At 38.5% G+C, this 144,179-nt stretch overlaps 3 protein-coding genes across 4 annotated transcripts; all 3 read right to left on the bottom strand.

The window, feature by feature from the left end:
• Nucleotides 1-10,371: 10,371 nt before the first annotated feature.
• On the bottom strand, nt 10,372-18,170 carry LOC128782466 (uncharacterized). Of its 2 annotated transcripts, none has more exons than XM_053932829.1 (2): nt 17,906-18,170; nt 10,372-11,993 (listed from the first exon to the last, which is right to left on the bottom strand). In XM_053932829.1, exon 2 carries the CDS (start codon nt 11,974-11,976, stop codon nt 10,702-10,704), a length of 1,275 nt encoding a protein of 424 aa, XP_053788804.1. In that variant the 5' UTR covers nt 11,977-11,993; nt 17,906-18,170; the 3' UTR covers nt 10,372-10,701. The 2 variants fall into 2 exon arrangements, with proteins under 2 accessions (XP_053788804.1, XP_053788805.1); XM_053932830.1 differs by having other exon boundaries at nt 10,372-11,977.
• Nucleotides 14,949-16,076, bottom strand: LOC128782467 (endogenous retrovirus group K member 6 Pro protein-like). Its single transcript, XM_053932832.1, has 2 exons — nt 16,032-16,076; nt 14,949-15,246 (listed from the first exon to the last, which is right to left on the bottom strand). The coding sequence occupies exons 1-2, from the start codon at nt 16,053-16,055 to the stop codon at nt 14,950-14,952; spliced, it is 321 nt and encodes a 106-aa protein (XP_053788807.1). The 5' UTR covers nt 16,056-16,076; the 3' UTR covers nt 14,949.
• Nucleotides 18,171-74,352: 56,182 nt separating the features above from the next.
• DTWD2 (DTW domain containing 2) lies at nt 74,353-141,111 on the bottom strand. Its single transcript, XM_053932536.1, is given in 9 exon segments — nt 74,353-74,490; nt 74,492-74,572; nt 76,708-76,836; nt 98,199-98,346; nt 98,348-98,390; nt 110,339-110,429; nt 116,470-116,560; nt 140,959-140,994; nt 140,996-141,111. Coding segments are annotated over 9 exon segments (873 nt in total).
• Between the last annotated feature and the right edge of the window lie 3,068 nt (nt 141,112-144,179).

Here is a 144,179-nt window from a genome sequence, read left to right as displayed (position 1 = left end):
CAGATGCTTAAATCAAAGGGTATCTCAGCAACATACATTCTCTCCAAGAAAATGGGGTGTAGCCTTGGTTGGGAAATTATCTGAGGATATTTTTTGAGCTAAACTTTCCTTGCAAAAATTAATTCTAGTTAAAATAAATGACTTTTTATGCATCTGTAACTAGCTTAAGTTCTTTAGGTTGCTATAAATCCAGCCTAGAACACAGCGCAAGTTAAAGAATAGCATATTTCCCAATTATGTTGGATGAAGATGGACAGCTTTCAAATATTGCTAAAAATGTTGTTCAATTCCCACAGTGAAAATTTTTTTCTTTATTGGGCACAGTTAGAGTTATTTCTTCCAGATAACTTGCAAACTTGCAAGAAAACTAATTTGCATACCCATTTGGTTGGGTTTTTTGGTTTTTTTGGTTTTTTTTTTTTTTGTTGTTTTGTTTTGTTTTGTTTTGTTTTGTTGTTTTTTTTTTTTTTTTTTTGTAAACTAGCTTTAAAATTTGTTTCATTTTTCTCAGAATGCGCTACCACACTCTTAGCACCTGTGCTGTGCTACTAACATGGGTCCATTGTGTTTAAATCTCCCCTTTTACTCCCACCTGAGCCTTCCTGAAAATGGAAGACATGTTTCCTGAAAAGTATGTTCCTCACACATTTTTGCAAAACCTAGGAAATAAAATACTACTACTTAAAGGGAGGAGAAAGGAGAAGATGAACAAAATTTTGAGTTGGTTTCCTCCTCCCTAAACAGCAATGGACTTCTTAAAACTGCCTGAGAGCATGGGTGAGATGGGTACAATTTCTCATGAAGCTCAGTCTCATGAAGTAAGTTTCTTATAGTTCTATTTCTTTAGTGGTCATGGAAACAACTAGTTCTTTTTCTATATGTAAACAGAGTTCAGTGGAAACAGGTAGAAATTAAAAACTGAATGACAACCTACAGGTCTTAGATGTCTTCCCCCTCAACTTTGCAGACCAACACTTTCTTTCAACTCATGTTGTTCATTTTTAAGTATGCTACAAAGAAACCTTCTGGGCACAGCATACATTTTAAATATTATTCACCAACCAGGCAAATGGCATCCAAAGGTTCAGCAGCACAAGTATACTTAGAGGGAAGGAATTATCTGTTGCCTCCAAGGACAAAAAGAGGTGGGCACCTGTAGGGTATCATACTCTTTTATGTTCACTGGAAATAAAACAGAGAGTACAGTGCAGAGATCATTTTCCAGCAGCAACTGATTACTTACCCAATTTATTAAATCAGCTTCAAAATTAAAATACAATTTTTCACATTTTTGCTTTATTCTTGACATTCATAGAATCATAAAAGGGCCTGGTTTGGAAAGGAAAGATCATCTAGCTCCAACCTCTCCACTACAGGCAATGAGATGCCACCCACTATGTTCAAGTTTCTCAGGGTCCTCTTCAACCGGGCCTTGAACACTTTCAGGGATGAGAAACGCACAGTTTCTCTGGGCAAAATGTTCCTGTGCCTCACCACCCTCACAGTAAAGAATTTCTTCCTTACATCTTGTCCAAATATCCTCTTTCAGTTAAAAAAATCTTTCCCCCTTGCCCTATCACAACATGCCTTTATTAAAGAGCCTCTCCCTCTTCGTTTTAAGTCCCCCTTATGTACTGAAAGATTGCAATATATCTTTCAGTATACCATCTTTCAGATTGCTGAACATCCCCAGATCTCTCAGCCTGTCTTCACAGCAGTGGTGGTTCAGCCCTCAGATCACCTTAGTGTCCCTGTCTGGATTTTGTCCAACAGTTCTGTGTCCTTCCTATGTTGGGGACCCCAGAGCTGAATGCAGAACTGCAGGTGGGGTCTCACCAGAGCAGAGCAGAGCAGAGGGGCAGAATCCCCTCCCTCACTCTGCTGCCCATGCTGCTCTGGATGAAGCCCAGGATACCACTGGTTTTCTGGGCTGGCTGGCCCTCCTAATCAGCATAGTCTGTTGGTAAAAGGTTTTTACAGGTCAGTGAAAATCTATAATCCACATTACCTTGCATTGCCAATTTCAGTGTCTACCTCCACTTCGAGGAACAAGATTCTGGACACTAAAACTGCAGATCAGTTACCAGATTCAGTGAGATGTCTTCCTAGACAGCATCTCCACAGCAGGATCAATGCCAAGACAAAAAAATCAAAAGCCAACCAGCAGATTTATCCTGTAAGAAGAGATATACCTATAAAGGAATGACTGATGAAAAGAAGTACAACATCAGATAAACAGCCAACACCAGAAAGAATGTCTCTTAGCCAGAAAATCTGTAAATGGTCAGTTAAAAATATGTGAGAGTCAAAAAGGAACATGAGAACTAAAATAGACTATCCAGTCCCAGTTTTCTAATGGTTTCAATGTTTTCCTTCCTCACCAAATGAGAAGCACTGGTAGGAATATTTTGCAGCTCAGATTGACATGACCTTGGATATAGGCTGGTTCATGGAGACTGGTGCATGCCCATGCTGTGAGAGATGATGTCAGCACAGTGCAGTATGACTGAGCATGGTACTGCAGAGTTTGAAAATGGGGAAATAGAGAAAAATTGAGCACAATTATGTTGAGCCTTCAAATTAAGCAAAGGAATTTTGACAATACTGAAACATAATTACTTTGATTGCAGTTTGGTTTTAGAAAAGTTGCCCCCTGAAGCATATAAATGCCACCTTTACTATGCTTCTCATGCTGATGGAAATAAAATTGTCTCATCAATGAAAGCAATTACACATTTAAGAACATAAATGTACACCAGACTCAAGAGGTAGTTATGCATATATTTTAATAAAGATTAAAAGGAGAATGACATTCCTTAGGATGAGAAAATATCTCATACCAATCCCTGTCTGGCTCTCAAGCTCCATATTTCAATGCATGATCCTCTGTCCTCTTCATAAGGAGCCAGTGCTGGTCAATGTTGCAGACAAGACTGTAGGTTAAAATGTGCCTTTGATTAGATTGAACCATCTATGAAATTTTTCAATACCATAATTTAGATAAATACCTTCATGGTTGAACTACTTAAAACACTCTTTGATTTTATCAGCTGAGAAATCATTACAATCAGTAGAACTTTAACAATTTCCTAAAATATTTGAGGACTTAAAGTATATTTTTAAAGTAATTTTTGAAAAGTATGCTATGCAATATTCATGTTCCTTTGGGTCTTAGTAAAAGTCACTTTTGCTGAAAACAGGAATTTACACCATTTTGCTGTTTCATAAATAAGACATCATAAATTGCCTCCTTCTTGATAATTTAAAGGTTAAAAAATAACCACTATAGCTAATGTAGGTAATAAAGTAAAAGTAACTTCACCTAAACACTTGCTTATACATGCCATATTTTTAGAGACGTATACTAATAATTACTGGGCAGTAGAATCTTAATGAGGGCCAGAAATTGCACAAGAAAAATAAAAAGGTGATGATATGAAGAGATATGATATGAAGAGAGCTCCTAAACATGTATTTTCCCTGAATTCACTGTTACAGGATGACATGTCACCAATATTTTAAGATGTGGTAACATTCAATAATTTATCTGAGTGCTGCCTTTTCTTTCTTAGAAAGTTCTCATTCATCAGTTTCTTTAAATACCTGGGGGAGTTGGGGCTTTTTTTTGGTTGTTTTTTTTTGTTGTTGTTTTTGTTGTTGTTGTTGTTGTTGTTGTTGTTTTTGGTTTTTTGTGGTTTTTTTTTGTTTTTTGTTTGTTTGTTTGTTTGTTTGTTTTTCAAAATTCCTCATTGAAACATTTAGAGTATTTAATTTTCATATAGCTGCCTATTTAAAATCTGAACTTTAGGCAGTCACATCCTCCTCTGATTAAAATCACAAATGTAACTAGTTTTGATCCCTGACTCAATCAGTGAAACTTGTAAAACTTCAAATTCCTTCTGTGGAGCCGGTTACTGATAACATATTTAAGCTTCACATTCAGCAGTAAACCTAAATTCTTCTTGATATATTTTTTGTTCACAAGCTTACAGTAAGAAGCTAAATACAACAGAAACACAAATGCTGACATTAAGCAATGAATGTTTATTACAGGAAAAGTTAAAAGAACCTTGTTTTGATCAAATACAGCTAGGAAAACTAATTTTAAAATCTAACTTAATGTTTAATTCATTTTTTTACATCCCTCTCTGAATACTGAATTGGTATGAAGTGATGCAGTCCTATTAGTACATCATCCTATTTAGGCAAGTAGAATGTAGGCATTTCAAACACAGTAAGAATATTATTTTATAAACTATCTTATGTCATTTAGTTATCACAGCTTTTTAACACTGGAAACTACAGAGGACTCCTGACTGTCAGTCAAAACCACTGTGCATGAATATCCAAGACTAAGGCACACAGCTGGTCATAACCAATTCAAGCCACATGATAAAAAGTGTTCTAAAATAGTGTGTTATGTTCCATGGCACCATACACAACTGAAAAAAAAAATAGGAAGTTTCTGCTGAAATACTAGCATACTTTACAATAGGACAGCCTTCCTATTTCCTTGTAAAACATATTTGCTGTATTGTTCTGGAAACAAGTCCTGGATGGCAACAGAACAGTGAAGTATTTGCATTTTCCAAAGTGCCAGTTGTTCTCACAGTAATGAGAAACAGCTGTTTCAGGATGATTTTTCATAGTCTTGAAATAATATGCAGATAAACACATGTAAATATATGAATACAAGCCTGAATTTGAAAATCATTTTAGAGGAAATTATAACACTGGTAGAGAAAAGTATCTAATAAATTGCTTACATTTACATAGTTTAGAATATATTCACTTAAACACCCCAAAATCTATTTTTTACTTACAGAGAAACAAAATAATTCAGATACTTTGATGTTACTGAGTATTTGACACATTGTGGTGAAAGTAATACTTTTATGTAAGCATTTAATTAACATTAATTTTTGAGATTTGCAGCACATACAGTTTTGGGGGAAATATTAAAAAAGAAAGCAACAATATTAACAAAGAAAGCACCAAAAGAAGCACCACATTTTAAACCAAAATGTTTAAAAACACAAACAAACAAACTTGATCAAATGGTCATTGTTACTTTATTTATGGATTCCTACTATCCTCTGTGGCAATTACACACTTGAATGTTAGCTGTCTGTTGATATCCACATTTGTGTGTGATAAAAAGCATAAAACCCTCATTAAATCCATGAAAATGGAGAAGAAATAGAATTTACTTGCCATATCCATTTAGAATTCCATTGTTTTCATAACTCTTTAAGAAGATACACATTTACATTTGTGTTCTGCCTCAGAAGATGTTACAGATGTCTGCAACTCTGGTAAAGAGAGGGGCTTAGTGAAAAACAAACACTTCTCCTACTATTGTCCAGAAATTTTACTTTCCCTATAAAATCAATCATTTTCCAGTTTTCAGCCCAAATTATTCTTTTTTATGTTCACTAGTTAAAATGAATAGTTTTCATTTAATTTAGAGTAAGACATACATATCCAAACTTTCCTTACAGCAGTTCTGGTAAAAATGCTTCATAACGCTTAGTCCTTTATGGATGAGATAAATTGCCAAAGGAAGACACTATCTGTGTTTGCCAGTGATGTATTTTTGATAACCTAAAAAAAAAAAGTTCTCTAAAAAGGGTCCAAGATACAATTGCACCCATTTCCAAAAAAAAACATTCCTCATGGTAATGCCTTCTCCCTGTCATTTCAAGATTAATAAATGTATCCTCCAAAATTTTAAGTATGAAAAAACAGAATAAAAGTATTTTGTACAATGAAAGGAAATCTCAGTGACTTAGTATTTAGCATCATTTTTTGCGGTTACTATTTTTATAAAGTTTTGGAGAGCAAGGCAGGTGTGGTGAGCTTATACTCATCCTACTTCTGAGAAGACTAGCCCAAGGCTTTTATTAGTCAGCAACTCTCATACAATCATCACGCTGTAATAGCAATAACTTACTGTTTTTAATGAACAGCAGCCTTTGTTCTGAAGGGATTTGTGTCCCTCTTGGCTCTGTGACTTATCAAACATCCAAGACATCCAATAGTGTTTTAAAATGCACTGCTGGATATGCCTGATTGCCAGAAAGTGGATTTTTCCTTCTAGTATGTAAATCCTCCTCTCTCATTTTGTGCCTACTTATTTTCCATATATATTATTTTGCATCTTTCTTCACCATGCAAGACAGACAGAAAGTGTATCCAAGGAATGGTCTAAACAATCCATGAACAATATTTATAATAACAAATATTTTATTAAGCTACTTCTACCTGACTGTAAAGTTAACTCATAAAACAAATGAATAAAAAGATTCTATAATGTGTACATAATTTATGGTGAAACATGTATTTATTATACTTTTTAAACACCTAGCTTATACCTCAGCACCTCTAAAATTGTAATGCCTTTAAAGCAAAAAAGTACTTTCATTCTTGGACTGTAACTAAAGACATCAAGCACAAGCAGCATTTTAGTTTCTCCCAGAGAAACTGCCTAAAGACTAACAGCAAGTGTCACTTCAGTTTAATGTCTGTCTGCTTTCAAGGATGTATGTCTTTCAAAACAGGGTCATGATCTAATATGCCTTTCCTACTGATTTTTTTCCAAGGCAATTTAAGCTGTCTGGAGGTTTGGGGATGTTACAGATTCTCATTTCATAAAAGTGGTAACACTTTAGGTAGTATCAAAACACCTTGCTTATTCAATGCCAACAGAAAGTTCAAATATAAAAATACTGTGTGTTTTATAGATGTGTAGGAATGGCATATTCTCAAAAGTTCTAGGTAAATAACACTGAAAGGTTAAGAGTAGTAAAAGATGGTATAATGTTCTCTCATTTAGTGGAAACTGCACAACTCACTGGATTTTTTAGAGTCCTAACTTGCATGACTGCAGCCATTTAAAGAACAGTTGGGCCTTGCAGCTATGCAGTCAACTCTTGCAGTCAGTTGTAATCCTCAACATATTTCAATAACAAGACCTTTCACTGTGCACTGGGAATCATCCCTCAAAAATGTTTACTTGATAAATTCTAGTTGAGAGACATGCTTATGGCCAGTTATGCAATACAACTGTGTTTTTATAAAGCTTTATTAATAATACAATGTCTGAAAACTTCCTATTGATTATATCTCAATTCAAAGCTGTCAAATGCTTTAACATTAATAACTATTAAAATATCTGAGGTGTATATTATCCACCTAGATGTATAGATCAGAAACTTGAGATACAGGCAGGTTGAATGATTTTCCCATCTGGTCTCTGTGTGCTTTGGAGCATAACCTAAATATAGACATGTGGAAAAGTTCAAGTAAAATGCTAGCTCCACAAAAGGCAAAATAATTTTGCTCTTTGATTCAACAGAGACATAATTTTATCCTCAATTCACAAGAAATTTCCTGACATTAAAGAAAATCTGGTGACCTTCCCAATTACAACTCCACTGGGTACAAGACAGATGCAACCCAACATATGGTAGTGAACAGGTTGATATAATCTCAGATTTTCTATGGCAGCTTATGGACTCAAAATATCTCTTTTCAGGACATGAAAAATTATAAAATGTAGCATGACAGACAATAGTTCAGGGTGCCACACATTTAGACTGGAATTAATAATTTATAGAATGACTTTTTAGTTTGGTCTAGAATATAAATGAACATGTCCATGTCATACTGGCACTGATTTTTCTCATTTGCAATAAAATGATATCTAGTGCCTTTGAATTCAGAAGCCTCTCTTTCCTGTTTAACCTATTATCTAGAGTAATATAATCTGTAGAGCACTTGGTAAGTCACTTTTCAACTATCAATCATCCCTAAATAGTGCTCTCTCATTTTAAATCAAAAGAATAGAACAGATTTCCCCTTTTCTCCATCTCAGAGACAGCAGTAGTCAATAAAGCCATCTATTTCAAATACAAGATTTATAGCTGACAGAATTTTTATACTATATACTCTGTATTTCTAAACACAATATTCATATTGGTAGAAAACATGCAGAAAATGCCTGTAGCAGCATTTAATGGGATTTTAAAAGAATCCTGAGTCTTATGCAGGTACCTGCTAATTGACCTGCAGAGGAAGCATTTCATTGTGTGCAGCCAGGTAGTCTTGTTTAGATAAATCAATAGAGAAAAGAGAATTTGGGAGTTTTTAAGCAGAGGTTAGGGTTAATCTGTAAATGTGTTTTATCCCTTGAAGGATTTGTATTAATCCAGTTTTGTCTCTGATACCACTGATTCAAAGCTTACATTACAACTGAAAATCTTCTCTCTGGTGCTATTTTATAAATACTCAACTACCTAAATGTGTGCCGCACAACAGGAGAGCAAGGAGAATCTCCTGGTAAATCTTTAAGTAAAACCCACATAGTTTTTAATAAGCAAACAGTTAGACTTACGGGAGAACACAGGCCCCCTGACAAAAAAAATCCTGATTTCATTTCTGTCCTGTGTTGGATTTTTTTGCAGTTTGTTTTTTTCCTTACTGAAATCTTGCCTAATATTCTTCTATAGCAAAAAAAAAAAAAAAAAAAAAAAAAAGCAGAGTTGTTCTAATATAGGGATCTAACCTAATAGTCTTTGACATAATTCAGGAACATCTCAAAATCCAGGGGAATGAAACAAAAATCTGGCTGATATCTAGGATACAGAATTTTATGGGGTAGAATAGAATTACTGTTTCAAGATGAACCCCAGTAGAAAGATCATAAATTTTAATATGAAATGGTGGCTGCTACAGCTAGAAATCTCTACTTAAGACCAGGCAGGAGACAATTAACTATTGCATCTTTGCTAATGAGGTCCTGAAAAGCACCTTACTTCCTCCTAGACAGTACCTCACTGCCTTGCTCTCTGAGGGTCCCTCCTCAGAGCACAGCACCCTGACCTGCCAGTCCAGGTGCCACAGAAATGGCCTGGGGCACTCCTATCCTGCGGTAACAGCCACACCACAAAGGCAGATGGCCCCACAAGCACTGCTCTGGCTGGGACCATGCACAAACTACAGCTTCTGAAGTCACAGGTTCCTCTGCAAAACATGGGATGGTACTGGGGGCATTCAGAGCAGAAAGACTTGAAACCTCTCAGCAGCAATAACCCACTGTGGACAAAAGAGCAGCTTTTGTCATCAGCAATATACCCATGTTTTATTCAATCTGTTCTAAGGCAGTAAAAGATGGTACTCTGCTCCATTTCATAAATTCATCCATTTTATATAACACAAAAAGCCCTTTGTATGTTTTTGGATATATCCCTTATTCAAGGCACTGTAATAAAACAAGACTTCTGTTGCAAGAAAAATAAAGTACCACCGCTCCTTCACTGTCCTGTCACCTCAGTTTCACATTATTTCAGTCAGTCTTGTCTCCTGCCCATAAGCTGACATTAATGTCTTTCCTTATCATGACATTTATGGTTTCCATTATTTTCTGCAGCACTCTATTGATTTTGAGATCTATAGGTCTTACATGAATTGTCCTTCAGAGCTCTGTCATTACTCCTGCTTGTACAATAGGTACATGCCCAAGGATTCAGGATCAAATACAGACAGCCCAGGCATGTGAGGGCTAAAGTAGTGGAGGTACTCCTTTTCCCTCAGGTGAAATTCAGCTTCCTTAAAATTGTAAGTATGCTTACATTTTAATGAATAACAAATATACTGATCATCATTATATTGATATTTTTTTCTCTCACTCCTAAATTCCTCAGGCCTTAAAATGGCCTCACAAACTAATTTTAAAAAATTTTAAAAAAATTTTAAAAAAAATTTAAAAACATGAACTTTATAGCCTCCATAACAGAGTAACCAGAGCAAGAATAAACAGCACAAAAATGTGATGGTCACAACCAAAATAAGCCTATGCCAACCCAAGACAAGACAGATTTCATTGCTGTCCAGATGGACAAACAGAACATTGTTAATGCCAGTTCTGAAGATGGAATTGTGTTTGCTCCTCTCCAGCATCTCCTTTCTAGTATGGTGTTCCTGTCTTATGCCTGAATTTGGGATCCCTTTGTTGGTGAAGGTGAGTACAACAATAAAGCTCAACACAGAGAATTTCAGTTTAGGCTTCACTGATACCACTGACACTGATTCCACATATGCACAAAAGAAGCCAGTTACCAGAGAACACTCTTCTGAAATATTTCAGTTAGACCAAAAGCTCAGAAAATCATAAAAGCATTATTTCTTTCCTTGGTATTGATGGCTAAATTAAAAGCTTACATATCCAGGCCTGTGTAAAATTAGGTCCTCCGGGGGTTCCCTGGGTTCCCAGCCAGTCCGGGGAGTGATCCTCGGCTGACCGGTCCGCAGGGAGGGGTAGATGTAACCCGGAAAGCTCCACCAAATAAAGACGAGACGTCTCCCGAGCAGCAGGATCCGAGAAGTTTATTGCCAGGAGCAGCAACCTCCCGAAGGAAGAGCTGACTTCGGGAGCACAGCACTCGGGCGGGACCGAGAATATAAGGGCAGAGGGATAGGAGTGGCTAGGGCACAAACCAACCAATGGGTAAAGGGTAGAGGGGAGGAGACGGGATGGGGTGACATGTAATGAACCAATCGGGATACAGGAGAGGAGTGGCATTCTAACAGGGTCCAATGGGATTAACAGAAGAGAAGAACTTTCTAGAACCGGGGAGTGTGTTAAGCTTTGACAGACAGCCTCAACTGGGGAGGGAAACAGCATGTGATTGACAACTTTTGCTATATTGAAGTTGCCTCCCAAGGGAGGGCGGGGACCCCTCCCACAACTCCCCCTTTTTGGTTTATTAAAAAAACATTTCCCATTGTCCTAGTTAACAATTTCTTAAAGATGGTTAACGCAACAGAAATTAAGAAAATTATGATTAAAACCCAAACTAAACCTTTAACAATTGGAATGGCCCACCCAGGAACACCCCATTGAGAAAAGATCTTGTTCACAGCGTCCACAGCCCCAGTTTCAGTCTTTAAGTCCTTCACTAACGCCTGGATCCGCTGGATGCTGGCTTGGATGGATGTGCTCTTCGATGACAAATTGAAGCAGCACATCCCCTCAAAGTCCTCGCAACTGTGGCCATGGGCGAGCAGCAGAAAGTCGATGGCCGCTCTATTTTGTAAGGTGGCATGCCTGGTGGTCTCTTCTTCCGCCAAGAGATCTGATAAGGCGGCAGAAGTAGCGTTGGCCTGCTTACTCATCCAACACCCCAGGTGAGAAATCTCACCGAGGGCCTTTGCTGCCGCATACCACGGTAAAAAGATGGATGCAGCGACCCTCTTTCCTTTGCCCCAATCATAAATTTCCGAGTCGCAATTTGGGCCGAATTCTCCATAAGATCTTTTTTGGCGTGCCGATTGACTTCCCCTTTTCCAATCCATAATTTGTGTTTTGTTGGGGGTTAGGGTAGTAAGCCTGCCAAGGCTACAGGGACCCCCTTTGATCTTAGAGGGGATCCCAGCCCACACCCTGTCCCCACAGATCAAAAACACACCCCGAGGGAGCTCCTTAGGGTATGGGTAGGACTTGATCAGAATCAGGCTAGTATAGTTGCACCACTCATTAATATATCTTTTATCAGTTGGTGTAACCTCTTTGATGTTATACTCTATTTTTCCTTGAGGGGCCTTAGTGTAGAATCTAATGCATAAATGAGCCCTCGTGGACCCCAGTAGGTCCAATTCCTGGGGTTCCTGTGGTGCCTGCAGTAGTGTCCTTATCCAACTCCCCAAGGAGTCCGCCGGGTTGGGTTTCATCACTGTGAATGGAAAATCATTTTCCGACAGGGGGACTCCCACCAGGCATGTAGACAACGGGTTGCCTACACCTCCCATGGCCATGCAGAGTTGTTCCTGCCCGATGGACTTTGCCAGCGTGACCCAGACGTTCTCTTTGGGCTGTGGTACGATCCAGCTTCCTGCCAGGTGAAACCACACGATGATGAAAAGTGCTGCTGCAGGAAGCTGGTCACTGCAGGGTGTTCTGGCTGCTGCAACTGCCATTCTGGGTGGACCAAAGTCTAATAAATAGACACGTAATGGAAATAAGAATAGTGACCCCTTTGAATCCCCATCCTCCCCCGTGTAAATCGAAATAGTAACAAAACAGGAAAACAAAATCAGGTCAGGTATGAGGGAAGAAGGGGTGAGGAAAGTGGTAGGACGGAAAAGGGTGAGGGATGGTAGGGGATGGGGTCAGAGGGTAAACAGTCCAAGTGGGCGGGAAATGCAGGTTCGTTATTAAAGTCCTGACGGCGATACTGGCTGGTCTAGTCTTCTTCCTTTTCCTTCGACTCCACGCGACGGCGGTTTCTGATGGAGCTGGCGTCTCGGGGGAGTGTTCCGGGGGTTGGCTTTCTGTAGAGATGTCTTCCCGGTATGGTTTGATGAATTTTCCGGGGATCCACCTGGGGCCTTGTTCTGTTGAAACACATCCATACCCTCTCCCCCACGTTATTAGAGGGTATGGACCTTTGATAACTTTAGACTCAGGGTCTTTTATGAGCACAGGAGGCCTCTCCTTCAACTGCGCCCTGGTGTTATTATGGAAATGGCGCAGGATCGGGGGATTTGGCTCACGGTCTGAACAGTTCATGAAATTGAGAACGTACAGGGCCTTGCACAACCTCTCTACAGGGCTCGTGGTGATGGCCGAATCGTTTTGTTGTTCTAATAATTTTTTAATTTCCTGGTGTTTCCGTTCCACGATTGACTGCCCTGTAGGGTTGTGTGGAATTCCAGTAACATGGTCAATGCCCCATAGTTGCACAAATTCCATGAACTGTTTGGACACAAACCCTGGTCCGTTATCAGTCTTTATAGTTTTTGGGACACCCAGAGTGGAGAAAGCCATATATAGGTGTTTTATAATGTCTTTGGTTTTTTCCCCCGTATGTGTGGAGGCGAACACTGCCCCCGAGAATGTGTCCACCGACACGTGGAGATATTTGAGCCGCCCAAAGGAAGGAAAATGAGTAATGTCTGTCTGCCAGATGTCCAATGCTCCCAGTCCCCGGGGGTTAACCCCCGTCGCTACTGATGGTAATGCGTGGGACTGGCAGTTGGGGCAGGTGGCTAAGATGGCTCGCGCCTGCTCCTTAGAGATCTTAAATTGGCGGCATAGAGCTGGAGCATTCTGATGGTAAAAGGCGTGGCTCATCTTAGCCTGCATATGAACATCTGGCAGGGTGGGTGCCAAAGCTGCTGAGTTTGCAGTGTTCACTAACATAGCCAGAGTGTCCGCTCTCCGGTTGCCCTCGGTGATGTCTCCTGGCAGGTCTGTGTGTGACCTAACATGCAAAATATGATAAGGTTGCTCTCTGTGGGAGATCAGCCAAATTAGTTCTGAGAGCAAGCTATAGAGCGTTTTGTTTTGAATTTCTTTGAGCAGGGCATGTTCGGCCCGCTCTGCTATCCCGGCTACATATGCCGAATCAGTGACCAAATTGAAAGGTTGTTGGAATTTTCTGAAGGCTCTCACAACCGCTGCAAGTTCAGCGATTTGGGGGGATCCCTGAACTATTTGGACGTCAGATTCCCACTTCTGACTGTCTGGGTCCTTCCAAGTGATCACTGATTTGTGGGATCTTCCTGACCCATCAGTGAACACTGTGAGAGCATTTTTTAATGGTATTTTGCTTTTAAAAATTTTTGGGGCCAGATATAAAGTGTCTTTAAATAATTTGTGCTTGGGATAGTGTATCCGAATTTGACCAGGATAGCTGTCTACTGAAATCTGCAAATTTTCATTTGTTTGTAAGAGGAAATCCAATTGGTCCAAATTTAATGGTAAATAAATGCATGCTGGGTCACACCCTGCGAGGGTCCGGAGGCGCTGGCGGGCCTTAATGATTAGTTTAGCCATGATTTCAGGATATGTGGTTACTGTTTTGGCGGGTTGGTGGGGGAGGAACAGCCACTCGATGATAAGGAGTGGGTCTCTCTGGCTGTCGTCCCACTGGAATAGCAGGGCATGTAAGTTGGGAGACTTACCCAGGATGGCACACTGGATTGGGAGGGACTGCGCGACCCGATGCGCCTGGCGGGACTTGATAGCAGCTGCGACTCTCTCCAAGGCCTCACGGGCATCCGGTGTGAGATGTCGTGGGGATGCCAGGTCACTGTCGCCTTTCAGCAGGTGGAAAAGTGGCGACAGCTCCTCTGTGGTGAGTCCCAGGAGAGGTCGGATCCAGGTGATGGTACCGCAAAGCTGCTGCAGATCCCGCAGGGTCCGTGGGTCGTCCTTGATGACAAGAGACTGGGGCGCGACGGTCCTTCCCGTAATCAGGAAGCCCAGGTATTTCCAGGGGGACGACAGCTGGATCTTGTCTTCCGCAATTTGAAAGCCCGCAGCTTTGATGGCTTTAACTGTCCTGTCTAAGGCTGCTTGTAGATATGCTGAGTTAGCAGCACAAATCAAAATATCATCCATATAGTGAAGGATGATGGCCTCTGGGAAAAGGCGACGAACTGGGGAAAGGACCTGTGCCACAAAGGTTTGGCAGAGCACCGGAGAATTCTTCATTCCCTGGGGCAGAGTGGTCCATTGATACCGTTTGTACGGCTCACCTCAGTTGATAGAGGGAACCGAAAACGCGAACCTGGGAGCATCTCCGGGGTATAACGGGATGTTGAAGAAACAATCCTTGATATCAAGGATTGCGAGCTGCCAATCCCGGGGCAGCATAGAGGGAGAGGGAAGGCCCGGTTGCAAAGGTCCCATATCTTCAATAACATCATTAACCCTGCGTAGGTCTTGGAGCAGGCGCCACCTGTCTTTGCCGGGTTTTTTAATAACAAAGACAGGTGTGTTCCAAGGGCTGGTGGAGGGTATTAAATGCCCCAGGCGCACCTGCTCCTCTACTAGTTCGTTGAGCGCATTAAGTTTTTCGATTGGCAAGGGCCACTGGTCCACCCACGCCGGTGTATCAGTTTTCCAATTAAGCGGTGGGGAGGTGCGCTCCGCAGTGGCCCAGACTAAAAATCCCACGCAGGGCTAGGGATGTCGAGACGGGCACCCCATTGGGACAACACGTCCCTGCCTAATAATTTGATATTGGATGCAACTACAAAAGGCCGAATTGTGGCAATCTGGCCCTCCGGCCCCTCTACACACACGAGGTGCTTACTGCGTCGGGAATTGACGGCTCCTCCCACGCCGGAGATTGTGCCACAAGGGGACACTAACTCCCAGTCGCGCGGCCACTCTGCCTGAGGGACGATGGTAACGTCCGCACCGGTGTCTGCCATCAGGTCCAACGAAATGTTTTTCCCCTGAAAGATAAAAGTAGTTTTAATGATTGGTCTTTGTCTGCTAACGTTCTGAATGAAGAAAGCAGAAGGGTCTTGATCCGTAGGAAAGTCTGATATAATGTTGCAGCCAGTGTCATTGAAGTGCATATGTGAGATGTAGCCAGTGTCCTTGTAGTGCATATGTAAGATGTAGCACAGAGCTAAAGGAGACCCTCTCGGCAGAGAGAACGGAGGATGATGGCACACCACGGAGACGTTGAGCTCTGCCCCTGGCTCGAAGTAGACGACCTCCGGGATGATGGTGAGGTCGTCCGGCGTGCTGATGGAGTCCCCGATGAACAGCACTGTGATGGGGTGGTCACAGTATGGTGGCGGCAGGAATCCTACCGGGACACGGACCAAGTCCTCATCCGGAAACATAATGTGGATGGAACTCCGGAGGACTTGGCGGCGGGCACTGTTCAGTTGTTGAGTCCGTCTGAGGAGTCGGAGCCCGTCCTCCTGGCTGCGGATGTCCGGAGAAATGTGCCGTTGGGGCAGTGGTTCTCCGGGAGTGATGGCAGCGCAGGGCGTTGGGACGGGCCATTTGTTGTCGTAGCGCGGCCCCTCAGCGCGCTCCGCCTCCCGTTTCTCGGCCGATGATAACGAGGATTCCTGTAAGGTGGTCTCGGGGAGGGGTTATAATGAGGGTAGGACCTCTCTGGTGGCCAGTGTGGGCAATTGGCTTGTATATGGCCCAGCTGGCCGCAGCCGAAGCAGCGCGTGTTCATGAGGTCCACCATTGCCTCCCCCACACCCCTGCTCACCGCAAACGCCACAGTCTGCTCCATCGATGCCGCTTTTGTGCACGCCTCGACCATCTTGGCGATGGTCGGCTCCGGATCCTGGGGGAGAGCTCGCAGGATCTTCTTTGTCTCCGGGTTGGCGTTGGTCAAGGCCATCTTGCGCAGCAGTTCTTCTCGAGCCTCGACGTTCTCAATCTGCCGGTCTATAGCCTCCTTTAACCTGTCAATATACTTAATAAAAGTCTCATCAGGGCCCTGGAGGATGGATGTGAAGTTCTGGAGAGGGGTGGTTCCATCAGGCATTTTTAGTAGGGCCTCCTTCCCAGCTTCTCGGATGTCATTTAGCAAGTTGTCGGGAAGGAGGATCTGATCTTCTGGTTTACTAAATTCCCCTTCCCCTGCCAGCGCCTCCAGGCCCTCGGCGCCATCTCCCAGCACCTCCTTAAGGTCGTATTTGGTTAGAATAGGTTTTAATAGCTTTTTCCAATGTATTTCCCACAGAAGAAATTCTGTGGGGGACAGCAGAGCCTTTGCTATATATCGAATGTCATGCTGCACCAAAGTATGTCCAGTAAACGTAAGGTCCAATATGTTTTTAAAAAATGGGGAATTTCTCCCATAGTCCTTGGCTGCCTTCCTCAATTCATTCACCTCCGTATATGGCAGCTGTTCCCACCGTGGTTCCTTCCCCCTCTTGAGCCTAACCGGCGCCGCGATTGGGCCTAGATCCCTGGCGAGATCTAGGTCCCCATCCCTAATTGCCTTGGCCCTTATCCGGGCCCAGCCCTCCCCTGGCTTGGTTGTTGGCCGGGGGTCGTCACTGTCCTCATCCTCTTCCGAGGATGAGGCAGGACAGGCTAGGGCTCAAAGCCTCTCCCTTGCCGGTGGGTCCTGGTTATGAGAGACCCTGCAGGCCAAGATGGCCTGCTTCCGGCAAGGCCCACTTCCGGTTCCGGTAGCGTGGGAACCGGAAGTGGCAGGAGAGGGGGCGTGGCCTGACCCACCCACTGGGGCGTGGCCTTCTGGTAGGCCTGTCCCACCCACCAGGGGCCCGCCCAGGGGTGTGGCTAGGGAGGCAGGGTGGGAGGGTCCCGACGTCACCAAGATCGACGCATGATGGGGGGCGGGACCCGACGCGGGGGCGGCAACCGACGAAGGGGGTGGAGATGGTAAAGTGGCGGGAACCGGAGGGGTTGAGGAGGAGGAGGCACCATTTTGTGTCTCAGGGCAATCGGCCACGAGGCCGCCGCCATTTTGAGGTATTATTAAAACAGAACTGGAACTGGGAGTAAAACTGGGGTTGGGGGCATGAGGATCGAGGGAATGGATAGGGCTCGTGCTGGGGTGGCCAGTCCCAGCACAAGAGAAGGACAGAGTGGAACGGGAGGCAGCAGGGAGACGGTGGCAACCCTGTGCCTTATTTTGGCAGGATCTATCTCCCGATCCACCCTTAGGGGAAATGGGGTTAGGAGCGAGGGGGGCGGAATAAGGGGTAGGAAAACTGGGACCCGAACTTTCCCCTTTTTGTTTAACTAAATTAAAAATAATATCATAAATAGGAAAAAATCTCCCGACCCTAAAATTCCCAGAAACTTGTAAATCATAAATATAACGCCCAACTTTTCCCCAGAATGAAATAGAAAGAACATCCTCAGTAGAGGCATCTGGAAAATGATCAAAGATGAAAATAACAAAAGATTTAAGGACCCGCTTATTAAAAGAAACATTCCCCAACTGAAGGGTAGCTTTAACTTGGCAATAGAAGTCTCGTCTTGCAGGGGAGAGGCGGTTACCCATCTCCTCACTGCAGAAGAGAATCCCCACCAGAGCAAAGGAAAAGGAAAGGAAAAGATAAGAGCCTGCGTCGGCTGCTCTCCTCGAGCAGCTGCACTCACCCAACTACGACGCGGCGAAAAGAAAAGGCTGAGGCGGGGTAGTGGAGCTCTGCTGGTGTCGTGGAATCCGGGGCTTCCCTTGAAGCTGCAGGATCGGATGTCCACGACTTGTCAGCAGGTCCAGGAGATAGGAGTCTTCTTAAAACAGAAGAACAGCTACTCCTGGGATTGGCGGCGAACGGCGCTTGTAGTCCCACAGCGCAGGGTCACAGATCCTCACGCGGCAGGAGACGCTCGTCGGAAACCGGGGCAGCGATCACCGTGTTCGCGGCGCCAATTGTGTAAAATTAGGTCCTCCGGGGGTTCCCTGGGTTCCCAGCCAGTCCGGGGAGTGATCCTCGGCTGACCGGTCCGCAGGGAGGGGTAGATGTAACCCGGAAAGCTCCACCAAATAAAGACGAGACGTCTCCCGAGCAGCAGGATCCGAGAAGTTTATTGCCAGGAGCAGCAACCTCCCGAAGGAAGAGCTGACTTCGGGAGCACAGCACTCGGGCGGGACCGAGAATATAAGGGCAGAGGGATAGGAGTGGCTAGGGCACAAACCAACCAATGGGTAAAGGGTAGAGGGGAGGAGACGGGATGGGGTGACATGTAATGAACCAATCGGGATACAGGAGAGGAGTGGCATTCTAACAGGGTCCAATGGGATTAACAGAAGAGAAGAACTTTCTAGAACTGGGGAGTGTGTTAAGCTTTGACAGACAGCCTCAACTGGGGAGGGAAACAGCATGTGATTGACAACTTTTGCTATATTGAAGTTGCCTCCCAAGGGAGGGCGGGGACCCCTCCCACACAGGCCTGCTTATGATTGTCAAGACTGAACTGGATGACTGGGTGCTTCACAGCAGATCTTTGTACCAGCAGGGTTCAAAACACCCTGTGGTATGACACTGTGCAAAAACAAGAGGAGTTTACAGAATTACAGACCAAGGCTTAATATCCTAGCATATGGGGTCAAGACTCTTCTGAAGCTTCAGTTTATGTTCCTTTTGTGTACTTTCCAGGTATATCTATTTCTGTTTAGACTCATCACACTAGATGGATTCTTTTGAAAACAAAAGTTAAGTCGTGAACTCCAGTGTGAGGTTTCTTTAAAAATAAGCCTGACATATTCCCAAGCAAATTATTTTAGTGTAATGATCTCAGTTAACTTTCTCAGAATTATGGTATTTCAAAAACATTTTGATAACACTTATTATACAGCCTTAATCCCATAAACTTTTTGCCATCCCTTTTGTTCTTGTTTATCACTGTATAAAAGCACCACCCACCAGCAAAAGTGGGTTATTTGCACATGCAGACAGGTAAAATGTCCATTGTCAAGGCAGAAAATCCTTCCCCAGACTTCCTCTGACTTTGTGCTTTCAGAGAAGAGTCATGCATTTAAAATGCTATCATAAATAAGACAGAGAAAAATTTTGTCTTCTAAATTAACATAAATTATGATATCTGTGGCTAATAATTTAAGCAGCTCCACTTACGTAAACCCATTGCAGGACTTTTGAGGCTATTTGTTCCAAGTACATGCCATGAAATTACATACTTCCACCTCTTTATTTCAGACACAATTCATCAAACTGCAATGTCAGGTCTAAACCTGGGCTTTGTTTCTTCAGAAAAATATGGGTTTTCCTAAGAGAGCCCAGCACAGAGAGGCAGCCCTCCCCAGGCACATTTCCTGTGTCTGCCTGGCAGTGCTCGTTGCAGCACTCCACTGAGAGAAAGGGAATTCTGTCATCATGTTACTGTGCTAATAGAGTGTCTGCTGGCAAGCATCAGTAGGCTCTCCAGAAATATGACACAGTGAGATAAAGCTTATACAAACTGAGAGACATAAACATAACCTACTTGCATCAATCTTGTAAAACCACAAGTATATGACAAGGGGAGGCAGCACTACAGAGTGCTGCAGTCTTTGATTCTCCATTGCAGGCTTTCACTCTGAAGAAACAGAATATAAATGCAGGTGTGTCTTCTGCCAACAAGACCTCACTTCTGTGCTCAGGGTAAGGCCTCTTTGTATCTCAATTAGCACCTGACTAACTAGGCTGGTTAAGACCCTCTTTCAAAACACACAGGAAATAACACCACATCCATTATGTTAGCGATCAGAGCCATACAAGTTTGTAGATTGTTTCAAAGATCAAAGACAGTCTGTCAGACTTCATTACTAGAAGAAAAAAGGGACTCTGACTTCAAAAGGCATTGCCTTGTCCTTTGTTTCCTCCTCAAAAATAATTTTGAAGATGGTGAGCCACCTCAGAGCAATCTAAATTAACAAGGTTTTTGACTGTACCTTCTAGCTCTGGCTGCAGTTTGATCTTCTCATTCTTTTTCCTTTTCCTTTATGTCTATATTAAGTAAATGCTGATTGTTTGCCCCACTGGCTTAATACTGACACACATTAAGGAATAAAAATTAAAGCACTTCTTCAATCTGCTAGATACCTAAAATTGCTCCCACTGCCTCCCCCGTTTGTTTTGTCTTTCTCACTTCAATATTGTCTGCAAAAGGCTACTTGAAAATGTCTTTAATTAGTTTTTCCATTTTCCTGACTGAAGTGATACCTTCAGTCAGATTCATATAACTAATTATACTAATAATGAATATAAATAGCATCAAGATTAGAAAACTTGGATGCTGTTTGAGCTGTAAGTCTTACGGATGCCTTTTTAAAGGGGAGTCTTGAAAGCACTCACATTTTCCTGACTGTTTTAAATATCTTTAAACTATTCACAAGGGAATTTTTAGACTTTTCATAATAACCCACAAGGCAAAAAACTCATCCAGTCACACAAAGATCCAAACCTGAATACATTTGTTCATATGTCAATGCTAACACTAGTACAACAGTATAAAGCTTTACCTATACCCAGGGCTAATTTACACTATCAGTGAGGTCTCTACTGACAGTTCCCATAGCTTCCATCATAAAGAAACTGACAGATCTAAGTCAACAGCACTGAGAAATTTAATCATTCTAGTGCAGGACTAAGAGAAAGTGTGCATCTTCATTTAATTCAATTTCTCTACAACAGTCATTCAGATACCACTGAGGAAGTGTGCCTTTTTTTGCCCTGTGGGTCTAGTTTTACATTTCAGAAACTGTGAAATGGGTGATGTGAACAGGTTTTTCCACTACCTGTAAGTACTTAGCTAAAATATGGACAAGGTGCTGATTTACGACTTCTTGGGCTCCTATCTTATAGGTGATGATCACTCATCCATCTGAAGTTACCCTGTAGATATCTGATAACATCCCCTTCTTAACATGTTGCTCCTATTCCTGTTACTCTGTGGGTTAGTATCACTGTAAATAAATTCCCAAAATTTACTTCTAGGTAACTCTTCAGGCACAGTTGATATTGATGATGACAAAACCATGGTGGAAAAAGATCTACACATTTGCTAGAATGTAATACACTAATAAATATAATAATAAATAATAAACTAATAAATTTACACTAATAAATGTAAATGCCTGTGGAAACATTAGGATAAAATTAATGCCCTACACAAAGTGTGCTGAACATGCACTGCAGGAATGGAGCAAAGCCAATGTCTGAAATGGTCTTTATATTTATAAAGTGGTACATAAAATCAAAGCAATAGATCCACAATTGCTCAGAGGAGATAAGGAAAATTGGAAAAGCATTCAACCAAGCTGTTCCTTTTTCTTTCCTTTTCCTTGATTTTTTTTTCTTTAACCTAGCATTTAAAATTTCTCATTTTGCACAGACATAAAAACATCATTGGTGTGAAGTCTCTCTCAAGTCACATCTTTCTTAATAAGAATATTTTGTTGCATAATATTTTAGAATACATAGATCAACTAAATCTAGTTCCTGACAACTCCATGTTATACTTCTTCATGGTTTTTCCCATGATAATCCTTGAAGCATCATCTAAAATTTGAGGCATAAACTAATTAGCAAGGTTAATGACAAACAGCCAAAATGTGAAACTGCAAACAATGTCTGAACAGGGATGTTTGGTCTTTGACCACTTTTGCCTAATTTAATATCCCCACCTTTGTTCTTTCTCAAGTGTTCACATGAAGATAGACCTATACTTTTTTATATATATGCATATATAAAAAGCATATACACACATAAATATGCACATAAGAATATATATAGAGATACGCCACCACATTCACTGAAATTATATATTTATACAGATATAAAAATTAAGACTGTTCTCTTCAGAGTTTTCTTTAAGGTCTTCTTGCTTAGAATGTGTCTGCTCTGTGCAGGATGGCTGGATTTGTTCCAAAATTCACTTTTACTATTACACTATTACTATTTTCACTACTACACATGACATTTTAAAGGACATTTGTGAAATAATAATTATGAGTTGCAAATGTGAGTAGTGTGGAGTCCCCAGCAGGCATGGCAGACTGAGGAGGCAGACTGCTGCACATGGCAGTCTCCAGGCTTCCTTCATAACGTGCCCATAGCAAACTATGTCAAGCTGGCAAGAAGGTAACCTGATTAAGAGTCAGGACAAATTCACCTGGAAGTCTGCTAGCTGGGAATTCTTGGCTTTAATATACTCATAAAGACAAGACAGACTTATAAACTCTTCACAGCTGTCTTGAGTCCAAACAGTGAAACTTTATCCACTTCAAATCACTTTTAGCTTTTGCTTCCTCATAAAAATCATTGACAGAATCAAAAAGAACAGAACAGCAACAAGTGAGGGATTCAGTTTCTTCTCTGCATGTACACACACACATCTGTCTTAAGAGGTCTGTGATTTGGCCTCGGGTAAAGGAAAGCAAATCCAAGACTTACTAATCAACTTCTTCATGTCCACACTGAATTTTATTGTTAAATCTTGAAAACAATGGTGAACATTTCTCTCTCTAATGGGCAGCATCCAAAAGTCAGGCAGTCTGCAAAAATTTTCCTGCCCCAGCCTGCATAAATAAAGGGCACCTTCTGCTACAAGGATGATATGAGGCTGCTCTGCAGCAGTTCATGGCTCAGAAAGTCACTTTGAATGCTGGAAGTGATCTTGACACCAAAACCTTCAAGATAAGAGCATAGTCTTCTGGTTTGTGAAATATAGGAACTAATGGACTCTTTTTTATATATGTTTATTAAGCAAAGTGTGAAATTCTTTTTCTTGTCCAGTTAATTTCTGCCTCCCTTTGCATATAATACTGGTTTGCTCACAGAAAAGGATGAGTGCAATCAACCATATGACCTAGGTAAGTTTAATGATTTTGCTGCATAGCTTGGACCAATGACTGGCTATGCAGTTAGTGAAAACAGCTCAGCAAGTCCATGAATTAGAGAGCACAAGTTAGATATTTATTTCTCTGTAAGAATACGTTTCAGATAGTTTGAAAAAATTGCATATAAATCTAGTCTTATGAAACATTCTAAAATAGGATGTCTTCTTGTTTCAAGATCTGGTTTTGTCTTTCATGACTATAAAAGCAATAAAGAGCTGAACAAAGACCAAGTTTGGACAGCAATACTCATAAAAACCATCTGCACAAAGGAAGTATTGGTTTTGCTCCTGCTTGTCCTATCCTTTTCTTCATTTTATTTCTTCCCACACACTTCCCCAGCTAGCTGGCCTGACTGGTAAAAAAAGCCTGACTTTATATATTGTCATCTTTAGGTTTTACAACGGTTCTTTATGTAAACAATGTTCAATTCCCAAATACATGTAATGTTCTTGAGGACCACAGGCAGTTTGTATTCATCAGACCAGAGCAATGCGCAGAATCCTAAGCTAATGGCCACCTTGCTCATTACACACAAGCTGGCTGAATTTAACAGCCTCGTGGGAGCAAATGCTGTTTGCTGCCTGTTAGATAATGCATTAAAACGTGATTCTAGTTAGTTAAGGGCATTCAGATGCCACACAAGGAACACTGCACATCTGCATCTGTGAAATGGTCTCCCATAAAGAAGTACTCACAGGTTTTTTTAAACATTAAACTGCTTCAGGAAGAATATTGTGAGTGGTAAAGGCAAAGGAGTAGGTAAGGATTTATAAAGAAATTTCTTTCAAGGTCTACAAGAGAGTTTCAGAGACAGGGCAGGAGCAATTCTGTGACTCACCCAAGGATCACAGTACCATATTTTGGTACACTTGGCTTTATGCCATACAGGCAAAAGTTGTCTCCCTTTACTTTTCATTTGTGCAGAACAACCTGGGTGACAGCTTTCTCTGAGAGAGAAACTCCTTGTGGTCTCTGGGTCAAAAACCCAAAAACTTCTTAAAAACACTAGGTGTTTGAACAGGAAATGCCATAAACAGGGACCTCATCTATTTGGAACGGCAACTGGGAACAGCTCATCACAGATGTGTTCTGGGTTTTCAGAGGTACCACTTGCCATAAAATGTCTTTCATTTTCTTTTTGGAAAAATGTTTCAAACAAGTACCTTAATGTGACTTGTATTATAAGAGTGGCTCTCTCATAATAGTAAATATGGTCCCGTCACGCAACACACATGACCTTTTCTGACAATTAAAAATAATGAGCCTTGGATTGAAAAATATGTTGAAAATAGTTTTAGAGATGAGCCAGTTGGCAGAACACAACCATCAGAAAATATCTAAAAAAAATATTTCACCTACCCACACAATCTCCCTGTGAGACTGTTCTGGGAAAGATGCACACTTCTCCACAGCTATTTTGTTTGGTGATAAAAGTAGAATAGTGGGGTTCTACAGACCTTGTGGAAAGATTAGTAGAGGGGGAAAATAACGAAAGCCAACATGAGTTTGTTGTTTGTTGGCAAAGTTTGTTGGTTGTTATAACTTATGGCTTGCACAAAGCTAGGCAGGAAGGACAGGGTAATCTCAGAATAATTCTATGTGCTTTAATGTCAATGAAATCCTGCAGTTTATTTTACCAATCTAATGAAGCTCATTAACACAAATACATGTCTGCACAGATAAATTTAATATAAAGTAAGATATAGTAATTTTGCTGATCATTTACTCACAGGAAAAATGCATCTGGTTTAGGTGCCGATTGATTTTTGTTTTCTTCTGCTTGTCTGGGGCACTGCCTTGAACCCAAAGAAATGAATGGGCACTGGACCATACTGACCAGACTATCTGGGAGATCTGAGAGGCAAAAAGAGCTGGCATTCAGGGTGTAAAGACAAGAAAAGGCACCAAAAATAAAGGCCAAACTGCAACAGTACAGTTCCCACAAAAACCTTGCTGCAGGCCATAGTGGCCACTATTACATAATCAATAGTTAGATTTTGCCCCTAGAGTTGCATTGCTGCAGAAGTGCCTGGACTAGAGCAGCTGGCTGGGTTGACATTGTAAAGAGTAGCCTTCCTGCACATGAAGTTACTACTGAGCTCAGCAGACACTCCAGGCACACCTTCCTTCATGCATCAGGACAGTACTGTAGAACTTCAGATAACATTGTGGTAACAGTTTTCAGACATGGTAACAGTTTCCAGATTTTCTTTTAAGCCATGAAATACCAATCCTTTATTTTTCAATACTAACCTTTTTTTTTTTTCTATATTATGATCAAGAATAAAATCAATAGATGAGGTTCTAAAGAAAAAAATGCAGATAAAATCTAACCATTTCTGTAATTTTCTCAACATTATTAGTAAAATATTTCACAGGATTCTCATTCATTAAGGTAACCCAGGACTTCTTCTTGTAGGGCTCTCCCTGTCTCTTAACACTTTGTCTAGATACGCTAAGGATGAAGTTTCCTATGTAATTTCTAAAATTTAATTTCAGCTACAGAATAACTAGTCATATTTTCTGAGTAGAAAATAGCAGTAAAATACTAATTGCTTTTTTCCATGCTGAAACAAAATAATTTTTGAAAAAAACCCGTATCTATTAGTGTGCTCAGAGACTGACGTGAGTGCACTGCAAAAAGAGCTGAATTCAAGTTCCCCAGGCAACTACCACTTTGGCATTTTCTAACCCAGTTTCCCACTTACTTTTCCCTTAATACCACTATGAGACAGCAAAGTACAAAACACATACACCACATTTAGCATAGGGTATTTCTCCTTACAGTTTTCTTGAAGCAGAGGTGTATTTATAAGTGATTGGAGGCTTGGGGGCTTGGTTAACTCACTGCTGGAGGCCTATATGTGGATTTGAAGTCTTAATAGACTGCTAGTGCACAGTAAATCCACATGCAAAGGCCAATTTGAAATTCATAGTTACACTTCAACCTGGGAAGGCAGTACTTACAGTGCCTTGGGCAAGCTGTATCAACAGCTTCAGCAGGCATAAGGGCAATTTTGGTGGGCTTCTTTTTCTTATGGGCATTTTGTCCCACAGCAGCTTGGGTAGGAGATGGAAGAAAATCTCACTGCCATGTCCTGTTCATTACCTCTAAGGATAAATAAAATAGCAGAACATCTCACATAATGGCAAGCCATGGAAATTAACCTAAGCTTTATGCAGGATATTAAGAAGAAGTGAGTTTTGGAAAATGAGGAGAAAAGAATCTGATGTTTCCAAGAGAGTTTGACTTTATCTCAAAAAAATGTGACATGAGAAAAATGTGGGTCTTTGCACTGGAGGGGTGTGAACAACTTCTCAGTCCTATATCACTGCCAAGATTTGACTGAAGGCAATTCAGAACAGCAGAGAAATAAAGCTAGAGAAACCTTTATCCTGAATCTCTAGGTAAGCCAGACTCTGGAGGCTGATCCATACAACAGAGTGTGCTGTTCATCCCACTGCTTAAATGAAATGGCTCTTACTTACTGAGCAGAGACCCTGCTTGATCACACCATCATGTGGTCAAGCAAATTGCTCACATGAAATGAGGAACTAGCATCCTAATTTTTAATTCTCCCACCCAATCACCCCCAGAGAAAGAGGAATTAGGTCCTGGGAAATTGCTTCATAAATTGGAAGCAGCGTGGAAGGAGCTGGCTATGGAGTGGCACCACCATTTGGCAGCACAGGTGCTGTTTATAGCAGGGAGGCACTGGCAGATCCTCAGCATGCTCCTCATACTACATGTCTGTGCATGTGCACTGGGCTGCCTTTACAACTGGAACAAGAGGCTAAATCTGTCATTGTCTGTCTCTAACTTGACTCCAAATGCTGTCTGCTGGCAAATGCTGACACACAATGCCTGAATGAGGGCTCTGTAGAGTGTGCACTTGCGTTGCCCAGTCCACCCATCTCATGTTTCCAGTCTGATGAGATTTGGAACAGTCTTTCAGGAGCTATAGGTGTTAGATGAGATGATAAGTCTCATCAAGCACAGCTGGGAAATCTCCATTTTAGGATGCATATAAGAATAATCAATCAACAACTGTTCAGATTATAGTAAAGGCAGTTTGTTCACGCTCCCTCACACAAAAATATACATATTTCCCAATGCCTCCAGGGGTCTCCTAGAAATTATAAAAATAGGAGAAAACCTTTCACAACAGGCTTATTGTGACTGATGTGCTACTGAAGTGTAGCAGATTGAAACTGCATGGTATGTTGTGCCATAATGTCTGTATCTGGATTATTCCCTCTTTCAGCAGCTATCAAATTTGGTTTTATCTTCTTTTTTTTTAAGTCATTTTTGCTGAGTGAAAGTAATACAGTCCCTCTGAAGCTTCTGAGGCTTATAAAAAAAGGTGCTTTATTTTTTCATTTGTGTGCACACACTTGGGGTTCCTACAGTTTATGCTTAATCAGTAAAACTGAATGGAAATAAAAATGAAAAATGAAAGATGTAAAGCTCACAGATTTATTTTTATCTTGAGAACCTTCAGGAAGGATGATTTTTCAGCCTCTAATCTTAATGATACAGCAGTTAAAAAGAGTGATTTTCTCTGTGAGCTTTACACATTAATTAAGCTTTATTGTATATTTCTAGTTGAACTAGTCCTTGTTAATACCACCTCTATGAATCTCCCCCATTCAAAAAAAAATTCTAGTTGCAAAACAATGCTTGATTTAAACAAGGTAATTAGAAGAGTTAGCAGTCTATATGAGAATAGCGGATTTTATAGTCTATTAAGAGTAAAATCTTTTCAGCAAAGTCCTGACCTATCTGTTTATAAAATAAGTGTTTTAAAAGAATGCATTACTTTTAGATGATTTTGTATGGGCATCCTAAATGCTCAAATGCAGCCATAGATGCTCTACATAACACGTACAAATTTACAACAAAACACAGTTCAACATATGTGCATTTATTGTCTTTTAGGGTGTCAAATAGTTTTCAGCACAGTATTTCAAACAGGATTCAGCACATCTCTCAAACATCCCAGTACTGTGAGGTGACTGGTGCTGCATTTCTCCTTTTACTGAAATAACAAGGTCAAAATGTACCATTTTGTGTGAATGTTCAATATAAGACAACTGAAACCTTATTTCAGAAAGTACTTAGCATTCTATAGAATCTCATGTTGAAAGCAGAGTTCAAGGATCTCCCTGCAATTTCAAGGTCTTTGTCAAGCACAGAGAGCAGATGTCAATCGTCTGTGAAAAATGTAATCTAGGTCCCCATGGCAAAGGCTGAAATAGCCATATCTCTATTGCAGTGTTTCCTGCAAGAGGTTTCTTTCCTTCCCTTAGCCAACCTCACTGCACAGCCTGTCTGGACTCTGCAGAGAGGGACATATGGCTCCTGCACAAAACAAAACAAAGCTACATACTCTTTGTACATGGTCTTATCTTAATTAAAGCAGCCATTTGAAGTCCTCCCTGCAGCTTATGCATTTTCGGCTTTTCAACTCCTGATGTGGTCTGGAAAAGGGTGCAGCCTAAACATTCTTTGTGTCACTTGCCATTGTGTACTGCTCTGTATCATGGAGGTCTGAGGACACACCTAAAGGAAGCACCAATTTAACAGACACACATCACTAACTGCAGCAATGGATGGTGCTGCCTATGACTCCTCTCATTCTTCTACAAGCAGCTTCCCCCCTTCTCATGCCATTGCACCACTTGGCTGCACAATGCATTTGATCACCTCCTACCCTAGAGCCTTTGAAAGAGCCATTCATTTCACCCATTTTCCTGACCTTTTCATACCTACTACCATGTATTAACAGTAACAGGTCATCAATCTTAAACTAAATTTTTTTCAAAGTTCTTTGAGTGTTTGGTTTGAACTAGATGCAATGATAGGAGGAATCACTCCACACCTCCTTAGCACAAACTCTCTTCAATCAAAAAGAGGAATTTAAAAATATTCATATAGAGATTACAACAAAGATGAGAAAAAGAAAGGAGATGTTTTATTGCTTTCACATTCAACACACAGCTTTCCATTTGTAACTCCCTAAACCAGAAGTTACAGCCTGAATGCAGAATTCTGCTTTGAACTACTCAAAAAAAACAGGGCCTCTGAAAAAACGAAGTGCCCAAAATGTCAGCGAGCCATGGGCTGCTTTGGTGAGTCACAGCTCTACAATACAAAACGCCATCATTATGATTGCAACCAGCTGTTGGCTTGATACTGTTAAAAAAAATATTCAATATTCCGACTAGATTTTCTCCTACAAGGGGCATCTAATGTACATGCTACCATTTTACTTATGTTGTCCTTATTAGTGTATGGTGGGACATAGCAGTCATTCTAGAATAGGAATGCTCATTTTTATGGGGACTTGTAACATTAACTTTTTATTTGAGCTGATTGTTTTCTTTTTATCCTATAGTAGTGATGGGAGATCTCTCATGTTCTGCAGAGGCAGGTGCTTCAATTTATATATGCCTGATGCTGTGTTTACTATTGGGAAATATGCTTCCTTCATGAAAAACCCTGTTGGGACCAGAACAAAGACAAATCAATCATTCCAGAGACTGGAAATGGATATTGGAAGAAGTGTAAAATTATGAATTCCAAGACTGAGCAGATAAATCCAGCCTCTGATTTATTTAGCAAGTCTTTGCATCTCTGAATGCACCATAATTTGGGTTCAAGCCTCCATAGGGTTACTGGAGCAATATCTCCCTACATATCTAAAGAGCCTCCAAGTGGCTTCCTCTCAGGAAGTTTTTTCCTCTGAGAACATACAATTTTTTTTTGTTTGAATTTAAACAAGTTTCCAACTGCATTGCAGGCAATTAGCTATTTATTAGTGAAAGCATTGCCTTGTGAATTCTGTGGCAAGTAATGTATTACACAGTGACTCAAGACAATAGACATAAGATCAGTAGTTCCCATTCAACATCTGTGGAATAACAGTCCCCAGGATAAAAATGGGGCCAGTTCATAACAGTGATGCAAAAGAAATGCATGGAAAACACCCTAAAATTGAAAGCCAGTGGTACAAACCAGTTACCAAAGAGTAAGAAAGCTGCTCTCTGAGCACAGTGGTGTTCAGAGGTCATTCCTGCTTCTCCTTTTCTTGTTCTTGGTGAATCTGTGATTAAACAAGTGAGGATTCCATTTAGAAAGAGAATTATGTATGCCTTCTTTCTCACTAGCACCTCAGTCACAATGAATCAACTCTTCGTCTACAAAATTCCAAACCTTCCCCAAGATTTACAGTAATTCAATAAAAAGATAAAAGAATTATCAAGACACTAACCACTGTGAAGCCCTGCTCACGTTACCTTGGTCATTTGCTTTCCAGCTGTCCAAATCCCATTGCTCTCTTTTGGTTTCCACCATTTCAACTGGACAAGCACACATTTTAGACACTCTGAAAGGTACCTACCATACTAAATACTGACATAATGAACACCATTAATATAGTACGTCTTGACAACAATGCCACTCAACACATATGCTAAACTGGTCTTAACATGCCAAGTGAGCAAGTAAAAAAAAATCAACTCCAAAAAAGTCCGTACTTAAACTGGCACTGTGCCCCCCCATTATTTCCTGTGCATTTTTAACATACACCTTCTATAGCTTAAAAAAATAATTACTTTCATTCTTGAAGTGATTTGGAAAAGGTATTTGCAAAACAGTAGGATTGCAATAAGACAGATTGTTGTTAACAATGAAGAAAATTGCATTAACTGATTAGCTATGTTTATGTCTGCCAAACACGTAAGATTCTATTATCGACCCTCTGAACCTTGAATTTCTAATGACTTAAAATTTACAGGAGTATTTAATTTTTTTGCCTACCATTGGTAATAATGAATAAGTTGTAGCTAGCATAGGAATAAATGAGATAACTCAGGAAAATTGCAACTGCTTTTTCTTACATTTCAATATAACAAATATAAAAAAATGCAAATTCTTGTTTAGCATTTGACCATTTTAGACAAAAGTAGAAGAGCAATTTTCTTTACTCCTTTTTTAATAGGAAATGGGAAGGTAATTTTGAAATCTCTGCTTTTACTGAAACCAATGTGCAGCACCTTCATTTTTTAGTCACTGCTGATTAAGTTAACTCTGGGTAAAGTATGAGTCATTCACCACTATAGAAATTTTTGTGTTCTTGTGTTACATGAAGCAGAATAGAAAGAAGAAATAGTCCAAAATATTTTAGCACTTATTATTTGCAAGACCTTAAACTACAGTCAGGCAGAAGGAATAGACAGCAGTGTTCAGAGATTAATATATACATTTTATAGCTTGGCCCTCAGGCTGGCTTTTAGCCTGTGTGCTCCTGACTCCACACAAGATTTCAAACAATACTAAGTAATGATGAAAGAGGACTACATTCTATGAGAACCTCAAGTAACTACTACACCAAATTCTCCTAATTTTTGAGGTATTGATGTATCGTCCTCTATTATTTTCATAGGAGCAGAGGAGTTAACAACATGAGGTACTCTTTCTGTTTTGGGTATCAATGCAGATAAAGATTGTTTCAATATACAGCACATCCCCTTTGAATGAAAGACCATTACATTTTACCTAGCTGACCTTGTAAGTCTAAAATCAGGGATGTTAAAGGCTAAACAATGTCTAGCTAAAGCATATCTTCTAAACAGTCTTTCAATCTAGAGCCAAGAACAGCAGGATAGGGAGTACTATAAAAGAAACAACACTTCCTTTGACAGCTTCTCCAAGTGATTCATCCCCCTCCCTCAAAGAAGACATAAATTGTTGCATCCTGGGTTTGGGTTCAGATTAGGGGTTCTGATCTGTGTTACCTAGCCGAGTTCTGTGTACCCCCGTGCACCCCCCGTGTTTCCCCCCCCCCCCCCCCGCCCCACCCCCTGCAGTGGTCGGCTCCGGGCTTCTTACTATTGGAGCTAGCCCACGCCAGTCCTGTAACAACTCCCCCGTCCACTCCTGAGAATTCTGTGCCCGTCACCCCGTTCCTGCAACCCCATTCGCCCCGGAGCCCTGTGTCCAGGTCATCGCCACGGCACCTGTCCCCATTGGGCGGGAGCCTCCTGTCCTTCCTGTCCCACCCCCTATATCATCCCGCTCCTCCCCTGTCCCGTTGCCATTTTCGTCCACACAGAGTTGGGAGCGGTTTGCGGCTTCTCCATCATGGCTCCCGTGGCCATTAAAGCCTCAAGCCGCCACGTGGACAAATTTGGACAATTCCCTCGCCTCTTTATTTTGCCCCTTGTGCCAATGGCAAAGCATAGCCAACCCGCCCTGGTGCACGGCAGCAGAAGTGCCCGGGAATCGCAACAAACACCGGCTTTGCCGAGAAGCAGAGGCGCCCAAGCCGGGCACTCGGGAGTTGACCAGGGCCGAGAAAAATAATGCATTGTCGCTACAAATTCCCCTTCCTACTTGAATTTGTCTTACTTTTGGTTCCAGACATTTGTTCTACCTTCTGGTCTGTCTCATGAGGGTTAAGCACTCTGCCTTTCCTTCTCAGGAAGTTGCTGTTCTCTCTCATGCTGCTTTCTTTGATATCTAGATGTATTGAGGTAAAGGCTCTCACATTAATGCACTTTACATTCCACATTCCGATGGAATTTTGTTCTATTGTTCCTTATTCCTTAATTCAATTTGCAGAACCAGACTACAGAACTGTGTACAATATACACTGTTCCATAACCAGACATACACTTCCCATTTTCTCCCACTGAAGATTACTCATTTCAGAAAAGCATGTACAGGTGTTTTAGGAATGGAAACTCACTGATAGTTTCTTCTGAGTTCATGTTGTCTGCAACATCCAGATTTTTTTCTTTCACATTTATTAGATACTAATGTTAGCAAGAAAGAAATCTTAACCAATGGTATTAGACTGTAGCAAATCATCCAGGCTTTCTGTCTGTAGTGTTTATTTTAAACATTGTTAATTAATATACTCCTTAGTGGATGAGAAGGCAGTATGTCATCCTCATGTGATAGTGGTACATCAGCTGATTTATTTTCAGATACAGAAGAGAAATGGTTATGAATACTTGTCTCTTCCCTGCATCATTTTTTAACACCCCCATATATAAATGGACTTTGCCATCCTTTGTCTATTGTATACAGGAAATTTTAAATATTTTTCTGCTCTTGTCCTTTTAAAATAATTATTCTAGACTCCCTCAAGAGTGTTCTATACAACCCTAATTTTTCAGGTTTTATAGTCATTCATGTTTCCCCTCTTAGTTAATGCTTTGCTTGTTTTAGCTGAAAAATTTATTTCTCCACTGAAACAGAAAACCTCCATTAAATCTGAGCTCTTCCTCAGACACATTATTGTAGTGTTTTCTCTTCCCCATAAAATGTAAGATCAAAACTTTTATTCACATTTTTCCATCTGAATTTTATTTATACTTATCTTTGATAAATAAGGCTTTTTATAACCTAAAGTAAATATTTGACTGCTTGATGTCTTCCCTTTTCCTTACAATAAAAGCAAACAGATAATAATGATTGATTTAGAAACTACCAGCAAAAATCCAATCCAGTCATAATATTAAATTTATCCATCAATTTAGGGCTCTAAATGTGACAAACATACTCATGTTTTATCATTAGGGAAAGAAAAACATCATCAGTAATTGTTATGGACTTAAATTACTTTTATACAATGACTGTTTGTATCTCTCCTCCAAACTGAAATTTCACAGTAACAAAAAAGTCTCATTTTTAAATATTCAAAACAGTACTTGAACAGTAACTTTTCTTTTTTGTTCTGACTAAACAATCATTAAATATTCCCAGAATTCCAAAATTTACAATATTTAACCATAATTATTACAGCTCTACCTCATATTTTTATTGGTGTATTGATTACATGTAATCAAGAAAAGGGGTTTTATCACACCACATTCCCCTAAATGTATCACTAAACTACTCCAAATGTCCTAAGTATAATTTGCCAATGAACATGACTGGCTTGTAATGTCTCAGTACTGACAAATAGTTCCAAACAGGTATTAGGAAAAGATTTCTCCCCAGTTGGACTTACAACTTCTCTTGTCTGTTGTTATGGTATTTTTATTTCTATTTTTTTAATATGCATATTTTTCATTAGTTGCAATTCATCAAAATTTAATAGAAATTTATGGACAATATTTTTTAACTAATTGATTTTTTTTCCATTTAACAAATTGGTTTGCCTCTTAGTCTATATCAGACTTGCTGCTCTAGCACTCTTTCTTCTGAATTACATCATTAAGGCTTTTTCAAATAGTCTCCAGATTAATCTAGATCCTTCTAAAATGCAGACCACAATCCCAAATCTTGAAGAATACTGTCAGAATGAATATCTGAGCTCCTTAGTGTTTCCTACCTTCTCTCTTTCTCAAAAAACAAAGTTGGCTTTTTTTTTTCTGCTGTCCTTTGCAATTTCAAGGCTATCTACAGACAGCATTGTGCAACTATCATGTAATTGGCTCCTATTTAAATAATCAATTTGATTAAATTTGCTGTACACTCCATAACCTGGCCTACTTGTGCAAGTATAATTTAAGACTTTCACTGAAGAGAAGTTCATATTCCTACTGCATAAAAGTCCTCTTTTGCATTCTCAGTATTTTTAGTAACAAGTCATCAGGCATTTCAATATTAATAAGTTTGTTGTTTCAGTAGGTGTTTACTTTACTAAGAGGTTAAATCACGGTGCATTTACAAGAATAAGTATTCCTAGCCAAGCTGAGCAAATTCTGTTTGTCATTTTTATCACTAGAAATCTCTAGCCTATTAATTTAATCATAACTATTTACTGTCACTTTAGTACAACTTTATTTTTTTAAAGCTACCCACGGCAATATCTCTTTAACCTCTGTTTCCTTGAATACTACATAGCACAAGAATTTGCATTTCCAAAATAAACATTGTCTCCTACAGCTTTTGGCACAAATTGCTCTTTGCAAACCAGAGCTTTGTTCTGTCTGTGTTTCAGAACAAAGAACAATACAAAAACTTTAGGAGACCCACTAGGAGCATATTAAGAAACATATGCAGGATCAGAACAGGGTAAGAGTGTTCAAAGGAAGATTTCTTCCCAGTGACAAACATCAATCAGAAAGCATGTTTTTGACAGGAAAGGCTTCAGTTAAACAGGTTTTCTGCAAGTAAAGAATTAGTGGGGAAATAATTTTGAGACACATTACAATAACAGGTTATACACTGTACGGATGATAATATTAAGAAATAGTCCCAACAAATACTTGCAGTTTAGTAGATCATAAAAACTACTGTGAACACTCGCAAGAAATAAAAGTTATCAGTCAGGCCTGCCTTGTTTTCCAGGGGACTTTCCTTGATGGCACCCTCCATTTGGGCAAACAGCCAAGTTGAAGCAGTGGTTTGATATCAGTGAAGTTCTGATAGATAAAAACATAAGAGAAGAGACAATCTATCTTGAAAATACCCTTATTGAGAGCAGTGAATAATCCTCCTGAAGTCATTCTCTGTTTTCCAAGAATTTCATTAGACTAATATTTATCAAAGTACAACCTGAAATATTACCATCTCTGAAACTTATTATAAAGGGGGAGAAAAGCAAGCACAGAAAAGGATAATAGTGGTCCTAAAATTTTCACTTTGTCTAAAGCATCTGGATACCACACATCTGTAGTTATCTCTCTAGTGGATGCCTCAACCAAAAATTTTCTAGATAGAGACGATAGTAAACATATTTCCACCTTTTAGGGTGAGTTTTCATTGCTTTCAAATTACTCGTTACTTAGTCAATCTGTTTCTCTTTCACCCTATAAGAAAGAGTCAAATCTGCACATTAATTTCAGTGGCCTTTAAGAGGTGCCACTGCAGAAAAATAAATCCTGAGTACTAGTCCTCCTTCTCCTGGGATCTTCTGCACGTGTGCAAAGTGGACGTGAAGTACTGTCATGCTCAACCAGAGAGAGTGGCCTCACAAGTAAAAGCAGAGACAACTTGCAGCATTTGAAAAAAGAGAGCCTAAGTACTGCTGAAACTCTGCAATGGAAAGCAATATTCCTCCCCTCTGGCAAATCTCCACCACTGGGACCATCCTGATGTTACTGCTGATCAGACACCCATTCCAACAATTTTAGCCTAACAGCAGTGTTTTGCTCCCCTGCCATAAAACACTGCACACGTAAGATAGATTTCCCTGCAGCTCTAAATGTGTATTTCACCCCCTCTTAATTTTATCATTACTTCTTTTCTTTCCTTGTCTTTTCTCACACATTTTTCACCTCCCAAAAGTATCTGTGCAAATTAAAGAGGAGTTTGTTTCTGCATAGCAGATTTCTTCTTTCTTGGCAGCTGTGCTTTAACCCAGGAAAGATTTTAATCAGGCTTCTGAAGTAATAGGCTTGAACGTAAACACACCTTCAAGAGAGGAGTACATCTCTAATAAATTTTGAAAGTAGGCCATAGGTGAAATAAAATACATTAACCTTAAAAAACACCATTCTTCTTAGGTTGGGATGCCATGTATATATGTACGCAGCACTCTAATACACATTCATGAGAAGGCATTTGCCTCATCTAAGATTTGAAGCAGGTAATTCGTACATTTCTGTAAACGAAAAGAGTCTGAAACACACTATAGACCTCACTACAATGACAGTTGCTTTTTTTTTTATTATTTTCAGAGGAACTGATGGGCTATTAGCCAGGGAATAGTGGAGCCTGTAGGCTCTTTTAGTTTACTTTGAAAGTGTGACCTATGAGTTTTATGTGTGTACGTCTATGTCTCACAAATCAGCTTCAACTGTGGAACAGTTTTCCTCTGTGTATACATAGATAATGAATTCTTCCTGTTGTAAAGTGACCTCCAGAGTCTGAGAACTCAGTTTCATTTCAATTTGTGTTGATGAAGTACTTGACAAATTGCTCTATTTAGAATCACGTATATCCTGGATTTCAGTGCTGAGCACTGCTACCCCTCTGACAAAGACAAATCATCCTATAAGGTTTGCCCTGTATCTTCATGTCATGGCTGCAATTACAGATGTGAGTCCAAAGTGTAGTCTGTGAACAAAGCAGGATTCATCACAATGACATAATATTTGCTTTCACAAAGATAGAAGGCATTAAGCAACTTGCAGATTTTAGAAAAAGCTTTAAACAGAACATGAGAACTAATTCAGGAAAACCATACCTTTTAACTATGTAAGTGTATATTGATTTTTTAGGTAAGTGCATAACAGATTTTTTTGTGTGGTGGGTTTTTTTTTTCCTTTAAATTAATATTAGTTAGATTCACTGTCAGTTCAATTTAGTTTTGAGGCTATAGATTTAAGACTCTCCACGACATAAAAAGCATTTCTGGAGCAAAGCCATGTCTTGGCTTCTTTTCTGACTCTGCAGGATCCTCCTGGAGGATCCATAACCCAATCCTCTTTATTAACCAAAAAAACTCACAATAAAAATTGTGTACTGTTGCTCTGAAGGCAAAGCCTTCACCACAGAGATGATGAAATCATGCACTTATGATTTGCCCTTCCATATGCTGCACTGATACAAGCCAATGATTCTTGGAGCAACTGGCACTTGTTCCTTTTCTCCTTGCTCCTAAATTATTTCAGCTTCACCTGTTCCTTTCTCAAATTAGCCCCAAATAATTTTTCATTTCTAGGGTTATGCCAACACTAATAATTGTACCAACTGATACCTTGACCTGAGATTAGTGGGCCACTCCTTTCTGAAATAGTGGGTTCTTAATTTCTTTGAGTAGAATCAAAGTTTTGCAAAATTATCCAAAAGATTCAAAAAGAATGGGTAATTTCCCTGAGCAATATATATGCAGCGTACAAACATATACTATTATGTATCTTGGGATTCAAAAAATATATTATGTCAGGTCCACAAAACTGAGTGATCAATCAAAAACATAAAAAAGTGTGCCTAGATTAATTGGAAATTGTCTGACTCCAAAATCCACAGTGCAACTGTTACAAAGTTGATAAAGCCTTCAAATACTCACACAAGTAAAAATTGGAATATTTCACCAAAGATATTTTCTCTTTTTAACAATTTTCATCACATTAAATTTTTACTGACTCTAAAGCCATTAACAGTCTTTACCTTGACAGTATCAATTTAGGTCTTATACAAAAATTACTAGTTAAAATTACAGTCAAGGTTCATATTTTCTAACAATTAACTACTTTTGTTCAGTAAGAGAAAGAAGGCAGATACATGCGTGGTTTGCATGCTTCTTGAAAGCGAGAAATAAATCTTTACTCTTCTGGTGTTTGTGAAGACCTGAGCATGCAGAGTTTGCAATGTAGTGGTATGTAGTCCACTTTTACTTTTATATTATCTGTTATATTTACTGGGAGGTTTTTTTTTTTTTTTAGAGTCTACTCTTTCTTCTTAGCATTTGCAAAACAGTCTCCTCCTGTTCTGCTCTTCAGTATTATGAGATAGTGGATTCTAAACTTTCCATTAATGGCTTTTAATTCAACTCTCATAAGTCCTTCATTACTGTGTTCAGTAGGAGCTGAACACATCTTAAAACCTTGAATAAGTCTCATTGACTGAAGGTTTTAAAAATAATTCAGTTCCATCTATCATTTGTGGTCCAATGTGATTCAAAGACACCAACCACAATTCAGAATCTCTATGACTTTAAGACAGTTCCTAATGCAAAAGCCCTAATCAGCTCCTAAAAATAATTATCAGTAGACAAGATTAAGAAGAATCCCTTGTTTATTTATATCCAAGTTTTATGTTTGTAAAAGAACAGATTATTAGAATTTTCCATATGTTTCATTTTAGGGACTGACATAGAGCTATCACTGAAAAAGTGCCCCTACAGGCTCTGAAGAACTGAAACAAACCAGTGGTGAAATCCATTTACTCATCTAAAAGAAATCTCAGAAAAAATACATAGCTAAACTTCAGTATACTCCAGTCCACTTTCAACAAGGACACTTTAAAAAATATGAATATCATTACAAGTAATATTGCAGATATTATTTTCAGGGGGAAATAATCCCCCACAACCTCCACAGAACCATGTTTTCAGCAAGCACAAGTGTTCTTGCAGAAAGTGTTCAAGCAGCCTTCTTATATATAGCCAGAGTAAATCAGAGCAGACTTTCATGCAGATTATGTTAGAAAAGGAAAGGAAGAACAATTTAATTTGGTGCCATGCTTGTTTTTGTATTTTTAACTGGGGTTAAGATTAAATTTTTTTTAAATTATATTGAAGTAGTATTTAGAAAAGACAAGATGTCATACGCAGGGTCACTAATCAAACACAGCCAAGATAACATGCACCATGTCTTGCTCAATGGGAACTAATTACTATAACATTAGCTTTGCAGTGTTTAAACAACCATTTCGTTATATTTTTTTCTACACTGATTAAATTTTCTCAGCATTTATAATGCATCATTACATCTGCTTTGTGCACAAATAATGCACAGCATAGCTGATCATTAAAACTTCACTGCTCTCCTTAATTATTTTAAATAAATCAAATTTGAATAATTTGCATAAAGTTTTATAAAAAAATGCTAGTCCTTTATTAACACCACATCTTAGGTGTGAAGTGACTAGACTTTGCCACTTGTCAAAAGCAGGGTTTTTTCTGTTTCAGGGCCTCAGGGAACTATACATGCCAGAGGTAAATAATAGTAAGATCTAGCAATGAATATTGGTACACTACAACACAGCCAAGCATGGTATGAGCACATGACCTTATTGCCATTCTCCTTGTTGCTATGGCATTTTGTCTCAGGAGTGCAGTAAAGGACAAAAATTAAAATGTTAGTCTTGCAGTTCATAGTAATCTTCATGGATGTAAGGAATACTTCAGAGAACATCGAAGGAAATGACTTGTTGAAACTCTTTCAAGAAGAAGTCTGTATTCTCTCCAGTAAAAAGCTACAATGTAGCAGATGTAGTATAAGATTGTTGCAGTGAAATCTCTGAGTCTGCAGGGGGAAAGCTACTTTTATGTTGTTTTAAACTAAGAAATTAAAAGCTGAGCTTTTTTTTTTTAACATTGTGAAGCAATAATTTCTATTTGTAATTACTGACCATGCAAGACTTTATTTCTCTTTGCCATTTATGGCATACTATTTTTTCACATCTCCTAGACCTCTTAATTTTAATGTATGAGTGTTAAATATTCTACTTGGACAGCATAATTTGCTGCCAGGGAAGACAGATGGGAATCCTGAGGGCCCTGGCTCCCAAATACACAATTGTGAATTACCAGGAATTTGAAGCATCACTTCAACTCACAAAGCATTATGAATTTTGGGGGAAACACTGTAATCAGAGTAAAAGCACTCTTCTGGAGGACATCAGAAAAAAATATCCATCTTCTTTCATCTCTACATCAGGAAGTTATAAATCTTGACAAACAAGAAGACTCAATCAAAGCTAGGCTCAGCTTTCAGTGACATTGGCATAAATCCAAAAAATCTTCACTCACTTTTAAGGAATAAAGACAGTAGTATTCAAAATGGAGATTTACCCTCACATGTTTAATATTTCTATTATTTTAATTAGAAAAAGTCCTAAAATGGGGTGCTGAAGAAGATGTTAAATTTATTTCCAGTCTAACAATTGCTCTTCAATTATTTTACTTCTGCAATGAACCAAAATTATGACACAGATACTGTTAAATTGATTATTAATGATTCTAGTCAAGATACTGTATCATCCCAAGAAGAATCCAAATAAATAATTCTATTGTCAGTATAGCTGTGCAAACATTGGTCACTCCCAAGGAATTATCTTATGACAAAAACAGTGAATTGGACAAATGACAGAAATATATTAGAGTCTGATTTAAAAGATCATTGTGATGATGCTAATGATGAACATTTTCAACTGGGCAACATTTAATTTTTTTTCCAAAAGGCATGTTTTTGTTTTGTTTATTTGTATATCCTTCTTTTCAAAGTCCCTAAAGCCTACTTTCCTCTTGTGTGGAATGTGATCTGTGCTCAACAGATTGGTTTGTCCTTGCTCTGCAGGTACTTCACAACATGAAAAGAAAAGTAACTTCTACTCTTTCTATAGAAACAAACATTTTCTCTTAGAAAAAATTAAACATTTTATCTGCTGAGTAAAATATAACTCATCCTCTAGCTTATACTCAAAGAGAATATTTTTTCAATGGGAATTAAACAACACCAAATTATGTTAGATATATCCAGTCTGTATTGACTAGATAGTAGTAGAAGTTTTGTACTAAATATGAAAGCCCAACCAGTTTCAGCTTGATAGGCATGCTGCTAATAATTAGTCCTCAGCAATATTTGTCTCAGGGAAGATTGTTCCTTTGTCCACAACCAGCTTTTTCTGAAGGCAGACGCTCTTGAACTCCTTTTTCTGTATTTATACACAACTATTTCAAAATAAAGGGCTGGCCTGTGAGCAAAGAAATACATGCTCCTTCCCTTTCCTCCTCAGAGACAGCATACTGCTTGAAGTTTCTCAAATAAGCCAAACACACAAAAAGAAAAAAAAAAAAAAAAAAAAAAAGGCAAAAAAAACCCACCCCACAAATAAACAAAACAAAACAAACAAACAAACAAAAATCCCAGAAACCTGAAGGAGCCAGAAGATTGTAAAGAATACCAGAGAGTAACCTCTGTCTTAAGACTCAGAACCATTTTGCAGTGGTCCTATAATGAAGGCTTTTAAAATCCTTTCATCAGAAATAATTACAAGTTTCTCTCTTTAAGAGAACAGTCTTCTTCAGAAAGCTTTACTCCCCTGTACCTTCAGCTGCCAGAATATCAGAGGCGGGAAGCAAGAGTCTTAAGGGCCAAGCAAACTACAGACCTTTCGTCTTCTGGATCATGAGACCAGATGCTTCAGCACAGCTCTCCAAACAACAACAATCTCTCATTCTGTGTAAACAAAAAAAGTGACAATGCCCTAGGGCTCATTTAAAATTCTTCAATGGAGCTGATTCTTCCAGTTTTCCCCTTCATTTCCCTTGAACCAATTTTATTTCATTTTAGGCTCAGAACAGCCCTCCCTCACACCAAAGGGATTAACAGGTGCCTTTGCACAGAGATCATGTGAGTTGATCCTGTGGCAGAGCAGGAGAGGCAGGATGTGTTTGTCTCCAAAGCAGGACAAATGTTCACTCTATCACAGGTTCCTCCCTGACACTTGTAGGATTTGTAGATGAGTACCCTTTTACCTTTGGTAACAGTAATACCTACTGCTCTCAGTACTATGCCAGTGACAGTCTTTTTCCTTATGTTTGTTTGGGTTTTTTTCTTTAAATCTTCACAGAGCAAGTGGGAAGGAATGACGTGGACAAAAGCTGCCTAAATAACAAGGAATCAAACTATGATAAAAATATATCAGTCAGGAAGTTCAACAGCTCTTAAGTCAATGAAAGAGATCAGGAACATATAAATGTAACATACTGGAAGCTATATAATTTTCTAACACAATTTTGGATAAAAAATCATCCCTGTTCAACTACAATCAGTGTTGTATTCAAAGAATGGCTAAAGGATAGTTGCTTCATTACTCTGATCAATATCCTAAACCAGGGAAAGCTTTGCAAAATAGAGAGACGGAGAGATAGATCATATAATACATATAGAAGTATAATTCAGGCTAAATACTTATGTTCTCCCTACACTACTACCCTAAACTAAGTCAGTTACTTTTCCTGATCACATTTCAGCTCAGCTAGCTGTAAAAGATCCTTAACAGCTAATGCACTGTATTATTTGTATTTACTTGCAAGTATCCTACAGTTGCATTGACCTGCAAAGTTCCTGTGAAAGAAAGAAATATGTACAAAAATGTAGACCAATGTACAGACAAAACAACAAATTCAGTCTATGAGTTTGAAGCCAAATTGTAGCATAGTATGAAGGATAACTAAAATTCATAGAGATTAATTTAATATGCAGAGTCAATAAGTATCATAACCACCTTGGTTAAGAAGTAGAAGCAGTAGAAGTTCAGTTCAAGGTAAGTTTTAGGGTATTCAGCTCTGCTTTTCCTCATGTACCTACTATCTTCGCATCATGGTCAACTGATGAAGTTCTGCCTCAATGCAATTGCATCATCTCCCAAAACCTCTGGGTTCTTTTCTATTACCAACAAAATTCATATTCTGTTCTGCCTGGTTTTACAACCCCTACAGCAACTATTTACCATTTTCTGGAAGCAAAATAAAAAAAATCCAACAGCAAAAAAAAAAAAAAAAAAAAAAAAAATTATCTTTCTTTTATATATTTAGCATAACTGTACAGGACTCCAGGCATTTGACTATAAGAGATCCCATTGTACACTGTGGCCTCCTCAGTAGAGGATCTAGATCACACAAATAGGGACAGATCAAAGAAATAACAGAGAGCATCTTCACACAAAGCTTTTCAAAAAGCTCAGCTGAATCTGAAAAGAAACTTTCTAGAGCAGGAGTGTTTTTAGAATACACAAACCATGAAAGAAAATACTTGATAATGAACTAACATATTCTCCATTAAAATGCAATTCTAATGAAATCATTGTTTGGTACTGGAAAAAAGTTTTCTTCAGTGTAATATGGTGTTATCTGATACAAAAATTTAATTACTATCTTTGTTGGAAAAAAATTTAGGTGCAACTTATCTGATTCATTACCTTGTGGATAAAAAGTGGAACAGCTTCCAACTGAAATTTTTCTCTATATATCCATTTTTTGCACAATAATGCTTCTCCTTTTCCCACCCATTTTCCTCATGGTTTTCATCTTGTATAATGATAACATTATCATGATTCCTGGAACTTAGCTAGGCCAAGTGGCTCAATCCATTTGTGCAAAGACATGAATTTTGCATAATCTAACAGGAGCTTAGTGGCATTTGGCTCATTAGAGCTCAGAAACTTATGGAACACTTCAAAGACTTTACTTGTGAGAATGACCAACCACTGGAACAGGCTGCCCAGAGATGTGTGGAGTCTCTCTCTCTAGGGAAATTCAAAAGCTTTCTGGACACAATCCTGTGCCATGTGCTCTGGTTTGACCCTGTTTGAGCTGGGAGGTTGGACCAGATGACCCACTGTGGTCCTTCCCAACCCAACTCAACCTGACCCATCCAGTGTGAAGGGGGTGGGAGTAGATGTGCTTGTGACTCTGCATGATCTCTCTGTGGGAAGATGTCTTCTATCACTCTAAATATTTTCACTCCTGTGAAAACAAAAAGGAGTTCACAGTAATCCCTCTTTGGCATTTTGAGGATTGAGCCAGCAGTTCTGCGCAAATGAAGTGCCAGCTCAGGTCTGGCTGCGAGGCACCAACACAGTGAGCACCGCTGTGTCTGTGCAATGACATCTTCCACTATATCCGTTTCTCTTTCCAGTCTGGAGGCAACAGGAATGTCCCCAGGTGCTCTGTTCCCATCTCCTCTGTGGCCATGGCTCAGTCAGGGCAACCCCTTCAATGCTTTTGACTGTAAAATTCAATTATGATTTGGTTTTTTAAAAAAATTAAAAAGCTTGTCAAGCTTAACCAAGAAAACTGAAGACTTGACAAAATAAAGAATTTGGGCCAGGAAATAAGTCAAGTTTAATTGCAAACAGCCCAATTCTCACCTGGCAGGAGTAAGGTAGCACTGCCAAGAGATCTAGCAGGTTCAGGACAGGCAAAGCTGCCTCACAGAGGATCAGCAGGTGCTGTTCTACAAAGACCTCATCTCTATTTGCAGCTTTCTCTTTGGAGTTAGGCTAGAAAATATTTCAAATAACAAAAAAAAAAAAAAGGAAAATTAATGTTTTTTTATTGTTCTGCTCTGCTGAGAACTGAAATAAAAATAGAATCTGGGGCAGAGACAGCATCACATTATGGTAGCGAACACATTCATTTCTTCCTGAAAGATAATACTATCTGTCAAGATCTAGCCCATAAAGGGTTTCATATGCTACAGTTCCACTTCCTCATATTCATGCTGAAAAGTTCAGAATTTTTTTTCTAGGGGCCCAAAGCCAGAAATCATTCTTTCTATCTAGGTTACCTTAAGGATGAAAAAGGTTAGCAAGTCCAACAAGACAGTGAATAAAGACTGGTATAAAGTGGAAACCTCAAGAGATATGAGGGTAAAGGCAGTATTCACAACATATTAGACACAACCTACCAAAGAGTTTCATTAGGGGCAGAAAAAATTGGTTTAGCATAATCAGCTGCATTCATAGCAATTCCCACAGAGAGATGTCGAGAAATAAAACAAACAAAACTTTACTCTCATGTACCATTTTAAGTGTTACCACACCAGAAACCAGCCCCATGAAAATTTTCAGACAGAATTCAGGTACTACTTCTAAAAAAAGCAAAGTTACCCATGGGAAAGGACTTGTATTAAGATCATCAAAGCACTCTGTCAATTAGTTATTCTGTGCCCAGACTCAGGCACAGTTATTCTGTGCTCAGACCTCAGGGCTGTGAATGAGAAAACAGCAACCATTGGCTTGTGCTAAGCTTTGCTGTTTGTGGCTCATTGTGACTTATGTGTACAAGTCTGGAGCATTCTACAAGCACACAATGACTGCAGGTGTAACACTGAGCACAAGCCCTTGAGACCTCACAAGGTGACATCCCCAGCACAAACACATTCCAAGTACTAAGTAGCAGCAGAAAGACACAAAATTTAGAGTTTTGTGATGCATATTTGGTACTATAGACTTTGGGGAGGATCCTTCATGTCTGCCTGATATCTTTTCCCATGTGGGAAAACGATGGCTGCTTTCTATCAGCGTACAAGCAATGCAGCATCTGTGATTGGGGAAAATAAGACCTTGCCCATTTTATGTCTGTGACATGTTTAATCTGCTCAGAGTCCTGTATGTTACGTAAAAATATAAAGCAGCCAGAGGTACTTTGCAGTACAACCCTCAGTAGTCCTATTACATAAAAGAGGGTCCTCGGGTACATGGAAACTCTTTGGATTGGATGTTATTTTAGATCAAAGAGACTGACGCTGGCAAAACCCTTTTTAAAATAGAAAACCACTCAACTGTTCAATTAAATTGAGCTCTATTGCCTCATTCATGAAGCTGGACTGGAGCTTCACTGGAACAGGCTGTAGAGTTGGGACTATGAGCTATTCAGTCTCATACATTCCTCAAAATACCTGCACAAAATCACTGAAGTCTCTATGCTGTGGCTTCTCCATGTTTAAACAAAATAATTGTATATAGTCTTCTCTACCCATCAGAAGACATAGTCACAAGCATCTCAAACTCATTTACATTCTTTCCATTCTTTTCGCCATCTTTAAACATATAAATCTCAAAATATACTTGTTGGCAACAAACAGACTAAAACCAGAAAAAGCCAAAAGCATTTCAGTAAAAATTCCAATGGCCATATTGGCATTAAACATCGTAGGACACAATAGACTAATTTCATTCCACTTACCACATTTTCAGCTTCATCTATATATACAGAGGTGCCAGCTGTATATTTTTCTTTGACGCTTTAGGTTGTGGAAAAAGCATGAGTTTTTTTGACTGGTACACTGTCCACAGTTAAGCCATTTGTTTTAAACTGAACACATTAAAATTTATATTCATTAACTTTCCCCTTTCTCATCTCATGGAAATGGGAAAAAGGTAGTTGAAAATTTGCATCTGACCACTCTGACAGCTGTTCTTAGGCAGGTTTTTCAATCTAGCATGATCTATAATTTTTTCTGGTTAGTGAATAAATGTAAAATTACTTTTCAAATTTCTTAAAGGAGTGGCACTCTTTATTTTAAAAGAGTTGAAACTGCATAGAAAGGGACCTAGGGGTCGTGGTCAATAGGAAGTTGAACATGAGCCAGCAGTGCCCTGGCAGCCAGGAGGGTCAACCCTGTCCTGGGGGGGCATCAGGGACAGCATCGTGTCCTGCTCTGCTCTGCACTGGGGCAGCCTCACTTCGAGTGCTGGGGGCAGTTTTGTGTGCCACAACACCAAAAAGACATTGAGCTGTTAGAGAGTGTCCAGAGGAGGGCCATGAGGATGGTGAAGGGGCTTGGGGTGAAGCCATGTGAGGAGGGGCTGAGGTCACTTGGTTTGTTCAGCCTGGAGAAGAGACTGAGGGGAGACCTCACTGCAGTTACAGCTTCCTCCTGAGGGGAAGAGGAGGGACAGGCACTGATCTCTTCTCTCTGGTGACAGTGACAGGACCCAAGGAAATGGTCTGAAGTTGTGCCAGGAGAGGTTTAGTTTGGATATAAAAAGGTTCTTCACCCAAAGTGTAGTTGGGCACTGAACAGGCTCTCCAGGGAAGTGGTCACAGCACCAGCCTGACAGAGCTCAAGAAGATTTGGACAGTGCTTTCAAGCACTTGACTCTTGGGACTGTACTGTGTAGAACCAGGAACTGGATTCAATTATCTTGTGGGTCCCCTCTAACTCAGGATATTCTATGATTTCATTCTATCATGTATGATATATAAGAAATAAATGAAAACCTCATAACAAATTACTAATGCTGTTATAAAACACATAAATCCATTATAAATTCTGAAGTTTGTCCAAGTGTTCAATTTTCTTTCCTACATAATATGATCTAGAGAGTAGAATGTTTTAATGCATTGAAATCTTCTGGATTTCTTTACAGATAATTCATTGAGTAGTTAATGCTTACCTGAGAGATAGATTTGCAGGATTAGAATGACAAAATCCAAAACTTGAGGATATATTCACATAGTTCTGAACAAAATAGAATTAAAAAGGAGAAGAAACACAAAGAAAAACTAAAGGTAAAGATAAATTTTAAAAAATAGCAGAGTTGTTTGCTCTTGTTTTGTTTTTTTTTTTTTTTAATTGAATCTGGTTTTGCCACCATTTTGAAGTTCAAAGATCAATTTGTTCTATCAGTTTCTATGTCTTTCTGTAGTCTTTCTCCTTAAATTCACCTCTATACTGCAGCACAGTAACATGCAATCTCCTCTCACTCTTCTTCTAGTCCTTCCCCAGCATTCCCCTTCCCGGACTTCAGCTGTGTTTCTGTCACTAGCCCAGATCAGCATCTACCAGAACTGCAAAACTCATTTCACCATAAGAAAAGGTGGAGAAAGGGGGCAGGAAACCTCACCATAAGATTAACTAGAGTGGTTCCCCAAAAGTTTGTAATTTGGGGATTTCAGCTGGGTGTAGTCTCCTAGACTTCTGGTGCATCTCTATCATTGCCTAGTCAGTGAAAATATTGGTGGCTGCTGTAGAATTAATTGCTCTGTATGCATCACTTAAACAGGGAAGAGCCAAAGACTATCATTGTCACAATTCAAATTATGCCACAAGCTAAGTCCTTATGGAAATTATTCTCTTCCTAAGGAGATAGCTCAATTTCTGAGCTGTAAAATGTTTGAATCAGATGTCTGCTTTTAAATCTGGTACTTCTGGCAAGGTTTTTGAAAGTGACCTCAGGGAGCAGTTGTGGATGAATAGAGGAATTTTCAATAAAAGTTTACAAGAAGTCATTCTTTAAAAATACCCTATGCTTTACTTGATCATTATATACATTTTCAGTAGTGTATGACTCCCTCTCTGTGGGCTTCACCTCATAGAGCCAGAAATTTGTCAGGTATTCATGGATGTTTTTCACTTGAACTTTTCCTGTAAACTGTAACTGGGGAGTCTCAGGTATTTTGGAAAACAGTGACAGGTCTGCTCCTTTTCATACTACTGGCAGAGTGTATAAACAAAAAAATCAAAACCAGGTTTGCTCATTTTCACATCCATTTACATAACATGATGTAGAAGGAGCTAACAATAACTGAGAACTCCCTTCTGTAAGCAGTGAGTCAGTTAAAGGCGACATCAGCCATCAGAGATCAACAGGAGCAAAAGTTAGACCTAGGGTAGGACTGAGTTACTGGATTCCCTAACCTGTGCATCTCAAAGGACCCTCACTTTGTTTCTTACAGTGTCTCATTTCCCAAAACATCAAGTCACAACATCAAGCAGGGACACACCTCAGCTGAGGGACCATCTTATTGGCCGGGAAGAGCCTTGACAGACCTCTGAGATGAGTGACTCTGAGTCAGTGAGTAAAGAGGACACAAATGGCTAAGTTAAAGCACTAGGAACACACACAATTGAGAATTTCTTCACTGTTCACATCCCAGATTTCACAGCCACGTGATGAAGCACCTGCTATGAAATAAAATCCTGCCCTGGACAGGCTCCAGTATCTAAAACAGGTGCTAATGACACTAACTGAGTCACAGTAGAAATCTGAAGTCCTGCAGGGTAATCATAAAACAGAAAATGAGAAATAGAAATACACCAAGAAACTATATAATTTATCAGAAATGTAGCATGTTTATACAAAAGCTACTTAAAACAGGTTCTAAAAGTAGCACTTAGGTCACTGATACTATATACAAACCTTGTTCTGTTAGAAATTAGAGGTTAAAGCGAGGTTTTTGATTAAGTATCTTATTCTTCCTTCCAATATCACAAATCATGACATTGTCTTACCTCATCCCAGTCTGGCCATAATTTGCAATCTTTCTTTGTTTATTCATATCTGCCAGGGAAATAGTTGAAAATTTGGGCAGAGAGATTGTAAAATCTGAGTGTGTAAAATCTGTCAGTCAGTGCCAGGAATGTAACACATGACCTCACACAGACATATTCTTAGTTTTTATGTAAATGAATTAACGCAGAAAGATAGAAATTAATTATTTTTTTGTTTGTTGGTTTGGTTTGGGTTTTTTTTTTGTGCATGATCCTTCAAGGGTAAAAAGCACAATGCTAAATCAGTACAGCAATTCACCCAGATATCCAGGCCTTAACCTTGTACCATTGAAATAAACAGAAGTTGGATCACTGACTTCAATGATATGATGGTATACTGTAATATCTGAAGCTTCATAGATGCATGCCAGAAATGTCACAGGGGAATATCAGAAAACACTGTAATAAGTCAGCATATCACTCGAGTAATATCATATGTGTTCCAAAGCACCTGTATCAAAACCTGATTTTGGAACACTCCTCTTGAGTTGGTCATTTCTCCCCCAGCAACCACATTTATAACTCTGCATCATCCATACATCTGAGACTGATAAATATGCTGAAAAGGTTATGTCATGCAGCAGTTGCTGAAGGGATATTACAAAAGGCCACAAGTAATAAGTCATGTAGGAAAAATTTACTCACTAATCTTAAAACTCTTAAAATCCTTCTTTGCAGAATGGCAAAATTGCTTGCAGGAACAGTGGGTGCCCCTGCCTAGATAACACTTTCATTGCCTTCCTTTTCAAAGTAGTCTTCCATGACACAGTGTTTGGTACATTTTCATTGTTGAGTTGGTCCTTTTACAACTGCAGAAGAAAAGATGAGAATTTTGCATAGGTACATTTTAGCATGGAAATTACCTGGCTTTTCCAAATATAAGATGTGTATAAGGTATCACAATTTCCAGTGACTCCCACAATAGTCTCAGCATATGGGAAATCACAAATACCTATATATATCTAAATATATAGCATGATTTCTGTTCTGTCAGCAGTTTTAATTAAACTATTTACTATTTCATTTCAACTCTATCACAGCACATTTGATGTCAAAAACATAAGCAGAGCTGTTTTTCTTCTATTTCCCCTTACCTACTACAAAATAAAACCAAAGAGAGATTTAACTGTTTGGTGTAAGGGTAAGCTCCAGAAATGAGTGCAATAAATGCCCTCAAAGCATTTTTTGTCTTTTGCAACACGGCATGGATATTGGAAACTTGTATTGGATACAGACTGTCTTTTTGACGTAGAAAGCATATTTAGAAACAAAGTGTATGGAATATCAGCTTACCTCACAAGATTAAATTATGTGAATATTTGCTTTGGCAGAGCTCACATGGAACTGGTTACTGTTGTGCAGGAAATGCAGGAAATTTTTAAAGATAAAATAAGGTTTGGCTCATCAAATAAAGGAAACTAAACTTCAACAGTAAGCAATCTAGGAAATTAAGTTTCTCTATTATAAATTTTGCTGTTGTTTTTCCGCCCAGGGGCAGAGATCATTTAAAATTATAACCAGTAGTTGAGCTAAAAGAAATCTTTTAGATTAGAAGAGCAGCTTCACTAGAGACTAGAAACTAGCAGCTTCTGCTGCTATAAACTTGCAAATGCAAATGACACGAGACACGAGTATCTGGCTACAATAGTGCTCCCAGGTGACATCCTTGTTTCAATCTGCTTCTCTTGTGCACCAATGCCACAACAGCACAGAAATGGACAGTCTCCAGAAGCTCAGGACTAGTGGCTTGGAGCTAGAGTTCATCCCCTGGAAACCCTGTGATGCACATACAAATCCCACTTCAGCACCAGAAATAAGCAGGCTGTATGGGATGTGAGGATCAGTCCAGATTTGTCTCTTCCCCAGTCCAGTGGCTTTGACAGGAAATCAGCTTCTGCACAAAGCACATCTGATGGATGCTGCACTGAAGTATCATCCTGCTGGGACATCAGGACATTCTTAACTAGGCTAAGAACAAGGAGGGTGATTTGGAGGAGACTTTACTGTTGTTTTTTTTTTTTCCCATTAGACTGGAGAGTGCAGGAAACAAGGGATGACCTTAGTGGAAGAAAGAATACTTCAAAGAAAGATGTAGTGAAGGCAAGTTTCATGAATTTGCTGCAGTATTACCCAGGTTCATTCTGTACATCTTTAAAAGATGTACATCTTGTAAAGATATACATTCCGTACATCTTTAAAAAATGTTTCATGTAAAAGTATTTATTCTGCTACCAATATTCACCAAGTAGAAAAATACTTTTTAAAAGTATGCTGACTACAAAACTAAGCATGGAGTGAGAAACATTTCCTATGCATCCACCTTGTCATTCAAGAACTGAAACATTCCTGCAGACAATTCCAAGACTTTGCTGTTGAAAGATGCCTGATTGGGTACTAGAGTTCTCCCAGTGTGCATTGCTGTTGTTGCGCCCATTTCAGTGGACACAACAAGGTGGCACAGGTGTGTTACCAGTATACAAGTACGCCAGAAAGAGATCTTAATTCAACATATAAAAGATTTAAACACATCTTCATTCTGTGTACAGAGAAAGGACCAGAAGCTGCAAGCACTCAGGACATTACAGGACAAAAGTCCTGTAGGTCCCTATCAACAGTGTGATAGCCTTCAGACCAGTAGAGAAGCACAGATTCCAATTCAGATACAAGGATTTGTGTTTGTTTGGTTTGGTGTTTGGTTTGTTGTTCTTGGGTGGGGTGTGGGGGGCAGGGGAGGCAGAGGGAGTGGTGGTTTTGGTTTGGTGTTTTGGAGGGCGGTATTTCTTGTTCATTTTTCTTTTATGGATTTGTTGGTTGGCTTTGGTCAGTTTGACTTTAATAGGGAATAAAAGTGTATTTTTTAATTGTAAAATCTGTCCTTTTAAAAACTGCCTGTTCTGAGTATTTAGTCAAAAATAGGAATCCTCAGCTAGCTGTTGCATCTCAGTAACAGTGAAAAATGTTTTAAACACCTATGATTCCAGCTGTCTGCATAATTTCTTTCCATAAAAAGAAGTCAGACCAGCCGTAACTTGTTGTTTTTGAACCACTTAACCCCAGCATCTGAAAGAGCCATCTCCTCTATAAGATTAACTGGCTGGTTGACAACACCCTCTAATATGAAGATTCTACTCAGTAAGGGATAGAATAGCCAGGGGTTACCTCAGGAATTGTGTTTTGATTGCTCCTTACTCGTGTTACCTTGCAAACTTAATAGACATTTTGGGCCTACTTATTTATATATAGACTAGATTGTTAGTCATGGGGAAGCTGTGTTGACACCACTTAAACCCGACTGGCAACATTAAAATCACTGCCATTTGGAACATTATATTCTGACTACCTGTGGCACTCCAAGTGCAACAAATTTGGACATTAGCCTCTGGAAACAACCAAAGAAATTAAAACAGACTCTCCATCCTTCAAAACTCAGCATTTATCTAGCAATTTTCAAGTCAGTCAGAAAAGACACAGCCATAAAAAGGCAAAAAAGCACTTTTTTTCCAAGCTTTGAATTAATTGCAAATGCCACTGCGCAACAATATTCAGAATTAATGCAAATGCTGAGGGCTGCTTGAGGTGATTGCATAAAAACACACAGCCATTAGGACTTTTCTGTTTAGCACAGCCTTAATGAAGTACAGCATTTTCCCATGCAGAGAGGCAGGATCTGCACTATTTACAGGTTGGTTTTCGTTCTTACTGCTGGTTTTTGCTCCAAGTGCAAAGGAGTACTTCAGCTGCCACCTCCTGGCTAATCAACCCTACTGCACAGCACCAGGCTGGCTCCCACCTGCCCTCCTCAATCCTGTAAACAAAGACCAAACAGGTTCTCCTTTAATCCTAATCCAAGCAGGTACTTTACTAATTGTATTTTTTACCAATGGTAACGACTGAAAAACAAGACTGTATTTTCAGACTAGGAACTTGGATGCAGCACAGAAGGAAAGTGACAGGTCCAGTGGAGGGTGGGACAGGTACTACAGAGCCCCAGTAAGATGTCAGTACTGAACTAAGGGGCCAAGATCTGTTCTGCCAAGATCTGCCACATCCTGTAAAGTCTAACCTTCATGGGGAAGGTCAAGGATCTAAAAGGAGAAATCACAGATGATTTTACCAACATGATGGGGTAAAACTGGCCATTAAATAATACAGGTTGAATACAGGTTTGTGGTGAGGGAGAGGATATTTACACACATAGTTTTTCATTTGATTACTATCATGTCCTCAGTTTCCAGGTAAGCCAACATACCATAGTCATTCTTATTCTGGAGATAGGAGGTAAGAGTGAAGTAAATGTCTTTGGGTGTCCAGTGCATTAGAGCACAGAAGCTGAAGCCTTTGAAATTCTGCATCTTGTTTACATAGGACTATGACCCTAAAGTAGATGGAAATGAAAAGGATTTGGGGCCTCTTTCAACAGGAATTTGTAAGGTTGCTGCTTCTACCCATGTATCTGTGGAAACATGCACTAAAGAGAAAATGCTTAGGATAAATACAGGCATTTTACATTGCTAACTCAGACTGACACTAAAAATTGTAAGATTCTACTCATAAAACTGGAATGAGCAAGAAAGATATGCACCTTCAAGATACCATGTTTCAAGCAACCCTCATAGTACAAAAGTCAACAGAAACTGAGAATATGATAAGAGATCACCCTTCTTATCAGTCCCACTCAATTCTGTTGAACAAGGCAGAAGTTGGACAAGGGTGGACATTTGAACCAAAGAAAGCACCATACTTAGTTAAAAACAGGCCCATGGAGAGTAGAAAGTCACAGCTACAACTCCATGTATAATTACAACCATCAGTAGAATCTAATATCTCCTCAACACAAGTCCTCAGCAGCTTGGGATGTTCTGGCATTGTGAAAAGAAAGTATCCCACTCTCATGCAAATACCTCAGACAAGGCCATGGCTGCATGCTCTATTCAAAACCTCTATTGATGGATGAGAAGGCCAGAGAAGTAGAGCAGTAGACTTAATCCCTGGGTTTTAAACAAGCAGCACTATTTCATTGTACTGTACACTGACTTGCAGCCAAGACGGACAACACTTACATAAAAACAGCATATTACAATAAAAATTGCTTGTACATTTGAAGTTTCCCTTTTACACCCACAATCTCCCTTCAAATTTTCAATTGTTGCAGATTTTTTTTTTCTTTTCTGAGTTATGACGTTGACTTATCCAGTGCTCTGTGTGTATCAATGTGTATCTGTGTATATCAGTGCATGTGCATCAGTGCATCAGTGTTTGTCTCTGTGTAAAAAGGTTGGGGGATCTCTGGCTTAAAAACATGAACATTGTTAAAATATTCTCTCCTGAAATTCCTAATATCTTAGACAGTAAGATGGGAAAATCAGCACCAACAATCAATATCAGATTGAAATTAATAAATCAACATGATAAAAATCAGAAAAGTGGGCTTAGCAGGTTTATCTGAGAAGAGCATGTCACTTACTCACACTAACATCACAAGCTCACAGGTTTCTAACACTAAATATCAGCCTTCTATTCCCATCCAGTATTTATTCCCCACTAGTCCACACACATAGACTCCTTCCTCCCAGTCCTGATACCAATCTCTTGAGAAACTCCTGACTCTCCAACTCCCCTAGCTACAGCCACCTTTGCTCCATGATCTAATAAAGGCAATTTTGTTTATCAGCAATTTCGAAGTAATTTTCAAATATGGTGTCTTGTCATAGGTAATTTGGCCTATGCCATGCACTGTGTAGGTTTGCATACAAGCCACAGTTATTTGCAAAACACTTCAAAATTATTCTTGATGATATGAACTGTGTAAATAATATATTATTTCTTTACAAACTGTACTAATGCTGTACCCAGTTCTGTCACAATGTTTCCCAAGTTTAGAGCATTGTGACAAGGTTCTTATAAACTGTAATTACTATTTTTTAAAAATTAAACAAAACAAAACAACAAATCAATTCTCTTTAAATCATGTAGTCAGTTTTTGATTGAACTTTGGAATAAAGGCCAAATGGAACTAACCCCACTATCCATCTCTCTCTCTCTGCTTCAATCTGTGTTTCAATCACTTGTCACTAAGATGAAGCATAGTTTAAAGGGAAAAAAAAGCTTTCCCTTCTGTCTGGGAAAGAAAGGGCTTGTTGAAACAGAATGCTTTTTCATTTGGGGGCTGACCTTGCTTTCATTTCCTTTCACTTTTAATCTGCACATCACTACAGCAATGTTACTAAGGCAGGGAGATAAATATCTGGCTGTTGTAGGAAAATAACATCCAAAAAGTACAAGCAATTTATACACAACTGTCAGGACACAAACCTTTGGAATATTTTCCTTCTCTCCACTAGCTGTACAAGGAATCTACAACATCCTACATTGATGATCTTGCAACCACCTCCTGAGCTCACAGATAACTGTGGAATTCTTGTTCTTTTTTAGCACTCTTAAATGTAAAAATGTGACACATGAGAACAGTATTTTACTGCAGTTTCCCAAGAGCACCAATTAGTTTCCTTTCTTTCATCTACACTCGCTTGGCAGGCAGGAGTGACACTTTGTCTCACTGAAAAAGACACATCACTGTTAGGGTTCACAAACACACAAACAGCACTGCTCTGAAGAAAGAAATGCAAGGAATAAACACGAGCATGTGCTCAAGGAAATGCAATGTAACACAGCTGCAGGGTTAAATATGGACACTGATAATTTTTCTGCTCCATCATCCTGATCTGCAAGTAATACAGCGCGGAACTGATGTTTCATCATTTGTTTCATCATTCATTCCTTGAGGAATTCACAGCTATGCAACACCAGTCAGAGTCAGATCAAAGATCCACTGCTAAAGGCAACAACTTTTTGGTCTCAGCTTGTGTTTCAGAAATGCAGTTTCTCTACAAAAGCCAGACAACTGAACTAGAAAATTTATCAAGCTGTTCCTTTCAATTAGTCATCACGACATGCAGGATGGGTTTTAATGCTTCTCAGCATTGTGTACATGTTAGCACTGTTTTGTGAAGATCATTTTGAAGAAGAAATGCTGGAGGGAGGATCAGGTAGGTCACTGTCATTAAAAACACTTTCACTGACTTTTGCCAAAGTGAAACTGCTGATTGTTCATTAATGCACTAATCTTATTTCCATACATTCAAGACTGCTTCACAACAAGACCTTGAAGCATGCATTCCCTTTGGTTTTGTATTTCTTGCTCAAATCACAGTTAGAAAAAACACACTTATTTAACATTCTCATTAATAATCTTTAGCAGGAAGAAAATGTGTCAACTTTATCCCTGACTGATACAATGCCTGTGGGGGTTATGAATGCATACATGTACTGTTTCAAAAACAAGGAAGCTTTGGGATAAAACCAAATTACATTCCAAATCAACCTGAAAAAAAGTCAAACTAGGACCTCTGCATAGAAAATAATTCAGAACACCAATTAAATGCAGATTGTGATGGGACAGCTCACAAGAATATAGAGCAGGGAAGTAAAAGATTATGCATGGGTCCTCCATTTCATTATAGGACAGAGAAATAATAGTCATCTGCTAGCAAAGTGATAGCACCGAGACTTCTCGTATTTAGCTAGACAACAGAAAAAAAATAGCTTTAGGCTAAGCAGTATCAGCATAAGAGGCTAGAGGATAAATCTGAGGACAAATTTGAGAAAAAATCTTAAAGACTATCATTATGCCACCTTAGCCAAGATGAAGTAAGGGGAAAAGAAAGTCATTGGATACAAACATCTGAAGGAAGAAACATCAAAGGAAGAAATAGAAAACTGCTGAAATAGAAAACTTGCTATGTTGAACAAAGAGATGAAATTAGAATAAGGACATTTAATACAGTTACTACCAAAAATAGCTTGTGTTAAAATATATCAGGATATGGAATATATCACAGCAGAACTGAAACTTCATAACAATTTAAAGGTAATTTCTGGAGGCAGAAAAATACAAGAATTCTGCAGTAGAAATGTGATGTTATGGAAAGTACCAAATAACAGTAGTCCTAGAGCACTTTTGTCCCCATACATCTAACTAATAGGACTGACAAGATATTTAAAAATTGCAAACATGTAAATGCTGCATTGGTAATAAGGCTAAATAAATATTTTTCTAAAAATGTTGGAAACTCACCAGGGCTTTGAAATAATTTACACATTTTTCCACTTTGTGTAGACATATTGGGAAACATTGGTAAACACAACACAAGAGTATTTATGCAACCTTTTGGAGTAGAAGCTTTGGGCGTTTTTTTCTCAGTTTCAGCCCCTACACTGATACCCCAAAGGGAAAGAGTTCTACAGCACAACAGGACCTCTGTGATACAGCACCACACCACCCAGGGCACAGGAGTGTCGTTTGCATTTGGATGGAGCCAATTCCCAGGGGATGCCACCCTCCTGCAGTGCTGTGGCAGCACAGGCACTGTAACAGAAGATACTCTCGAGGGTTTTAAGTGATCCAGAGCTGTTTACATTATTCATTTCATATTATTAAAACAGTGACAGTCTGACAAGAGCTGCAGATTTTCAGACAGATATGCAGAACCAAGTGGCATAAAGCTTGCAGCCTGGCTGTACACAAAATTAAAAATGAACTGGCTACAGAGACAGATGCAGTCCCCCCTGACCTTAACAATGTTGATGTTTACATATGAACCTCCCCACTTGACTGCAGATAAGGAATGACAGACAATACTACAAATTAGTGAAGGTCAACAGAGCAGGAGGCAACAGTTAGTCAATTACAAAAGCAAACTCCAGTAAAGCACCAAGTCCTGTGTTTTCTCAGCATAATCAAATGCCTGAGGCATGGGGGACTAATGAAATTGACCTGTTTTTCCTTTATCTAATCGACTGATGCCTAGAATTGCATGAACTTTAGGAGTGATAGACTTTAAGTCTTAGTATCATGTAGCAAAAGGCAAACATCTAATTAGTTAATCTTCAGGTCTAATGGTTGATCCTGCAATATGCAGTTCTATCCAACCATGACAAAATTTTCAGTTTGAAGGGTTTATAAAGACAAAAAAAAGTTGTTTACAAGCTATGTATGAACTCTACTGTGTCCTAGTAAAGTTGCTACAGCAAAACAGCTCTTGTGTAAAGAAAAAGGATTGAATTATAAACAGATGTTAAAAAAAACAAAAACAAAACCCCAAAAAACTAATGCTTTCCTCAGACAAGATGTATTCTTTCTTTTAGAGATTAAAAAATCATTGTTAGTGTTCTTGAAATATCAAGGTGTCAAAATTTTCCTGATCCATTCCCCAGAATAAATTATTCAAAATCCTAAGTAGCCTTAAAGATACAGTTTTCCCCCTTAGCTCTATGGGTTGCCTTACATAACTATTCAGACACTTTAAAAACGTGTATATAGCTTCAAGATTTTAAAGGTTTGGTGTTTTTTTCCCACACATTTCCTACATATGGTCTTCAGAGGAATGGTCTCAGATCTTTCTCCCCACTGATAAGTATCTACAACAGCCCTGCTGCTTGGTGGCCCCTGCTTTATCCAAGATACTTGTGTGCATATTAATTTAGACGGCACTGCTGAGCTTTAACTGAAATAAGCTGGATAGTGGTTGCAGGTACTGTTTGACAGTTGGATTTTCATAGATTTCCATACACCCAGATCTCCCTGCAAGAGCTAGTAGCCAACAAAATCTGAACCCAAACCAGAAGATACCTCACAGATTTCCATCCGTGGCTCAATGAAAAAAGTAGTTGGACATGAAAGACTCAGTAGGTTTTCTTTTACTGAAGGCTCTATGATGCTCTTCCCCTCCAACTACACTCACTGAAGTTAGAAAATGGAGAGCAGCTATCAAACTCCACTATTATGTCATTTTCAAAATGAGAAGACAGATATAATTAAAAATCATTATTAAAAAGAGGATAAAATTTGAGATAAACTCCAAAATTGTACTTCCTGTGTTCTGTACTCTGTAGTTTTCTGTGTGTAACGCTTTATGCATTCACAGAAATATCAAGGAATTTCTGCTGTGAGCAAAGCAATTCCCTAGGGTTTCCCCTAATGCATTCTGTTTGAAAATATATTTTAAAAAAAGTTCATCCAAGAGTGCACCACAGAGCACAGCACCTGTAAAGAGATTTTTCTGGCACTAAAAACTATAGAACAAGGGGATGAAAAAACAGTTCTTGCAAACTCAAAGCCAGATTTTAGTCTTCATTTATGCACAGTTTGGTGACAGAAAACACAGATTCTTCCTCTCTTTCTCTAACCACGCACAATATTTTACGCAAACACAAAAATGTTTATGCAGTTTTACATATGCAAGTACAACACACAATATAGAAAACCAACTTCCAAATTCATTCCAATTCCCCATTGTTATATTAGTACTTTCTCTGTCTAAACCACTAACAACATTTTTTCAATGTTCTCTCTTTTTCTTGGGAAATTACTAGCTATTTTCCTTCCCTCCCAGCAACACATTTACTGATGACTCACTAACATATTTCCCTTGGACCAATTTTGCTTCTTAACCATCTCTATGTCCCCCAGTGTCATACTGCTATTTCTGGACTAAACAATGCTTTCTATCACCACACAAAAGTCTTTCCCTAAGAGGCAAAACAATTTATTTGCTATTTCTCAGTCCTTTTACCAACAGGCTAGTCATTTGAAAAACCAAAATTTGTTTTCAACATTCCTAAGAGGAGGACACTTAAAATACACACCATGAATTCAAGATTTTTAAACAATACTTCAAGTGCTCACATATGTCCACAAGCAAGTAGCCACAGCTTCCAAAGACTATTAAAGCAATGCTTTATGTTGCCACTTAAGGCCATCTAGATCTACAGAAAAAAAAGCCAAGGAAAATGGAATTCCTTTAGTCACTGACAAGAGCCTACTACATTTATGAGCTGCCACAAAGAGAAACATCTTAGAAGGAAATAGTGAAAAAGGGAAAATAAGTAGACTTTGTATCTCCTGATGATCAGATTTAGTATATTCTACAGGTCCATTTAGTTTTAGATGGGTCCACTGATGGATTTTAGAGACTCTTCACAATTTTTTAAGCTTCTCCTGAGCTAACTCCTACATAGTTTAAGGGAATTCACAACAGGCACTGGTCTGATAACATTATCACTGTCATGCACAGTCAACTTTTACATAAATATTTCCATTCATCTGAAAAATTGCTTATACAATAACATCAACAAAAACTAAGCAAACATCTGAAGGCTGCATGTCTATTACCCACAGCTACAAATTAAATCAAATTAGTAGTTTGCATTACTCTTAGTAGGATTAGTGCTCAAAAGTATGAGTTTCCCTTAGGATCTTTGAGAAATCAGAGCCCAAGTTTCCTTTTAATGAAAGATGGCATGTTTGTATTAGACAGAAAATTAACAAACACTAAGGTAAATTAGAAAAAATACAGCTTCACTAATTACGAAATATTAACTGTGTTTAAACTCCTTACCAAGGAAGGAATAACATTGGTTTTGCGACACTACAGTCACTTCTGATGCAATAAAGTTTTATTTAAAATAAAATTATGTTCCAGAGAATGCCTTAAGATATCTTTCTTCTGGCCATCACCGTCTTTATCTCATTGTCAAAGAGGCTTTACAAAGATCCAGGGGGAAAAATAGGGGAAGAGGAGACATTCATGTCCTCACACATAATTTGCGCCCTGCAGTACCGGGTCCTGTTGCACACATCAGCAGGATCAAGTATTTCCTACAGCAGTGGGTGTGGTCTGCATGGAACTCACTGAGCTCAGGGAGGTGACACCAGGAGGACTTAGGCTTCCTCTGACCACACTGAACAGACATGACAAGCTCTGCAGGACTTTGGTAAATATTTACACCTGTCTGCCTAAATGCACTGAGCACTGTGCAAGCCAGCTGCATCTCCACCACAGCAGACTTGGACCCCTGCAGAATGCATCATATGTGTCCCACTGGAAAAGAGAAGGTTCAGTTCCAGCTTGTGTAGAGCTCATGTCCAACACTAGAGCTTCCTCACCAAGGGAAGCAGACACAGCTCAAAGCCAAGGCCTGCTGTGTACCAACATACAGGACAGAGTTTACATAAGACAAAAGAGCAACCTTACAAACTCACCCACAGACATCACCTATAATACACTTCACAAATTTTGAGCTGGCTCTTGTATTTTATAGTCTGGTTAGTGCTTTACAGCAAATTACTATCTGATAAATTGTCAGTTAACATACATGAAGGCCTAAGAGGTCCCAAGTGGGAAAATTAGTGAGAACGTCCTGAAGAGCAAATTTAAACATATCAGTTTGTACAAAACAGATGCCATGGCAGCACCAATTTTGTGTTGCTGTTTTAGTTTAAGATACAGTCTTATGAACCAGAAAATATTGTAAACTTACATTGAGATATGAGGTCTTTGGAGCAAAGAAAATGGATCTTTGAAAGCAATGTTAATAGAAAGTGGTTAGCACACTCAGGCAAATGAAAGAACTAATTTACATGCAATTAAATTCCAGAGACTCAGAGAAGTAATTCTCAAGTCTGGCCAATCAAAAGCTAGGCATATAAAAATAAGAGAAAGAATATGTTAATTTATTAGTTGGGGAAAACTGGTACTCTCTTTTTTGGCAACTTGTCAGACAAGTCAAGAGAGACACAAAGGAGGTTAGAATGTAATTCCTAGCATAAAGGAGATGTTGAAAATCAAGGAAAAGACAGCAAAGGAATATGAAAGAGTTGCAAAATCTAAGTGCTCCTAAAGGAATCTGTAGTATCTCATGTTTTTGTAAACCATAAACTATGTTTGCAATTTATGAGGATTACAATTTTGCCAAGGATAAATTGCAGCTTGAGCGATAAACCTTTAGCAAGACTGCAGACCTGATTTCTGTTTCACAGACAAAAACCTATTAAGAGAATAGGAAAAGGCACCAGTAAAAATACCGGTTTGTAGTACTGAAATTAGCTTGTTGTACTATTGCAGGAACAAGGTTAAAGGCTGCTCCACTGAGCATTTGAGGCCAACGGGACAGCTCACTGGGTTGAAAAGCACAGCCACAGGATGTAACCATGTTTACTTTACACTGTAACCATGTTTAACTGTTAGCTATTCTACATCACAGCTTGTGCACACACATGACCAGTTACAGCATCTCACTCATCAAGAAATACTACTACTCTACAATGTTTCCTGAAATAATTTTGCCCATGTACTTATCTAAAACTCATACAATCAGATAATTATAAAATATGTTGAGTTGGAAGGGACCCATCAGGATCACTGAGTCCAGCTTCTGGCCTTGCATGAGATGCCCCAACTCAACCATGTACAATTTGAGACTTAAGGACTAAAATACAGTGATCTATTTTGGTTTAACCCATATTTCTATGTTTTATATGTAGCTGAATCTAGCCTGCTATCTGGAATTAATATTTTTAAAGTTAATTAACTGAAAGGAAATCAAAAGCCATAGGGAACCCGAAGTATAGATAATCCTTCTAAAACTGTCATTACATTTCAGAGCAATCACATCTACTTTCCTGAAATTATGTCATCCTTAAGAATCAATGACCTATGTATCATAGCATAATAAATATTGTGTCATTTTTTTATTAAAACAGAGTTTGGATTCAAGGAACACTGAAATATAAACATGTCACAACTGCTTTGTGTGTCAATATGGTCTAAGTGCCATTAAATGGAAAATCTCTGGCATTACAGAGCATCATTAAAATATGTTTTGTCAAACTGAGTATGTTTAATCAAACCTCTTATATCCTAGAAGGCACACTGCAAAAGACAAGGACAGTATGCAAGAACTATACACAATTAATTCTATTCATAATAAAAGCTGCCAAGTACAAATTGTCAACTTGTTTAAAAACAGAAAGCTGTTACATTGTCAAGTAATGGGGAAATAGTGTTTAGTAGTATTTCAAGCAATTACCTTAGATGTGTAGTAGAATAATGTAACTGTAGTATACCTAAAGTAGGAAGGGATCCTTTTAAGGATCATTGGGTCCAAATACCTGGGCCTTGCAGGACTACATTAAAAAAAATCCCCACATACCTGTTGTCCAGACACCCTTTGAACTCTGACAGGCTTGTTGACATGATGACCACTTCCAGTGACTGACCACCCTCTCAGGGAAGGACTTTTTCCTTCATTCCATTTCCTTGTATCTTATCACTGTCACCACATAGGGGACATCAGCACCTACTACCCACTGCCCTCCCTGTGGAAGTTGTAAATCACAATGAGATCTCCTGCAGCCTTCTCCAGGCTGAACGTGCCAAGTGACCTCAGCTCCTCCTTATAAATCTTGCCCTTGAGACCTTTCACAGTCTTGGTTGCCCTCCTTTGGACACTCTCTAACAGCTCAGTGTCTCTCTTACATTGTGGCACACAAAGCTGCCCCCAACACATGAGGTAAGGCTGCTCCCACACAGAGCAGAGCAGAGCAGCACAATCCCCTCCCTCATCTGGCTGGCAATTATGTGCCTGGTGCTGTGCCTGATGCTGTCACTTTATGTACTTGAAGGTTTTTCCTTCCTCAGGCTGAACAACCCCAACTCTGAGCTTGTTGTCATAGCAGAGGTGTTCCAGCTCTCCAGTAATTTTCATGGCACTCCTCTGGACTCATTCTAACAGTTCCACTGCATACTTTTTATGGTGGTCTTGGATGCAGTGACCTGTGCCATGGCCTGTTGCTTTCATTGCTGCAAGGAAGGGTAGCAGCTCTCCACATGCTTGAGGCACTGCCTGCCTTCTTTTGCAGAAACCACAGCCATTGTTTGGGAAGGTGACTCTGCAGAGGTTCAAGGCTGGACAGGCTGTTTTCCATACTCCTGAGCTTTATGAGCAGCATAAGCAGAGCAGGAGATGACTTCAAGGACTGTCACAGCAAGTCCTAGGGTGCTGCCCTCTGCTCACATAAGCCCAAGGGAGTTTGGCTTGCAGGAGTGCCCAAGCCCCGTGCTGAGGGTTCTCCCAAGGTCCTAATGAGGAAGGGCTCTGCTAGACTCCTCCAGGTGATGGCACATTGTGCTCAGCTCATGAGCTACCTGACTGCTTGTGGCTCACTAGGAGAAGCCCCTGGTCTGGGCTTGCTCACATGCTCAGGAAATGGGCAGCTCTAGTGTTAGGAAGGAATTTTGCCCCACAGCAGATTAGCAAATCCCCCTGGGCCATTGTGAATAACTTGTTGTCAGCTGCACTTGCAGCACCACAACACCACTGGTGCCCTGCCTCTGCAGTCAGGAAGGCTTTTTTCCCCTTGGGTCACACTGACATGGTCCCAGGATTTGGGGGTTTTTCTTCCTCTGATGTCCTAATCATGGAATCCTTGCCAGACCATCTGTGGGTTATTTTGAGTAAGGATCTACCCACCATTCTTGCAGCACAAAGATACCACGGGTGCTCAAATCCCAACAGAGCACTTTTCAGCTGTCCCTGTACTCCTTAAAACTGCAGTTTTTTCCTTGATCTTGGTCTTTGTTTTGTGTGTGTGCTGCATTGGGACTGGGAACCTTGTCCTGCAGCTGTGCTGTCAGCAGTGCAAGCACACAGTACTGCAATTCTGAGGCAAGTTTGGGAGGGAGAAGGGGAGAAGCTTCAGGCTTCTGTAGTATGGTGCCAGAAGCTTCCCCCCTGTCAGACAGAGCCAGGTCCAGCTGGCTCCAAGATGGACACACTGCTAGCCAAGACTGAGCCTGTCAGTGATGCTGGCAGAATAACATAGCTAAGAAGGAAACTTCTGCAGTATATTGCAGTGAAATTTTGAATGCCACTGCACATTATAACACATTTTCAGCTCTGGGATGTTTAAACAAATTTTACATGCTGCAGTGGAGTCCTTATGCCAGTGTGCAATATCACAGTGAAGGTAAAGCAGAAGCAAAAGGCAGTCTCCAGCTGTACATTCCTCAGGGAGGCCTCCAACACAAATAGTTCATGCTGCAGCATGAACTCTAGCCTTACCAAACAGCACTAATGGAACACACAAATAGGAATGGCACAACCAATCCATTAACTTCTCAAAAACTCCTTTTTAAGCATAAGAACAAGTTAGCAGGTTTTGGCACCACAGTGAAAATGCAGAAATTAAGAAACCTCTTTAAACTCTTCAAAGATTCTCAGATAAAATTCATTATCCTCTGTATAACTCAAGCATCCACTGGCTGCATTCACAACAAGGCATATTTACACAACAAATATATTTATTTAATGAATATGGAAATTAAAACACAACAGTTGGTATTTACTATGCATTTCTTACATGAGCTATCATAGATCATTTTTGAAAGATGTTTCTATTAAAGCTTGCTTGTGTTGCTTCTCAGATTGTTTACTCAAAGAAATTTAACTCTTCAGGAAGCAGAGCAACATAGAGTGGAGTACCTGTTTCTTCACTAGAGCTTTCAAAGCCATCTGTAAAATATTGGCTCTCTTTTGAAAAACAGTTCAGGTTGCCTGAGAACTGGAGCCTGCTACTATGTTAAACAGTGACCCTCCCCTCGGTTCCATTTTAAAATAGAGCATTTGTGACAGCTCCTGAAGTGATATACAAGAATCTTGTTTGGGGTTCAACTCTACTGCACCCTGGTTATCCTATAGGACGAAACTTATTAATACTTAAACATAAGCATTAAGAGTATCATGCATTTTACATAGAATGCTTTGGTTCTAACATGATTTCTTCATTGAATCACTGGCCAGCAAAACACTTGCTTCCATCTTGCCTGAATTATTCATGAGGCATGTTCCTGTAGAAATCATCAACTTAACTGGAAGAATCACTCAGCAGAACAACCCTGTCATATTTTATTTTTTCCCCTTTATTAAGTTCCATTGTTAATCAAAAGCACTGCATTTTTCCCCCAATAAAGAAGTAGTGTATGAAGAATTTATTCATGATCATGGGTTACCTGCCACACATCAGGAGCAGAACCTTAGACTTGAAGATGGATAACCTGCTGGGCAGAGGACAAAGTTCCTAAGAATCAGTGAAGAAATACAAATAGATAGATATTAGTAACATTTTTATATAAATAAAATTTGGTATAAGTAACTACTTGCCAAACATCTACTTTTATGAAGTAGTAATTGTCTCAAAATAAAGGCACTAATATGACTGTAATTTTGAATGAACTTATAAAGGAAATAAAACCCATGTGTTGATATTGAATAGACACAATTTATACAATTATTTCAGGAAGATGGTATTTCATCGTGAAAGCTGAAAACGTATACAGCGTGCAACTAGCTTTCCGTCTTCTGTGGTTGCTTCAGTAATTTTGGGAACAGAATATAGTCAGTATTTTACAGGGAAAAAAACCCCATAACTTAAAAAAAAATCTGCTAACTGTAAAACTTGCAGTGAATTGAATCCAAATCACTAGAATATACTCCAAAACTTCACAAAAGAAAAGTTCATATCTCTGAAAACGGGACAACGAGACTTTTTTTTAAAATCATTTATTTCAACAGAATATAAAGAATAAGACTGAATCTAAAATGTTATTAAATTCTCTAAAATGTTATGAAATTCACATTACAATTTTTTCTGATTTCAAGGTACTAGGAAGAGCAGATGCAAATCAAGAGGCAGAAACTCTCTTATCCTGTAACTCATACATCTCTCCACATCTAATTCAATTCCTCTAACAATTTGTCCTGCGCTTCTGAATTTTAGAACTATCTTTAAAAAAAGAACCAGAAATACTCAATTCCCCTCTCCTCGAACTTCATTATCACTTTGACTTAGTACCATCTTCTCATACACACATTATGGAAACAACAGGAATAATTTAGAACAATTTATACCTGAGGTCAACAATGCTGACAGGTAAGTGAATGTTTCTTGCATGATTATTAAGTACACTTACATTTCTCTTGATGTCCTTAAAAAACTTAAAGAATACATATCCTAAAGAAGAGGCTGCATCCATGCACAGATTCACTTTTAAAGCTGTGATATTCAGCATTACAGTTTTGAGCTACACTATAGTCATGCCCCTTTCCCCCATCTTTGAAGTGCTACATGCCTCTAGAAAGACAGAACTGTTTTTCTATTTTCTGCAACAGAATGACTGTGATTTTCCATGCATCTTGAGAAGGGCATACAAGCAAGGACCTCCTGTTAGGAGCTCCTAGGTAAAGTGTAAAATCTGGCCCTTAAAAGTTTGCTTTCATATTTTGTCTGTTATTATGAGACAATACTGACTTTTTTTTTCCATTTCAGATAAATCCCTAGTAAACAGAAACTGCAACAGAAACCGATGTTCACCTTTCTCATATCAAAAGCACATAATGCCCCAACAGTACCAGAATAGCTCTGCAAAATATCATCTGCAATTCCATAGTGACAACAGGGTCAAAAGGAAACATCACTGCTGTCTGAACAGGCAGGGAGGATTTAGTTTTGCAGGCTGAGGTGTAGGTTCAGCTTGCTGAGCTAAAGAAACTCTCACTGATCAGAGGGAGGAAAGTGCTCCACAGAGGGGAGAACTGTTGTCTGTCTGGCAGGACACAGGTGAACAAAGCCAAGAGAATGATAATCTCACAACAATTTCAAGATAACTGAAGTACATATTTTATCTACTAAAAATGCCTGCTCAAAGAACTGAAAGAAAATGTCATTGGATAAGGCAAGGGTCACAGACCATAACTGTTCATTGTTTTTGGCAAATACCTGACTACTAGCACCTTTCATTATCTAATACATTATTGATACATTTCCGAATGAAACTGAATGACCAGCAAGATTCCAGTTATGTATAGCTCTATTAAGCTCCCATGAAAAAAACATGAAAAAAAGCAAACCAGGCACTACTGTATGGAATTTAATTTGCCATGAAAAGAAAATCCACATCATCTTTCTAGGGAAAATTGTATGAATAAAATTGTCATCTAAACCTAGTGTTCCCCACAATACTGACTCCACACTTGGCATACACCAGCACATCTAGCGCTGACTGAAGACAACCTATCTAATCCCTGAAAAAAATATGGAACTTGATTTTGGATGAACTTAAAATCCCTTAGAGGACTACTTCAAGTGTAATGAAACACCATAAGCTGAAACATTAATATAGAGCAGTATAATTTTTTTCCTCATTACCTTCTGCTGGTAATTACGGAAAAGACTCAAGCGTAATGTGTGTGACCTCAGTTCTGCAAATGCTTAATCATGACAAGTATCCATTTCTCAGTATAGCCATCTTAAAATGTCTTAAAAAGAACATATAAAAACCCCACTAGAAATTTATTTTTACTTTATCTATGCATTTCATATACATATATATATATATATATATATATATATATATATATGAGTCAACAATAAAAGGAGAACAAGCAACTAGAAGCAAGACTTTTTGTTTCATAAAATTTAATTTTCCTTTTAAAATGTATTTTTTAATGGGGATAAACTTCTGGTTTTTTACTTCTGGTGTATTTTAAAATGGTGATAAACAATAAAATGCATTTTGTAAATACATTATCTATATTTCCATTCATGTATATAAGCAGCAAATGGTTTATATATTATTAATTTGCAAAATATTTGTGTAGTTCTCTTCCACTAACACACGAAGTTTGTATGTCTTCATGTACTTTAAGTAATTTGTATATACTCTTTAATATCTCTCTTTATTGAGAGGAAATCTTAGCATTCAAGTCCAAAAGAATCTTTCAGTTACAGCTACTGAGGCTCTCAGTTACTGCTTCCATGGTCCCATAGGTAGAGCAATTCTTTTGCTGCTTAGTGACAGAAGTACCTTCTCACATACAAAAGTAGTTAGCAACTTTTAGGAAATACAATGGGAATCAAAGAAATATTTCGTAAATATTAAACCACTAAACCAATTCAGCTAACCTAAGATATACTTCATAAACAGGACAATCCTGGTTTTATGTTGAACACCAAGCCACAGTGACAAGTACCAAGCTTTATAGCAGACATATCCTAACAACATAAACGACTTTTACCTAAGTCTCTGTACTTGTTTTGGCTGTGGTAGAGTTAATTTCCTTCACAGTGGCTAATTCGGGCCTGTGTGTTGGATTTGTGCTGAACACAGGATTGCTAACACAGAGATGTTTTGTTATGGCTCAGCAGGGCTTACACAGAGCCAATGCCTTTTCTGCTGTTTGTACTGCCACACTGGTAAGGAAGTTGGGGGGGCATGGGAGACTGGGAAGAGACACAGATTCCCAGGACAGGCGACCCCAACCAGGTAAAGGGATATTCCAGGCTGCATGGCATCCTGCTCAACACATAAAGCTAGAGGAAGAAGGAAGAGAGGGATGTTCAGAGTGATGGCATTTGTATTCCCAAGTCTGTTACATGTGATGGGGCCCTGCTCTCCTGGAGATGGCTGAACACCTGCCTGCCCATGGGAAGCAGGGAATTAGTTCTTTATTTTGCTTTGCTGTTGTGTGTATTTAACTGTCTTTACCTTAGTCCATGCATTTTCTTACTTTTACCCTTCCAGTTCTCTTCCCAATCCTGCTGGTGGGGGAGCAAACAAGTGGCTGCCTGGGACTTGGCTGCTGGCTCAGGTTAAACCAAAATAGTCTCTCATCCTACTTAAAACACACACTCTTCTCTCCTTTTTATTTCTGCCTGTTATCTGTGCCTATGATACAAAAGCAGCAGCTCTCAGGGCTGGGAGTCTGGAAGGATTGTGAATTGGAATACAAGGAACAAACCCCGTAACCAAAGCAATTTGAAAGTCACTGAAGCATACATTTTGTAGAAGGAGATAAGAAATGGCTGCACAATGGCTGCACAGTTCTGTTATTATGGTTTTCTCTTTTTATTTTTTTTTTTTTGTTTTGTTTTTTGGTTTTTTTTTGTTTTGTTTTTTGGTTTGTGTTTTTAACGTGATTATAGCAGTTTGGGGAAGGAGAAACTGTGGGTGAGAAATAGAATGGTTATCTCATTGCACCTACTAGGGCACAGAGCTGGAGACACAGCACTTGGTTGCTGTTTCAGTTTGTCAAGATATGCATGTTTGTGTGGTACCAAACAGGAGTCAGCCACCACTGCAGAAAGAGAGAATAGGACTCTGAAACTGAAATACTTGAGAAATTGCCACAGCAATTTAGTCTTCATGCAGGTTTCAGTGAATAACAAAGGAATCCTTTTTCTTCAAATAGCATACACAAAGCCACAGCTCTTCATTAACTGATTGAATGGTGTTAAAAAGAGAGAAAAAAGGAGTAGAATTTGTAGTATCATCACATGTGAAGAAATTCAGTTCTGTAGAGATGCAGTGGAACATACCACAGTAAATTAGACATTTTATTGCTTTGAGGCAGAAACAAATATATCATTTATGTGCATTCATGTATATAGACATAAAACACACAAACATCAAGAGAAAAGCATGAACCACTATCTCTTTCAAAAAGGCCCATTTTTAATTAAATTTCAAAACAAGCACGAAAGTTGTAGAAAATAATGCAGCATAAGCAATTTTTTATCTAATGTAGCAGTTGAGAAGAAAATGGTCTTAAAATAATTTTTGCCTCTTTTGAAGTCACTTGAAAAGTTTCCTTTTTATCTCAAGAAAAACTAATAAAAGAGTAATTTATTGGTAGTATGGGTTTATGGGGCAACAAAAGTACAATGTTGAAGAAAAATACATTTATGTTTGTCCTGAGCATTTCTTTAATAAGAAAGCTTTCTAAACAAAAGGGGAGGTGTGGTTTGTGTTCTTATTTTAAAACATTTCCATCCCTGTCTTTTTTCATAGACTTACTCCTACAGACTATGAAAATATGGTGAATTAACAGTGCTCACTTTTGAAAAATATTTGCATGCATTCAAAAGCCTGCTATCCATGCCACCAGTTTTCCAACACAAGAGATTGCGGCACATGGAAAGCAGATTTCATTTTGGAAGCAACATTTGGAAGTACAAAGTGGACAAGGATAAAGGACCAAACATGAGAAGCAAACACATTCCTTCCTTTTTAATCAATATCTTGTTAGACTGGTGGGTTTCACTTATTAATCTTTTGGTAAGAGAAAAATGAAACAGATTTACCATTACAGAAAAGTAAAATTGCAAATTAAATTCAGTCGAATTAAATTGCTTACAAAGAGTGCTACTTCATCACACACAGCTTCTGTCAAAAGAGTTTGGACTTCAGAGTATTCATTTCTTCGAGGTAATGTATTTATTGGTAAATTCTGAATACAAAAGACCTGAAAACAAACTTTCTAAATTTTTCCTTTTACACTGCGCATATTTTTAAAATCATGCAAGTTCCACCTAAAAATACTGTATTTTGTGTTTAATACCTTCAAACAAATCTGAAACTGAACTTCATGTGGCTACTGTGCTGCACCTAAATGCTCATTACATTAGAGCTGAGCTGGGACATACCAAAAGAAACTCAAAAAAATAAAATGCCTGGAGGTTTGCAATGCATTGTTTTTAATTTCTTCAGTAACTGTTGCATATTGATTGATCTAGTATTGTACAACAGAGGAAATTAGCAATTAAAGGCTTCCATGCATCCAGCATGAGATCCTACAAAATCCTATTATCCACAGGAGCAAAATTAAAAGAACAAGAGGAATCAACAAAGCTAAAAAGTGCTTTTTGTAAGCTGTGCAGAATTTGTCCTTTGCTGAAAAACATGAAAACTCTGCACAGATTCCACGTACAAGAGTATTTAATGTAGGATTATAACTCCATTAAGGCAAATATTTCTCTGATCCTGTAATCCTAAGGCATTTTGCAGATGGCTATGAATCCCAGGCTGTAATACAAATTTCTTTCTGTTCTCTGTAATATAAACTCACATACTATGTAAAGACACATTTAATCTTCTGCCTAGGAAAATAAACTTCACAATGTAGGACAAAAGATACACTGTAGCTTGAGATGAATTTAAAATAAGGTAAATTAAATTAACGCATACAATATTAAATGTGAACATCATCCACATATGTAAATATAATATTAACAATAAAGCTTAATTGACACCCATGTTTCCTCAAGGAATTATTGACCATGTCCCAGGGCACAGGGAAGGAAGATTACCAGTCCAGCAGGTAACTGGACACAGCATCACACACAAGGCTGCGCACACAAATTGCACAAGACTGCAACTTCAGACTCCAAGTTAGCCTGGAGATTGGTGTGCTACAGGAATAAACATGCCCTTTCTCTGTTCCAATGTGAACAAAAGTGCATCTATGCTATCATTAATCATATGAGACTGGTTTGCTTCAGATTTGTCAAAACTAATTCAGCTTTGCTGAATTTAGTGAGAGATACTGGATTTATCTAGACCGGGAGAAGAGGGAAAGGTTATATAAGCTTTGTTTGCATAGCCAGTCAAATTATATTGTTTATCCATGCCTAAACAAAAGGTCACTATTAGCTCAGGGTTAACTAAATCTTCTTAGCTAATCTCTGACCTAATTTTGACCTCTCTTATTAATTGCAGAAAAGCTTTCAGTAAAATACTGGTTAGTTGTGCTTACACATCCCCTCATCCTGCCCCCACCCCACTTCCGTAGTTTCTTGTCTTACAGATCATAAATTAAAGAAGAAATATCTTTTTCTAAGATTAATTAGTACCCAATTAGTTTCATGTTGTTACCTAGAGGGGAACTGACAGTAAAGACAAACATTAAGCATTTTAATCTCTTAAATGCAGAAGCATTTATGTAGAAGAAAGTATTATCAGAACCTTTACTTCACTTTACTTCTCCCTCCAGATCATAAAATATTATTTCAGAAAGCCTGTTAAAATACTTAATTCTTCTGCTTCTAGCAATTCCCATTAGAAAGAAGTACATTTATATCACTGCTAGAAGTGAAAAACTAAACACATGAAGCCTAGAGGATCTATAATTATGTTAATTGGTTGTAACCAGACATAATCATTTATCATTGCATCATACTTCTTACAGAGCAGTTTACACTGGGCTTGTTTAATGCTTTTAGTAGCATAATCATTGTATGTCAGAGTATGGATATGATTCATTTATATCCACAAGATCTCCCCATCTGAGGAAGACTAATTTTTGCTCAAGTAAAAGCAAAGCACCTGAGTTATAATTCCAAAAATCACTTTTTCTACTTTCTGTTTGTAAGTCAGAATTGTTCAGTTTCTTGTAAAAACATTTGCAGACCTAATTTAAAAATTAAATCTGAGAGAAACTAAACCCGACTGCATTGTAAAATATATGTAAATTTACAAAAAAGGAGTTCTAATAATAGAAGAAATAAAAATCTCAAGGTTAGAAAGAACTGTCCAAATAACATGCTTTATGTTCATCTGAACTAAAGAATATCAGGAGTTATGGTTTGAAAGTCTACTGTAGTTAGATACTGAAGCTAAAAAGCTCTGTAGTAATTCAACATAATTCTAACTGCTGAAGCCTTACCATTCTATCACATCCATATTCGTATTTCTTGTCTTTTTGTACTGGTAAAAGCCTCTCCAAAATAAATTCATCCAGTCATACTGAGGATCGTATCTGACACCCAAGTGATAATGTAAGTCTAAATTATGTTCAGTTTTCTTCCTCTTCTCTATAGAAAATTAGAATGCTCCTCCTTCATCTGAACAAAGGCACCTGGCTTACTGCATAGATGAAAAAACTTGTCCATTACTGTTTGTTACATTGGTAGATAAACTCTTGCCTAAAAAGGGCCTAAAAGTTGTTTTATTAGAGTATAGTCAACTGTTTGGATCAAATCCAGATTCATATTCATTTGCTAGCTGCAAATAAATTCCACTGTACAGTCAGTACTGTTTTCTTTTATTTTAACATTATTCACCAGAAGCTCCACTCTTATTCTTCTGAGTTTGTGTTTATTCTTTGGCATGGGCTTGCCATATAAGCCATTTTTGAGGAAGATGTTCCTTGTTGTGATGGATCTGGGCACCATGCTGAAGCTGGAAAGAGCATAAAGCTTGAAGCAGATGGAGTATAGTCTGCAGAAACATGAAGGGGTGGGGGACAAAAGAACCCCAAGCTTTTAGTAAGGTATGTTAGAGAGATCAATTATTACCCTTTGTTTCAGTCAATGACTACTTAAAAATGCTAATAAAATACAATTTGGATGATAAATGTCATTAAAATATAACCTTTGGAGACACAAGAGGCAGACCTGAATAGAAGATGTACTGAAAAGAACCACAGAGCAGTCATACACCACCTGCGTAGTGCTATCCTTCACTCCTTCCTATGGAACCACTCAATCTTGACTTCAGCCCCAGCCACTGTAAGTTATGGCTTTGACTTGACCTCAGCAATGGACTATAATTAATTACTGTGGCTCGGTCAACAAGCTGCAATAAGGTAAGTCACAATAACTAAGCTGTTTGTGCTTGCATAAAAATCTCCTGAGGCAGGGTTTTAGGAAGAGAGGAGGGACTCATGATCAAGGCAGCTGGACTGCAATCCTGGAGACTCAACTGTGTCCATGCTTCTGCCCAGAGGTATTGTGTAGGATTAATGAAGCCACACAAACCAAATTTATCTCAAGTGGTTCCTAATTGTAGACTCTTCATTTGCTGGTTGCCTGGCTAAGTCAGGGGGGCCCCATGAGCGGATGTGTAAAGCAATCGCATGTGTAACTGCAGTCAGCAGGAGCTGAGATTCTACTGAGAAAATTATGACTCTTAAGAGCACACAGGTAAATCAAGTGACATACTGGGTATCAAACCAAGTGTACATTTTTAATTTCCACGGCTCTCAACTTCAGTTCACTATCTCATATGCTGGGAATAGCACTCAGTTCATAGATGGTATAAAAAATGCATGAATGTAGCTCTTGGCTACTGCAATGCTTAGAGAAAATAGAAATTTTATCTTTGAGAAGTAGGCTGAGCCAATTCTCAGTAGGAAGGGTGAGTCAGAATATAGGACTGGCAACTATAGACATTAACTAAGCATTCACTGTAAGACAGAAGTCCTAGTGAAGGAAAAATATGTTGTCCTAGCACAACAAAGGAAAAGGTAAGTAAAAAAACCCACATATATACACAAGTTTCTTGAAAACCATCTTTACTTAGAGTTCCAATTTCTGAGTCTTATTTTCTTGTGTGTCTACACACTTTGTCCAAGTCTGGGTTTTATATCCAATTCATTTAATATTAAGGTGAGTCTAGTGTCACAGAAGCAGACACAGAGGTGGCATACTATATATTATGCTAGTTATAGGAGCAATTTTTGACCTGGGCACCTTTTTTTGGTAGGCAGATGTTGAGTACAAAAATATTAGCTAGCTGATGGAGAGCAGTATGATCACTCCAGGGTGAAGACTAGCATGTAGGGGGTACATGGATGGGCTTTAAATCTTTTTTCACATATCATTCACTACTAAATTCTGGACACACAACTGAATTGCAGACTTGGCTCTGTGGTGTAAAAGTACTTGAAGGTGTTTTTCAGAGGGCTTATTAAATTGATATTACTAACGTCAGCAACAAAAGATTAAAAAGGATTATTTTCTTAATGACCTCTTCCATCACAGACTAGTGGGATCACAATTTACAAGGAAAGGCTAATGTCCAATTAGTATTCTCTGACCTGGGATAAACTTAAATTCAAGAACTATTAAGTCCCAAATTCCTCCAGTGACATGTAAGAGTTGTGAGCTGGCTGGTAGGCAGACATAACCCTGTGGGTTACATTCCCTAGCTGAGGAGTGCAGGAGATCAGAGGACCTGGCTTTAAAAAGCATTTAATCTTCAAGATAGCTGTGAGGGGGTATTCAGATCATCTCTGCTGTCTAGTTTTTGGAGAGAACAATTTCTTTATTTCCATGCAGTAACATACTTTATCTCCTGTCACAAAATTAATTCGGTTTTTCAGAGTTAAAGATCACTTGGTTGTGTTCGCTTTTGGAGCACAACATGAAAGAGTCACAATAATCTGATCACTCTAGAGTTAATAAATGAAAAATGGTATCCATTGCTGCTTTCTTGTTTTAGTTTGCTATGCAACAAAACTATTACAAATGTCATTAAGATTTTAACTATCAAGTTTTACATTAATAGCTAAGTACCTTCGCTGCCCCTCTACCATACATAACAGAAAAACTCAGGTGTTTAAGTTTACATACTTCTTGTATACTCTTATTTTTTTCCATGAAGGAAAGAGCAACAGCTGCACATTCAAGAGTAGACAGACAGGTGTTTGTTGGTTGTGTACGAATTACATATTGACTTGAAATACTGGGTTTTAACTGCACCTGAAAAATAGCAAACTCTAGTAAAATAAACAGGCCAGGATAATGGGTAACATGAGATACCTATTCTCTACACCAAGCAAAACACATCCCCTTTCCCTCTGTGTTCACTTGTCTTTTTGTTGTTTAGTCTCCCAGTAGCCAATGCCATGCTCATGTTCAGTGTAATAGAAGTGAGTCACCATCACAAACAAAAACTGCACATCTGTTACTGTATGAACATGGAAAGAAAATACAATTTTTTCTTAGAGAAAGACTAAGTGAAATTTTAGCAACTGATTTCAGTTGCCATAGATATGCTATAACAAAAATAGAATTACTCACTTATGCTTTTTTTAATTACTCTAAACACACACACATGCAAGCTACAATATGTAGCTATATAGTCATTAACACTTTGTATCTTGGCAAAATATTACATGTCAAAGTTCTGAATCTCAGACTTCTAGAAACTGTATTTATTCACACAATGCATTAGGTCACCAATTAGAACTATTTGTTTAACAAAATCATGTCTGAAAATAATTTACTGGCTCTGCCTGAAGTGATAAACACTTTTACATTATCTTGCAAATTAAACAATTTTAAGAAAAGGAAATTTAATTCAACCAACAGCTCCAAAAGCTTTTACCAGGTTTTTAAACAGTGGTTGTAACAACATAGAATTTACACTAGTTGACTCTGTGTGAAAATTCACATATTATTCCTTTATTCCTAAGATTTCCATCTCCACACATATCTAAAATGCAATTTGCAAAACAAATAATATTTTAGCAACAGTGCCAGTATTCTTCACCAAAAAATCTCAGTTCTTTTTCTAACAACATTGTAGTGCAATACAAAAATCCCAGACACATCCTCAAAAAAGAGCAAGTTAATTTTCTTCTTTTTAAACTCATCCCATCAACTGTCTTTTATTTTTCTTCTTCTTGAAAAAATGAATGAGTGATCCCCATGGCCATAATATTGTTCCCATTTTGCCTGCCAGAAGTCTTTCATCATTTCTCACTTTATTCAATACTTTCCTCCTTCACTTTTCTTGTTTTTCCTTTTATTCAAAATATTTCATTTTCCTTCATCTCTCTTACAAGCAATTACCCATTCCTTAAAGTTCAAGGTATCCCATTCATAAAAGGAAAACTCCAGACTGCTGAAGAGACATAAATGAGTAAGGTGAAATTCCATTGCCTTACCTATCCAAATTTAAAGGAAATTAAAAATAGTAAAATAAAAAAAATAAAAAAAAAAAGGAAACAAGAAAAGAGCAAAAGGCATTCTGGAAAGTACAAGTAAGTCACCTATAAAAACTTAATTTATGCAAATATAGGAAAATTCAGGAAAATTAAGCCTTTCTCAGCTACCTTCTTCAATTTGGTATGGAAAAACCAGAAGAGAACAAAATTACTTAGGAGGGGAAAAAATAGAATTTAGACATCAATGAAAAGAAAAAGAAGATAGTATTTTCATTTGTTACTCCTCAAGGTTTGCTTTGGTTTTATGCCTTCTCTCTGTGATCATGTAGAGATCTTCACCACAACAGAGTAGGAAGCCTAGTTATTTGAAGTATACAGAAAACTATGCTGGAAGAAGTGGTCCCTGCTTAGAAACTTCTACCTAGGTATCAAAACACAGGGTGAATTCAGTGCATCATTCTCCAACACATGTCCTGAGCAGAAAAGCAGACATATATTCAGACATTTTCTCAACAGCTAACAGCTACATTCCTCATGGAATATCTCTCCAGAGGCTAAAACCACCTGATGGAGCACCTGCAGGCCCACTGGCTTCCTCCTCCTTAGATAGCGCCTTGAGGCTTTTTTTCCTAGGATTTAGGAATAGTTCTGTCTGCTGGTTTCTATACTTCATTCCTTGGGTCTCATGCTGAAAAACATTTGAAATAATCTACATTCCAGAGAAAGAAAACCTATCAATGATTGCAAGACAACTTCTATAAAGAAAAGGGACCTGCACACTGCCACACAACCATGGTGCCAAAACTTAACTGCAGCTGTAACTGCAGCTCTCAAACAAACTGACAAGACTCAAAAGGGCAACTTTCTAGTACTAACAGCAACAGCAGCAGCAACTAAGTTTCTTCTTTCATGAGAAGAAAGAGAAAGGATGGAAACAAGTGTCCCCATCCATTTTTCTGAAAAATTACATATTCCCTGGGATAAGATTAAAATACCATAGAGAGTGGTGGAGATCAGAGGAAGAATACCTGATCAAGACAACTGCCAGCTATAGTTTTTCTCTTAGGCTTCTTTCAGCATGCAATTTATCCTACTCTTTAATGCAGCACAATCTAAATAAAAGATCCCTAGTCACCTGAAATACAGCCAGGGTAATCTTTATCTACTGCAAATTGGACAAACTCACCAAAGCTCCCATCTGAAACAAGGTACATTTACTGAACCAATAAAACACACAATACTCTACCCACTCAGAGCATAAACTGAATGATAAAACAAAGCAGAAACAATACAGAAACCAAAACAAATTAGTATAGTTACTAAATATTTCAGATATAGGAAGATATCTTCTTGGAAAAAAGAATGCCTAGACATATGAAACATTTACTTGTCCTCAGACTTGATTGGGTAAGAAGATGACTTATTTCATTTTTCACCAAGAGGTCTAAACTTGCATTGTCTTTTGTGCAGTTAATAATTTCAGATACTGTATTGCAACAATCTCATCCAAGTTTCTGCATTACCTATGTGCACTAATTCTTTATCTGTCACCTGTGTATCTGAAATCCAGCTGAACAAATTTAGTTCAAATTTACAGAAATATTCATACAGTTAATTTAAACAAAATCACACTGTCTATCTTTTACACCAGACTTCAAAATCTCAGTTCAAAATGAGTATCCAGAAATATCCTATTTAAGTACATTTCAAAATAACAATTAAGGTATTTTAGAAGCACTTCTCCATAAAATGATAGATACCACAATAATACAACCTGTTTGTTTTTTCTTCAAAGTAATTTGAAAATCATATGCATACTTTGGAATAATATTAGTTTCTAACAAAATACAGAAATGACAAGTTGAAAAAACAGCAGCCAGTTTAATATTGCTCACCAAAATAACAAGAAAGAAGATGGAAACTATCTCAACCAACTCAAACTAGAGAGGAATTTAGATAATCTGAATGCAATTACTCACTGGAATTCAGCCAAGACACTGAAATTAGTGTATCTATTCTCTGTAAGTGTGAAGGAGTTTGGGGACTTAATTTCCAAGCCATGAGAAATAGGAAGCAACGCATAAAATAAGGTTTCATTTCTATCTGTAACTCGACTTCTGCTTCCAAAAGCCTGAATTTCAGCAACTCTCACAAACTGTTATACTAACTTAGCACTGGCTTATCTGACAACACACCATTCCCATAGCAAATGCTACAGCCTTTGAGCGTTTACAAAGGATTTGAACCACAATAAAAATTGTGACCCTACAGTGTTTCTTGGGGCAGAGTTTTTCTTCCAGAGCCTTCCTTGGACATGCTCCAGGCAACTGAAGACCCAGCTGATCTCATTCAGCTGTTCAAAATTGATGGGAGGAAAAGTGTTGCCTTGATGGGGTCAAAGACCTACTGTTTGAAATTTAAAAATTTAAGTCAGTAAAGACAGGATACTGATTTCTGCTTTTATTTTAAATAATAGAACTGGAGGTCTAGCAGAAAGCTCTAAGTTCTCTCCTTAATATCAGTATCTTTCTACGTTTTCTATGTTAATTTCTTCATCACTACTCTTAGAAGATTTACTCTCACCAGCTTTACTCTCCAAAGAGAACCCAACCTTATGCAAAATTATATTTGGAAAATAATGCATCACCAAGAATTCAAAAAAGTTAGTCCGTCTGTCTCACAGGGCACACTAAACAATTCTTCCTGGTCTACAGGCATCTCAAAAAAGGCAGAGGCATAATCTACTTTTCTGTGGCTTCTATAAAAAATTTAATATCTAAGATCCCTTCCTCTTAATGTTGATAGTGTCTTTTGAAAATCAGAATGTCAGCTTGGGAATTAATTTGCTTAACTTTTCAAGAATGAAGGAAGAAAGTACCATCTGTCATCCTGCTTAACACAGGCACTAGTTACTGGTCATATGTTCTACTACTTTAATAAATACCTTTCAGAAAAAAAAATTAGCCATTTGTTTAACTCAAAAGGCACAAAAAATATCTCAGAAGGAATACAACCACATCCTGCTATCTTGTCCATCCTTCTAGAAGCTAAGAAAAAATTGCTTTTAAGGTGCTTAAGGAAGTAAGAGCATTCTCTGGAAGCTACTGTAAAAACAACCTCAGACAGAAGATTGGTGACAGGCAGGAGAAGATCTTTCACTCAGTATCCAGTTTGCACAAGCACCTTTTACCAGTAAGCCAAAACAGTTTTCTGTATCTTATAGAAATTTCATGCAGTTAAGTAAAATTACCTTTATGCCAGAAAAGACAGGCTGAGTAAATTTAGTCTCAGCATGCTACTGAAATTTAAATCAAGAATATAAATAAATTACCTTGTTCAAAATCTTGGCTTTAATTTAAAGTGACATCTTAAGAGCATTCTCTTTTTAAAATACTGGAGGGAATAATTGCCATGCAACTGTCACAAATGGACAGCCTGAAAAAGTAGATAGCTGTCACAAAACCCTCGATCCATGACGGCATGACTTTAAAGACTTTGATGACTGGAAAAAGAGAAGAAGAAACCCCATTTTTGAAAAAATGGAAAGCAGAAGATCTAGAGATCTATAGAGAAGTCTCATCTGCCAGGCAAGCTTATGAAGCAGGTTCTCCTGGAAACCATGCTAAGGCACATGGAAAACAAAGAGGTGATTGCAAAGAGTCAGCATGGCTTTACAGGGGAAATCTTGCCTTCTGTGATGGAGCTACTGGTGGATAAGGGAGCACTGGTGGATAAGGCAAGAGCATTTGACACTGTCTATCTGTACTTACTTTGGAACTTTGGACACTGTTTCACAGGATATCCTTGTCTCTAAATTGGAGACACATAGGGTTGATGGATGGACCACTTGGTGGATAAACAGTTGCCTGGATGGCTACATGGAAGGAGTTATGGCAAAGAGCTCCATGTCCACAGGAGACCTGTGGCCAGCGGTGTTCCTCAGGGTCAGTACTGGGGCTGATACTGTTCAACACCTTTGTTATTGACAGGGATAGTGGCATTGAGAGCACACACAGAAAGCTCCTTGATGACACCATTCTGTGTGGGGCAGGGACATGCCAGAGGCAAGGGATGCCAGCCAGAGGGACCTTGGACCGGCTTGAAAAGTGGAATTGTGTGAACATCAAGAACTTCAACAAAGTACAAGCACAAGGTCCTACACCCGGGTCATGGCAATCCCAGACACACTCACAGGTTGAGCAGAGAAGTGATTGGGAGCAGCCCTGTGGGGCAGGACTTGGTGGGGATGGCTGATGGAAAATGAGCCAGCAGTGTGTGCTCACAGCCCACAGAGCCACACGTGTCCTGGGCTGCACCAAAAGCAGTGTGGCCAGCAGGGTGAGGGAGAGGATTCTGCCCCTCTTCTGCTCTGCTCTGGTGAGACCCCACTGCAGTGCTGGGAAGCTGAAAAGAGGGGAAATTTCCATTACATATTGGGAAGAAATTTTTACTGTCACGATGGTGCCACACTGGAACAGGTTGCCTAAGAAGGTTAGTTCTTTCAGTTTGTACCCATTATTCCTTGTCATGCCACTGCAGTTCCTGATGAAGAGTCCCTCTCCAGCTTCCCTGCAGGCCCCTTCAGATCCTGCAAGGTTGCCATGAGGTCTCCACACAACCTTCCCTTCCCCAGGCTGGACAGCCCCTGTCTCAGCCTGGCTTTGTAGGGAACGTGCTCCTGTCCCTTTCATGTCCCTCCTCTGGACTTGCTCCTACAGTTCCATGTCCTCCTTATGTTGGGGACACCAGAACTGGGCACAGCACTGCAGTGGGGTCTCACCAGAGCAGAGCAGAGAAGAGGAGCAGAATCCCCTCCCTTGCCCTGCTGGCCACACTGCTTTTGGTGCAGCCCAGGACACGTGTGGCTCTGTGGGCTGTGAGCACACACTGCTGGCTCATTTTCCATCAGCCATCCCCACCAAGTCCTGCCCCACAGGGCTGCTCCCAATCACTTCTCTGCTCAACCTGTGAGTGTGTCTGGGATTGCCATGACCCGGGTGTAGGACCTTGTGCTTGTACTTTGTTGAAGTTCTTGATGTTCACACAATTCCACTTTTCAAGCCGGTCCAAGGTCCCTCTGGCTGGCATCCCTTGCCTCTGGCATGTCCCTGCCCCACACAGAATGGTGTCATCAAGGAGCTTTCTGTGTGTGCTCTCAATGCCACTATCCCTGTCAATAACAAAGGTGTTGAACAGTATCAGCCCTAGTACCGACCCTGAGGGACATGTATAATCCCCTTTGTTTCTTGTATGAATATTTACAAGCACAAGAAACAAAAAAATCCAAAACAAAACAAAAATAAAACAAAAAAAAAAACTCAAAAAAAGCAAGAAACAAAAAACCACCACCAAGCAGGAGACCTTGCTATCCTTAAAGGACACAAAACTGATTGGTCTTCAGTTAAAACAGGTAACTGAAATAAAGTCCAAGTACACATAGCTGCAGCTCTAACCCAAAAGGAACAGTTTTAACTCCTGTAAAAGAACACAGCATGAGGCAGATCCAAATGTCAAAAAAACTAAGAGCTAACAGACAGTAAAAGTGTAAGGAAAGGAAAATATTCACGGGTAAGACATTAAAGAAGATATCATTGGCCTAGGAATATTTGGACTATATATTCTGCAGAAAATAATTGAAATACCACCTGCTTATGATCTGAGCTTCTGAAATTGCGTGATTTGACCTATAACTAAGGAATTAAATAATTTAATACTACCATTAAGTTATGGAAAAATAATTATATTTAAGTACATGTCATATAGGTTATTCATGCCACTTCGTAAAATGACTATGCATTTCCAGTTAATTTCCAGGCATTGCATATTTTGTATATAGAGAAAAAAAATCTAGAAAATATTTCTGGTAATATCTCTCTTGCTCTGCTTACATTTAAAAAATTAATGTCAGCCAACAGTTCAATATTTAATGCACTATTCTTTTAATAATTAATAAAACAGGAAAAGTGTGGCAAGTAAATTCAGTCAGTAAGCAGAGTATGAATGTAGAGAATGGGGTCATGAAATGAAGAAAGAAAAATTAATTACTTGTATTGTCACAGCCATTTAACTATAATTTCTTGCAAATATCAGAAAATTGAAAATGAAAATTAAACACTGCAGTGTGAAAATGTAGCATCAATGCAATGATACTGTTTTTTGGAACCTACTAACTATTTTTGCTTTATGTAATTTCTTGCTTTCTTACTGTATGTGAATAGCAGTAAGCACTTCCTTGGACAAGGGAAAAGTGGCAGAAGAAGCTCCTGAGAATAATTTTGGAAAGGGCAGAAGGGAACATGAAAAGAAAGAGTAAAAGAATAAAAAAGTATTCAATTAATCTAGCTATTTGAAAGCAAATTAAATCAAAATTAAATAAATTTCCAGTTTACTTTTTACAGAATGTTCATATCCCATGAGAATGTCAGCATGGGTATGAGAGTACAAAATTTGCAAATGCTCCTGAACTGTTCTAGCACCTGGACATTCAGACATTTGTTGAAAGGTTTGACAAGAATTATGAAAGAAAAGGAAAAAAAATAAAAGCAAAGCCTCTGCCCAAGTGTGAGGAGTCAATTCAGTTTTGTTTTGTTTCAACAATGGTTGTCAGAGGCATGTGGGGGAGAGGTTGCACATGGCCAGGAGGCAGCTAGGAGAAGATGGAGGAAAGCCTTGTCTCCAGGGAGACTTCGCTTGGCAACCATTCCATGTCTCACATGGGACAGGCAGTCAGCAGGGGAACACTGCAAACACTGTACCCCAGAGACACTCTCCAGTCAGATGGTAAAAGGTCTCTGCCAATGAACTGCCCTGGGACATTGGGCCAATGGTCTGCTGTCAGCAGGTGGACTTTGGGAGGAGCCAGGGCATAAAAAGTAACTGCACGAGAAGCTCTGGGTGGCTGTTCTGTTCTTTGCCTTTTGACTCTTCAAACATGCTTTTTGAGTGTGGGCTTTTGGCTTGGGGCTGTGCCTTTGCTTTTGAGGCTTGGTGATTCAAGGGGCTTTTTTGAGACTTGCTTTTTGAGATTTCCTTGTCAAAACTTGCTTTTGAGTCGAGTGTTTTTTGAGCCTTACACTTTTGCCCTAGGCCCAGCCTTTTGGCTCTCATGCCCTCGCTGGTTCTTGCTCACCATCGCATCTGCCCTGCCTCCCTGTGCCCTTAACCAGTGACCTGCCTGCTGCATCTCTGTGTCCCTGCCTGAGCCCATGTCTCATGGACATTGACAGCACTCCCTCACCTCAGATAGTAATGCCCTCTCTTTCCTTCTGTTTCCTCTCCCTCTTTTCTTCCTCTTGCTCTGTCTTCTCTAGCCCTCTTTGGTAGTGTAACTCCTTTTTATCTTGCTCTCTCATTACCAACAAATGGTTCTCAGAAGCAACATTTGCCTCACTTGGCTTAATTTTGTTCCCAACCATCACTATTAAAAGAACTCCTTGCAGTTCCCCACAGTGAAACATGACACCAAGAATAAAGAAGTATACACTTCTGACATCTGGTAAATCATCTCACACCTTTCAGTCACAACGAAAATGTCACTCTATTGAGAGGTAATAAATACATACTTATGACCAGAAAAATGTCAATGATAATTCAAATTAACCTAAATGTTACAAGGACAAAATGCTGTTGATTGCTCAGCATCATATCTCAACTATGCCTGCAATCCTGACCCAAAACAATTCCCAGTTCTCTCCCTTTGATCTCAGTTTTCTCAAACAGCAGCTTCTGACAGTCCTAGCATGAAACATTTTGTCTTGAGTTCGATTTTTTTAATGTTTTCATTGTTATAAGACAGCAGCTAAAAACTTAACACATCAATCATTTCACAATATGTAACAGATGTTAAGTATTATATTTATCTTACAAGTCATCATACACAGGATAGGTTATGAACTACTTACTTAATGAAAACAAGTTTTCTTGCTACTGCAAAAATTGCACAATTGGAAAAAAAAATATAATGCACAAACAAAAAATTACTATCAAGGCTCACAGAGCCTCCTTCACTCTAAAGACAAGTGGGCTACTCTGTGGGATTATTAGTAAAATCACCAGTGTCATACAGAGATAGGTAAGAAATGTGTTTGGAACAAGTCAGTGAAAATGCACTGTTTTTCTTCCACAAGTATGGATAGATGTTTGAATCAATACTTTCCAGGACAAGCCTTACTACAATTTTCCCTGCTGCAACCACTGTGGCTGGCCTTTGTAGCCTTGGGTTCTAATTTGCCTCCTGCCCACCTGCACTCTTTATTCATGATCATACTTCTTTCCCTTGCAGAATTAAACTGGGCATTGCTCATTTATTTAGGTTCTATGGCAAAATTTGGTATTGAATTTCTCTCATGTGAATTGTAAACTGCAACAAATAAAAATAGAGAGAGCAAAGCATAAAGATAAAAGGAGACTGTAAAATAATTAATTTACTGCTTGGCACTATTTATTATTTAGACCTCATAAAATCATTTGCTGAAGTCTCGTAACTGTGGAGATAAGAAAAAGTATTTTTATCTGCATCTCCTGAGCTCATTGAATAGGAGATTTTATAAAAAATTCAGTAAGCAATCAGAATAAGAGTCAGTTAAGATATAGCCAGATGACAATAGTGACTCTTGATATTCTGCTTTTACTTGTGTTCTGGGTGTTTTCTGTGTGAATATGAACAAATGGTTTTATATTTCTACTTTTACATTAGTTGTAATCCACTCTCAAGGTGTTAGGACAGTTTGCTATACAACATAAACTGTATAACACTTGTGTCTGTGAGCACTAACTGCATTAGAAGGAAGTTTTGACTTTCTCTAGAAGGAATTTATCTAAATGGCATAGTACACTTTTAGAGTAACTGCTTGCTCTATCAGTGAAATTCCTCTGATTTTTGAACATGCTTTCAGAAACAAAATGCTACTCATTTCTTAATCCTCTAGGCTTGAAAATGTCAAATTCCCAAATAAAATTTTATTATCTGAATATACCAGAGGACTAGATCACAAGCCCCACTTACTGTTAAGAAGTATGATATAACTATTCAATGAACCTCAAACCATCACAGTTTCTCCACGAACTCATTCATGACTTTATCCATCATTAACAGAAAAATAAAAAATTAAATTCAGCATTTGCTCAGCTATGCATAGTACATAGCTGAGCAAATTAAATTATACATTAATTTTGAATTGATAGTTCTGGTATTGCTGCAAGTTGAATTGCTGACAGAAGACCCTACAGTCAACTACAAATCAGTGTCCTATATCTTTTGACACTTTAGGATTTCATCACATCTGCCATACAATTTGCTTTAAACCAGGTGGCATTTTATGACTTCCTTCAGGGGAAGCCCATGGGACTCTCCTACCTAGTAACTCCAGCAGCACCACATCACTTGAAAAGTGGGTGGACCCCTATAACAATGGGGTTTTTTAATGTCTATTCTTTTAAATAAAAAGAGTGGCAAGAGTTTGTCCCTTGCTTTCCATACTCCATGAGCAGTCACTTTCTTTCTTAGTGCTCAGGGAGGTCCGGAGAATAACTGGCACGTCCCTTCACTGATTCCTACAGAAGAGGGTTAAGAATGCTCTCCCAAAGAATCCCTATGATGACAGAGTTTCAAGCAAGCTGTTTGATAAGACTTACTCTCAGACATCCCATACCATCTGTGAATCCAGGCTTACCCAGCAAAGGCAACACAGAAACCATAAACACAATCCAGTAAGTGCTACTCACTTTGCACAACATGAAGTTTTGACAAGAGCAACAAGGTAAGTTGGCAAAGAATTCTTATAACAGATGTTAATGTGACTGACTGGTGAAAGATCAAAACTCTGGAATCTCAAAGACCAGTTTGTGTTGACAACTACTGAGGTACATTACATGATGGTCAGTGAACAATTGAAAATAAACAGAAATTACTAAGTGTTTAATAAATATTTAATCACACCATCTTCCAAACTGTAACAGATTTGGGCCACATTTCTCATAAGCTGAGGATAAGAAAAGCACCTGAAAAATTGCTGAAGTTCTGTTCCATTGACTGGAGTTCTAGACAGTATATAACCTTGACATTTCAAATTTATAGGGCCTTTTCAGAAGACAGCACATCAACTATAAAGTGGCATCATTGCTTTTAATTAACCAGTTTATGAGGTCAAAGAACACAGTTTCTTATCATTGGTAACACCTTTTGTACACTTTTCCTTTGTATTGAACACAGTGAAGCATTTTGAGGGTTTTTTTTTGTAGTACTATGGTATTTTAATTTAACAGTAAGTGTTCTTAACAACCTGATTATATTGTTTGCAAACAGAATTATGTTTAGCAGACTGTACCCACCTTATGCACAGACAATATCACAAAAAGGTCAGACAAAAGGAAGTAAATAAACTCAGCAGGAATGACCCTTTGACAAATGCAGTGCTGAGTAAGAACATTTGTGTGGTACCTTGAAACTTTGCAGTTTATTGCAAACAAGTTCATAAATCACCCTGAAGGTCTTGCCTCAAAACCATTATGTTTACCTTTAACAGGCAGCAAATGTACAACCTATTTTAACAGCTTTATGATGATGCATTTTACCACAGGATTCCTAGGATCTCATATACATATGAGTAAACAGTTTAAAAAAATGTTTGAAGAAAGAAAGCATATGGTAGCATTTACCTCACCTACTAGCAGATCACATTTTTTCTAGTTCATTTCAAGCCCATCAGACTGTATAATGAAGTAAATAAATTCAATAGGAAAAATGGGGAAAATTGAATTTAAGAAAATATTTAACTACTCTGGGCAAAATTTGGCTAGATACCTGGGCTGAAAGTCCATCATATATAGGAAGACATAAAAATCTCAGAGTTTTTATTTATTTATTTTCACAGAATCATAGAACAGTTTAATTGGAAGGCACTTTTCAAGGGTCATTTAGTCCAGTCCCCCTCCACCTGGCTTTGCTGAATCTCATAAGGCCAGGTTCCACAGGTACACTTCTTGAGCTTGTTCAGATCCCTCTGAATGATGTCCCATCCTTCAGGAGTGGCATCCCACCACTCAGCTTGTAGTCATCTGCAAATCTGCTGTGGGTGCACTTGATCCCTTTGTCCATGTCATTACTGAAGATACTAAATAACACTGCTTCCAGTAGAGACCACTGAGGGTACCACTTGCAACTGGAACCATTGACCCTCACTAAGCCACTACCCTCTGGATATGACTGTTCACCTACTTCCTCATCCATCTAACTGTATACAATCCAATCCATCTCTCTCCAATTTAGAGAAAATGAAGTAGTGGGGGACCCTGCCAAAAGCTCTGCAGGAGTCCAGATAGATGACACCTGTAGCTCTTTCCTGCAGCCCTGTCCACTGATGTAGCCCCTCCATTGTAGAAAGGGTTGGAACTAGATGATTTTTAAGGTCTCTTCCAACCCAAACCATTCTATGGTTCTACAACTCGCAAGAGAAATTTTTGTATATACTATAGAAGACCTTGAACTAATTACCAAGGCAGTAAAAAGCAAGTAAGGTGAGCTGTAATGAACTCAGGTACAAATAAATACTGGAGAGGGTATCCAAGAGACTGGGTGGATTGCTGGCTGGAACATTTCGGGCACATGTGGGGATAAAGGGCATGTTGGGCCTTGCCTTTGTTGAGGCGATACCTTGCACTACACACCTCCCCCCCCAGGCCTGTATCCCAGCCCTACAGTGGCCACCAGTTCCTGGCATGACAGATGCAATACTCCACACCTGGCCCTGGAGCCCCAGTCTCCCCCCAGAGCAGCCAGATGAGGGAAGTCCCACCTGGGGAAAGGGCGCAGGAAAACCAAAGGGTAGTTTAGCCAGGAAATGAAGCAAGCACAGATCTTGACTCTACATCCTACTGGACTTCCTATCAGCTGAACACCATGAACGACAAGTGTATGCTCTTTTCTACAGCTTTTCTGTCTTTCTCTCTTTCTTCTTCTATTTTCCTTTTCCTGGAGTTTTGAGAAACTTAAAACTGGATGGGCTTGGAGCCTGCTAAGTTGAATGGGGCATCAAGTTAATGCTTTGTGAAGTGTTTTATGTTGATTGTATGTTGTTTTAAACTTTTTGCCAGTTCTCTGCTTTTCTGAAGTTGCCATTAAAGCTTTCTTTTTTTTTGACTGCTTGAGGATATCTTGTCAGCATTTCTCCCATGCATCTAACTCCAAGTATGTGAAAAACTGTGAGCTCCCTTTTTAAAAGGCTTGTCAAACCATTTTTTTGGGGGCTTTACAGGTATTACTTTACATGTGATGGAAGTAAATCTACAAAGACTACATTAAGACTAATCTACTTAATGTAGATTGTACTACATACAATCTACATTAAGAGAGAGTCTTGCATAAAGCTGATCAGCCATCATATTTGATTACTACTGCTAAACAGAAGGTCAGCAAATTGGAATCCCAGTTCCAAATAACAATTAAAAGAATTTCTGTACTGAATCAACAGTTTTTCAATTTGTATTACTACAAGAAGTGTTCAAAGTGTATTTTGTGCAAAGACTTCAATGCAGAAAAAAATCTCGTCATCAGTGGTATTGCCTAAGTGCCTGATAATTTAACAATTCCAAATCTGGTTCAGGATTTGAAATATTGTCTTCTCTGTATGAAAAGTCCAAAATGTACATAGATAATGTAGTTAGATGCCTGAGTTCTCCTCTAGTTGCTTGTGAATTTTTATGCACTTTTTTTAACAGGAGGCTTCTAGGCCTGAGAGGGACACCATGCGTGCATTCAAGCAAGCAGATGTGCATCTAGCCCTTGGGCACTAAAGTTTGTATCAAATTTATTATTATAATCCCAAAATCATACTGCTGATAAGTAAATTGCCCAGTTAAGAGGTGTAAAAAAAAATAGTTTTTTAATACGCTTTTATTAACATTTATCTACAGTGAATTTCCTGTGCTGTATTAATGTCCAGTTACTGAAATTCACACTCCTTACAGAACTCTCCACTGAGTTATCACTACCACTTTCAATAACTTACTGTCATGATGACATTTTGTCACTTAACTATTATACCTACAGTATTACTTCAGAATATGTTGAACAATATGGATTCACTGCAGGCTCCACTAACAATTTCTCTAGAAACCGTAAAATAAAATTACAATCACTATGAAAACAGACAAGTTACTGGTGCCTTGTTTAGCATTTTTGATACAAGACAGCATTTCTTTGTATGACACTTAGTTCTACTGAGGGTATTTGGTGAGGGATCTGCAAAAAGTGACCTCTGCACACTGATTCAGTCAGATTGCTTCTGAAGGAGCCATGAAGCAGTATGTCAGTTGTTTTCAACAGTTGCATTGAGCTAGATCAATACTGCACATATATCCCCGGATCTCCTAATCCTATTCTTAATCAGATTTTCTGCCAAGTTATTGGTATTACTGCAGTGTACCTAGATATGTGAAAGGATAAGTAGAAACACAGCCAACAACATGCAATACTCATGCAATAATCAGGGACTGTGTTAATCTTAAACTGTGATGTTAAGACTTTCTGAGGCTTCACTGTTGACTGGGTAAGAAAGCATTGACACACGACAATCCTCAAAAAAATTGACAGTTCTAGAGCTGAACATAAATTTTGTGGCCAAAAGATCATTCTGGATACTTTATCCTTATTTCAAGAAGTTCCTTTTCATCAACTGTCCTGGAAGTTTTGAGCATTGGAGGAATAACTTTTCCTCCTTAGAAAAGTCATGCATGACCTTATATACACATCATGCAGTCTAACACACAGGAGATTAGCACTCTTCTGATGCAGATATGTAACTAAATCAACGAAATTATAATTACAATTTTAAATTACATGGCCCTCAGTAAAAATGCTTTTTTATAGAAAGTTTTATAGAAAGTTTGCTTTGCATCAGTTGAAATACTCTCTGTTAAAGGTTGTTTTTCTACAAGGGTTACTGCAAATAGATGATCTTGGTATTGATAAAAAACTCTAGCCTCTAAATCTCTAAATGTTCACTAAAATGATGGTATAGGCAGTGTTCGTGAAAACCTCTGAATAACAATTAATCTTTACGCATACATTCTTGCAATTTCTGGATGGTTCTGCCATGTATTTTCAATATGGTATTTGAATTCTCTTGTAGGATAAGAAATATGCAAATTATTTTCAGATGTTAAAAGAGCAGTTACATTTAGTCAGATTTACTGATGATTCCCTCATCTCAAAGCTACCTCTTATTTTTTAAAAGCTCAAGCAGGATTGCAGACAGATCTGTTAAACTCTTTTAAAAGTGACATCTTGGGCTCCAAGAAAGCTGCTTAGAAAATAAATTCCACCTCAGGGAAGGGAGGGTGAGAAGGGAGAAAGAAGAAGAGCAAGAGAGACCCCAAGCATAACCTAAAGTTGGATATCAGAATATCAACTTGCATGAGAACCAGTGCTTGACAATACAAGCATACATTACAAATGCTCATGACTAGTCAAGCAGATTTCAGCATACAGTGCAAGCTGAACTAAACAGTAAAGCTCAAAGGTTAAAATAATGCTGTAAGAAACCAGATTTCAGATGATGATACCAATTTTCATGCAGCGAAGAAAGTATAAGGAAAACAAAATAGATGTGTTAGAAATTGTGAAGGCATGATGGGAAAAGAAAATGAGGTGTTGAATATATGAATAATAGCTTTGATGAATGCATAAATAGGATAATTTGTTGGCACAATGCTTCAGACATTATTATGCCCATTAAGTAGCAGAAGAGTGCATCAACAAAGAATTAAAAAGTCACGATGAATATAAAGCTTCTCCCAACCTTCAACTGAGCCCACCCATGTACAAGCAGACACACCATTCAGACTAACAGTGAGTTAGGGGAGAAACAAGAAGTTAAACAGTCTGTGCAAATGGTAACATTAAAACTGGAACACTAACTTCATGAAAATATTCTGTAGTCTTCTGAGATATTTACAAAGTATTTTGTCATTACAAAATGTCAAAGCATTACAGATTATTAGGCAAAAATGTAACACATAACAACATAGGCAGAAAAAGCAAAAAACAGTGAACTACACTTTATGCCCCATACCTGACTGTCTAAAATCGAGTTTTTCTTTACTGTTGGCTAGATCAATGCTGATGCCTTAGCTTAAAATAAGAGGGAAATACAGTTTCCATGCACCTTTCCACATTCACTTAATCTATTTATTTGTACGTGAATACCAGAATATGAATTCTTCTTCCCACCCCTCAATATTCTCAAAATAAAATGTGGTGACACTGAGGTGGTGAGAGCTGCTCCAGAACCTGGGCAGGGACAGTCCCCTTGGCATCAGCATGGCAGGGTGCAGCTCCCAGTACCTCCACTGCTCAGTCTCATCACGCACATTAATATGCATTGTTCGTGACCCAAAACTCCTCTCCTCTGAGGAGGGCACCAGAAAAAAACAGAATCCAACAGGTGCAAAAGCTCTGCTGAGCTCTGAATTAGAGCCAGTGTGCCCCAAAGGGCACTGAGTCACCCTCAGGGCTGAGTCACTGCCAGAAGGGCAGACAATTCAAGGGGAGAACCCTATTGTCCCCTCCCCAGGTGTGAGCCAGATGAGATGACAGGTGAGCAAGAACAGATGTGTGCCAGTAGGACTTACGGACATGGCCTCACACAGAAAGCAGCACAGTATCTCTGGGACAAGCATGCATCTTGGATGTCCAGGGTGGGAGGCAAACACATACAACAAACCAGGGATTCAAAGACTTCATCTAAAAGATGACCAATCTCCCTGCCAGTGGGCACAGGGCTCAGTGCAAAGCCCATCAAAGTCTCAGAACAATCACATGCTTCCTCAGATCCCACCACATTTAGCCCTGGAACCCAGCTCTGCCTCAATGTCACAGCAAGATATCCTAAAAATACCCCAAGAGTGGGGAAGGAGGGAACTGTTCTGAGCTGGCTGCACATTGGGCAGCCACAAGACCAGGAAGATGGCAAAAATAATAAGAAATAAGTAAACCGCACTATCCAGAAAGTGCTGTAAACTTTTTTTATTTCCCATCCCTTCCAAAAAACGGCCAGCAAAGCCAACAATCACTGCGTAGCACTTTCCATACATTTTTAAGGGATGGGCATTTATTTTCTACAATTATCCAGCATAAGTATGATGACCCAAAGAGTTTCACTGGGTCTTTTTAAAATGGAAAACAATATCAAGTGATAGAAATAATCCATTCAGGTTTGGGATAGCAGATTCCTGGATTTACAACAGTGATGCAGATATCCATAAATAAAAATTATTATTTATTACCTACTTCCAATGAAACAATAAGCACTTGGGATAGATTGTCTACTTCTTATATATAAGGTTTTCAGGTTAACTTTTTCAATTTTTATTTGGTGCTGAAGGAATAGAAGGCCAAAAGCATGAGTTTAGTCATCTCTTCCCACTATGCTGTGCTTATCTCCTCATAAACAGAAGCAGCATCACCCACAGTGGCCTGTGATTGCTTCACACAATATACCACCACATGAACTGTGCCAAATGGCCAGTTCTTCTCTCAAACTAATTGCATCAACTCCTCCAAGGTAACTGAATACCTTCTCTATATCCCCTCTGCAACAGCAGCTGTTGTACGAAAGCCTGCAGACCTCTTCCTCAGTTGTGGCTATGCAAAACATCCTGGGATAATGTGCTTCTCCAGAGGGTACTAGTACCCTACATAATCAATGTAATAGTCATATTAAAGAACTATTAAAGCCATATAAGGAGCAGCTGAGTGAGCTCAGGGTGTTTACCCTTGAGAAGAGCAGCTCAGGGGAGACCTTATCGCTCTCCACCATTCCCTGAAAGGAGATTGTAGCCAGGTGGAGCTCCATTTCTTCTCCCACACAATTAAAAACAGGACAAGAGGACACAGTCTAAAACTGCCCTAGGGGAGGTTTAGGCTGAACATTAAGATGAATTCTTTTACAGAAAGGGTGACTGGGCACTGGAACGGGCTGGTCAGAGAGGTAGTGGAATGAATCACTGTCCCTGGAGGGGAAAAGACTTTTAAGGAAATACTGGATGTGGTGCTTGGTATCAGTGCCAACACGTTTAAAAGGTGGTGTTCTGTCCTAGGCTGAACCTGATGACCTCAAAGGTCTTTTCCAATCTAGTTGATTCTGTAAAGTCACCTTAAGCCCAGTGCCTCATAGGTTTTTGCTAAAAAGTTTGTCTGAGTTCATGTTTTGTAATTTAAGAAAAAAAAAATCCATACTATGAGAATGATTCTGGATCAAGACATAAATTTGCATTTTTCTGATAAAGTTAAATATTTTAGATTCATATATATATATTTCCTCTGGGGCTTCCTGGAAGAGCATAATTTAAATTTCTTTTAACATTTTTTTCAAGGAAAAATGCTCTGCTGACTGAGCTGTTAATTAACACAGCTTTTATTGGAGATCTCAAGATTTTAATACTAATTTAAAACAACAGCAAAGTTTATTAAAATATCCCACAGTATCTTGATAATCATTCAACATAGCAGTTTGTATTACCCAAAATCAGCAAAGCTGTAAAGTAATACAATTAAATATTCCTTTCAATGCCTCCAATCTATTGTGTCTTTGTAGTTAAGAATTGCTAACCTCTTCATTACTAAAACATCTCTTTTCTACTTCCAGAATATTGATTCAAAGCACAAATCACCATGTATTGAATCTAGTTTCTTTTTGTATTACAGATAATGCCTATAGGTATCACATCCTCTTCACTTTTAACTTCCCCTCTATATAGCTGTTGTCATATCCACCTCATTCTCTCTCTGGGGCCAAAGCCTGCCTTCTTGAATTTCAAGTATAGGAATATTCTACTTACTTTTGTCTCAAAAAATTGCAGTATCAACCCAAAGTTTCAAGATATGATCAGCAAAAGCTTTTTTCAAATAGAGAACCATTTACATAGTTTATTTAAATATGAATTATGATGTAGAAAACAAGAAATAATGTAGAAATTGTAAAAAGCCAGAAAAACACTACAGTGTTGGCCATGATATCTAGCTCAGTGAGAAAGATGAAACGGAACATTGCCAAAGGTTGGACAAACTTTAGATCCTAACAGTGCTGGTGTTTACTTGCAGACAGTTTTATAACTACCTTCTCCCACATTACTGCTAATTTTAACCATTAAGAAGTTTCTAGGGGGGCTGCACAGGTGCCTCAAGCTAATTTCAACACGAAATGACCAAACTTAGTCTAACATGCAGGTGTGTACACAGCGCTCCAACACAGCCTTTGCACTGCTCTGCACTCAGTGGGTGTCTTAACTGAGCCTTATCTGTCTCACAGGTGATTGTTTGCAGCTACAGAACAAGTTGTAACTTGGCACAGCACAGCACAAATAAAGCTAAAATAACAGTCAAACCACTAAATGTAACCTTTAAACTTGATCTAAGAGACTTTTAAAAAATCATAGCAAGGCAATTCCAATAAAAAAGAAGGATAGGGATGGCAGAATATAACTTTCCTTGAAAAAAGGGCGAGATAAGAAGTAGAGTGTTGATGAATAAATGCAAATGTTAAAGACTACAATCGATGCAATACAGAATTCAAGTATGCACAAAGAAGCAAATCTCCAAAGAATATTTTTTTGTATTCACGCTGTCTGCTAATGTTTTTCCCTAGAGCTTGAAGTATGATCCTTTGCATCACTGTTTCACAAATCAATGCCTCTGAACTTTCTCAGAAATGAAGTCTGTGACTCACCCCAGTGACAAACCACATCCAGTTGTTACTTCTGCGAAGTCTTACACCCTGTATAGAGGTGCCAGCTTGCAGGGAGGGAAGGTACACAGTACCAAGTTATCAACTTCCATCCAAAAAAATCTCTGGGCTGTCACATCTTTACATGTTTTTATCCATGTTCCTGTACAGAGGGTTATAGATTAAATTTGCTAAATTTAATCTAATTTGCTAAATTTGCTCCTACAGCTATAAAATTTTGTACAAAACATCTTAACATACAGAAAACAGTTACGGGCAAATTAGGTGTCCATAAAATCACATGTAGATGTGATTTATATCTAGTCTTTGTGGTGTAATAACCTCCTATGATAGGAACACATTTGTTTGTAAACATGAAATGTTTTTTTCATTTTTGTAGTGCACAGATACATCTTAATATCTTGGTGAAATCTAATGCAATAGTAAAATAAATGAAAGTAAAGCAACAAACTGGGTATTATGGATTTTTTAAAATATAAAATATTTATATATTTATTAACTTTGTTAAGTAAGGTTTCATGCATTATAGTCAACACTATTGCTCAATTTTCCAAGACTTTTTTGGTGTAGTATCTGAGCACATTTTCATTATATTATTTTTACTTGTTCTATCACTTCAAAGTCTTTATCAGCTCCAATTTGCCTTAGGCAGGATTTAATACTTTTAAAAGCATTACTTGTATGTAAAATGTTCCATAAGTTTGCTGTCCATTATTTTAATAAAATAAACATTTTAACAGTCTCAGAGATAATAATTATGATCCAATAATGAAGGGTATTATTTTTTTCCATTAGTAAAACTGTTGGTATTAATACTTTTTCTAAAATACACTTTCAGTTACATCCCTGAATAAAAATGGCAGCTTTATCAAAAAATTAAATGTAGACAAACAATCCTAGTCTGATGAAAATACTTAAGATATAGACACAAAATCCTTCATACGGTCAAATGGACAGTGTTTGTAACATATTACCTGGGTCAGAATTTTTAATATGGTGGAGACCATATATGAGGAGAGTGTAACCCTTTCCTAAGAAGACAAAAATTCAACTTTCAGGTTTCCTATTTCTGCAATGTAAAATTCTTATGCGGGGGAAAAGAAACACTTATTTCAATCTATGTATGTATCTTAAACAAGATACTAAAATTTTCTCCACAAATTAGTTTTCAATTTTGCAAAGCAATGATTCACTATGAAGTTACATACACTAACTCAAAAACAAAGAAACACAAATTTCAAGTGAGAAAGTAGAAACCCTCAATATTTACAATCATCTTTTTTACAATCTTACAGATTGTTTAAATAATTGCTTAAGCTGTCTTTCTCTTGTTAGCTGGTTACATCCTCAGAAAACCACTCCCTTCTGATTGATCAGAAGCAAGCATCTATTAGACAAATTTTGAATTTTTATTTTACAATTTATAACTCACCTGCTTGGGAAGGCAGAAGAGAGAATTTTTGTAAAATATATCTTTAGCCTGACTCCATGTTCCATCTATGATAATCATAACAGATGGACTAGAAGACATCACTGCAACTTCTTCCAAATTTGTTGCTTCAGCTCCAGGATACAAAATGAGTATTGGGATTTCTACACACAGCTGCTAATTCAGGAGACCTTTAATGCACAGAAACACAAAATTAAATTAATCATTGAAAGTTTTCATGACATACACATACTTTCAAATATTAGCTCCCACTCATCTCCACCAAATTTTACTTAGAATGTCTCTTTCTCATCTATCACTTTCACCTTCCAACACTTCAGAAGTTGTTGGATTTCCCCCAGCATCTAAGTGGGGCAGTCAAAAAAAAAAAAAAACACAAAAGTGACCAGTGAAACCTGAATAAAGCAATATATAATATATTTTCCTATGCTTAATCACTAGTCTAATGAGTATTGGAGCCAAAGACATTTTGAATTGTTTACCAAAATTTAATACATGTATTCTAGAAAAATTTTGTTCACACACTTGGCATAAAATTACTGCAATTATCCCACTTTTAACCTTAATAGAGCATATTAGCAGTTCATGGTCCACACCTACAGGACACTTTTGAAAATATTATAATTTCCAATGGTTTGAGTTTTTTTTTAATTGCTACTTATACTAACTGGTACAGTTATAGTTCCTATACTTTTACACTCTCTTCTTCCTTCCTGTTGGCTTCTACATTTGTCAATGGTACCACAGGAGTAACAACTGTCTATTAAGTGTACAGTTAATGTACATGGAAACTCCTGAAGTTTCTGCAGGACACCACTGTCTTAGTCTATAAAAACCTGTGAAAGACATTGTCATTTAAATAGTACTCCAGGTCTCAAAAGCCAAGTCTAAACTAGTCTGGCCTGAACACTCCAGGGATAGGGAAGCCACAGCTTCAGTAAGTGAGGAAACCTAGGGCAACGGGAATATTTCTCTGTCTGCCCTGAGGGGTTCTGACTCCCAGGGAAGCACTGACTTTGACCCTCATTCATGGAGAAGGCCTCCAAAGCCTCAAAATAAACTAGAGACCATAAAAGTGTGAAATAGATTATAGAGAGTAGTATAGTATGTCACTTGGGCGAGAAATTTAGGTTTTAGGATTTTTAGTATGTTGTAGATGGGGACAAGATAGAGGCTATAGGGTGTTGTCTTGTGTTCCTCTTTCTTCCTTCTTCATGGGTTTAGGTGGTATCTTGTAATTGGGTAGAAAAATCCGCATTGCGAGTCTTTAGGGGTCAGTTATTGGGTTAGAAGGGAAAATAATCTAGGTGTCACTTCTTAATTGGGCATCTTAGCTTTTGATTAGGCTTAAAAACCCTTGTAACATGAGGCCTTGTAACAGCCATTTTTGTGCTGTTTTAATGCTTGCAAGGTCTGGTGCAGATAGCGTGCTGAAGTTTTGATTAGATAACAATAAAACAAGAAGCTGAAGACCGAAAAAGTCCTGTGCATCTCCTTTTCCTGACACAAAACTGCTCCAGGATGGTCTCCCCTGTCAGGAGAGCCCCCAGGGGGAGGCCCGACGTGGGGCCAACAAAGCCGTAAGTAAGCAACCTGCTTCCATGCCTCACCCTCATAAGGGTAAAGAATTTATTCCTGGTATCTAATCTAAACTTACTATTCTCTTCCACTTTAAAACCATTTCCCTTGTTCTAGACCTTGCAAAAGTCCCTCTCCAGCTTTCTTGAAATCCCCTTTAGGTACCAAAGGGCTTCCATAAGGTCTCCCTTGGAGCCTTTTCTTCACCAGACTGAAGAATTCTAACTCTCAGCCTTTCCCATAAGAGATGTGTTCAGCCCTGTGATCATCTTCATGGCCTTCCTCTGGACTCATTCCAACATGTCCATGGCCCATATCTTTTCTGGGTTAAGGGCTCCAGAGCTGAACACAGTACTCCAGATGGGGTCTCACCAGAATGTAGTCAAGCAGACTGTAGGGGAGAACCCAGGAAAAGGCTAGTCTTGCAATAAAGACCGCATTACTTGTCTGAAACTCTTTCTCAGTCTTCAGTCTCACCTCAATCAGAAAGCATGAAGAAATATAAAGCAAGTGTTGACTGTCCAAAGTATATGACATCAAATAAGAAATTAATTCTACATAGTACTTCAGTGGTTATAAGGTGTAACTGATTTGGTAAGATGAGAAGAGCTACATGCAGTTGAAACACCATGTGAAGTGGAAAGAGAAGCCAGAACACCTTAGATGTATCGGAATGGAATTAACAACAGCCAGCACATAAAGTGGGCTCTTCATGATACCTATCAAGATCCACTAGGTGCAAGATCATGGACACAGACACAGGCATGCTGTAAATATATAAGTTCACACTGAGGAATTCCTATTGTCACTGTCACCTGGAGCTTTTAAGTTTCAGGAACCAGGAACCTGCACCTCTTCTCCAAAAATCAAGCAAGAATAACGTGTATTTGTAGGGGGAAGCAGTGGTAGGACTGGCGAGAACTAGGGAAGAAAGAAATGGTTCAGAATGGATTTTGAGTTTATATATATGAGGTGTACTTAAACCTGCACTCCATTATCACTCTCAGAGGAAGCATGTGAAAAAAACAATTTTGAGAATGTTAAATTCAGACAGGATTGAAGTGCAAGACATTGAGATCCTGAGATGAAGATTCAAATGGGACCATACAGAATGTATATGAAATAAATGTGGAATGGAATTCAGTATACCAATAAGCCTGGAGATAGTATTCCACCACCTGACCACCCTCACTGCCAGCCTCCTCCCTCCAGCAAAAAGTCCAAACTGATTCAACACCGTATGTTTCTTTCCTGTCAACGTCATTTGCTACAAAGAACAAACACACAAACAAATAAACAAAACCAAAACATAATGATCTGTCTTTCCCAAATGAACAGGGAAATAATTGTAAATAGAAACTGGAAATCTGTAAGATAAGCCTGTTGCAAACAGAAGTACATGGAAACTTCTCTGCCCACTGTTTTTTTAAACCTTATTTACACTATATAGTAAATAATAGTTTAGTAATAATATAATATAGTAAATATAGTAAATAGTAAATAGTAAATATAGTAAATAGTAAATATATAATAATATAGTAAATAGTAATTTAGTATCATTTTATTTAACCAACAATCTTGTTACATAAAATCAAACGTAAGGGGCTTTTCCCATTACACGGTATCCAGTACGCAAGGCTTAAACCTAGAAAACTGGTCATATTTTCATGTTTGCCTTGAAAACCCAAGTCTTCAAAGAGCAAACTATCCTAATTCTGAGACAGAAGAGAGATTTTAAATCCTCTTAGAGGATTAAAAAAAAAGAATTCTTAAAACTATTCCAAATCCACATTGATTATGAAGTTCTTCAAGTTCATATTATGAACACCAGAACTGATGTTTTAGTTGACAATTCATTGAAAACAATGGTTTTCAATACATACTCATCCAAGGATCATAGAATCATCACAAAATCATAGAATGGCTTGGGTTGGAAGGGACCTGAAATATCATCCCGTTCCAACCTCCTTGCCAGAAGCTGGGACACCTCCCGCTAGACCAGGTTGCTCAGAGCCCCATCCAACCTGGCCTTGAACACATCAAGACAGGGCATCCACAGCTTCTCTGGGCAGTTTTTCCCAGGGCCTCACCATCCCCAAAGTAAGTAATTTCTTCTTAATTTTTAATCTAAACCTACTTTCTTTCAGTTTGAATCCATTCCTCCTTGTTCTGTCACTAAATGCCTTTGTAAATAGTCTCTCTCCATCCATCTGGAAGGCTCCCTTCCTGTACTAGAAGGTTGCAATTAGCTCATCTCCTTTCCAGGACGAACAATCTCAACTCTCATAGTCTTTCCTCTTCCTAGTCCTTCCATATCTTTAATTCCCACCAAGTGTTACTTCCATGACTTCCCCAACACTGGACATTTAAAATGTAAACATCTTGTCTAGACTGTGTTTTTGCTAAAAAAGTTTGGACCAGATGATCCTTGAAGTCCTCTTCCATGCTGGTATTCTGTAATTCTATAGTACATACGTAATGAATATCGACAGCCAATGATGGCCCTTAGCTGCTCTTATCCTCAAAAGAGAATGATATCAAGTAATTGAAGGAATATTCTCTAGAAAGACTATACTGAAGGAAAATCCTTTATACAGACACAATGACATTTCCAATACTTTCACTGGCACTTTTCAGTACTTGCAGACTTCAGAAAATGTTGGAATTCCCAAGAAAATCAATTTGTATCATTTACAGTTGTAGCAATTTATTTCAATCCAATTAAGATTTTTATTGCAATAATGAAGACTAACATCAATCTGAAGATAATTATTTTCTCTTTCTATAAATACATCAATACATTTTTTTTTATCTGCTTGACATTGCCAGGAGCTAACATAAAGCTCAAACAGATGATACAATTTAAAAGTTATGCTGTAAGACACAACTATGGCCTTGAGCTCCATAAGATAAATACTTACAACACTTGCTTCTCTTATAAATCAGCTTTAGTTTTGGTATGCAGCAGGTATTGCAGGCTTTTATAATCCATTTAGCACAAAAACAATCTCTGCTAAGCAGAACTATTCAGATATTTCATTCAGGTCTGAATATCCAACCACTTTGTCACAGAAGATTTATACATTCTCATGATTGTACTTAAGTAGCATTTCATTATTTCTAGGATGCATGTTCTTGAAATGTGTAATTTAAACATAACCCCATTTTTGTACCATATACATTTTCATTACACATCTACTCAGTTGCTCTCAAACTCTCTAGGTGGTTTTAATTCAACACAGATCCAGTGTGAAAGGCAAGCATTCAAATTTTAAAAATATAACACTGCCATTTAGTAGCAAACAATACTACTAATAAAGAATAGATGCTAACATATTATCTGTAGAAAACCATCAGGCTAATGACAACTTCTCAGTTTTTCTTATAATTTTTACTATCTCACCTTAGTTATAGGCAGGTACCTCTGCCTCCCTCAGTACTCCTGTGCTTGGAAGACTGTGGACTGCCGGAATTCCTATAAGGTAGCAACTTCCATCAGGTAATAAAATGCATTAAAAAAAAGGTAACTACCCTCTGTCATTTGCACATTCAGAAAGGGGCTCTTAGGATCAGGACTGAAGCCTAAGAGGTTTCCAGAAAGAATGCCTCTGTTTTATCTACTTTTTTATCATTTATCTACTTTCTTTTTACGTAAAGCACAATCTTTAAGAACAGAAACATTAACACATGGATCATCATAGAATTGTTTCCATTGGAAAGAACCTCAAAGGCAATAAAGTCCATAAAAAGTATCCATAAAGTGGATACTTAACACTGCCATGTCCACCACTAAACCATATCCCCAAACTCTTTATCTACAAGTCTTTTAAATACTTCCCAGGATGGTGAGTCAACCACTTTCCTGGGCAGCCTGTTCCACTGCCTGACAGTCCTTTGGGTGAGGAAATTTTCCAATCTAAAACTCTCATTGAAGCACATTTTGAGAGCCATGTCTTCTGTCTGTTGCTTGTTAGTTCAGAGAAGAAACCAACACTCACCTCACTACAACCTCTTTTCAGTTAGTTGTAGAGAGTGATAAAGTCTTCCCTTAAGTGACATAGGCTGTGTTGGGTTCATGTCAAGGTATTGGTAGTAAGTAGGCTGCAAGAGTTATTGTGCTCCCTGTGAATATGCCCAGAAAGGTGCTACAGCCTGGGGAGAGCGCACACACTGAGGGAGAGGGAAAGTGTGAGGAGGAGGGAGTATCAGAAAGGAACTGTTCTGGACTTATGGCAAGGCTGAAGTCTATAGTACTCAAAGAAAAAATAGCCAGAGAGAATGTTATCTAAATTATATTGAGAAATATATTGAGAAATCTGAAACTGGTAAACTACAGTTTCAGATGGAAATTAGCACGTGTTCAGTTAACCAGCACTAATTACTTTCACACACAGAATGACAAAAGCTGTGACAGGCTGATGATCTCTGCCTGCATCTAGTCATTCTTGACTGAATGGGCAAAAATGCATGAATTTAGTTTGATAGCATAATGACACCAAAGCACACAAAAAGCTCACAAAAAAAGTTACCTGGATAAAGAATCAAAACCTGTAAACAGTTTTACATTCTTTGTGAAGAAACACTAGAAAGTGCCATGTCTGTTGTATATAATTACCTTAAACAGCTTTACAAAATCAACAGAAATAAGTTGCATTTTATTACTTTTTGCATTTTTATTACTTTTAAAGTGAAACTACAAATTTTCCCAAGTGGTCCATTTAACTTCTGATCTAAACTACTGAACTGCAGGAGGGCCGGCAAGTATACTGATATTACATAGAATCACAGAACCATAACATCATAGAATATGCAGAATTGTAAGGGACCCACAAGGATCATTGACTCAGTTCCTGCCCCTGCTCAGGACACCCCAAGAGACATACTGTCATGTGCCTGAGAGTATTGACCAAATGCTTATTGAACTCAGACAGGCTTGGTGCTGTGACCACTTCCCTTGGGAGCCTGTTCCAGTGCCTAAGCACTCTCAGGATGAAAAACCTTATCCTGGTATCTAACCTAAATATCCCCTGGCACAACTTCAGGGGGTTGCTGGTCACAAGAAAGAAGAGATCAGTATCTGCCCCTCCTCTTTTCTTCAAAGAAGTTACTGCAGTGAGGTCTCCCCTCAGTCTTTTCTTTTCCAGACTGAACAGACCAAGCGACCTCAGACACTCTTCACATGGCTTCCCCTTGAGGCCCTTCATCACCTTCATTGCTCTCTTCTGGACTCTCTAACAGCTCAATGTCATGTATACTGTGGTGACCAAAACTGCACACAGTATTCAAATTGAGGCTGCCCAGTGCAGAGTAGATCAGGACAATCCCCTCCCTTGCCCAATGGCAATGCTGGCCTCATGGCCCCCAGAACATGCTTGGCCCTCCTGGCTGCCAGGGCACTGCTGGCTTATCTTCAACTCATCATAAACCAGGGCCCCCAGGTCCCTTTCCACATCACTGCTTTCCAGCATCTCATTCCCCAGTCTACACACACAGCCAGAGCTGCCCCATCCCAGGTGCAGAACCAGCACTTTGCGTGGTTTGATTTCAGAAACCAAAGCACATAAATTTGTAATTTTCCTAAGTAACAAAGTGGTGCATGTAGAAATATTTGCATCTGGTGTCCTGTAAGTGTTCCTTCATTAGAATCTATAATTTTATCACAGCATCCAGAATCACCAAAGTGTGAATATTTGCAAGGAGGGAAGGCTTGAGAATTAGATTACCTTCCCAGAAAAATAAAATAAAGGCAAAATCACCCCATCCAAATAGTCACAAAATATAAAATGAAACTTAAAAACTATAGTGACAAGTTTTTTATAAAAGTCTGGTACCAAAATAATTCAAACTTTTGACATGTTAGATATTAGATACAGTTGTTATCTCTGTTCAATATATGCCCAAAATTACTTCTGAGTAGAACAGTATTATTATACAAAAACAATTGCCTACAAAATTTTATTAATAGCCTAAAAAGAGCATTAATCCAATAAATTGTATGTTATTCATGCATAAGAGACAATAGCTGTTTTTTGCCCTAACATTTCCATAGTGAATAGCAAATATACTGCTTTAATATATTGCAGTTGTACAAGTTTATGAACAATCCAGGGGAAAGACATTAGCACTTTTTTTTGCCTATCCTACTACACTTCACTTTTTTGAAGTTCTGTATCTTTGTAGAGAGCATTTTAATAGACATTCTTCAAGTGTAAAGGCTTTTGTAATTGCAGTTTCAGAAAACCATACTGTACAGTGTATATCCAGCTATGTAAATTATACCTTAACTTTGTATTCAAAATAAGTAATCACTTTACTGACTTGAGACACAGATGCCCTAGCTACCCCTCTGTTCTCCCCAACACTTTTGTATATTTCAACTTCCCTTGCTCACCATATCACGTGTATTAACAATAATATTCAGTTTTTATTGAAGGAAAAGAAAACAGCAAATATTAACAAAAGTGTTATTTTTACAATACCACCATGCTCTAAGTACTCATGCCAAACTGTTCACTTCTAGCTTAATCATTTTAGTACATCAAAGAAATCCCAGTATCTGACATAAATGTAATCAATACCATAAAAAAGGTCAAAGTCTTTGACTATTTGGGGTTAAAAAATCTAGATAACTGATGCAAGTGGTCTTTTATTTGAGAAATGCTGTTTGATAAGCCAAGTCACCATGCAAACACCTCATAGTTCCAGTAGAATTAAGATGCCAGATTGCAGGAAGAACAGAGAAGACTAGGAAAAAAATCACATACTAGCTCTTAAAAAACTGGATTAATTCCTTCTCATCTTTACCATTATGGTGTCAATTATATGTTGAAGATACCAAGTTGTAGAAAGACTTTCCAAACTTGGTTCTTCAGCTTTTCTGCAATATAGGCAAATCAAGAATAAGGTAAATGTAATCTACCCAGTTTGTGTGTCAGTTTTCAACCACAAGAGAAAAGTGTACCCAAGAAGGAACTGAGTAGAGGAAATTCTAAACAAAGCAAAGCAAAGCAAAGCAAAACAAAACAAATAAAAAAAGTGCTTTATCTTTACTCTTTCATCCAAACACCAAAAAAAGTAAAAATCCTGATTTTCAGTCTTAACTGTCATAACCACTGGACACCTAAATGTTACATTTTCATTCAAGTCATGCCAATTATTCCATAGGACCCAGTTCTGGAGCTCCTCATAAAATCACTTTGTCCTTTTCATATGTTTTGGATGCTGATTACAAAGCATAGGAAATATAACCAAGATACACTTGGACAGCAGACATGCCTTCCCCTTCATGTGATGGGCACTGAGAGCTACCCAGCTGAGATGGTATGTACACTTGCCCTTAAAAGCAGACCTCTGCCAGCTATAGATTCACTGCTGTTAATTTGCTGCTTGGCATGCCACTGCTAGAGCTGCTGTGCTGGAGACTTCCAAAGAAAATCCGCTGCTGCGTATGGCTTAGGTTTCACTCAAATCCATAATGACCATTACTTATGCTCACAAACGTTGCCTTGAACTGTTCTGAGTTTTAAGAGCTGTTGCCAAGAGCTGCTGGATCCCCCAATAATACAAGTATTTCCACTACCATTCTATTATGATTATTTATAAGAGTATAGGAAACCATCCAGGTTATCACTTGGCCAAGTCAGCCACATGGTAGGGTTCTATATGCATGCAGAGAAAGAATGTGGGCACCACATCATGCCTCCATCTGCAGGTACTGTCCACACACAAGGTCAGTGACAAGGTCACTGTCCACACACAAGGTCAGCAGAGATTTTGAGTTATACTGGCATATACCCTTCCAAACCATGCACTCCTGGTGGCAGCAGAGGACACAAATAGTGTTATCCTATCAGATAACATCAACAAAAAGCAAAGCATCAACAAATGTGAAGCCTTAATGTGCTTCAAAACAATGATACTTCTAAAATATATCAGCAAACATTCTGTAATAATTTATTTCTTCAAAGTAACAAAGACAGAAATCTTGCCCTGACAAGGGTCAAGGTTGATTAAGTTGCCTGTACAGTAGGTACCAAACTCCTTACACACAGCATGGCTTTTAAGAAATCCAGAAAACAAACAAATCCAGTTTAGTTTGATGTGGCAAAAAATGTAAGATGAAGCACTGCAATTTGTGAGGTTTTAGCAGGGACTTTCACCCTAAGAGAAGATTAAGGACCAGTGCAGCCCTTCCCATTTACAGTAAACACTGACACAAGCCTGCAAAATGCCTGTTCCTTTGTTTTTACAAGGAAGGAATATTGCTTAAAACATTGACTGAATTCATTTATAGCTAAGAAGAAAAAACTTGTAGAAATAACACATTGCAAGCTGGAATGTAACTCTTGTCCATCACTCTTCCTCCCTCTTCCCAAGAAGGTGGACATAAACTCAGTAACTGAGCACTCCCAATTTTTACAGTCTTACATGTACAGTACAAAGCAGGCACTGCAGATGCTGAAAGTGTTACGGTTTAGCCCCACACCTGGGTAACACAGATCACCAAAACCCATATTAGCCTAATGAAAATGTTTGTTTCTATCACGACCTCCAGCATGGTTTATAGCAAAAAAATCTAACAAAATTTGAGGCTGAGATGTTCCACAAGAGGTTTTGACCTAAAGACGATGCTCTAGTTTAGAGAAATCTCTGGACTCAAACTTGAAAATGCTTTAATATTGTAATCATCAATTCTAAAAGAATTGAAATATTTACTAGGCGCAGACTGTATTGACAGTGTTCTACCTGATGCGTATCTGTCACGATCCGCTTATTGCGGGGTGTCGTGATGGTTCTTTTCACCAATCCCAAAAGTGCAAAAAAGGCAAACAACAAGGGACTATCAGTTAATCACAACAAATGCACCTTTATTAGGGGCCAAAACAGTAAATGCAATAGTGGGGATCGGAAAGGAGATAAAAGGATAGAGAGAGAGAGAGAGAAGAGGGGTATGGGAATAGCTACCAACACAGGCGAGATCCTCAGTGGTCCGGACGATGGGGATCCGTCTGTCGTGTCGGGGGAGTCTCCGAAGTTCTGGTCGACTCGGGGGTCCAGTTATAGTCCACAGAGGAAAGAGGGGGGAACAAGTGTAACAATGAAAGTCCATTGTAATCGCCCCGAGGGAACAGGTGAGTCCACAGAAACCACCAAAGCAAGACGAATACAATGAAGAATAAGTCCATTTGAATCACTGAAGGGAAACAGGTCATGTCATTTGTGGTCAGACCACCAATTTCCCCTCCTCCCTATAGCAGGGGTCTCAGTCCTTGGGAGGAGGGTTCTCATTCTTTGTTTGTCACAGTGGTAACGAGGCAGATGAGGGGTCTTCAATGAAGGACCACAGGAGTCACCCCAAAAGTTCATTTGGCTTAAGAACGGAGATTAGAAGCAGGCTGCGCATCAGGCTGTCCCGTGCTGGGTCCATGTCAGGTCTTTGCCAAGTCCTTGCCAACTCCTTGCCAAGTTCTTGCCAGGCCTTGTTCGGAACAGCCAGCGTGACGGTTCAGTGGTTCCACCTGCGCTGTGTCCTGTTCTAAGCCGGAACTGCAGTGGAGGAAGGGATTCTTTCTCGTGGCAATCGGAAGGCAGAATGGAAAATGAGGGGCTTCAGACGGGCTCTTACAGTATCAATTTGAAAAGTTGCTTCATTTTCAAGTTTAACATGAAGGGAGTAAAATCTCCCTGTAGCTTAAAACCTTTAAGGTAATTATTAGAGTTATAGAAGACTGAAAGAAATATATTTTTAATGTTTTCTAGTTAATACACAGGCAGCACAAAGATGTGCAATCCTCATTCTGTATTTCCTTCCAATATTTTTGTACACTGAGCTCTACAGAGAGTTTCCTCTAAGGATGTAACTCAATTCAACAATTAATTTCCTTTGTAAGTATTCACAATTTCTATTTGCTTTACTGAAAATGTATGTAGTAAAACCTCACTGGCTTTGCACCAAGACCTCGTTTCTAAGATTTAGCTTCATCTAATCAAGATTAAAGATGCTATATGGTAAAGCAGTATTTTCCAATGTCTCAGAATATTAGAAAAAATATAATTTAAAAATATCTGAGAACTCTTTTCTTATGATTAATTTTAAGATAAAGAAAAAGTGAATATATTTTTTTCAACTCTTTTTAAAGAGTTTCTCACCACAAGGCCACTTCCTCAATTTCTCACACTTGAGTAAAAACTATTAGTTTTACTTCAGTGACACCAAATGGTTAGTCAGATAAAGCAAATCAAAAAAGAACAAAACAGAATAGCAAGACAGACCTAGTACTAGGAAAGAACAGAAGTGGAAACAGATAAGAGTTTGAAAATAGCCATCTGAACACTCCAAGAGCAGAGAAACTGAAACTGTAACCTAAAGGAAGACTATCAAGTGCTTCTGACTATCTTTGGAAATCAGAAGCTTATATCAAAAGTGAGTGTGCACACTTGAAATAAAAATTAAGAATGCTGTTGGCTATTTAAAAAGACACTGAAAGATATATAGCTATAATTTACGGAGAACCAGAAAATGCACAGGCAATCCTGCTCACCTGTTTCGTTAAAACACTGACCAACCAAAATTTTACATTTGTCTGGAGGGAGACAAGCTGCTAGCAAAGGTACTGTTCTTAACACTCGACTTTCCTGTAAAAAAAAGTTACTTTTGAATAAAGTCAAGAAAGGCTTCTATGAATTGTTAATGTTTTCATTTTCTATCTCTTTTCTATTTCTGTTGACTACAGACAGAGAAAATATTTTAGCAGGTAACAGGACAAAAAATCTTCATGACAAAACCCCCCCAATCTTGATGCTTCAAATTGTACTGTCTTGATTGACAATATTGAACTCAGTCTCAATTAATATATGATCACCATCATAAATTTGAATTAGGCTATCAGTATAAAAAACAGTAACAAAACTTCAGAGAAAATCACAGAATAATGAACAATGGGCAAAAAAAAAGCATTAGCATTAATGAAATAGTATCTGGATCAGTAGAAAACTAGGGTAGGGCTCAATTTCCACAAGCAGATGCTAAAAAAAAAAAAACATGGGTTGCAAGAAGAGAGAGTGTGAAATGCAAACATTCTGCTGTCACTTCATTTCAGAGTTACCTGGACGATGACACCTACACTGCCACAAAGACTCCGTCTCATGCCATTCAAGCTGGTGTGACCAGGCACCTGAATATATCAGGTGAGGAAGGTGACCACCACGCCTGGGTGGAAAGCAAGAGCTCTTCTTTTCTCAAAGAGCATTAAAGAAAGCTGTGATGAAGCAGGACTTCAGAAAATTGAGGAAGAAGGAAGTAATAACAGCTGAAGCAAACCATCTACTCCTGAAACACAGCAATATATTTCTGTGCTTCATTTATCAGAGCTGACAATGAACTTTTGTCTAGACAATAATTAGTACAATTTGAGCTTCAGTTAGTGGGACGTCAGATTTTGTTTTCCTATCAAGGAAGCAGATGCATAGTTTTATCTTGCACTTAGTGAAGACAGCAAGCCAACACCAAAAATGGAATTTTCAGTTTCTTTATTAGTCATAAGATGAACAAAGGAACGTTATTAGCTTAATCTATCAGGAGGCAAGACACTAGATGTCAGGTAAGGATCATGAAAGCCTTAAACCCAGTAAAATAAGTAAGTTCTTACAATATTCTCAACCTGAATGTCAGATGATTCAGAAAATGAACATTCAAACATCAGTCCCTAAATGGGATTAATTAATGAAACCCAGGGGTAGGGGTGCAGGGTTTGGTTTACCTTTTGATTTAAGAGCCGTATCTCAACAACAGAGTATTTGTGGACACATGAAGCCCTGATTAACTCATTCTGGGCATATATTACTTCCATAAATATCAATGCGCAGCTGTCTGCATTCTCACATTGTCTTGCTACCGATGTACTGTTAAAATAGTTTTCTGAAGACTTATTACTGTTACCTAAACCTTTTATTAATTTTGCTTTTTCTGAACCTTATCTACTGATCCTCAACAAATAAAACATCATGGAGTTGAAGAACTAGCTGTCCTGCTACATCCACCGTCATTTTTCATGACAGCAGCAGCATGATGATTTCTAGGGACAGACGCTGATCAAAGTAACTTGGAAGTGAAGTGCCAGTAATGGGAGGGAGAAATATACGTCAAACTGCCATCAATTTCTTCTACCTCAGCAAAGCAGAATAAGCCATCAACAGTGGTACAGTATTATTTGTTTTGTCATAATTAAATAACATTCCAATTCAGTAGTCAGAGGCCTCCCGTCTTCATAAGAATTTAAGAAGTGGTAATAAAGGAACTGGAAGAAAATCAACTCTTTGTCTCTGATAAGCAAAACCAAAAGATCTGTCATTAGTCAGGAGAAAGTTATTCAACTGCTCCCTATAATGTCATATCCCTACTTGAGAATTACCTTTCCTATCAAAGAAATACATTCTCTTACTAACACAGGAAATGGAATTTTCCAATCTAAAAACAATGGAAGCTAAACAAATAGGAAGCTAAAATATAAAATGCAAAGCAGAAAGGAATTGAGAACAGAAACTTAAGAGCTGAATCAAACTAACATTAAAAAAAGGTTTCATTTGTTAATAATTTTCCTCATTTAAAAATTTGTATTTATCCAGTCTGTGTGTAACATTATCATACCAGCAATTTTATATTTACTGGTTTGAACATGAGAAGTTACTCTCCTTTGTTCTCCTCAGAGATAGTAATTTGCAACTCTCTGCAAAATAGTCATTTGCAACTCTTTGTTTATTCATTATGTGACTACTGAAGTACATAGATAGAAATAGGACTAAAGGATTTACATGGTGGGCTGCCTTTGGTTGGCCTCTTAGTGCCCACCAGCCTCTCTCCCTTCTCAGCAGAATGGGGTGGGGAAATAAGATGTAAATGAATCTGATAGGCAGAAGCAAAGGAAATAAATATATTTTATTCTCCTTTTCCTATCAGCAAGCAAAGTGCAACCATTTCCTGGGAAATAAGGTCTCAGCACATGTAGCAGTTTCTACACAAGCCTCAATGAGAGACGCCATTTTGCTACCCACCTCTCCCAGCTCTTACTGTGTTGTCATATGGTATGGAATATCCCCTGGTCAACCCAGCTTAGCAGTTCTGGATATGTGCCCTCCAAGCTGTTGCCCACCCCCAAGCTACTGGCCTTTGAAGGCAGTCCTGGAGGCACAGCCCTGATGCTGAGTGAGCACTGCTCAGCAGTAGTCCAAACACTGGAGGCACACATCTCTGAGACCTGCAGTGTGAAAAGCTAAGTTCCTGCCAGACTCAAGGCAATTTACTTTTGCACTGGCTTTTTTTCTATTTTCTGGGAGTTTGTGATAGTTTTGATTATTCATCTACAATGAAACAACAGTTCAAACTAATACAAATATTTATTGAAACCAGCAGGTATACATTTCCTTCTTGTTTGCTTATGAATTTTAAGGGCAAACAGAAAGAATTTCCCCCTCACATTTTCTGCTGTTCACTAAGAAATACTATATGGAAGAGGTATTATAATGAACAACTCAAAGCTAATTACTGGCATTAGATCAACATACAAAATCATTAAATACACGTAGTCTAAATCTTCTTAGATGGTTAACGTGGAAAATTCTTACAAAAAGTAAGGCAGGGAACAAGAAACTTAAATAGATACCCTCTGCTATGCTTCAGGGTTCTGTCCTGATAACACACATCACTCAGGTTTTGAAAAGTACATTTTGGTCTACATCCTACTTGCAATCACTTCAAGAATAAACAAAGTCAAAGGTAAGACAAAAAGGGGGTTGTACACCTAGCTATGCCACTGACCTATGGATCGTAACAGCAGGAAGAAAAAAGGAAAAACGACAATTATTCTATTTACTTTTATATATATATATATATTTTTTTTTTTTTTTTACATATTTGCAAAGAAAAAAAATCAGTCTGAGCAAATAATTTCATCACCTTTGCACTAGTCCTGATGCTGTGTTTCTATATTTTTAGTTTTTAAATTAGTCTCACGATGAGCAATGGTGCAATAACACCACTGAAACCAAGTATTTAAACCTTAACATGGAAATCTGTATTATCCTTGGATTCCTCCACAAATAAAAATCTAAATAATTCATGTAGCTATTATGCAAAATGGAAGTTTGACAGTACAATTTCTCACATGTGATCTGCTCTTCCACAACAAGTGATTCTTCTCCCTTTCACAATACGTATTTCAAGACTATGTGCAGAGGTGCTTGGCCTCTGGATAGTGTGAATGTGAAGACATTAGTCACATTAATCAGAACACAGTAAATGTTTTTCCTAATTTTCTACATTACTATTTTCCCTCAATACTAGTCTCAATAGCACCATTAGATCATAGCTGAAGGCTTAGTCCAATGCACTGCAGACTTCCAAAGCCAACAATGAAGCACATGGTGGATGACAGTTAGGAATGATGTGCAGCAGGGGAAAGATATTCTCTACCTGGTTAGTTTAATGGGATATTTTTGAAACGGACTGTTAAGAGTGTATCTGTAATGCAATGGCAGACTGAAGGATCACATACAGTCCAAAAGGCTCATCTGCCTTCAAGATTGATTGGGTTTTGAGTATGAGCAACTACAAGAAAAGGGAACTTAGCTTTTGTCATGTATGCCTCTGCAGTTATGTAGTCAAAAGCACCACCTGTGACCAATTCCAAAGATCGCTGTATGATGTTCTTAGCTTCCTACTATTTAATAGGACTTATCTCTGATAAGCCAAGGGTCCTCATACAGTTGGATAGTCTCCGAATGGTAGTTTATTTTATGAATTATCATTATGTAATATAGAGTAATGGAAAAAACTTGCATCCCATTGTAACAGACAGCTGTTCTGGTTGCTAAATAATAAAAAATTGTTTTTATTTTTATAAAAATAAATAAAAATATTTCATTATTATTTATATATTATTTATTTTATTATTATTTTATTCTGGAAGATAGCCTCCCAGACAGACACAGGAATGCTGTATAAATCCAGAAAAATCTGCAGATGTTTTCTAATACTGTCCACCATGAACAGGAAATTCAACACAATTAAAACGCCAATTCAGTATCTCTGGCATATTTTTAAACTTCTTTTTCCCAGCAAGTGACTTCAGTGTATATTTAGGTACTTTTGAAATAGGAAGTAACATGGAAGAGTATTTCTATTATACACAGTCCATTAAAAATCAGTTTTCCCATTTAGGGCGCAAATATGTCATGGCTTCTGTTTTATTTCCTTGTGAGAGAAGCCTCTTTTTAAAATAGGGTATTTTTGTGTTCTGCTTAAATTCCTTCAGGAAATGACTCTTTGCATGTTGACTGAGCAGCTGTATGATGTCAAGCAAACAGCTGGACCATGAGAGTACAGTTTTCTGAATTCTACAGTCTAATTTGCAGATCCACCATCTCCCCAGATCTGTGTAACTGTGGTACAATTTCTAAACACCTTATGATTCACCTTCACTGTCAACCGAAGAGAAAAACATCAATGTATGTCTTCCTACTGGTAAACCAAAACATACTGTTCTGAAGCTGAACTGTAGTTTTTCATTGGGGAAATAGCTAAGGTCATCACTAAGATGAATAGCTTAATTCACATTTTTAACAGAACACTAACATCAATAAAAGACCACTGCTATAATCAAAATACATTTCTCCATGAATCAACTCTAAGCACCTCTGTGTTCATAGAACCACAGAATATGCTGAGTTGGAAGGGACCCATGAGGATCATCGAGTCCAACTCCTGGCCTTGTACAGGATACCCCACAAATCACACCCATGTGCCTTTATTTTATTTAATGTTACTTAATAATAATGTTATTTCATTCTTACAAGTTGTACAAAGGTAAGTAGATTTCAATTCCAGTAGGACTATACAGTTGAGATATCTTGCATGCATGGCATTACAGAAATAAGGTGAGATTTCAGAAGATACAATAATTCAGAAGAACTGAACAACAAATATTGCAACTCAGATGAACTGGCATTCAGTCATGAAGTTTAAAAGGAAAAATCATTATATGATTGCCCTGGCTTTGGCTGAGATATAATTAATTTTTTTTCCAGTAGTTGATACAATGCTGTGTTTCGGATCCAGGATGAGAATAATGTTGATAGCAACAATAAAAACATCAGTACATTAAGTAGTGTTTATCTAAGCCAAGGACTTTCAAGTGTCTCGCGCTCTGCCAGTGAGGAGTTGCACAAGAAATCTTGAGGGAGCATGTCCAGGTAAACGACTTGAACTGGCTAAACATGGTTATTTCACACATAGAATATCATGCCCAGTATTTAAACTGGGGATGGTCAGGACCTGCCAACTGCTACTCAGGGATGGGCTGCGCATCAGCAGGTGGTGAGCACTGTATTGTGCATCACTTGCTATTATTAATAGTAGCAGTACTACTACTCCTGTATTCCACTTTGTTTAATTTATTAAACTGCTCTTATCTCTCTCACAGAAAGTTTTACATTTTCTCCCTCTGCTTCTCATCCCCATCCCATCTGGCAGAGGGGCAAGTACTGTGGCACTGCATGGTACTCAGCCGATGGCTGGGGTTGAAGCATGACAATGAGCTGACAGCACAGCTGTTTCCTTCTGCATACCATTTGCTGCATTAGGATTAGAGCTCAAGTCCCATAGTTACACAGCCTTACTCACCTATGCTGGATGCTGAATTATATACAAGCAGGTGAAGACCTTTAGTGGATGTACAGGCAGGAAAGGACACAAACACACCTTCTGAGGATGGCTACACGGCAAAAGGGAGTGAGAGAACAATAAAAATAATCAGCAATTTATGAAAGAAGATATAACTACATTGCACAAATACATATCATATTCCCTAAGAACTTCCCTTAACCACATTGTATTAAACCTCATATAATTTTATGTTTGAAACTTCTTTCACTTCCAAAAATAAAGAGGCAAGGCTTTCATTGAAACAGCATTTTGAGAACAGTGTTCAGACACTTCCTCTGTTTTGGTTAGGGTTACAGCACTCTAAAAATTCTTCTGTCATCTTCAAGATGAGCACCGTACTAGTATCCATACCCTTATTAGACAAGTCTGTTACTGCTTTCCTAACAAGTTCATTTCAACAATATGATAAGCTATAATAGAACATACAATATTTACAATTTATATAATATTTATAATGATTGATTAGAATATAACATTTTAGAAGTATACACACATGAAAACCCAGACATGTTGTATTTTAATTTTTTGTAATTTCATCTATGCTGAAATATGTAGCAGACATGTAGAATGAAAACAAAAAATCCTTATTAGGAACATCTAATCTAAGTCAGAAAAAAAAATATTTAAAATTCTTTAGTGTACTGTCTTAAGCTGTTGAAATTACTAGCTGAAGAACAGTATCTAAAGAAATTAACTTATGCTTAGTATGAAACTGATCTGCTGGATGATCAAGGATAAACAGAAGCAAAGAAGTAAACTTGAAGATTTTCACAGAGAAATTGATCTGTCATTCCAGAAAAAAACACATTCACGTGCATGTGCATGGACAGATGTCACTCTAGCTCTTTGCACAGATTATACAACTACTCAGGAAAATGAAGAATTTTTTTAACAGTTAAACTGCTACATATATTCATCAATTAAAATCACACCATCTCTGCAAACAAAACTCTACACTTAAAATATATAAAGTCGGTATTTTCAGCAGTGATAGAGACTTGGAGCATAATTTCACTTGCACTCTACTTGTAACCTCTACTGTTAACAGTTCCTATGTTGACCACACAGGAGAGACAGTAAGCAACGAATCACTGCAGCAGATGTGATTCAAAGAAGTGAATTCTGAAGACAGGTTCAGATTAAATTCATGACGAGCCTGAGAGAGAATGAATTTGCTTGCTCACAAGAGCATGCACCCAGACAGGTGGACTAAATGTTACAGTAATTAATGTTACAGTGATCCACACCAGTACAACTGCTCCCCATTCAAATATTAGTATTTAATAGTAAATGGCAGCATTATAAAAAGGCAGTAAGAACTGATAAGTTCCTCTTTATCAGTTGACTGTGCTAATTTAAAACCTGTACTTCAAGCCCCAGCTACTGAGGCACAGAGGCTATTCCCTTCTCCACAGGATAAACCCAATACCAGTCACAATACAAAGTGAGGATAGGGGGAATGTTGATGCAAAACAAGAAATTGGTACCTCTCAAAATAAGCACCAGAAAAATAAATGTTAAATATTTAAACAAAAAGGCTCATACACAATAAATCAGCCTAATGACAAACTGAAAATTATTCTGATACACTCTTCTGGTGTACCATTCCAGCAGCCTGCTGTCTGTTTTTCCTTCTAGTACTGTTTTTTTCCTGTTGCTAATGAAGCATAAATTTGGCAGCAAATACTGTGGAGACTGATTTTTTCCTGTGCCCTGATTATTAAGTCAAAGTTCATCCTCTTTTTGATCATCAGGTTTATCAGAAACTCAGGTGTGTATACAAAGTGTGACTCCTTGTTTTCTCCCCAATAGCTGGTTCACTCCAACAGCTGGTTTCACTTACAAGATAAGTTGTTAAAGGTCTTCCCATTATAGCATTTTCTGCTGAACAGAGATGAAGGCATGAAAATCTACTACAGCAAGCCGCTCCAGTACAGTTAGCTGTTGACTTCAATCCCATGAGCTACACTGTTCATTACCTCTCATAAGCACACAAAAAAACTTCCAGTGATTTCTGACCTCAGGTTGTTTAATTATAACAAATTTCACTAGATATAGCGAAAATAGTTATTTATTTTCAAGTCTTCCTTTGGTATATGCTTTTTGTATTTTCCACACTGGTTTGGATTTTTCACAGATAGCTTTTTAAGCTTTGTTAATCTCACAGAAAAAAAAAATCAACAAACACGAACAAAGATAAGGAAATTACTTGGAAAGTAAGTATTTTCAAATAGCTACTAAATAAATTCTGCCTATAATTTGATCTGTAGGGAGCACAACACAGACTATGAAAGATAAAGAATTTCCCAATATAATTTAATTACTTACATATGCATATACATCACTTAAGCACTTTAAGCACTCAATTAGGTACCTAATTATGTTGAATACATACTTTTACAACCCCATCATGAGGGCAAAAGAGTTACTTCTGTAATTTTACTTTTCAACCTAACAGTTACTTGTCAGACAAAAAAACCCCAACATTATTTGTTCATGAAACCAACATTACCAGTCCACATCTGTGGGACAGGAAGCACTGCAGAACAAACCAAATTCTGTTCCACCCCCACAAAATCTGCCTTTGCTCTGAGAAAGGCCACCTAGGCAGAAAAGGCATTTAGTCTTTTTCTTTTGTTTAAAGATGCTGTTTTACTCTTGCCCTACATACACAGCTGATGTTACAGAAAAGAAGAAGCACCAGGAACTTCTTTAACACTGAACATCATCTTTTTCTAATTTCTGGAAATCAAAGTAGCATTCAGCTCTAGGCAGGAGTGGTAGTGTTCAGAATATTAAGGAAGAGGTTTGTGGGTTGAGATTAGGATTTTGCAGAGGATAGTTTTTTTTTTTATTATTTTCCTGTATGTGATTTCAGTACAGCTCAAAGATACCCAGTGGATTCCTACCTGTTTTTCAATACAGCTTTTCTAGCATAAAAAATTATGATGAAGTAACCTATCACAATTACATGACTAAAAGAAAAAAAAATAATCATTCCATATCTCGCAAGAATGTTCCATATGAAAAAGACAGCCATGTACATGTACTGACCTCATAGCTTTTTTTACATTATTTATATCACAATTAATGATACTCAGAATAACATTAAGTCTATTTTCCCAGCAGAACTGAATCTGGACAGGGGACTGTGGTATCAGGTTTAGTGTGATTACTAGTTTCTGGGCAGAGATACTCCAAAAGTACATATGCCATAGTCTGGAAAACAGTGAGCTAATTCTGGAGCTCTTTCCAAGTCTCTGTATTATTTTACTGCAACTTGCTTCAGAACTTTACCTTGCTATGTGTCCAAAGGCTTCTTCTGAGAACAAACATCATTCTGTGAAGTGAGTGTACTCATACACCCAGGCTCAGAAAAATACAGGTAAATTATTCAAGGATTTAAACACAAAGTAAGCAAAAACTAAGAGTTGCAGACTTATGCTCAGCATTTGTAGACATTTCTATGTAAACATACAGAGGTTAAGTGTGCCAAGCACATGTTCCAGAAACAATGCTTCCAATATTAAAATAAGGAAGAAGCTGATGTTTATTAACTACTAACACTTGTAGCAACATATTCATGTTCCAACACATATTGCCAAGGTCAGGCCCCAGACTGTATTTTCAAAAAAACATGCCTGCCAAAACAGAAATGGCTGCTTCAAGTAAATTAGATTTCTCTACTGTTTTTGTCAAAACACCAATGGTTTCAAGGTCAAAACCCACCTGAGAAATCTGAAGAAAAGCCACAAGTTACCATATGTTTGTTTTATACTAACGTTTTTATGCATGTTTTATACTGACACAAGTCCATTACTCCCATGTATTAAAACAACATTCAGGAGTTCTACATAACTGGGGGGTGGGGGGAGGGTTGGAAGTTTAAAAGGAGAAGCCCATTTATTTTTAAAAATTTGAAAATTAATGCTATTTTTGCTACTTTTATGTTACAGGAAAAACATGAACTAAAAATTGATTTCAGAAAACATTTTGCACTCTCCACCTTAACCACTACAGCTATAGAGGGAACATAAAAGAAAGAGTGGATTATACATAGATAAGTAGATCTTATACATAGATATGTATAAACTTATGCATTTTGGAAGAAACAATCCTAACCCAACAATTAGAAAAAAACACTGTCTGAAGTTAATATGACGTAACATTCAATAGTACAAACTTTCAATAAATAATCCTGTGAAAACAGCAGTTTAAATCCAGGCAGTTCTCAAAAATGCAGATCAGTTGTAAAGTGTTACTAATAATTAAACACAGAACATTTTTATGACACTACACAAACCTCTGATGTGCACTCTGAGTGCTTAAGAAGCCAGATCAAAAATGCCTGGAGTAATTTCTCATGTCATCAGCACTGTCTGGGTTTCTTCTAGGCTTATTTTGGACATTCTTTACTCAAGCAAAATTTCAAGTCTTATTTTTAACAGGGTTTCCTGAGAAAAATCAGGCATTATCTGACTTTATTGTGTTCCAGCTCCCATTCCTTCCTTCCATCTCTTTTAAAAAATTTTAAAAGTCACTGGTCATGAGGCATAAAAATGTAAAATTAAATCCTTACAAACTTCATTAGAGTCAATAACCACATAAAACACAGTATCAGAAACACAGGTGGAGGGAGTATCAAGAACAATAATAGAGGACTTCCTTTTCCACTTGATAATCTGGTGTAACACCAGCTTCTTGGCAAAGAAGAAAGGAAAAAGAAATTAAAAAAAAAAAAAAAGGCATATTGCTAAAGTTTTGCTTCCCACAAGAAGTTATAAATAAATAAAACAGGTGTGTGGGTTGGTTTTTTTTCAGCACTTTAGTCTTTTAATGGTGTAACCAGTGAATTGAATGGAACATACGTCTGTTCCCGGAGTAAAAACATTCACCTAAATGTGTATGCACAGGAAATGTATCTAATACAAATCACAGTGAAAATCTTCTGCTCAAAGAAAATATTACACACAATAATGGAAAAAAAATTGTTTATATGTTACCCAACAATATAAATCATCTATTTTGCAAACAAATTGCCTTCAGGTATAAAAAGGTAACTATTTAAAGAACATTTAGTTATCCTGCACAAAAGCTTTTGTAACCTTTTGAACAAAATAAAGACAGCAACTTTAAGCAACAAAACACAGAAATAAACTAATTCAGCTGATCTGAATCTAGAATACTTGTTCTAATTCATATGAAAAGTTCTACCACAGCTCTCATGCTATCATGAGAGAGCTATGAGGTCCTTTGGTGTCTCTTCACTTTGCAGATCATTTTCCAATGCACATGAAATGTTCACTGTGCTAAAGAGCTTGAGGCCCCTGAGTTTGAATGTCAGACTTCACATAATACCATATCACTATCAGCTTCCTCCTTTTACTGCTCCAGAGTACCAGCCAGAAAAAAAAAAAAGCATCCTCCTTTAAACACTCATTTAGATCAACACTCAATGGATCAACAGCAGAATGGCCTGAGTTGGAAAAGATTTTTGAGATCGTCTCATTCCAACTCCCCAGACACAGTCAGGGACACCTTTCAGGATCAGGTTGCTCAAAGCCCTGTTCTGGCTGTGAACACTTGCAGAGACACTCCCCTGGAACAACTGTTCCAGCGCCTCACTACCCTCACATCAAAGAAATAATTCCTAAAATCTAATTTAAGCCTAATTTTATCTCTTTTAACTTCTAGATCTCGCTCCTTTTACACTTTAAACCTGTAATATATTCTGGTACAGGTTCCAAGACTTTTCTATCTAGCTCCAGGAAGTGGCATTGCAGTACTAAATATTAAATTCACTAAAATATGCCAGATTAAATTTAGCATTTTGTACCAGAACATATTTAAAGCAGTATCACAAACTTCCAAACCAACAAGACCATAAAATCAACCAATTAAATAGAGGCTACCATTGTATTCAACAAGTTTATTTCCAGAGCACTTTCCTCATAGTTGTACAGTTGATAAAACATTGCATCTGTTCTTCTTGCCACAAGGTACTATCAACACAGCAAACTTGGTCACAGTATAAAGAGGCATTCAAAAAGCAATGCAGTATTTTTAGACAAAAACTGCCTTTGGATAGACCTAGAATCCCACTAGAACTAATGGGATCAAGAGATGCAGCAATGGGAAAAGGCAATGGGATGGAGTTAGAGATACTTCAGAGAAGAGGTACAGAAAGAGGTTCAGAAGGGGGACAGGGAGACAAGAGCTCCCTGCCTCTCAACAGAGCACCCACTACTAGTGAGCAGCTAAGAAATCACAGAACTATTGCCTAGCACTTAGATTTCTTGTAGATTTCTCAGATCCCATGTAAGAGCAGAGACTTGCTAAGAGTTGGTACTCATACATGGTATGGTGAGAAGATACATCCTTGCCCCTCTTTCTGTTTTCTACTCTAACTACAGCCACATATGCAAAACACTGATTTTCCATCATAGTCAATCAATTTGAAAACTTTGCTTTCTTGTAAATTTGAAACAATCTTGGGCCTCTGCCCAGAGCACTGTACTTCAGAAAACCTGAATAAAGAATAAAGTAGTTAATTCACAGAAGCATCAAGGAATACCAACAGATACTAAGGGCAAAAAGAAACACCTATTTACATACATTACCTATTACATTCATTAACATTATGTTACATCAAATAATGGGCAGGTGGAGAAATTCACAGCAATAAAAAGCTGTCCATCATCAAAAATTCCTAAAGCATGAAGGTGTGCTTTTTAGTTCAGAAAATCACAAAACCACTATTCCTATCAGCCACAAATATCACTCTACAGGTGCCCAGTATTTATGACAATCCCCAGGCACCAGTTATTCATTATTCAGCTCTCCACCACAGAACCTCATGTTTGACCCATTTGTTCTGAGTATGGTTTACTGGCACAAATCACTATTTAAAAAAAAAAGAAGCAATAGACCATTATCCAGCTCCTACAGTCAGCAAGAGAACATAGAGCTCAGCGATGTAAGTGTTGAAAACAAGAGTTTAACATTTTAACATTTACTTCAGAACAACCCAATATATTTCAGGGATTATGACCTGAGCTCTTACTGGGGGAAAAAAACCCAACAAATATATCTCAAAAACAGCTAAGTTTTCAGCTGTTGACAACTAGCTGCTAGAAACAGAATTTACATCACCAACTCATTTCATCTTCAGCACCAAACAACAATCAGCTTGTAATGATTTTTAGTGAAAGTTGAACTGAAAGTTCAATCTGAACAACGGTAGCAACATATTTCAGAAGCCCTACTTACAAAGATTACAGGATATTATTTTCCTAGAAATAATATGGACATTAAAACTGGACTAAAAAGGCAACTTTCCAGAAGTAAGAGACAGAAGCAGTCAGTTAGTTCTTGACAAGCTCTGAGTTCTCATTAAAGAAAACGTTTTATTTTTTTGAAAATTACATCAGTTAGTGCAGTTCTTCAAAAATTAGGCAGATAAACATACATACATACATTTCTCTTTAGAAAATGTGTATTTGTAAAAAAAAAATCTAAAATTAATGAAGAAAAGCATCTTTCCTTACAAGTATCTGGTAGCTGATGTATCATTTTGAACTTCTATTTCGCATTACCATATTTTTCACAGTGGTTTTCAACACGAAGTAAATTGTACAAGAGATTTTATCCTCATTATCAGTAGTAGCAGCAGCAGCACATATTGAAGATGTAGTATCTAGAGAATTACCAATTATGGGTGAAGCAGCTTTTATGGAGAAGTTTATAACACTACAGTGACATGTAATTTTTTATACTATGTATATGTAATTATACTATGTATATATAATTTTAAGTTAATTTGGACATTTCCTTTAGACTTTGACATTACAATAGAAATCAACAGATTACCCAACAAAATTAGCAGATTCTTTAGTACAGCATGTGTATGAACCCTGTAAGAGTATGCTATCCTTAATGAGCAATCTTTTGTATATTTTTATGCTGAAAGTATACAGACAAAAGTCAATATATTTCAAAAATGTGGACAAAGGCAGCACAAACCTTATTAAAGGCTTTTAAATGGTGCTGTGTTCTCATGTGTCCATTTCCCAAGGCAAATTACCTTTCTGCCTGACCAATTAAATCATAAATAAATGACAAACAAGTTAGTTTGGGGATTTTTTTTTCCCAGTCTGGTATGCTCCTGGCAGCTTTACAAGCCTAATCAAAATATATCCAATACAACAAGTATCTTCTAGTGCTTTAGAAGACAAAAGGTGCAAAGAAGAAAAAACCAAAATATCCACACTGTATAATTTTCAGAACTTTTAACAAGGAAGCAGACTTTGGCAGGCAGCTTTCTTGGTAAATAACTTAAATTAACAAATCAATAGGAGAACATTCTTTCAGCAGCTTAACTGTTTACATTAAAGTTGGCTGTGGTTTCTACTGGAACTAATAGGAGTAAATAAATAAAATAGTATTTAGCTTATGCAGCACTGCAGTCATTACAGAAAGGCCAGGAAAGCCAAAAACGTGAGATTGTTGACATTTTCATGCATCTTGGCTCTACAGTCTGGCAAAATACCTGGCACCCTGACAAGCTTGATGCCAGACAACTAGAAGAGCTTTAAATTTGTTGAAGGTGAAGCAGTAAAGGCATTTAAAGTGTACCATTGAGACATTAAGAAGTCTTACATCGCCAGCTTATAATTCCCAATCTGTTTCACAAGCTCAGATGCTACCACAAGAAAAGACAAAGCAGAAAGACTGTGTAACCAAAACATCTCATGAAAAAGTCCTGAATTTCCCAGGGAAGAGAGGAACCCACCAATCCAAACAGGAAAGAGGAAAAAATTTTTAAAAAGAAAAAAAGAAAACATTTCCAACAATATAGCACCATCATCTTGGGTCTGGTAGGCTTGGTATTCCCTTGCATGCCTACACAAAGAGCCTCTCCACACATGACTCTCAGAAACTGTGGCTGACTCTCCCTCTTCTTCTCAGTCTGGTAGCTTGGTGTGAGGGAACACAGGTTCTTTAGCAATCCATGTGTAATAAAGGTTCATAATTAAAACTGCAGTGAGACAGTTAAAGCTGAGATTAAGACACTGTTAACAGGAGCCACTGACAGTACATTCCAGGTGCAGTGAGGGCTTCAAACAGCAACTGAAGCTGTGTAAATGCAGTCTACAAATCTCAAGTTAAATTTACCTAAAATCTTACTGCACCGTTGTTTTTTCTTGATTTATTGATCTAAAAAGGATGGTTACCATTTTTAATTAAGGGTAACATTGCAAAAATCTATCCAGGCAAGAATAAAAACTTCTAACACTAAGTCCCAGCTTACAGGGTTTTTTCAGTTTTAAGTTTGAATTGCATAAGCAACGGTATCTTCAAAACATGTTGACCAAGTTTCAATAAAACCGCCCTTTCGATTCCCACAAAAGGAATAGGTCATTTCACATTTGAAATTTAGGTCTCTCATGCAAGTTCATCTTATCTAATATAGTATTTTAAACACAGAACCTATTGAAATGTATACTTTATTTTTTAATAACAAAACCAAGTCTGAGTCCTAGCTTGAAACAAGCAGATGAAAAAAGGGAGTTAAATTAAAAACCCACTTCTGCACCAAATGAAGTCAAGGGAATTCTGTCATTGATTTTTAATGACAACAGGATCAGTGCCCAGACATATTTCAGAAGTTAGAACAGCTAATTTCTTATGTCTCTCAATCCACACAGCAATGTTATATCCTGTTACTTCCAGCTACGAATTTAATCTTTATTCCTTTCAAAAACTTTTTAAAAGCCCTATTACATGAGGATACTGTTATAATTTATTATGATAAAATAGAGCACACAGCAGAATTCCCTTCCAAAATTATATTTAGCATGAATATTAAAGTAGATAACGTCTATCAGACAAAACTCCTTTAAAGAATACACAGAAAGAAAGATTCTGCAATTTATCTTCAACTGAATGCAAGCAAAAATACATTTATTGGAGCTTCATATGACAACCTGTATGGGGAAAATAGTTAAATATGAAATAGCATATTCAGTTATAGTATTCTAGTATAATATTCATTTCTGCCCTAGATGGTAGAAGAATGGAGCTGTGTTTAAACACTAAGAAAACTTCAGTATAACTCAACAATATAAAACCAATATAAAATACCAAAAAGGCCATGTGCAATGTTCTGTTCAGACTTCCTGATGCCACTTAGCTGTGAGAACACTTTAAATGCTATACTGCACTCTGGTGTCCTTTTTCTGAAGAACAGCACTTCTGTCAAATACACTGATTCTGATCTAGCATCTATCTTATTAAAAAGCAGTCAGTCCGTTTCCTGATATAATGCAACAAAATAATGTATTTTAAAACAGTGTACCTGATACTTAACAGTAAAAAGTTATTTCTTTAAAATATGTTGATTTTTACGGAATACAGAATATCTCTTTTATTTAACCAGGCATCAAATTCATTAAGCCATTCTAAAGCATTTTCTGGATACTAGGAGATGATGCTTTTATAATGTAAACAATTAATTCAGCACAAATGGTTTTTAACACTTAATATAGCAGTCACCACATCAAACCTCAGAACCACAGTGATTTTTACCACTCAAGGTGCTTTGCAGGCTTCAGGTCCTAGGAAAAAATACCCCACAATAATGCTTTCTTTTAAGTAAGAAAGTTAGAAGTCTGTTGCATGAATGAAACTTTCTTGTGTAACTTGGAAACACCAGTTTTATTACTAGTGTAGTATGTATTTAGCAAGCATGCTTAGAAAAGTTATCAAAAAAACAAGTTTAGACTGCACTTGAGTACCTCATTAAGAAGCTGACAGGAATAAGAAGGATCACAACAGTTAATAGTTAATTTTACACTCATAAAAGTATCATGGTCTGAGAGGCCACTGGTATTAAACAGGGCACAGCAGTAAAAAGCTATAAACAGACTCATAAAATAAAGTTGGACAGCTTTGGACTCAAAGAAAGCATAATTTCAAAGGCTTTGAGCCAACTGATGTTAGCCTACCAGAGTCTCACCAGGCAACCAGCTCTAGCATTTAACCACTCCCAGAAAGTTTATTAGTTTTTTTGTGAAGCTGAAACATAGCTACACTCTGATTGAGACTGACAGAACAGGGCCTCTTCTCTCACCAGTGGATGCTGCTGGCCCATGCTTACTCTGCTGCCCACCTCTGCTGCAGAGTGGTTCCCTTGCAGGCCAGTACGCAGGCTGAGAGTGATACTGGGGCTCTTCAGCCGTGGAAACTGAGCTTTGAATGTGCTTCAGTTCCTGAGGTTCCTCATGACTAGACAGCTGTCAGTGTCTCTCTGAGCAGCAGCTCTAACCTCCTGCAGTACAGCAATTGCTCCCTCCACCTGGCTGTCACCTGCAAGCTGGCTGCCCATGCCTTCCACCCTGCCCGCCTGGGCACTGGGACCATGTTCAATAGCTCTGCCCGCAGCATAAACCCCCACAAAGACCTCTCCTACTTTGAACTGTAGATTGCTTGAGCTCAACAGACCGGGAGGCTCTCTTTATTTTATTTTGTAAACCTATTACCTAGTCTTTATCTTCCCAGCTTGACTTTCGTAGAAAGCTCTCAAACACTCTCTTAATATTCTTAAATTCAGATAAACATAACCATCCCCTACTCCAGAACCAGAACCTGTCATCATGGTTAGATACAGTTAAACCCATTAACCAGTCTATCGAAGAAGAGTGTGTTGCTCTTCCATTTGTCCCCTACTCACATTTGTTTTAGTGGTACATGACTTCATTAGTCCTCTGATAGAGCCCCTACTAAATTCCTCCCTGACTCCTCTCCCAACAGTTACAAAATCTGCATTTGCCAACATGAACTGAATACAAAATGAAAGCAGTGGCTCAGGACAGAATTATATTAAAGCATAATATAAATTTAATAGATTTTGAGATATTATATCCACTGTACCATTATAAACGCTAAAGACATTACTGAAGCAGTTTTAAAGACTTAAGCTCCATGATATTTGGGTGCCTAGATATCTTTAAAACCACTTGAGTTTAAAGCACATATTCACCAGCATCCCTGTTCACTTTTGTAAGGCATGAAGCAGCCATAGGTGTAAGTAGGCTTGGGGTACACTAGCGGTTATTTTTTAACCTACTTGGAGGTGACATATTCTAGAAGGCACTTAAAATCAACTTAATACTGTATTAGCTGCCTGCTTTCCATGCATTAGGATTTTTAAAAGAACTTTGATGCTTGAGGAGAATTTGACATAGATCTCCAGAAGAATTTGCACAATTGGAATTCTTTGATCTTTCTTTGGTATTTTAATGAAGAAATTTCCTACTAGAAAGTACAATTAACAAGCCCTTCTATTAAAAACAAAATAAATTTATAATGATTTTAAAGCTTTACAACTTCATTTGTTGAAAATTCTAACAAGGAGAATTTCTGAAGTTTCTAACCAACAATTCTAATAAATCAAGGGTGAGGGGAGAAAGGTGGATTGTTCCTAAATTGCTTAAGTGTAATACTGAATTCAAAAATACCAGGAAAAATAAGTTCCATACATTATAAAATTGAATTCGACCACTACTGTTTCATATACATAGCAAACCATAAGAACCTCTGAATCACCTTTTTTCAAATCCTCCTTTTTTATAAAATACCACTGTCTTGATTTACCATTTTACAGCTGTTAAGAATATAATCCATTGTTAACAAAACTAGCCTTATCTCTAATTCACTTTTCTGGCAGTAGATTTCCTCAGTGCTTTTTAGATAAGGAGTATTTTCTTTCCATTATCTGACAAAAGCATCAAAATATTGAATTCCTGAACATTTTCTATTCATTCCAATTTAATCCACTTACTCTCTTCCTAGTGCACAATTTGCCTACTTTCAGTTTAATTAAACCAGACTTTGGAATAAATAGAAGTGCTAAAGTGCTAAACAGAAATACAGGCAACAATGCCAATTCCCTGATATCATAAGAAAATAAAAGTATTTTATAATAAATCTTGTAAGGTTGAATAACCTGGTATTGTCAATTCACACAAAAGTGTGCATTAAAAGGCGCTCCTTCCAAATGTAGGATGCATGCATAGTCAGTTTTATTTAATATTTTTTGCCTTTTGGACAACAGTTGATTGACTGCTTAAAAAGGGGGGAAAAAGGAAAAAGCTCTTAGAAAATTGTGCTATAAATTATTTATATATAAAAACTAAGGAATACATGTAGAAAGAAACAAAGATAAGCCACAGTAAGTATTTGACTATTCACTAGGTTAAAATTCATGTTAACTTTACAACATAGATTACCTACTATCTACTACTTTGTGCCAGAAGAGCCATAGGATGAGGCCTCCAGAACTCGTTTGGTCCATTTTCTTTACATGTTCAGAGGAAAACAAAAATTAAGTACTGCAAGGACACATTCCCCTTCATATAACTAATACAGCTGAACATTCCCATGAAACTAAATTTGAGATTAAATAAAAATCATATGTTAGAGACAGTCTGCAGTCTTCCATATTGACATGCTAAATAGATTTAGGAACTGAGTTCAAGAACTCAAAAAGAAATTTGTACCATACATCATAGGAATAATTGGTGTAACTCAGAAATTGTATGTAGAAATACGGAGTTAAAAAACATCTATTGACCATGTCTTGCAAGTCAAAAGACAGGTATGCTTCAAATAACAACAGAGACAACTACTAGGCCAACAGATACAGGAGTTTGAACTGAGATTATTTATTCCAAGCAAAAAGCATTACAGATTTTTGATGAAAAACATTTAAGCAGAGCTTGTGAAGCAAAAGTACAATTCTGTTAAAGCTATAAAAGTGCCAGGTGAAAACTGAATCCAGTGTTCAGAATACTATTTGACTTTTAAAAAACAAGAAAGGGACACACAGGTGCATTGCAAAAGATAAATGTGAATGGGAGATCGGGGTGTGGAATGACATACAGTCATTAAAAGGAAGAGAGAACTCCAACAAACAATTATCACAGCTGAAAGGGAAAACAAAAAAAAATTATTAATGAAAGAAATCAGAAAAAAATCAGGTGGAAGAAGTCAGATGACCCTGATAAATCATTCTCAGACTACTCAGAAAAAAAATAAATTCTAAGAAATTCTAGGCATATTGTTTCAACAAAGGAAGAAGTTTTGAGTGATGCGCCTGAAATTACAGGAAAACTTTTTTAAAAACAAATCTCAAAGTGAGGGAAAACGTAAAAAAAGAAAAAAAGAAAAAAAAAAAAAAAAAACAAATAACAGGTAATTGAAAAGAATCTGACTGAGTTAAGACCAATTAGTCACAGGATGCTCAGACAAGCTCTAGAGTACATTACATAATAAATAACTCCGGGATATGTCAGGGCTGGCTACCCTCAAAAGAGATAGCACTGAAGCCAAAATTTATGTATGCCAATATCAGACATAAACCCCAGAAATAACATGAAAAATCAGTGGATTTGCTGCACTTAAACCAACTCTTATTTGGGTATATGGATAACAGTCTTCAGCTACTTTAGTAACCCCTACAGATTGGAAATTAAAATTAATCTTTTTCTAGGTTTTTGCTTTGTGCTGTGTTTACAAAAGTCAAAAGCAAATCAAGAAAACCATTGGTATTTTTTAGTATTCCCTACAATTAAACTGGGAAGGCTTGATCAATGTTGAAACATTTTTGACCTCTTTTACAATACACTACCATCCCCAAGGAAAAGGTGTATTTGGTGTAATTACAGAATAGAAGCCAATCAAACGTATTACATTGTTTTAATGAACAAGATTATTCTCTGATGCAGTTCTTGTCTTTGGGAGTGCTCCTATTAACCTTGAGTTATCCACAGACCTTATGTGGCCAGCCTGACATATTCTTTTTCCTTTTTTAATGCCAACAGATCAAAAAGTATTCTAACCAAGTCAGCTGAGGCACAAAACCAGCAGCCTAAAAAGGTCTCTTCTCATTAATCTGATCACAATATAGTATGAAGTTAATAAATGCCTTTGAAATCTAGTGCAGCACAAATAAGTAACAATGAAGTCACAAAATCTTTAATTCATCAACAGCTCTGGCACCACTTTTTTATTGATAATACAGACCAAAGAACCAGCAGCACGAGAACCTACTGCATATACAGTAACTGCTAAAAACAGAAAAAAAAAACCCAAAAACAATGTTTAGCTTGATATTTATAATTCTAGCCAAGAGAAGATACAGAATTTAGTGAGCAAACTACAATCATTTAAAGCAACACTACCAGAAGCATGTTAAGATTATAAACAGCACTGAAGTTCCAATCTAATGCTTGATAATTTTTCCACTTACCTTTAGCTATTCTTCTTGAAATGTGGTACAGATTACATATATTGTAGTTCATCAATTTCAAACAAGTTACATCTTAATTTGTAGTTGTAAAATCTGCATCTTTTTTACTACCAAGTGCACAACTTCAAGACCCCCTCTTAACATTCCTCAAATCTCCCTGAGCATCTTCTATTGAAAATAAATAAAAAACTTAAAAGACATGTGTGCCTATCAAGCAAAAAGGGTAGTTCTTGAATGGAAGAAACTTTCTATTTGTATGTTTTTGCTATTCACGCCCCCAGCCCTATTCAAATTCCTTAGCCTCTTCAGAAGAGATGATATATTATGGCATAAATATCTCTGCTTCTCCAGTGGCAAGAAAATCAACATTACCACTTGTCCTAGTTTAGGGCAAAATTTGGGAGAAGACCTCCGGAAGGAGCCCCCAGAAAGCAAACCTCCCACGGCCCCTCCCCCACCTGGTTCGGGAAAGATTTCCTCAGAGAGAAATGGAAAAAACCTGTTTATTTAACAAGCAAAAACACTCCCCAACACAAAAAAAAAAAAAAAGAATCAACACCAGATGACAAAACCCTTTCACCGTTCTGAAGAGATGACAAATTCAGAAAGTCTCTCCTGGGAGTGGTTGCCCAGCTATCAGTCTCTGGCGCTGGGGATGGCTGCTGCAGGTCACAAAATGCAGACTCTCGGTGTTTCTTGATGTTTCCCAGGTCCAGGTCCAGAGCAGGTTCAGATGGTATTCAGGAAAAGGAAAGGGAAGGGAAAAAAGAAACAGTCCAGGGTAAAATTGGACTGCCTAGCTAAACTAACTAATAAGCAAAAGCAGAAGCAAGCCAGCAAGCTAGCAAACCCAAGCCAGCCAAGCCTCTCCTAGACACAGACCATGGGGGGAGGTGAGCCGGCTGATAACAAGACAAAACAATCCTTCACTTTCAGAGTCAGTCCTGAAGGCACAGAACATAATATCAGGCCTAAACAGAACACACGATTTGGGATACAAACACCCTACCGTCACCCTAGGACACCACTTAAAGCTGAAATAAATTTTCAGTTTGTAAAATAACTTTCTGCTGTTGCAAAAATAGGCACTTATTGATAAAATAATCTGCAATCTGCTGTAAAACCATTCAGAAATGTTCTTCTCTTAATGAGAAGAACACTAACACTTTCTTGATTAATAACTTAACTCACCTTCTAGCTCTCTAAGTGCAGTGCTCCTTATCTCTCAATCGAAACACACATGGAAATGCTTTCAAGTAGGCTAAGAAAACATAAATCAAGTAACAAAAAGATACGGTCATGGCAGCAGAGTCCTTCCTGCAATTCACTTTGGCTACAGGACTGCCAAAGCCCCGGAGAAGGGTCAGACAGCTGACTGACACCCAGGTCTCTCTTACCTTCTCAGCTGCCTATGTAACTACATTACCAGAAACAAGAATATACATCTACCCTAATGAATTCCTTATTTATATAAAATTCACTGAGTGTTGGGAATAAACACAATACATTCATGGTAAGGAGATAAGAAATCTTTGACAAGTACTTCTAGCTATTTTTTCAAGAAATACAACCTATAGGTGAAAGGCCCTCAAAAATTTTATCAGGCTTTTCTGTGTTAAAATTAGCTTACAAAAGCCTTATTCCAGTTATTATGTCCCCAGGTCTGGACAACATTTTGGAAAACCTATGCAAGCAACTACTGGGTCAACACAAGGATACAATAGAATTGCAAAGGCACCATATTTGTTGAAAAATAATAAATGAAAAAGGTACAAGAAAGAAAATTCAGTTCCATAGGCCAAAAGTCTATTAAGAGATAAGTAATTTCTGATTCCTTCAGCTATACTGGAACACACAGAACAATTTACTTGCTCTTCTATTAGAAGCAGCAGCTGAAGACAACACTTTTAAAAAACCTAGTTCCTCTCTCCAGTTCTTCCCTTCTAGGCAATCCCCTCTTCCCAGGCCTCAGACTGGAGGTGTGCCACTTACAAAGTCCTTCTACAAAAATCTAAAAGCAAATATAAGACTTAATTTCATCTACATAATCACTTTTCACACATGCTCTGTTATCTGCTAAATACTACTACTTACCAAAATATCTTTCTCAGCAAACGCTGATGCTGCAGATGCTCTAGAGATAGCCACATAAACTACACTACATAGCATTTCCATAATGTAACCTTTGACTGTGATTAAGAACTAGAAAGCCAGATTCATGCTTATGAAAGATTACTATCTCTAGCAGTTTCTGCCTCATCTCAGAACAAAATTTTATTACCACCTACTTGTGCTCTTCTGACAGATCTCATATTCACCATTGTTTCCTTACTATCAGTGGTGGGTTGACCCTGGATAGGTGCCGCATGCCCACCAAAGCCTCTGCACTTCCCTCCTCAGTTTAACAGGGGGAGAAAATATAATGAAAGGCTCATGGGATGAGACAAGGACAGGGAGAAATTACTCACCAGCTACCATGGGAGGCAAAGACTCAGCTTAGGGAAATGGGTTTATTATTAATCAGAGTGAGACAACAAGAACAAAACACAAATCCTAAAAACACCTTCCCCCACCCTTCCTTTCTTCCCCAGATCAACTTCACTCCCAGCTTCTCTACTCTCAACAGTGTTGTCACTTCATCACACACTGTCTCTGCTACTCCTTTCTCTGCAAGGGGGGGACTCTTCACAGTCTTCCCCTGATCAAGTGTCCCTTCCCACAGGAGACAGTCCTCCATGGACTTCTCTAACATGACTCCTTCCCCTGGCTGCAGTTTTTCATGAACTGGAACCAGTGTGGATCCCTTCCACAGGGTCTCAAGTCCTGCTAACACACCTGCTCCCATGCAGGTTCCTTGCCCTATGGGTCCGCAGGTCCTGCCAGGAGTCCACTCCAGCCATGCTTCCCACAGGACCACAGCCTCCTTTGGGCATCCACCTGCCCTGCTGTGGGGCTCTCCAAGAGCTGCAGATGGAGCTCTGCTCCACCACAGATCTCCATGGGCTGTGGGTGGACAGCCTGCCTCACAGTGGTCTTCACCATGAGCTGCAGAGGAATCACAGTGGTGCTGCTGCCATCGTTCAGTCTTGCCATGCGGTGGATCCTTCTTGAAGCATTCTTGCATGTTAAGGGAGCTGGTTGATGTTATTACAAGGACAGTTTTGATGATCTCCAGATAATAAGAGAGGTTGCTGAAGTCTGAAAGAAAGCAAATATCACTCCTCTCTGCAAGGAGGTCCAGGAAAGTACAGATCAGTACCTTATATCAACCCCTGGGAAGACAGTAGGGAAAATCCTCCTGGAAACCATTTCTAAACAAACAAAAGAAAAATGGGTATTGAGAGTAGTAAGATGGATCTACAAAGGGGAAATTCCATTTAATCAACTTGATGGCCCTCTATAGTGAGGTGAGTACCTTGGTGGATGAGGGGAAAGCAGTAGATTTTGTTCACCTCAGCTTTGATAATTCTTCTGACAGTGTCTCACCCTCCTAGACAAGCTGATAAAGTACCACCTGGATAAACTGACAGTGAAAAGAACTGGCTCAACAGCCGGGTGCTAAGGGCATGGCCACTGGGATAAAGTCCAGGTAGAGACAAGCTCCAGACATTCATACTGGGGCTAACATCATTTAACCTCTTCTTCATTGACCTGTATGCTGGGACAGAGCACGCCTTTAGAAAGCTCACAGCTGACAGGAGTGGCCAGCACATGGCAGTGTGGCCATCCAGAGGTCTGACTGATGATAAAAGAACCCTCTCAAGAAAAAGTTCAGAAAAAAACGTAGGAAGTCATCCTGGCCATCACAAAGGAAGCTGCACTTATTTCAATACAAAGGGACTGGAGGGTGGCCTTTGCTTTAGATAAACTTCTCTGTGGATCAATTGTTTGTGTAAATGGCCTTCACCAAGAAAATCTAGAGACCATTATCTTCCTGACCCTAAGAAAACCAATAGAGACAATTATTTTTTTGACCCAGCCAGACCAGCATAGAAGAAGTATTTACATGGCTTAGCATAGTACAAAAGCTGAACAAACACAAAATGAACTTCAAAAAGAGCAATGGGTTTCAGCTGGGTTCAACTCATGCATTCCCTTCTAGTAACTAGGGATGGACAGTGCATATCTAGAAGAACGCTATCCGGGAATTTTGGCCTCTGGCAGGACAGACCTCTACAGACTGGAGAAATGGGCTAGAAGGAACTTCATGAAGTTTCAACACAGGTAAATGCAAAGCCCTGCATAGAAAGAACAGCCTCAGGCAATACATCCTTTGGAACCAAAGAGCTAGCTGGAAAACAGCTCTGTAGAGAAGAAACTGGCAGAGAGGCTAATCATGAGCCAGCAAACTGTCCTTGCCCTTGACACAAAGGCCATCAAGAGCAAACTGGGCTGCATTTAACACTGCTGCCTGGAGGTCAAGAGACGCGATCTGTCCTCTCTACTCAGCACTACTAAGGACATGTCTGGAGTGTTGGGTCCAGATCTGGGCTTCCCAGAACATAACAAGCTTATTGGAGTAGGTCCAGCACACAGTTAAAGATGACTAAGGGACTGGATGGTTTTGTATAAGAAGAGGCTGAGAAGTTGGACTCTTTGTCCTGGAAAAGAGTAGGTTAAGGAGGACATTATGCCTGTGTATAAATGACTGATGGGGGGGATTGAAGTTAGGCTTTTCTCAACAGCACTCACCATCAGTGCAAGAGGCAAAACACACAAAACTATGAAACTCCATCTGAACACAGATGGAGTCAAACACTGGAAGAAATTCCCAGAGCAGTTGTGGAGTCTTTGTCCTTGGAGATATTCAAAACCCAGCTGGACACAATCGTGGGCAACCTGGTCTAGATGATCCTGCTTCAGCAGGGGTCTGGACCCAAGATGATCTGAAGAGGTCCCTGCCAACCTCACCCATTCTGTATGTAAGAATCTGTGATGTCAGCAATGTTGACATGACAGAGTGACCAGGCTACAGCCCCAGCTATGTCAAACCGTGAGAGTGGTAATTGACAATTATGTCCTCATAGGAAGTGGGTATTCATCTCCACACAGCAATAACAAAAACATGCCAATTGAAAAAAAATCATCCCAAAGTACAAGTAATAAAAGGCTATGAAGCTATTTTCTTGCAACAGCCATTGCTAAAATACTTAATGCATGCTTATTTCACTTTCTGCGATTGTTATTCAAACTCCAAAAATTCATGTTTGCACCTAAACACCGTAACAGTGTGCTATAAAACAAATGCATATATTTATTGTGCTGAAGAAAGCCCAAATTGCTTCTTCAGACTCAGCCTTTATATGATGTAAAATAATTATTAACAAATATGTGACACTTATGTAAGAATACTACATTTTTCCTCAAAATATGAAGCAGCACCTTGTCATCACAAGTCATCATTGAATTATCAATGCTATCAAGAGCCCTCACAGCACTCAAATTAACTGTAATTATTTTAGATATAGGTAAAGGGTGTATTTATATTAACAAATTAATGTTACTCTTGTTCTTGCCCCCCACCCTTGAAATATATGTACAGCAGTGCAGCATATATAACAGCAGAACTGAGAAAATACCAGTTGTTGTTAACCTAACTTTACAACATAAACCCTTCCTGCCAATATAGAGGACTGTTACCAGTGGGTATTTGTGATGGCCTACATGAAACCTAGCAATGTTCAGAGATGATACATAATACTCACAGTTTAAAGTCATAATTTCTCCTGAAAATATTACCCAGAAGTCATCCTATAACAATGGAATTTTCCATATGTACAGTCAAGATTTGTAGCAAGAAGTCAATTGTGTATTCATGGCTCTTGTACTACTAAAAGGCTTTTTCCCTAACAGAACACCATGTATCTAGAAAACACTGAAATCTGACCCACAGAAGTTCACAATTTCAAAATGTTAAATTACTATCAGCATCACACCACAAAATCAAATTCCTGTCTTACATTACTTCATTTTGTTTTTCAAGCTAATAGCAACTTGGAAACTATATTAAGCCTATTCTCCTAAATAAATGTTTGGGTGTGGGGCTTTAACGTCTGAAAGCAAGTTTTGGCAGACAGACTATTAAATTCTTTCCTCAAGAATAAAAACTGTCAACTGCACATACCTCATTTGCATCAGCTGCTTGCCATCTCAAACACCAATCATAAGCAGGGTCATTTTAAACTTTTTTCTTAAACCAGTACTTACACACACAACACCTTCAAAATGTAAAATTGTTTCATTTATAATATACATTATTTCATTCAAATTCTCCCCCATAAGCTATTGCATATGTTAATATTTTCCCCACCACCACCACAGGCAATAGGAAGTCTCAAACACGTAACACTTAAAAACATCTTGTTCCTTCAGGACACACACGTGACCTTCACATTATCCAAAATGAAAACTTATCTACCTTACTCCCACATTTTTATTTCACATCTTGACTGACTGAGCACTTGTTAGCAAGTTGTCAATCAGCTGTCTTGCCATTTCTATAAAAAAATCAGAACCTCAAGTCGGTTGCCCTGAGGAATCACCAGATGGTGCCTAAGAGAACCCACTCTTCCATGCTTTTGCACTGAATTCAGACTTAAACCGCATTCATTAAGGAACCTTAATACAAAAATCTAGAATTCAGAAAATTGAGGAAGTCAATTAAATACACCTGGCCCCAACCAACACCATACTGTTAAGGGTAATACTGCTTCCCATGAGGCACCCTAAGTTACAGAATTACCCACTTCAAGTCATGCCACAGAAAGTCATGATCAATGAAGAGCATAATTTAGCTATAATCCTGAAGAACAGTATGGAGAGGATACAGTGCAAAAATACACTGAATGTACAATTTAGTCTTGCATTGTCACCACCACAAAAAACCCCAAACATTTTCCTTTTTTCTTAAAAAGCAGCTCTGTGGTCTTTTAATTCTCCCTGGTTTATCTGCCCCTGCATTTCTTTCAGTGACTGTGCACGTTGTTCCCATGCTCCTCACAAGGAGCTGTAATTCATCCACAATTCTTTAGGAAGCTGATGTTTTAATACTCTACATGGTAATGAGGATCTGGACAAATACTTTGCACCATGCTTACTATGAAAGAAACAGAGAGATACCTATTCTAGAAACCATTTTTGTACATGACTCATCAGAGAATCTGTTCAAAATTTAAGGACCTGAAGTAGAGACTGTGAAACACACCAACAAAATAAACAACAACGGCAGTACTCTACCTCAACATTAAAAAGCTCAGTAAGGATGACAGTGGGTTAACTCTCACTCATCCAATTCCTTGGCATGTAAGGAGTACAAATACTAAGCAGTAAGCAACTGTTACAATTAAAAAAAAAAAAAAAAAAAAAAGAACTTCACCAAAGAAGACTGCTAATGTGAATAGAAACTAAAAATAAAAATATGGTTAGTAGAACCTTACAAAAACACATGGTTTATATGAAAAGAATTGGCATGGCTTTAGGAAAAGGAAACCCTACTTTTCAGAACCATTTAAGTTCTCTGAAAGAGTCAATAAATACAGGGGTGAGAGCGCTGTAGTTGACAAAAATCAACCTTGGCTTTCCAAAAGAGTTTCCAAAAAGTTACTAGGAAACGAAGCAGCTATAGGATGAGGAAGAATCCTTACAAATATAAACAGAAACACATCACCCAAGGTATAAATCTCCAGCTAGCTTGCTCATACCTGGAATAATATGTGCAAGGGAGGACAGTAGAAGCCACAGTCAAACTAAAAGTCACTGCGGTTTGTAGGCCTGTGATGTGTCCTTGCTAGCCCGATGTTGCTGATACATGGAATTTACATGGGTTCAAGGGGGACTGGAGAAATTAACATTAAAAAACCCACTATATTTACTAGGGAATATTAGATACAGAACCACATCCAGCTCAAGAAGTTATTTGAGCTAAAAGTCATTGGCGAAAAAGAGGGCAGCAAAAGGTGTCACTCACCTGCTTGATCTTCATCTTTGAGTATCAACTATTGGTTATGACTACTTTTTCTAACAGTGAACACTTTCAAATATTATGACTTGCACAATACATATATTTTTATTACAACTTACATATAGGAAACTCACCAGCAATAAACACTGACACTTGAAAGAGATCACAACTACACTGTTAGCAAAATTACGTGCCTTTCCATTCGTTTCACCAATAACCAGGAACAGATGACTCAGTATAGGTGCTGAGAAGCTTTTTTTTTTTTTTCCTGGCAGGTATGCACACGCATTTCAGTTCAGGAACCTGCACTCACTTTACTAAAGAGTAAGCATAAAACTAGGTTGTAAGGTATTTCTGTAAGACCGTAAGTCACTGCCTGCTTCAAAAAGACATCTGAATTCACAAGCTGTATTAACCGGTGCTTGAACGGATTTCGATATTAGCTGTAAAGCTGTTAGGTAAGGTTAGTTTCTCATTTTCTTTTGACAAAGCACCAAAGACTGCCCAGACGTATTGAGCCTCATGTGCCTCACTGCATGGCACTGAGGGGACACATCTTCCCTTTCTCCTTCGCTTTTCAAAGGTGAGCATACAAATAAAAGGTGTAGCACCCTCTCTGTGTTGAGCCTTTAGGTATTCCCCACCACATTTACCGACTCATTGGACAACAAAGTTAATTGATGTTATGTTATTGTTACACAAGAGGTGTGTACATGCTTTCAGGACATGATGGCCTCAGGACAAAGAGGCAACAAGCAGAAACTGAGACACACGAAGTTCCACCTGAACATGAGGAAGAACATCTCTACTGTGTCTGGAACAGATTGTCCAGAGAGGTTGTAGAGTCTCCGTCACTGGGGATATACAAGAACTATCTGGATGCAATCCTTTGCCGCGTGCTTTGGGACGGTCCTGCTTGAGCAGGGAGGATGGACCAGATAACCCGGTGCGGTCCCTCCCAGCCTGACCCGTTCCGTGACAGTGCGATGCCATAGGCGCTGGAGGGCGCACAGGGCGAGTGAGACCCCGCTCACACCGACCCGCTCTGTACGGGTGTCCCTGAGGGCAACTCAGTCCCCGCCGAGCCACCGACCGGCGCCCGCCCGGAGCCTCAGCGCCACCACACGGCGAGCGGGGCGGGACCCACCGGCCCCGCGGCACCTCCGCGGCCCCACGCCCGCGTCATCTGCAGCGCCCGCACACAGCCTCTCGCAGGGTCCACCGGCAGCTCCCACACCCCATCGCAGCCTTCGCCTTCGCCCTCGCCCTCCCCGCCCAGGCCCGGGCCCGGGCCCGGATCCGCCCCGCCGCCGTTGCCGCTCCCCTCCATGCGGGCGTGGCGAGACCGCGAGGCCGCCGGCCGCCAGGGGGCGCCATCGGGCAGGAGAGCGCGCGGCCCCCGCTCACGTGAGGAGGCGGCACCGCCCCTTCCCAGGGCACGTCCAATAGAAGCGCGCAAAACGCAGGCGGAGCCCCGCCCACTGGGGCGGTGCCAATGCGAGATGCTCGCGGGGCGTGACTGGCAGGGGGCGCGGTCGGCCACGCAGCCGTCGCGCGGAGCCTCTGGGGTCTTCCCCTTCCGGGAACGGGGAGCCCCGCCCGCCCCGGCACTGCCCTCACCGCACGGGCGCCGGCACCTCCGAGGGACACCGACAAACAGCCCAGGCCTGCAGCTGACAGCGCCCCGCGCCGCTCCTGGTGCTACTAGTGACACTCGGGTGGGAGAGTGAATTTTTGATACTGTTTTTTTTTTTTGAATCACAAACTTCTGGTTTTTAAGTAATTATCTGATCACTTCAATTGATATTTTATTCCAAGTGCTGCAGAGTAGGAGTTCAGTGCCCTAGATCCCTTATACCCTGTCTTGGGCTCACAGAACTCCGGGAGAGTATCTGCAGCACAAGATAAAATGTAAGTTATACTGTGGTCATTAAGATAGACATGTTATTAACATATCTACCTTAATGACCACAGTATAACCGTGGACTTAATAACATATATTGGAGTCCACTGTACACTACAATGAAATTTAACTCCAAAGTTGTTGCAGTTTACGTTAGAAATCTACTGAAATATAGCAGCCAGTAAGTTTCCACACAAGAGATCCTCTCCTGAAATTAGCATCTGCAGATGAGTGGGCCGGTTGTGTTATTTCCTGTTTTCTGTTCTGTATCCAAAACAAACTGTATTGTGTTTACGTATTTACAATCATCAGAGCCATTTGATGTAATTCAGGCCTCCTGCTATTAGATTAATGCACAATATTAACATAGTTTTGCTTTTAAGTTGTGTGTTTTTGTCCTATTGTATTTGTAGCTCAAGGTACACAAAGTAATTTTCTTGTGTAGCCATAAAATAAATTTACCTCACAAGATTGAAAAAAATCAGAGATTCTGAAACTGGGTATATACTTACACACTATAAATTAAAAAAAAGAAAATAAAAAGAACCACCAAAGGAAAAAAAAACCACCAAATAAACAAGCAAAATGAGAAAAACCTAGATAAAAAAGGATAATATCTTTGTGCAAATTCTAAATTATAAAGTTATCTATTGCTAGTATTACAGGCCACCTACTTTAGGACAGGGAGACTAATGTGGGTGGTGGGAAAGGCTGAAACTTTTTTGTTAAGCTGAAAGCCTTATCACAAGGTAAGTTGTTATAACCTACAAACAGCTTATTTAGGCCTACTGTTAGAAGGATCACAGTTGTAGTGAACAGGACAAGAAATATTAATGACTACTTTCCTAGTTCTGCCTTACTGAGAAGGGTCCCCATGCAGGGCTACCAGCAGCAACCTGGATATGCCTTCACAGCTTTCCACAAGTCTTCGAATACTTGACTTTTTTATCTGCTCTGCTAAGTATAATCAGCTTTAAAAGAAAGTAAACCATTGTAAACTAATCTGGTTGGACCACACAAAAGAAGAAAATAGATCTGCAGCTAGATGCCTAAAATAAATGTAACAATAACTTGGTGTGAAGTAATTTTTTTGCCAGGGAAAGGGGTGAACGTGGCAGTTGAATATGGAGAGAGGATGTTTTTGTCTGTATGCATATATCTGAAGAACAAAGTGAGTCAGTTGAAACTGAAGGAAAATGGAAACATGAGATAAGGTTAGGATAACCTGACCATGACTAAAACCTAGGCTTGAGAACAGAGGGTTCCTGTTAGCAGAACATTGCTGTTCTGGACTGCCAACAACAGTAGAAGGGATTAAAAGCCTGCTGAACCCTAACTTTTTTTTTTTTTTTTTTTTTTTAACAGAGCTAGGTTCTGCTATATCGATATTGTTTCAAAGCATCTTTTCTCACTAAAAGCCAAAAAACTACAAATTTAACACTAAATACTAATTTTTAAAAATTAGAAGCATTATTTTTTTGGCCAAAAACATCTTGTTGGAATAAAGAGGGATTTAAGAGGAAAAATGACTGAATATTGAAATCTGAGACAAAAAGTAATATATATATTATAGTAGATCTTGATAATCTTTTGCAGGCTAATAGGTATTTGTTTTCACACTATCTTTTTTAATGCATTAGTAGCTTGAGTATTCAGTGTGCAGACTTGAGTGCAAATTAACATGTCCACTATCATATTAGAAACCTGAGGAATTCACAGCATCTCTTTGGACCAGTGTTTACAATTTGTAAATTCACAGGCCTAAATGATGGGGTGACTGGGAGCTTCTTGCTTGCATTTAATACATTTGATGTACTGCACTGTTCCCTTTTTGGGATAATAAATGGTCACATGTTTAGTGACTCATTGTAGTGTGGAAAGTACATTAAATTTAGTGGAAAGTACCATTCTTCTGCATGTCCAATCTCTTCTGCATCTCTTATAAACCATTTATCTTTTAGTCTATGATTTAGTATTTATTTTATTTTAGGGTTAGCCCTTACTGAGTAAGAAGAAGTTGCATTTGCTGCTGCAAGTCACCAAAAATCCCTTCCTCGCCAAGAAGTTAAAATTTAATATACATTTATTTTAAGAGATGTGAAAAAGCTGTCAGGATTGCAGTTCTCAGAGAAGCATATGCAAATGGCAGGTGTAGTTTCCAAGGAGCTTTAGCCAGTTTAATTTCAAGTCCCATGTTTCTACTGGCTGGTTTGACTCAGAGTTTCAAATACCAGCATAAGTAATTTGAAATCCTGCTGGATACATTATATTTTTTTTGTTGTTGTTGTTTTCTTTGTAAAAGCTGTGTCCTTGTACAGAGTGTTCCTTCATGGCATCTCACAACTGTTGAATTTGTGTAGCTGTGCTTCATGATTCCTGTCCATCCCCATCCTTGTCCATGCATTCAGGTGATTGATCCAGCATTCGAGCTGGAGGGGCTGCCTGAGCTGTCTTGCTGCACAGTCACTGGTGTCTGCAAGAGGCACAGTCTGCGT

The sequence above is a fragment of the Vidua chalybeata genome, chromosome Z (genome assembly GCF_026979565.1).
Source record: "Vidua chalybeata isolate OUT-0048 chromosome Z, bVidCha1 merged haplotype, whole genome shotgun sequence".
Lineage (NCBI taxonomy): Eukaryota > Metazoa > Chordata > Aves > Passeriformes > Viduidae > Vidua > Vidua chalybeata.
Note: the sequence above shows the minus strand (reverse complement) of the source record. Positions and strands in the feature narration are given on the sequence as shown.

What these genes read in the sequence shown, in the direction of transcription:
- LOC128782466 (XM_053932829.1), bottom strand. Translation starts at nt 11,976, where the DNA reads ATGGCAGTTGCAGCAGCCAGAACACCCTGCAGTGACCAGCTTCCTGCA.
- LOC128782467 (XM_053932832.1), bottom strand. Translation starts at nt 16,055, where the DNA reads ATGGAGCAGACTGTGGCGTTTGCG. An exon ending in AGCAGACTGTGGCGTTTGCG is followed by an intron (nt 15,247 to 16,031) that starts GTGAGCAGGGGT and finishes TTTATCTTTCAG; the next exon opens with GGGAAAAACATTTCGTTGGA.